Here is a 144,179-nt window from a genome sequence, read left to right as displayed (position 1 = left end):
AAGAAGATAGAAAAAGAAAAAAAACACCACAGGTAGGTATACAATTATGGACGAGCGACTGCCGACACAGAGGTAGCTACAGCCGTGGACTACCATACTGCGTCTGCTGCTAGTATAGACTGGATGATAATGATATAAAAAATATATATATATCACTACTGCAGGACAGGTATATATTATATAATGACGGACCTGCTGGATACTGTCAGCAGAATGCGTTTATAGAATAAAAACACCACACGACGAGTGTTTAACTTTTTCAGGCAGACAATCACAATATACTGGTGGTCACTGGTCACTGGTCAGTCACACTGGCAGTGGCACTCTGGCAGCAAAAGTGTGCACTGTTAAATATATGTACTCCTGCTATAACTGCTCCCCAGTCTCCCCCACAATTAAGCTGTGTGAGCAGTGAGCACTCAGCACAGTCAGATATACATAGATGATGCAGCACACTGAGGCTGAGCAAAGATATGGTATACTGTGTCACTGTGTATCGTTTTTTTTCAGGCAGAGAACGGATTATATTAAATAATAATAAAACTGCACTGGTGGTCACTGGTCAGTCACTAGTAAACTCTGCACTCTCTGAGTACTCCTAAGCTCCAGTAAATCAAGTGTCTCACTCTCACTATCTATTTCTATTCTAAACGGAGAGGACGCCAGCCACGTCCTCTCCCTATCAATCTCAATGCACGTGTGAAAATGGCGGCAACGCGCGGCTCCTTATATAGAATCCGAGTCTCGCGATAGAATACGAGCCTCGCGAGAATCCGACAGCGGGATGATGACGTTCGGGCGCGCTCGGGTTAGCCGAGCAAGGCGGGAAGATCCGAGTCTGCCTCGGACCCGTGTAAAAAGCGTGAAGTTCGGGGGGTTCGGTTTCCGAGAAACCGAACCCGCTCATCACTAGTTAAAAGGTTACAAAATAGAGTTCGACTGTCTTCCGCCTCTGCGGTTTTTCAAGACAGGATTGCCTCTGTCGGACGACAAGAGGACGGTTCTGCAAATTGCCATTCAGTCCCTACTGGATTCAGCAGTTTTGATTCCGGTCCCTGTACACCAACAGGGTCAGGGTTACTATTCAAGTCTGTTTGTAGTACCGAAGCCGGATGGCTCAGTCAGACCAATATTGAACTTAAAGGGTCTCAATCAGTACGTAACTTACTACAGATTCAAAATGGAGTCTCTGCGTTCGGTGATTGCGGGTTTAGAGCCAAAGGAATTTATGATTGCGCTAGATCTCAAGGATGCGTACTTACACATTCCAATTTGGCAGCCTCAGAGATTCTTACGGTTTGCAATACGCCAGAACCATTACCAGTTTCAGGCTCTACCGTTTGGCCTGTCATCAGCGCCTCGGGTATTCACCAAAGTGATGTCTGTGATGATAGCTCATCTCAGATCCCTGGGAGTGACAATAGTTCCGTATTTAGACGATTTGCTCATCAAAGCTCCGTCTCAACAGATACTTCTCCATCATGCGCTGCTAACATACGATGTACTGGTTCACCACGGTTGGATTGTCAACTTCAAGAAATCACATCTAATTCCGTCTCAACGCCTTCAATTCCTAGGTATGATTCGATACGGTCAATCAAAGAATTTACCTACCACAGCAGAAAGTACAAATTCTACGCCATCTAGTACAATTAGTGCTCAAGCCACGCACAGTGTCGGTACACTTGTGCATTCGCCTCTTAGGCACAATGGTGGCAGCTTTCGAAGCGCTTCAGTTCGGAAGATTTCACTCGCGTCCATTTCAACTGAATGTGCTCGCCCAGTGGTCGGGCTCGCATCTGCAGATTCACCACAGGGTGAGGTTGTCACCAAGGGCAAGAGTATCTCTGCTCTGGTGGCTCAAGGAACACAATTTAACCGCAGGAAGACGGTTCGGAGGCTGGAATTGGATAATTCTAACTACGGACGCCAGTCTCAGAGGTTGGGGAGCGGTAATTCAAAATTGTCAGCTCCAGGGTCTCTGGGCGGATCACGAAAAATTGCTGTCTATAAATGTCCTGGAACTCCGCGCAATTTACAATACGCTACGACAAGCAGTGCACATGCTTCGCTCTCAGCCTGTCCAAGTGCAGTCAGACAATGCGACGGCGGTCGCATACATCAACAAACAAGGAGGAACGAGAAGCCACATGGCAATGCGGGAAGTAGCTCGTATCCTCAATTGGGCGGAATGCCACCAGGTATTGTTGTCGGCCGTGTTCATTCCGGGAGTGGACAACTGGGAAGCGGATTATCTCAGTTGTCGGGATTTTCATCCAGGCGAATGGGCATTAAATCCAGAAGTGTTTCACATGTTGGTTCAGAGATGGGGTTATCCTCAGGTGGACCTGATGGCGTCTCGACACAATCACCAAACGTTCCAGTATGTGTCCAGAACAAGAGATCCAAAGGCAGTGGCGGTGGATGCTCTCACTGTCGCATGGCCGTAACATAGTAACATAGTATCTGAGGTTGAAAAAAGACAATTGTCCATCGAGTTCAACCTATTTGTGGTGTCCTATGCATGATGATTTGACTAAAATTTCTGACTGATGCTGCTGTCAGCCATTGCATTTTATCCCTATTTATAGTAACTATAATGCATGACTATGCACCATACCCCTGGATATCCTTTTCCAATAGGAATTTATCTAACCCATTCTTAAAGGTGTTGACAGATTCCGCCATTACAACTCCCTCGGGCAGGGAATTCCAAACACGTATTGTCCTTACCGTGAAAAAGCCTTTACGCCGTATTGTGCGGAATCTCCTCTCCTCTAACCTGAGCGAGTGTCCACGAGTCCTCTGTGTTGATCTAACCAAAAACAGGTCCCGCGCAAGCTCTGTGTATTGTCCACTTATATATTTGTAGATGTTGATCATATCCCCTCTTAGTCTCCGCTTTTGCAATGTAAACATGCCTAGTCTTTCAAGCCTTTCCTTGTATTCCATCGTCTCCATGCCCTTAATTAGTTTGGTCGCCCTCCTCTGTACCTTTTCAAGCTCCAGGATATCCTTTTTGTAGTACGGTGCCCAGAACTGTACACAGTATTCAAGGTGTGGCCTCACTAGTGATTTATATAACGGGAGTATAATACTCTCGTCCCTAGCATCAATACCCCGTTTTATGCATGCTAATATCTTATTAGCCTTCTTTGCTGCAGTCCTACTTTGGATACTACTTCTTAGCTTGCTATCTATGAGGACACCTAAGTCCTTTTCCAGTACAGAATCCCCTAATTTTACCCCATTTAGTAGGTAGGTGTAATTTTTGTTCTTGTTACCACAGTGCATTACCTTACACTTGTCTGTGTTGAAGCGCATTCTCCATTTGGCTGCCCATGCTTCTAATTTAACTAAAACGGTTCTGAAGAGACTCGGCATCCTCCTCTGTATTTATAGCCTTACATAATTTGGTATCATCTGCAAAAATTGACACCATGCTCTCTAGACCTTCTGTTAGGTCGTTAATGAAAATATTGAACAATAGCGGTCCTAATACTGAGCCTTGCGGCACACCACTTAGCACTTCAGTCCAAGTTGAAAAAGATCCATTAACCACAACGCGCTGCTTCCTATTATCTAACCAGTTTTTGACCCAAGTGCATATTGTGCTTCCTAGCCCTGATTCTTGTAGCTTGTATATAAGTCTCATGTGTGGTACAGTATCGAACGCTTTGGCAAAGTCTAAAAAGATTACATCCACGTCTTTATCCTGATCTAGGTTTGCGCTTACTGTTTCATAAAAGCCAAGTAAGTTGGTTTGACAGGATCTGTCCTTCATAAACCCATGTTGATTCCTTTTAATGACCTTATTGGTTTCAAGGAACTTCTGAATACTATCTCTTAGAATACCTTCCAATACTTTCCCCACTATAGATGTAAGACTAACTGGTCTATAATTACCTGGTTCAGCTTTACTTCCCTTTTTGAATATAGGCACTACTTCCGCTATACGCAAGTCTTTGGGAACCATACCTGATATAACTGAATCCTCAAAGATCAAAGATAGCGGTTTTGCCAGTTCAGAGTGAAGCTCCATTAGAACCCTTGGATGAATACCATCGGGCCCTGGTGATTTATTAATCTTTAAATGTTTTAATCGGTCACAGACTACTTCCTCGCTTAAATAAGTACCGATCAGTGTGGTATTGTCATTATTGAGATTGTGTGTCAGTCCCTGAATTGGGTCCTCTCTAGTGAATACTGTTGAAAAAAACTCATTTAGTGTGTCCGCTATGTCATTATTATTTTTGCTTAAGACTCCCAACTTGTCTTTCAAAGGGCCTATACTCTCCTTTTTTAATCTCTTGCTATTAATGTATTTAAAGAATTTTTTGGGATTCGCTTTGCTTTCCTTTGCTATTAGTTTTTCAGTTTCTACTTTAGCCGCTCTTATTTCCTTTTTGCAATTTTTGTTACATTCCTTATAGTGCTGAAATGACTCTGCATCCCCGTCAGATTTGTATTTTTTAAATGCTCGCCTTTTCTTGCCCATAAGTTCCTTAATCTTTTTGTTAAGCCACATCGGTTTATGATTTTTATTCCCTTTTTTGCTACTCATAGGAATATATTTGAGTGTATATTTAGCTAGCAGGAATTTTAGTACCTCCCATTTCTCCGTAGTATTTTTTCCTAAAAACAAACCTTCCCATTCAATATTCCTGAAAAATACCCTCATAATTTCAAAGTTGGCTTTGCTAAAGTTTAAAGTCCTAGTTGAGCCAGTATAGGGCTGTTTGTAGAAACTGATATTGAATGTGACCATATTGTGGTCGCTGTTTCCTATGGGTTCCCCTACTATAATACCCGATACCAAATCCTGATTGTTTGTTAATACCAGGTCTAAGATTGCATTGTACCTAGTTGGTTCCTCAATTAGTTGGACTAGGTAGTTATCATTTAGTGTGTTTAAAAACATACTGCCCCTAGCAGTATCACATGAATCGTTTTTCCAGTTTATCTCTGGATAGTTAAAATCTCCCATCACTACTATGTCTCCTACTCCTGCTGCTTTTTCAATTTGCTTTAGTAACAATTCATCATCAGATGCGTTGATACCAGGCGGCCTATAACATACACCCAATACTAACTTTTTTGTTCCTTTTTCCCCGCATGCAATTTCTACCCATAATGTCTCAACAGTGTCTACAGTCCCCTCCTGAAGATCTTCCCATATATTAGGTTTTAAAAACGGCTTTACGTACAGACACACCCCTCCACCCTTTTTATTTAGTCTGTCTCTCCTAAACAGTGTATAGCCCTCTAGATTGACTGTCCAATCATGAGATTCATCCCACCAAGTTTCAGTAATGCCTATAATATCATACTGTTTGCTTGCTGCAAGTATTTCTAGTTCACCCTTTTTACCAGTAATGCTTCTGGCGTTTACATACATACAACTAAGATAAGTATTTTCCCTTGCGTTAGGGACATCTTTCACCTTATGTGGCAAGGATGACCTGTAATCGTCATTGGTTAGTGCTTTGGTAAAATCCCTTTTAGTACCCATGTTAGTAACCTTACTGCCTGCTCTTACCCTCCCCCCAACTTCTCCCCCATTTCGTTTACTACCGCCGTCCCCACTATTCTCACTGCATGACCCGTAGTTTCTAGCTAAACCCTCCCCCCAGGCTCCTAGTTTAAAATCTCCTCCAACCTTCTAACCATCCTTCCCCCCAGCACCGCTGCCCCCTCCTCAGTCAGGTGCAATCCGTCACGACAAAAGAGATGGCGCCTGACTGAGAAGTCCGCCCAGTGTTCCAGGAACACAAACCCCTCTTTCCTGCACCAATCCCTAAGCCACACATTTACCTCCCTAATCTCCCTCTGCCTCCCTGGACTAGCGCGTGGCACGGGTAATAATTCCGAGAATATTACCTTAGATGTCCTTGCCTTCAGTTTCTTTCCTAAGTCCCTATAGTCTTTCTTAAGGACATCCCACCTTCCGCTAACTTTGTCATTGGTGCCAACGTGCACCAAGACCGCCGGGTCTTTGCCAGCCCCTCCCAACAATCTATCTACCCGGTCCGCGATGTGCCGTACCCGAGCACCCGGGAGACAACAGACTGTACGGCGATCACGGTCCCGGTAGCAGATTGCCCTATCGGCCTTCCTGATGATAGAATCCCCTACCACCACCATTTGACTAGGTACCTCTCTATCTTTTATCCCAACCGCGCCAGAGGGACCGCACCTCTGGATGCTAGAGGGAGCAGTCTCCTCCGGCACCGTCATTTCTTCACTATCATCCTCCGATTCTTCGTCCAATCGGGCAAATTTGTTCGGGTTTGATAGTTCGGAGATGTCGTGCCTCCCCCTCTTTTTCTTCCTTCTAACTGTGACCCAACTGGCTACCTGATCATCATCCTCTTCTACCAGTGACCCCTCCCGCAACTCCTCCACCGTTCTGTCTAAACTACGCTCGAGATTGTGAATCTCCCTCAGTCGCGTAACGGTTTGCTCTAGATCAGTTACCTGGGCTTCCAGGGCAACCGTTCGCACACACCTCGTGCAGATGTATTCACACTGGGCCGGTAGCTCCAGGTGTGCATACATCTTGCACGACATGCACTGAGTGAGGTCCTCAATCACAGCCCCTCCCATATTGTTTGCAAGGTCTAACTCCCTGTTACACTCAAAGAAAAAGCAGCAAAAATAAAAAATAGAAGACAAGCAATATCACTTATACAATAATTAAGCTGGCTTATACTTATCTATCTTTGTGCGGTTCTTGGTCCTTCACTTTTATGCAGCCGTAGTACTCTCTCCTGTGGCACCTATACTCCACTTAGCAGTTGCAGTTGTTCCAGCTCACTGCTTCTCCTTTTCACTCAGCTTCCAGCTCCTGCTAAGAAAAAAAAAAAATGCCCCTCACACCCGCACACCCGTACAGTCTTGTGTATCTGTTTCCACCGTTTCCGTTGCTCCCTCTGGTGCTAAAACGGATCAAAAGAGAGTCTGTCAGTGTCATACTAGTGGCGCCTCATTGGCCTCGGAGAGCTTGGTTCTCGGATCTCTGAGGACTACTCGCAGACGATCCTTGGCCGCTCCCACTACGTCCAGACCTGTTACAACAGGGTCCGTTCCTTTACCCCGATTTAGCGCGGCTGCGTTTGATGGGGTGGCTGTTGAGACCGCCCTCTTAAGAAGAGAGGGCATTCCAGATTCGGTTATACCAACCATGTTACGAGCTAGGAAGCCGGTTACGGCAGCTCATTATTACAGAATATGGTGTGCCTATATAGGTTGGTGTGAAGCTCTGAAGTTTCCGACATCATCTTTCAAGTTATCCCGCCTTTTGTTGTTTCTACAAACAGGGTTAGATGGAGGACTGCGTTTATCTACACTAAAGGTGCAGGTATCTGCTTTGTCAATTTACTTTCAAAGACGATTGGCTCTATTGCCGTCTATACGCACTTTTCTCCAAGGTGTCCTCAGAGTACAGCCTCCATTCATTCCACCTACAGCGCCATGGGACTTGAATCTGGTTTTAGAGTTCTTACAGTCTTCATATTTTGAACCCTTACAGCAAGTGGATATAAAGTTTCTCACTTGGAAAACAATTTTTCTTCTAGCCTTAGCTTCGGCAAGGCGTGTTTCGGATTTGGGTGCCTTGTCATGCAAGTCACCGTATTTGGTGTTTCATGATGACAGAGCGGAACTTCGGACGAATCCCGCTTTCTTACCAAAGGTAGTGTCATCTTTTCACATCAATCAACCAATAGTAGTTCCTGTGTTGACGGCACATTCTGAAACTCTGGATGTGGTACGCGCATTACGCATTTATGTATCCCGAACGTCTTCAGTTCGTAAGACGGATACGTTGTTTGTTCTCTATGATGCTGCCAAGATGGGTTGGCCAGCGTCTAAACAAACCTTATCCAGATGGATAAAACTGACCATACGTCAGGCTTACCTTCATGCTAGGTTACAACCGCCTACATCAGTAACCACTCATTCCACACGTTCTGTGGGAACTTCATGGGCAGCTGGTCGAAGAGCTTCTACGACGCAGCTTTGCCGTGCGGCTACATGGTCTTCAGTGCACACGTTTGTGCGCTTTTACAAGTTTGATACGTTTGCGGCATCAGCATCTAGCTTTGGCCGCCTAGTGTTACAAGTGCCAAACAGCTCTCCCGCCCACGGGGGAAGCTTTGGTACGTCCCAAGAGTACTGCAGTGACCCCTAGTGGATGATAAAGAAAATAGGATTTTGGTACTTACCAGGTAAATCCTTTTCTTTGAATCCATAGGGGACACTGGACGCCCACCCAGAGCAGTTTTACCTAGTTGTGGTGAGTTCTGAGGATCTTATGGTAACACACTTTCACCGACTGGTTCAAATTACAAGTGCTGGTTAGGGTGTCAACTGTTTAGTTGTCAGTAACGTTATGTGTCAACTTCGTTATTGTCCGTTATGTTATATGTAATACTCCAAACCTCTCTATAGTTCCTGTTCGGCTCAGTAAAAAACACTGAGGTACTCGGGGATATGGAGGGGTGGAGTGTTCTAAATTTAAATATTCAGTGCTGTTCCTACGGAAGCCCGTCCATATCCCAAGAGTACTCCAGTGCCCCCTATGGAATCAAAGAAAAGGATTTACCTGGTAAGTACCAAAATCCTATTTTTGCCATATAGTGGCTAGTTTGGCCAATATGTCTTCAGTGTCAGAGTTACAGAAATTATTTATTTATTTATTAACAGTTTCTTATATAGTGCAGCATATTCTGTAGCGCTTTACAATTAGAACAACAGTAATAGAACAAAACTGGGTAAAAACAGACAGACAGAGGTAGGAAGGCCCTGCTCGCAAACTTACAATCTATAGGAATGAATGGGCTCGGTATGTAATACCGGCGGTCGGGTAGCCGCCGGTCACATAACGGACAGTGCCATCCCGACACTGAAGATCCCGACAAGGAACAGGGTAAGTATTTTAATCTTCCCCCTCCCCTACCCTAACCCCCCGCGGGTGGCGGCAATGGCTAATCCGCAGAGGGGGTGGCTGCTATGTCTTACCACCCCCCTAGTGCCTAACCTTAACCCCCCCCCCCCCAGTGCCTAACCCTAACTTTCCCACTAGGCCTAACCTGTACCCCGATACTTACTTTTGGGATGTCGGCTGTTGGTGTTCTGGCACCGATCTCCTGAGTGATGTCGGGAATCCAGCGTCGTTCACATGACTGCTGGCATTCTGACCGCTAGGATGCAGAACTCATCCCTTGGAAATTGGTGCAAAGTTGCAAATATAGAAGCAAAACTTGTAGTGTCCAGAATTCTCAGGTCTACGCGCAGCCTCGCCATAGTCACACCTCTCTATGAAGGTGTCTGAGGCATATAAAGGGGTATATTATACAAGAAACGGAGTACACCTGGGCGCTAATGTATAATGGAACACTGTTGCACCCTCTAGATCTGGGTTACACCCCTAAGTAGCCAAACATAATAAACATATGAAAAACAGATCCCAAGGTGCGCTGAGTCCCTATGGATACAATAACCAACTATACAAGTGGCGTAGTACACAAAACAGTATGATATATATATTCATGACATATGGAGATAAAACAGAGAAACTACTGTATAGTGCAATATTGCAAAACAATTTATTCTTGATAAAATTCACAAATGCAAACACAAACACAATGCATTAAGGGGGTCATTCCGAATTGATCGCTCGCTAGCTACTTTTAGCAGCCGTGCAAACGCATTGTCGCCGCCCACCGGGGAGTGTATTTTCGCTTTGCAGAAGTGCAAACGCCTGTGCAGGAGAGCGCCTGCAAAAACATTTTGTGCAAAACAAGACCAGCCCTGGACTTACTCTTCGTGTGCGTTGATTCTAACGTTGGAGGGTTGGCTTTTGACCCAGCCATGCCTGCATTTTCCCTAACACGCCTGCGTTTTTCCAAACACTCCCAGAGAACGGTCAGTTGACACCCAGAAATGCCCCCTTCCTGTCAATCTTCCTGCGTTGTGCCGTGCAACTGAAAACTTCGCTAGAACCTGTGCAAAGGCCTTTGTACCCGTACGTCGCACGTGCGCATTGCGGAGCATACGCATGTGCAGAAATGCTGATTTTTAGCCTGATCGCTGCACTGCGAACAACGGCAGCTAGCGATCAACTCGGAATGACCCCCTAAGCACAGTGGCATAATTGGAGGTTTACCAGATTCTTCGTGTAAAGTTGGCACATCAGATGTTAAATTTGGAGATACAGGCTCCTGAACTGATCCACTGGCTCCTTCTCCCCACTAGAATCTGGATATGTCACTTACAAAGTAAACAGGTAGCACTCCTGTCTCTGCTGCAACGCATTTTGGTAAATGGCTTCCCTTTCTCAAGGCAGTGTTACAGGAGTGCCATTGGAGTGCTATTTATACTAGAGATGTGCACCGGAAATTTTTCGGGTTTTGTGTTTTGGTTTTGGATTTGGTTCCGCGGCCGTGTTTTGGATTCGAAAGCGTTTTGGCAAAACCTCCCTGAAAATTTTTAGTCGGATTTGGGTGTGTTTTGGATTCGGGTGTTTTTTTTACAAAAAACCCTCAAAAACAGCTTAAATCATAGAATTTGGGGGTAATTTTGATCCCATAGTATTATTAACCTCAATAACCATAATTTCCACTCATTTCCAGTCTATTCTGAACACCTCACACCTCACAATATTATTTTTAGTCCTAAAATTTGCACCGAGGTAGCTGGATGGCTAAGCTAAGCGACACAAGTGGCCGACACAAACACCTGGCCCATCTAGGAGTGGCACTGCAGTGTCAGACAGGGTGGCACTTAAAAAAATAGTCCCCAAACAGCACATGATGCAGATATATATATATATATATATATATACTGGTGGTCAGCAAAATTCTGCACTGTCCTCCTACTATATACTGCGCACAACTACAATGCAGCACAGATATGGATAGTATACTTGACGACACAGAGGTAGAGCAATGGACTACTGTACCGTACTGCTATATATATATATATATATATATATATACTGGTGGTCAGCAAAATTCTGCACTGTCCTCCCACTATATACTGCGCACAACTACAATGCAGCACAGATATGGATAGTATACTTGACGACACAGAGGTAGAGAATGGACTACTGTAAAGTACTGCTATATATATATATATATATATATATATATATATATATATATTGGTGGTCAGCAAAATTCTGCACTGTCCTACTATATACTGCGCACAACTACAATGCAGCACAGATATGGATAGTATACTTGACGACACAGAGGTAGAGCAATGGACTACTGTACCGTACTGCTATATAAATATATACTGGTGGTCAGCAAAATTCTGCACTGTCCTCCTACTATATACTGCACACAACTACAATGCAGCACAGATATGGATAGTATACTTGACAACACAGAGGTAGAACAATGAACTACTGTACCGTACTGCTATATATATATATATATATATATACTGGTGGTCAGCAAAATGCTGCACTGTTCTCCTACTATATACTGCGCACAACTACAATGCAGCACAGATATGGATAGTATACTTGACGACACAGAGGTAGAGCAATGGACTACTGTACCGTACTGCTATATAAATATATACTGGTGGTCAGCAAAATTTTGCACTGTTCTCCTACTATATACTGCACACAACTACAATGCAGCACAGATATGGATAGTATACTTGACAACACAGAGGTAGAACAATGAACTACTGTACCGTACTGCTATATATATATATATATATATATACACACACTGGTGGTCAGCAAAATGCTGCACTGTTCTACTATATACTGCGCACAACTACAATGCAGCACAGATATGGATAGTATACTTGACGACACAGAGGTAGAGCAATGGACTACTGTACAGTACTGCTATATATATATATATATATATATATATATATATATATACTGGTGGTCAGCAAAATTCTGCACTGTCCTCCTACTATATACTGCGCACAACTACAAGCCACGTCCTCTCGCTATCATCTCCAATGCACAAGTGAAAATGGCGGCGGTGTGCGGGTATTTATATGCAATATGAATCTCGCGAGAATATGACAGCGGGATGATGACGTTCGGGCGCGCTCGGGTTAACAGAGCAAGGCGGGAAGATCCGAGGCTACCTCGGAACCATGTAAAATGGGTGAAGTTCGGGGGGGTTCGGATCTCGAGGAACCGAACCGGCTCATCTCTAATTTATACCCTTCAGAATATTCTGAATAAAGGGGCTCTTTATTACAGTGGTAAGAAAATGGCCTAAAAAATCTGGAAATGAAAAGGTTACAACTCTACTGTGTGGACTCTGTGTACTTGCTGTGTATATGGAGCTGTAGTCAAGGGCATGGCTACCATAGGTGCACGGAGTGCAGCTGCTATGGGGCCCACAGCTGAGAAAGACCACCTTCCCTGTGTAATATACAAGGGACATAGCTACCATAGGTGCAGTCAGTGCAGCTGCTGTGGGGCCCAGAGCTAAGCGGGGTCCACCTTCCCTGACACAGTTACATGTGTAATATACAAGAGACATAGCTACCATAGGTGCAGTCAGTGCAGCTGCTATGGGGCTCAGAGCTGAGAGGGGGAAACCTTCCCTGACACAGTTACATGTGTAATATTTGTTTTTCATGACTGGGTGGTACATAGGGTTCCTTACAAACTTTTGCCTTGGAGTCTACAATATATCTAGTTATGTCCCTGAACCTGCTCATTGTAATGTGGTATAAAATGAACTGGAGGGCACTATAATGTGACATGAGCTGGAGCACTGTAATGTGGCACAATATGTAGATGAGGTACTATAAGGGCTGATTTTTAACTGGGGCACTTTATTCATAATGTGAATTGGGGGTACTGTGCTGCAAAATGTGCACTGGCAGCCATACAATGTGATATAAATGTGAACTATGGCACTACAATGGGGTATAATATTAACTAGGGCACTACTATGGTTCAGAAAATGAACTAGGGCACTATTATGGGGCATAACATTATCAACTGCTGCTGCAAGGTGTATTTCTAGCTTCTAGGATGCTTTTCAAGCATTGGGACAGGGGCCCCTTCTAAATGTTGCTATGAAGCCCACAGAGTTCTGGCTCTGCCAGTAACACGTATTGGGTGGCCATGCTTCCAGAAGGTGGGTGATACCTGCTCCGTCCATGAGGTGGGGTCCATGAAAGCCGGATGCGTAAATGAGACAGGTGGCCCTGTGCCCTGCTCCGGCTGCTCTCATTCATTTCTTTGGCTGTCACTCTGTGTATGGGCAGGTTGTTCGGGGACCAGATTGGATGACACAAGTTGGTGAATGTGTGGTCAGTGGAAAGGGGTGTGATCCATGGTAGGTGGTTTGGGGGAAATGTCCTGTGTGTTCCATACCATAGAGGACAAAATATGTACTGTGCTATAGTCATGTATGTGCTGTCCTATATTCATGTCCTCAGGATGTCCTATTGGGGTATGGGACTCAGGGTTGACAGTGTCTAGGTTGACACTAATTACGTCGACAGTGGCTAGGTCGACACTAGAAATAGGTCAACAAGGCCATTAGGTCGACATGAAAAAAGGTCGACATGAGTTTTTCATGTTTTTTTGGGTGTTGTTTTCTTCGTAAAGTGACCGGGAACCCCAATTAGTGCACCGTGTCCCCTAGCATGGCGAGCAAAGGCACAGGTTACCGTTCAAAATCGTAGTCCACGTGGATCGTAAAGTATGAAAAAGTTCAAAAATAGATTTTATTTTTTTTTAAACTCATGTCAACCTTTTTGCATGTCAACCTTGTTCAGGTCAACCAAATGGTTGTGTCGACCTATTTCTAGTGTCGGCCTATTCACTGACGCCCAAAGAGTATCGACCTAATGGGCGTCGACCCAGAGTCCGGATACCATCCTATTGTCATATATATACGCTTCCTGTACATGACTTTGCTTTCCTATAGACATGTATGTAATGTCCTGTAGATGGGTGTAGTATGAAATACCTACAATCAAAATCTAGATGGTCAAAATCCCGACAACAATTGACCAATGGTCAAGATCCCCACATGATCAAAATAGCAACATTTAAAATACAGACAAGGTCAAAATACCGACATTTAAAATGTCAACAGGTCAAAAAGACGACACAAGTTTTTCAGTTTTTTTTATGTGTATGTCGACATAGTGGATTATTTTGTTTCTGTGCAGAGTAAATACTGGCTGCTTTATTTTTACACTGCAATTAGATTTCAGTTTGCACACACCCCACCCAAATCTAACTCTCTCTGCACATGTTTTATCTTCCCACCTGCACTGCACATCTACGATCAGCTCCCTGACATGCGAGGGGACGCCCAGCACAGGGCTAGTCTGCTCCGCTTGTGAGGCGCTGCCCTGTTGCACAAGTACAAAAGCATCGCGCTAGGCTAGCAAAGCACCGATAGCACTACTGATGATGACATCATTGGTTACCCCTTGGATGGCAATTCCTATTAGTGGGAGACTTTAATTCAAATAAGGATAGGATAGATATTTTTTGTAAATACTGTATATGTGCATTGTGCACTGGTATATTCATTCCGTTTTCTATATCAATGTGTTTATTATTAAACCCCATTCATGTGTAATATGTCATTACATATTGATCTAGCGCTGATCATATAATAGTCAGCTGAGAGTATTTAAATGATCAGGGTGGTGACATGGGCCAGTTCTGGGTTGTCTGCTGCTTCCCCTGCCCAGAGTCAGCGCATACGTTTTCGATGCCCATGCTCATTGGAGGGAACCTGATCGTAGCAGCAAATTTGTTAGCAGTTGGGAAAAACCATGGCCCTCATTCCGAGTTGTTCGCTCGGTATTTTTCATCGCATCGCAGTGAAAATCCGCTTAGTACGCATGCGCAATGTTCGCACTGCGACTGCGCCAAGTAACTTTACTATGAAGAAAGTAATTTTACTCACGGCTTTTTCTTCGCTCCGGCGATCGTAATGTGATTGACAGGAAATGGGTGTTACTGGGCGGAAACACGGCGTTTCAGGGGCGTGTGGCTGAAAACGCTACCGTTTCCGGAAAAAACGCAGGAGTGGCCGGGGAAACGGTGGGAGTGCCTGGGCGAACGCTGGGTGTGTTTGTGACGTCAACCAGGAACGACAAGCACTGAAATGATCGCACAGGCAGAGTAAGTCTGGAGCTACTCAGAAACTGCTAAGTAGTTAGTAATCGCAATATTGCGAATACATCGGTCGCAATTTTAAGAAGCTAAGATTCACTCCCAGTAGGCGGCGGCTTAGCGTGTGTAACTCTGCTAAATTCGCAATGCGACCGATCAACTCGGAATGAGGGCCCATGTGCACTGCAGGGGGAGCAGATATAATATGTGCAGAGAGAGTTAGATTTGGGTGGGTTATTCTGTTTCTGTGCAGGGTAAATACTGGCTGCTTTATTTTTACACTGCAATTTAGATTTCAGTTTGAACACACCCCACCCAAATCTAACTCTCTCTGCACATGTTATATCTGCCCCCCTGCAGTGCACATGGGAGGTCATTCTGACCTGATCGCTCGCTGCAGTTCTTTGCAGCGCAGCGATCAGGTCAGAACTGCACATGCGCCATGACGCAGTGCACCGGCGCATGGCTGACAGCCGGCGGTTGTCATTGCCTAGCGATCGCCTCTGCCTGATTGACAGGCAGAGGCGGTCGCTGGGCGGGAGGGGGCGGCACGGCGGCGTTTGGCTGCTGTTTTGCTAAAATGCCACTGCCCAGGCAGTACTCTCTCTTGTATATATAACAACTCCTTACTAGAGATGAGCGGGTTCGGTTCTCAGAGAACCGAACCCTACCGGACTTCACCATCCGAGCCCGGATCAGAGTCAGGCTCAGGTTTTCCCGCCTGACTCGGAAACCAGAACGAGGCAAAATGTCATCATCCCGCTGTCGGATTCTCACGAGGTTTGGATTCCATATAAGGATCCGCGCGTCCCCGCGTTCACTCCGGCATTGGAGAGTGTAGAGAGAGGACGTGTCTCCGTCCTCTCAGTGTTCTCAGTGTCCGTATCTTGTGCTGCATCTGTCCAGTCACAGAGGTTGTGTCCTCTGCTGCCATATGTCCAGTGCTGCTGTATAAGTCCCTTACAGTGTTGCTGTGTTGTGCTGCATCAGTACAGTGGTGGTGTATTGTGCTGCATCAGTCCAGTCACAGCGGTGTTGTGTCCTCTGCTGCCATATGTCCAGTGCTGCTGTATAAGTCCCTTACAGTGTTGCTGTGTTGTGCTGCATCAGTACAGTGGTGGTGTATTGTGCTGCATCAGTCCAGTCACAGCGGTGTTGTGTCCTCTGCTGCCATATGTCCAGTGCTGCTGTATAAGTCCCTTACAGTGTTGCTGTGTTGTGCTGCATCAGTTCAGTAGTGGTGTATTGTGCTGCATCAGTCCAGTAACAGCGGTGTTGTGTCCTCTGCTACCATATGTCCAGACGAATATTAGCATACATGAGGAAGAACAACTCTTGCAGCAAATCGAAAGAGATGCGGGATTGGGGGACAGCCTAGTGATTGGGGATTTTAATTATCCTGATATAAATTGGAGTAACAATTCATGTGTTAAAGCTAGGGGCAACAGGTTTTTAAATATGTTAAAGGATCGCTACTTGTCTCAATTAGTCGAGGACCCAACTAGGGGTAAAACTACTCTGGATCTAGTAATACCTAATAATGTGGACATTATATCAAACACTAAAGTTGGAGAGACTTTGGGTAACAGTGATCACTATATGATCTCATTCGACATCAGTTTCAGGAAACATAGCTATAAGGGTTCAACCAAAACATTTAACTTTAGGAAGGCTAATTTCAGTATGCTGAGATGTGCACTTAACGACATTGAGTGGGAAGTTTTGTTTCATAGCAAGAACACTTCGGAAATGTGGGATGCTTTAAAACGGTTGCTAGATAGCTTATTCCCATGGGCCGTAAACGCAGGAGTACTAAACTCAAACCGATGTGGTTTAACAAGAAAGTCAAGGCAGAAATGGATAAAAAGAAGCGCGCATTCAAAGCATTTAAATCTAATGGAAAGGAGGAGTCATTCCAGTATTACAAGGAATGCAATAAAAATGCAAAAAAGCAATAGAGCAGCTAAAATGGAAAACGAAAAGCAAATCGCTATAGAGAGTAAAACCAATTCTAAAAAGTTTTTCAAATACATTAACAGTAAAAGGTTAAAAAAGGAGAACATAGGTCCAATAAAAGATGTATTTGGAGTATTGATAAATGATGACGAAATAAAAGCGGAAATACTGAACAAATTTTTTTCATCAGTGTTCACCAGAGAAGAACTGAAGGTGGGAGTAGTGCATAATGATAGTGATAGTAATGATTCATGGTTAGATACTTGTTTAAGTGAATAAGTAGTCCGAGAGAGACTAAGCAAAATTAAGATGAATAAATCACCTGGTCCTGATGGACTTCACCAGAGGGTTTTTATGGAGCTTAGGTCACAACTGCAAGACCCCTATACTTGATTTTCAATAGTTCAATAAGATCAGGCATGGTACCACAGGATTGGAGTATAGCTGAGGTAGTGCCATTATTTAAAAAGGGATCCAAAAATCATCCGGGTAACTACAGACCGCTTAGTTTGACATCTATAGTGGGGAAAATATTGGATGGAATTCTAAGGTATAGCATACAGGAGTACCTACAGACCGCTAAGATTATTAGCAAGAACCAACATGGGTTTGTGAGGGACAGATCATGTCAAACTAATTTAGTTAGCTTCTATGAGAAAGTGAGCGACAATCTTGACCAGGGAAAATCAGTGGATGTGGTCTACTTAGATTTTGCAAAAGTCTTCGATACAGTGCCTCACAGGAGACTGATCATCAAATTAAAGGAGCTTGGCCTAGGAATAACTGTTTGTACATGGATAAGTAACTGGCTGGGTAACAGGGTACAGCGAGTAGTGGTCAACGGGAAGTCCTCAAGCTGGACACCAGTAGTCAGTGGAATACCAGAAGGGTTCATACTCGGGCCACTACTGTTCAACATATCAATCAATGACCTAGGAATAGGCCTGGAAAGCACAGTGTCAATCTTTGCAGATGATACTAAACTGTGTAGAGTAATTAATTCGGAAATAGATGTGGAGTCTCTGCAGAATGATTTATCTAAACTTGAAATCTGGGCATCCAAATGGATAATGAGGCTCAATATAGAAAAATGCAAGGTTATGCATTTCGGAACTAAAAACAAACTTGCATCCTGCATATTAAATGTGGAAAGTCTAGGGGTAACAGTAGTGGAAAACGATTTGGGGGTACTCATTGATAATAGGCTTAATAACCTTATACAATGTCAAAGCGCAGTAAAGAAGGCAAGTAAGGTGCTAGCGTACATAAAACGGGGAATTGAGACAAGGGATGAGGATGTAATCCTGCAGCTGTACAAATCATTGGTACGTCCGCACCTGAAATATTGTGTTCAGTTTTGGGCACCACTGTATATAAAAATAAGAATTTACTTACCGATAATTCTATTTCTCATAGTCCGTAGTGGATGCTGGGGACTCCGTAAGGACCATGGGGAACAGCGGCTCCGCAGGAGACTGGGCACATCTAAAGAAAGCTTTAGGACTATCTGGTGTGCACTGGCCCCTCCCCCTATGACCCTCCTCCAAGCCTCAGTTAGGATACTGTGCCCGGACGAGCGTACACAATAAGGAAGGATTTTGAATCCCGGGTAAGACTCATACCAGCCACACCAATCACACCGTATAACCTGTGATCTGAACCCAGTTAACAGCATGATAACAGAGGAGCCTCTGAAAGATGGCTCACAACAATAATAACCCGATTTTTGTAACAATAACTATGTACAAGTATTGCAGACAATCCGCACTTGGGATGGGCGCCCAGCATCCACTACGGACTATGAGAAATAGAATTATCGGTAAGTAAATTCTTATTTTCTCTAACGTCCTAAGTGGATGCTGGGGACTCCGTAAGGACCATGGGGATTATACCAAAGCTCCCAAACGGGCGGGAGAGTGCGGATGACTCTGCAGCACCAAATGAGAGAACTCCAGGTCCTCCTCAGCCAGGATATCAATTTTGTAGAATTTTACAAACGTATTTGCTCCTGACCAAGTAGCTGCTCGGCAAAGTTGTAAAGCCGAGACCCCTCGGGCAGCCACCCAAGATGAGCCCACCTTCCTTGTGGAGTGGGCATTTACAGATTTTTGGCTGTGGCAGGCCTGCCACAGAATGTGCAAGCTGAATTGTACTACAAATCCAACGAGCAATAGTCTGCTTAGAAGCAGGAGCACCCAGCTTGTTGGGTGCATACAGGATAAACAGCGAGTCAGATTTCCTCACTCCAGCCGTCCTGGAAACATATATTTTCAGGGCACTGACAACGTCTAGCAACTTGGAGGCCTCCAAGTCCCTAGTAGCTGCAGGCACCACCAATAGGTTGGTTCAGGTGAAACGCTGAAACCACCTTGGGGAGAAACTGAGGACGAGTCCTCAATTCCGCCCTGTCCGAATGGAAAATCAGATAAGGGCTTTTTCAGGATAAAGCCGCCCATTCTGACACGCGCCTGGCCCAGGCCAGGGCCAACAGCATGACCACTTTTCATGTGAGATATTTTAACTCCACAGATTTAAGTGGTTCAAACCAATGTGACTTTTGGAACCCAAAACTACATTGAGATCCCAAAGTGCCACTGGAGGCACAAAAGGAGGCTGTATATGCAGTACCCCTTTTACAAACGTCTGAACTTCAGGGACTGAAGCTAGTTCTTTTTTTGGAAGAAAATTGACAGGGACGAAATTTGAACCTTAATGGACCCCAATTTCAGGCCCATAGACACTCCTGTTTGCAGGAAATGTAGGAATCGACCCAGTTGAATTTCCTCCGTCGGGCCTTACTGGCCTCGCACCACGCAACATATTTTCGCCAATTGCGGTGATCATGTTTTTGCTGTTACATCCTTCCTGGCTTTGATCAGGATAGGGATGACTTCATCTGGAATGCCTTTTTTCCTTCAGGATCCGGCGTTCAACCGCCATGCCGTCAAACGCAACCGCGGTAAGTCTTGGAACAGACAGGGTCCTTGCTGGAGCAGGTCCCTTCTTAGAGGTAGAGGCCACGGATCTTCCGTGAGCATCTCTTGAAGTTCCGGTTACCAAGTTCTTCTTGGCCAATCCGGAACCACGAATATAGAGCTTACTCCTCTCCATCTTATCAATCTCAGTACCTTGGGTATGAGAGGCAGAGGAGGGAACACATACCCTGACTGGTACACCCACGGTGTTACCAGAGCGTCTACAGCTTATTGCCTAAGGGTCCCTGGACCTGGCGCAATACCTGTCGAGTTTTTAATCATGTGGAAGACTTCTGGGTGAAGTCCCCACTCTCCCGGGTGGAGGTCGTGCTGAGGAAGTCTGCTTCCCAGTTGTCCACTCCCGGAATGAATACTGCTGACAGTGCTATCACATGATTTTCCGCCCAGCGAAGAATCCTTGCAGCTTCTGCCATTGCCCTCCTGCTTCTTGTGCCACCCTGTCTGTTTACGTGGGTGACTGCCGTGATGTTGTCCGACTGGATCAACACCGGCTGACCTTGAAGCAGAGGTCTTGCTAAGCTTAGAGCATTGTAAATGTCCCTTAGCTTCAGGATATTTATGTGAAGTGATGTCTCCAGGCTTGACCATAAGCCCTGGATATTCCTTCCCTGTGTGACTGCTCCCCAGCCTCGCAGGCTGGCATCCGTGGTCACCAGGACCCAGTCCTGAATGCCTAATCTGCGGCCCTCTAGAAGATGAGCACTCTGCAACCACCACAGGAGGGACACCCTTGTCCTTGGTGACAGGGTTATCCGCTGATGCATCTGAAGATGCGACCCGGACCATTTGTCCAGCAGGTCCCACTGGTGCGTGGAATCTGACGAATGGGATTGCTTCGTAGGAAGCCACCATTTTACCCAGAACCCTTGTGCATTGATGCACTGAGACTTGGCTCGGTTTTAGGAGGTTCCTGACTAGCTCGGATAACTCCCTGGCTTTCTCCTCCGGGAGAAACACCTTTTTCTGGACTGTGTCCAGGATCATCCCTAGGAACAGAAGACACGTCGTCGGAACCAGGTGCGATTTTGGAATATTGAGAATCCAATCGTGCTGCCGCAACACTACCTGAGATAGTGCTACACCGACCTCCAACTGTTCCCTGGATCTTACCCTTATCAGGGAATTGTCCAAGTAAGGGATAACTAAAATTCACTTCCTTTGAAGGAATATCATCATTTCGGCCATTACCTTGGTAAAGACCCGGGGTGCCGTGGACCATCCATACGGCAGCGTCTGAACTGATAGTGACAGTTCTGTACCATAAACCTGAGGTACCCTTGGTGAGAAGGGTAAATTTTGACATGAAGGTAAGCATCCTTGATGTCCCGAGACATCATGTAGTCCCCTTCTTCCAGGTTCGCAATCACTGCTCTGAGTGACTCAATCTTGAATTTGAACCTCTGTATGTAAGTGTTCAAAGATTTTAGATTTAGAATCGGTCTCACCGAGCCGTCCGGCTTCGGTACCACAACAGTGTGGAATAATACCCCGTTCCCTGTTGCAGGAGGGGTATCTTGATTATTCACCTGCTGGGAATACAGCTTGTGAATGGCTTCCAAAACTGTCTCCCTGTCAGAAGGAGACATCGGTAAAGCCGACTTTAGGAAACGGCGAGGGGGAGACGTCTCGAATTCTAATTTGTACCCCTGAGATATCACCTGAAGGATCCAGGGGTCTACTTGCGAGTGAGCCCACTGCGCGCTGAAATTCATTGAGACGGGCCCCCCACCGTGCCTGATTCTGCTTGTAAAGCCCCAGCGTATACTGAGGGCTTGGCAGAGGCGGGAGAGGGTTTCTGTTCCTGGGAACTGGCTGATTTCTGCAGCCTTTTTCCTCTCCCTCTGTCACGGGGCAGAAATGAGGAACCTTTTGCCCGCTTGTCCACGAAAAGACTGCGCCTGATAATACGGTGTCTTCTCATGTTGAGAGGCGACCTGGGGTACAAACGTGGAATTCCCAGCTGTTGCCATGGCCACCAGGTCTGAAAGACCGACCCCAAATAACTCCTCCCTTAATAAAGCAATACTTCCAAATGCCGTTTGGAATACGCATCACCTGACCACTGACGTGTCCATAACCCTCTACTGGTAGAAATGGACAACGCGCTTAGACTTGATGCCAGTCGGCAAATATTCCGCTGTGCATCACGCATATATAAAAATGCATCTTTTAAATGCTCTATAGGCAAAAATATACTGTCCCTATCTAGGGTATCAATATTTTCAGTCAGGGAATCCGACCACGCCAACCCAGCACTGCACATCCAGGCTGAGGCGATTGCTGGTCGCAGTATAACGCCAGTATGTGTGTAAATACCTTTTAGGATACCCTCCTGCTTTCTATCAGCAGGATCCTTAAGGGCGGCCATCTCAGGCGAAGGTAGAGCCCTTACAAGCGTGTGAGCGCTTTATCCCCCCTAGGGGGTGTTTCCCAACGCACCCTAACCTCTGGCGGGAAAGGATATAATGCCAATAACATTTTAGAAATTATCCGTTGTTATCGGGGGAAACCCACGCATCATCACACACCTCATTTAATTTCTCAGATTCAGGAAAACTACAGGTAGTTTTTCCTCACCGAACATAATACCCCTTTTTTTGGTGGTACTCGTATTATCAGAAATGTGTAAAACATTTTTCATTGCCTCAATCATGTAACGTGTGGCCCTACTGGAAGTCACATTCGTCTCTTCACCGTCGACACTGGAGTCAGTATCCGTGTCGGCGTCTATATCTGCCATCTGAGGTAACGGGCGCTTTAGTCTGGACAGGCACAAGCTGAGTAGCCGGCTGTCTCATGTCAACCACTGTCTTTTATACAGAGCTGACACTGTCACGTAATTCCTTCCAACAGTTCATCCACTCAGGTGTCGACCCCCTAGGGGGTGACATCACTATTACAGGCAATCTGCTCCGTCTCCACATCATTTTTCTCCTCATACATGTCGACACAAAAGCACCGACATACAGCACACACACAGGGAATGCTCTGATAGAGGACAGGACCCCACTAGCCCTTTGGGGAGACAGAGGGAGAGTTTGCCAGCACACACCAGAGCGCTATATATATACAGGGATAACCTTATATAAGTGTTTTTCCCCTTATAGCTGCTGTATAGTTAATACTGCGCCTAATTAGTGCCCCCCTCTCTTTTTTTAACCCTTTCTGTAGTGTAGTGACTGCAGGGGAGAGACAGGGAGCTTCCCTCCAACGGAGCTGTGAGGGAAAATGGCGCCAGTGTGCTGAGGAGATAGGCTCCGCCCCTTTTTCGCGGACTTTTCTCCTGCTTTTTTATGGATTCTGGCAGGGGTTAAATGCATCCATATAGCCCAGGAGCTATATGTGTTGCATTTTTTTTGCCATCCAAGGTGTTTTTATTGCGTCTCAGGGCGCCCCCCCCCAGCGCCCTGCACCCTCAGTGACCGAAGTGTGATGTGTGCTGAGAGCAATGGCGCACAGCTGCAGTGCTGTGCGCTACCTTGTTGAAGACAGGACGTCTTCTGCCGCCGATTTTCCGGACCTCTTCTGCCTTCTGGCTCTGTAAGGGGGCCGGCGGCGCGGCTCTGGGACCCATCCAAGCTGGGCCTGTGATCGTCCCTCTGGAGCTAATGTCCAGTAGCCTAAGAAGCCCAATCCACTCTGCACGCAGGTGATTTCGCTTCTTCTCCCCTTAGTCCCTCGATGCAGTGAGCCTGTTGCCAGCAGGTCTCACTGAAAATAAAAAACCTAATCTAAAACTTTCACTAAGAAGCTCAGGAGAGCCCCTAGTGTGCACCCTTCTCGTTCGGGCACAGAGATCTAACTGAGGCTTGGAGGAGGGTCATAGGGGGAGGGGCCAGTGCACACCAGATAGTCCTAAAGCTTTCTTTAGATGTGCCCAGTCTCCTGCGGAGCCGCTGTTCCCCATGGTCCTTACGAAGTCCCCAGCATCCACTTAGGACGTTAGAGAAAAGATATCGGTGAGCTCCAAAGGGCTCAAAGGCGAGCTACTAAATTGATTAAAGGGCTTGAGGGACTGGATTCCGAGGAAAGGCTAACTAGGTTGAATATGTATACACTAGAAAAGAGGCATCTAAGAGGGGATATTATTAATATCTTCAAATATGTAAAGGGTCATTACAAAGAGTTATCAGAGGAATTATTTATTAAAAGAACTCTGTTTAGGACACGTGGGCACTCGCTGAGGCTGGAGGAGAGAAAATTCCATATGCAACGAAGGAAAGGGTTTTTCACTGTTATTGCAATAAGGATTTGGAATTCCCTGCCAGGGAAGGTAGTAATGGCGGACTCTGTAAAAGCATTTAAAAAAGGATTGGATACATTTCTGATCGAAAATGATATCCAAGGTTATAACATTTAAAATATTGACGTTGATAATCCGGGTGTAACATGATTTATAGTTGTAATTAGCCATAAAACATTATTTCAGCGGGTACATTATAATCAACTCAACTTAATACAGAATACAGGTTGAACACGATGGGCATTTTGCCTCTATTCAATCTCAATTATTATGTTGCTATGTTACTATGATACCGCTTCTCCCCCATAATGACAATTAACACATCTACCCCAGTGGTATGCAAACCTGACAGTCAAATGGTCAACAGCTATGTAAAATCAAACAATAATACACATGAATGTCGATACTCCTACAGTGCGATACAAACAGGCTGATCGGGGCGGGAGCTGACGTCACCCACCCACCCTGAAAACGCTTGGGAACACCTGCGTTTTTCCTGACACTCCCAGAATACGCCCAGTTACCACCCCCAAATGCCCGCTTCCTGTCAGTCTGCGTTCGCCTAGCGATCAAAAAAGACGCAGGATTTTTTCACAGTTTGGCCTGCGAATTATGATCCATACGCATGCGTAGTCGTTTGATAATCATCCGTTATGCGGTTTTGCACAACAGCGATCAGGTCTGAATTGGGCCCAGAGTCTGTATGGTTGTAACTCAGTCACCGAGTTTAAGGTTGGCCAGATCTATGACACATTGGGGTGGGGATCATTAGATCGACAGTGTCTAGGTCGACAATATTTAGGTCGACCACTATAAGTCGACAGTCACTAGGTCGACAGGGTCAGAAGGTCGACATGGTCTAGGTCGACATGTCAAAAGGTCGACATGAGTTTTTTACGTTTTTTTGGTGTCGTTTTCTTCGTAGAGTGACCGGGAACCCCAATTAGTGCACTGTGTCCCCTCGCATGGCTCGCTTTGCTCGCCATGCTTCGGGCAAGGTGCCTCGCTCCGCTACCACTTCGCTCGGCACAGATTACCGTTCCAATCGTAGTCCACGTGGATCGTTAAGTATGAAAAAGTAGAAAAAAAGAAAGAAAATTGAAAAACTCATGTCGACCTTCTGACCTGTCGACCTAGAACATGTCGACCTTCTGACCCTGTCGACCTAGTGACTGTCAACCTATAGTGGTCGACCTAAACATTGTCGACCTAGACACTGTCGATCTTCAGACCGGATCCCGACACATTGGCATGATCAGTGTAGTTAGTATTTAGAATAAATAATTCTAGAAATCCTTTGTCTATTATAGGGTGATGTTAGGGGGTTCTACTAGTTCCACTAGCCACCATAATCTGGGCAATGTAGAGAATTTTTGGTCTTTGAGTGCTGGTCCTGGGTCAGGGGTGGTTTAAGAAAGTAGGAAGCCCATGTACAGTCTCCAAGGGGGGAACCATCCTCTCACCAGCACAGTTGCAGAGTAAACTCTGGCAATGTACCAGAGTCCGCTGTGCATGTACAGGTCTTCGGGAATATGGCGCCCACTATTCTCCCAGTGAAGTAAATAAAATATATAGGTGCAGTGTGTGTGGTGTGGGCCAATGCGCAAAGCACACCCTGCACCCATTAAAGATGTGCTCACGGCCTGATTACAGCCACATTCACATTGAGTTTATCCCATGATCTAGTTTCCATGATAAGGAGTAGATTTCCCCATAAACATACTAGTCAGGTCTACTGTTTGCTCAATTTATTATTTATTTATTACCAGTTATTTATATAGCGCACACATATTTTGCAGCGCTTTACAGAGAATTTTTGCCCATTCATATCGGTCCCTGCTCCAGTGGAGCTTACAATACTACCACATGTACACGCACACATTCACACTAGGGTTAATTTTGTTGGGATCCAATTAACCTACCGGTATATTTTTGAATTGTGGGAGGAAACCCATGACCTCAGTGCTGTAAGGCAGTAATGCTAACCATTACACCATCCGTACATTGCAATTTAGGTCCATTTGTGCCATGGTGCCAGTGGACAGTGATGCACAGACTTCGTCCACATCACCCACGTACCTTATATCAGGTACAAATGAAGCTAACCAAAGCTGAGCCTGAATGATTGTGGGGCTAAAGTTAATGTCTCATTTAACAAAAAATACCATTCATTTTAAAAGCAACTCTGTAGCTTCAGTGTGCTTATTATATATATATATATATATATATATATATATATACACACAGTAGAGAACTCCAAATAATTTGGAAGGTGCACTCGCACAGGTAAAAAATAGTAGATACTTCTTCTTAAAATCACCAAAGCTTTTATTGTCGACGTTGCGGTCTGATGACAGCCCTTTTTCAAGACAGGTGATGTATCATCCTCATCAATTCATCATAATAGACAACAAATGTGTAATCTGCAAATACACAGTAATATACAGTCACAAGCAATATGCCTCACCGGCCCCTATGGGCACCCAACAGTGACAATGATGGACCCGTCACCAAAAAACACCTATTAGAAGTGTGCCTAAAGGATATTACCATCCTATAAAGTTCTAATTACCTGGGATACATAAAAGAGTCCACACCGGGCATCTCTCATGTCAGAACATAAGGGCATATTCAGTGCTAAAGTTCATACAATGCAGAGGCATACTCCCATCTGCCAAATAGATGAATAAACAGGGTCATCATAGATCTTTACACTCCCCTCCACAGATACACCTCACATCCAAAGTAATAATAGTGTACAACCTCATACCTCATCGGAGTAGCCATAAAGAAAATACAGCAGCGATGCAGGAGGTATTGGCATCTAGGGAGATCCAACCTACTAACACCAAAAAGAACAATATCCTCACTGGGTGCTAATGTGAATCAAACAAACAAGTCATCATAGAGCATCATAGAGCCAATAGTATAGAATCAAACATCAGTACTCACTTCAGCTAAGGGACACCGCAAGCATTGCTGCATGCTGTCCCTATAAGCAAGTGGGCTATTTAAACCGCACTGACCGGAAGTGACGTCCATTCCGGAAGTCACCCCCGCAAACACAATTACCCTCATAATAAGACACTACTCAGTGTTCTATAATGCCCTGGACATGCTAAGAGCCACATGCCCCACCTGTGGACCAGGCCACTCAGCCACACAGACCTCAGCGCCGGCTCCAGCCAGACGCCGTCTCCCGTGGTGTAACACCACCGGAAGCGCGTCATTATGCGTTCCAGCGATACTTCCGTGCGGGTCAGCAACCGGAAGTGTGCGCTCGAGTGTCACAACCCCATAGACAGCCACTGCTACACAGTATAAACACATCCCTGCACAGAGTAAATAACACACTGTCACTAAATTCCATAGTAATCATACCTCCATAATACTCAGTAGCCGGAGGTATACGGGAAGACCATTCAGTCCCCGTTGCTAAGCTACCAGGACGCAACAGTATTGCGCCCCAGTTCAGAGGTAAAACAATAAATGACAAACTACCCATCATCTTAAATAAGAGATAAATACACAGATGGAAATTCATATCCATAAAAGGCACTATTAACAGATACACACTGTACAACCATCATCGAATCCCACTAATGAAAAATACAACTCAGCTCCATAACTGAATGGACTAAGCTGGCAAAAAGATACCACTTAGATAATAATGTCATACATCCAACCCAATGTGCCTATGTCTGCGCGTGTATACACGCGCATACTCCACACCGTGGATGGTAACAGACTTAGTAGGTCCAAATGTCTGTCAGCAACCCAAGAGGCCGGTGAGTCATTCACATAACAATGATCTTACAGTAAGGCAACACAAATAAAGACATACTACACAAAAACAGAGACAAATAACCTGAATTGACACATAAGCTTCAATATAGAAGGAAGCCCATCTGTCAAACAGCATATCTACTATATACCACATAAGAGCCCAACCGCACGGTCGGTAATGAAGCTACTACAGAAAAGGATGTAATGAATTCGCTTTATTAAGGCCCCTAGGGGCTACAGTGTCCAAAGTGTATATCCAATAACACTCTCGTTGTTTGAGGGCCAAAGATCGGTCCCCTCCCATTGGGTTTGGGGGAATCCAATCAATAATTTTACATTTAAGGCTCGCCACTTGGTGCCTAGCGTCCAAGAAATGGCGAGCTACTGGCTTATCAGTCTTACCCGTAAGTATGGCCGTGTGTATGGAGGACCTGTGATTGGCCATCTGATCACGGAACATACGCGTAGTAAGGCCAACATAATACAACCCGCACGGGCACTTCAATATGTATATAATGAAATCAAGACGACAATGCAAATGATAATTTAGTCGGATGGTTTTTCCAGTATGCGGATGGCTAAATGTAGGTCCTGTAATCATGGACCGACACGTCGTGCAACTACCGCACAAAAAACATCCCGGTTTAGACTGCATCAGGGCAGTCCACAGGGTTTTAATAGAATCTTCTTTAGGAAATGATCTAGGTCTCATGAGAAGCTGTTTGAGATTAGCTCCCCTTCTATACGCCATCATTGGTACCCCTGTTTTTGTGAAGGGTAAAGACTCATCTGATTTAATAATCGGCCAATGATGGTGTAGTGCTTTTTTCATCCTCGCAGAATTACCATCAAACTGTGTAGGAAAGATCAAACGATCTTGAATTTTCCTTTTTGGTTTAGTGCCGGTAAATATCTGTTCAGCTTTGTGTCTACACCCCCGTAATAGTTTTGGGGAATAACCACGTTCTAAAAAACGTGTAGTGATCTCGTTACATTGGTCATTTCTGCGTATAGGTTCAGAGTTCAACCTCATTACTCTCAAGTACTGTGAAGTCGGCAGACTCTCTTTTAAAGCTGAGGGATGATGACTAGTCTGTTATGATTCCCGTACTCCAGACCAGATGAGATCTTATGGCAGAGGTCTGAGTACTGGAAAGATATGCTGGTTACGGGAACAGGGAAGCCTAGTAACCCCTGGCGCCCTAACTCCGTTGTCTTGCCCGTGTTATCAGAAATCCCCTGCGAGACTATGGTTGCTTGAGCCCATGGCAGCCGCGTTCGAAGGGCGGATTATGTCTGCCCAACCCCGATGCCCCCTCAGGTCTTAATGGGAGACAATGGGAAATCCGAGACAGGGTGATAACAAGGGGCCCTCTGACTAAGCAACCAGGCCAGGGGTTACAAGCTATCTAACTTAACCAAAAGTATGTGCGGACAAACCGCCAGGGAAAAGGACAACCAAAGATCCACTGATCCGTTACTCCTATCCAGCACCGCTGGATACCAGAGTGGACTTGTGGGAGCGGAATCCTCCGCAAAAGCTCCGGAACACAATAAAACTAAATAATAAATAGTAAGCGGTCAAGCCGCAACACACGGCTACGCCGCGACTCACGAACACCACAGGATGTTAAAGGTGCTCGGTAGGACTCCAGGAATAGATGACAAATTCCGAGTACTGGATCACTGAGGACAGGAACAACCGAATTGAGCAGGACTGGAAACTCTCTGTAACTGACACAGCCAACAGGAAGCTAACACCGGCGTCTGTGAGAAGTCCTGAGAGTGCTTTTATTAGGAAACCCTCCAATCCGGATCCAGACAGGGTAATCATAATTATGCCGTGCAGCTGCATGCTGCACGGCCAGGATACAATTTGACCTGATTAATTAGACCTAGCAACGGGGAACGCGGTCCGACAGTGGCGTCCCCGTTGCTATGGTCTAAGCGGCTCCGTGCGCCCGGCGTCTAGCGTTGCTAGGGAGCCGGCGGCTGTCTGCCTGCGGCGTCCCTAGTTGCTAGGCGCCGGGCCGCACTGACGGGCGGACCCTCGGCGCCTAACAGTACCCCCCCCTTGAGGAGGGGTCAAGGAACCCCTAAGGCCAGGTTTTTGAGGAAATTCTCGAAAAAATGCCCTTTTGAGCCTCGGGGCATGGAGATCCTCGTCCAGGACCCAAGACCTTTCTTCTGGACCATAACCTCTCCAATGTACCAAAAAATAAAGCCGACCCCGGGACAACTTGGAATCGAGAACCTTCTCCACTAAGAACTCCTGCTGACCCTGTACGTCTATTGGTGATTTCCCCTGAGAGATCTTGCGAGGAAATTTACTGGACGAAACATATGGTTTTAACTAGAGATGAGCGGGTTCGGTTTCTCTGAATCCGAACCCGCCAGAACTTCATGGTTTTTTTCACGGGTCCGAGCAGACTCGGATCTTCCCGCCTTGCTCGGTTAACCCGAGCGCGCCCGAACGTCATCATGACGCTGTCGGATTCTCGCGAGACTCGGATTCTATATAAGGAGCCGCGCGTCGCCGCCATTTTCACACGTGCATTGAGATTGATAGGGAGAGGACGTGGCTGGCGTCCTCTCCATTTAGATTATAAGAGACTGAGAGAGATTTACTGGAGCTGACTAGGAGGAGTACTGTTACTGTAGAAGTGTAGAGACTGAGTGGAGAGAGTTTACTAGTGAGGACAGTGCAGTTTACTTTATAATCCATTCTCTGCCTGAAAAAAGTGATACACAGCACACAGTGACTCAGTCACATACCATATCTGTGTGCACTGCTCAGGCTCAGGCCAGTGTGCTGCATCATCTATTATCTATATATAATATTATATATATCTGTCTGACTGCTCAGCTCACACAGCTTATAATTGTGGGGGAGACTGGGGAGCACTACTGCAGTGCCAGTTATAGGTTATAGCAGGAGCCAGGAGTACATAATATATTATATAGTGAGTGACCACCAGACACACAGTGCAGTTTATTTAATATATCCGTTCTCTGCCTGAAAAAAGCGATACACACAGTGACTCAGTCAGTCACATACCATATCTGTGTGCACTGCTCAGGCTCAGGCCAGTGTGCTGCATCATCTATTATCTATATATAATATTATATATATCTGTCTGACTGCTCAGCTCACACAGCTTATAATTGTGGGGGAGACTGGGGAGCACTACTGCAGTGCCAGTTATAGGTTATAGCAGGAGCCAGGAGTACATAATATATTATATAGTGAGTGACCACCAGACACACAGTGCAGTTTATTTAATATATCCGTTCTCTGCCTGAAAAAAGCGATACACACAGTGACTCAGTCAGTCACATACCATATCTGTGTGCACTGTGCAGTGCACTGCTCAGGCTCAGGCCAGTGTGCTGCATCATCTATATATATTATATATCTGTCTGACTGCTCAGCTCACACAGCTTATAATTGTGGGGGAGACTGGGGAGCACTACTGCAGTGCCAGTTATAGGTTATAGCAGGAGCCAGGAGTACATATTATATTAAAATTAAACAGTGCACACTTTTGCTGCAGGAGTGCCACTGCCAGTGTGACTGACCAGTGACCTGACCACACTGACCACCAGTATAGTTAGTAGTATACTTATATTGTGATTGCCTGAAAAAGTTAAACACTTGTCGTGTGACTTCACTTGTGTGTTTTTTTTTTTTTATTCTATAAAAATAAAACTCATTCTGCTGACAGACAGTGTCCAGCAGGTCCGTCATTATATAATATATAATATATACCTGTCCGGCTGCAGTAGTGATATATATATATTTTTTATATCATTTATCATCCAGTCGCAGCAGACACAGTACGGTAGTTCACGGCTGTGGCTACCTCTGTGTCTCTGCACTCGGCAGGCAGTCCGTCCATAATTGTAATACCACCTAACCGTGGATTTTTTTCATTCTTCTTTATACATACATAGTTACATAGACATCTTCTCTTTATCAACCAGTCTATATTAGCTGCAGACACAGTACAGTACGGTAGTTCACGGCTGTGGCTACCTCTGTGTCTGCACTCGGCAGGCAGTCCGTCCATAATTGTATACCACCTAACCGTGGTTTTTTTTCATTCTTCTTTATACATACATAGTTACATAGACATCTTCTCTTTATCAACCAGTCTATATTAGCTGCAGACACAGTACAGTACGGTAGTTCACGGCTGTGGCTACCTCTGTGTCTGCACTCGGCAGGCAGTCCGTCCATAATTGTATACCACCTAACCGTGGATTTTTTTCATTCTTCTTTATACATACATAGTTACATAGACATCTTCTCTTTATCAACCAGTCTATATTAGCTGCAGACACAGTACAGTACGGTAGTTCGCGGCTGTGACTACCTCTGTGTCTGCACTCGGCAGGCAGTCCGTCCATAATTGTATACCACCTAACCGTGGATTTTTTTTCTTTCTTTATAGTCATACTAGTTACGAGTATACTATCTCTTTATCAACCAGTCTATATTAGCAGCAGACACAGTACAGTGCGGTAGTTCACGGCTGTGGCTACCTCTGTGTCGGCACTCGGCAGCCCATCCATAATTGTATATACCACCTAACCGTGTTTTTTTTTTCTTTCTTTATACATACATACTAGTTACGAGTATACTATCTCTTTATCAACCAGTCTATATATTAGCAGCAGACACAGTACAGTGCGGTAGTTCACGGCTGTGGCTACCTCTGTGTCGGCACTCGGCAGTCCGTCCATAATTGTATACTAGTATCCAATCCATCCATCTCCATTGTTTACCTGAGGTGCCTTTTAGTTGTGCCTATTAAAATATGGAGAACAAAAATGTTGAGGTTCCAAAATTAGGGAAAGATCAAGATCCACTTCCACCTCGTGCTGAAGCTGCTGCCACTAGTCATGGCCGAGACGATGAAATGCCAGCAACGTCGTCTGCCAAGGCCGATGCCCAATGTCATAGTACAGAGCATGTCAAATCCAAAACACCAAATATCAGTAAAAAAAGGACTCCAAAACCTAAAATAAAATTGTCGGAGGAGAAGCGTAAACTTGCCAATATGCCATTTACCACACGGAGTGGCAAGGAACGGCTGAGGCCCTGGCCTATGTTCATGGCTAGTGGTTCAGCTTCACATGAGGATGGAAGCACTCAGCCTCTCGCTAGAAAAATGAAAAGACTAAAGCTGGCAAAAGCAGTAGCACCGCAAAGAACTGTGCGTTCTTCGAAATCCCAAATCCACAAGGAGAGTCCGACTCCAATTGTGTCGGTTGCGATGCCTGACCTTCCCAACACTGGACGTGAAGAGCATGCGCCTTCCACCATTTGCACGCCCCCTGCAAGTGATGGAAGGAGCACCCGCAGTCCAGTTCCTGATAGTCAGATTGAAGATGTCAGTGTTGAAGTACACCAGGATGAGGAGGATATGGGTGTTGCTGGCCCTGGGGAGGAAATTGACCAGGAGGATTCTGATGGTGAGGTGGTTTGTTTAAGTCAGGCACCCGGGGAGACACCTGTTGTCCGTGGTAGGAATATGGCCGTTGACATGCCTGGTGAAAATACCAAAAAAATCAGCTCTTCGGTGTGGAAGTATTTCACCAGAAATGCGGACAACAGGTGTCAAGCCGTGTGTTCCCTTTGTCAAGCTGTAATAAGTAGGGGTAAGGACGTTAACCACCTCGGAACATCCTCCCTTATACGTCACCTGCAGCGCATTCATAATAAGTCAGTGACAAGTTCAAAAACTTGGGCCGACAGCGGAAGCAGTCCACTGACCAGTAAATCCCTTCCTCTTGTAACCAAGCTCACGCAAACCACCCCACCAACTCCCTCAGTGTCAATTTCCTCCTTCCCCAGGAATGCCAATAGTCCTGCAGGCCATGTCACTGGCAATTCTGACGAGTCCTCTCCTGCCTGGGATTCCTCCGATGCATCCTTGCGTGTAACGCCTACTGCTGCTGGCGCTGCTGTTGTTGCTGCTGGGAGTCGATGGTCATCCCAGAGGGGAAGTCGTAAGACCACTTTTACTACTTCCACCAAGCAATTGACTGTCCAACAGTCCTTTGCGAGGAAGATGAAATATCACAGCAGTCATCCTACTGCAAAGCGGATAACTGAGGCCTTGACATCCTGGGTGGTGAGAAACGTGGTTCCGGTATCCATCATTACTGCAGAGCCAACTAGAGACTTGTTGGAGGTACTGTGTCCCCGGTACCAAATACCATCTAGGTTCCATTTCTCTAGGCAGGCGATACCGAAAATGTACACAGACCTCAGAAAAAGAGTCACCAGTGTCCTAAAAAATGCAGCTGTACCCAATGTCCACTTAACCACGGACATGTGGACAAGTGGAGCAGGGCAGGGTCAGGACTATATGACTGTGACAGCCCACTGGGTAGATGTATGGACTCCCGCCGCAAGAACAGCAGCGGCGGCACCAGTAGCAGCATCTCGCAAACGCCAACTCTTTCCTAGGCAGGCTACGCTTTGTATCACCGGTTTCCAGAATACGCACACAGCTGAAAACCTCTTACGGCAACTGAGGAAGATCATCGCGGAATGGCTTACCCCAATTGGACTCTCCTGTGGATTTGTGGCATCGGACAACGCCAGCAATATTGTGTGTGCATTAAATCTGGGCCAATTCCAGCACGTCCCATGTTTTGCACATACCTTGAATTTGGTGGTGCAGAATTTTTTAAAAAACGACAGGGGCGTGCAAGAGATGCTGTCGGTGGCCAGAAGAATTGCGGGACACTTTCGGCGTACAGGCACCACGTACAGAAAACTGGAGCACCACCAAAAACTACTGAACCTGCCCTGCCATCATCTGAAGCAAGAAGTGGTAACGAGGTGGAATTCAACCCTGTATATGCTTCAGAGGTTGGAGGAGCAGCAAAAGGCCATTCAAGCCTATACAATTGAGCACGATATAGGAGGTGGGATGCACCTGTCTCAAGCGCAGTGGAGAATGATTTCAACGTTGTGCAAGGTTCTGATGCCCTTTGAACTTGCCACACGTGAAGTCAGTTCAGACACTGCCAGCCTGAGTCAGGTCATTCCCCTCATCAGGCTTTTGCAGAAGAAGCTGGAGACATTGAAGGAGGAGCTAACACGGAGCGATTCCGCTAGGCATGTGGGACTTGTGGATGGAGCCCTTAATTCGCTTAACAAGGATTCACGGGTGGTCAATCTGTTGAAATCAGAGCACTACATTTTGGCCACCGTGCTCGATCCTAGATTTAAAGCCTACCTTGGATCTCTCTTTCCGGCAGACACAAGTCTGCTGGGGTTCAAACACCTGCTGGTGAGTAAATTGTCAAGTCAAGCGGAACGCGACCTGTCAACAACATCTCCTCCTTCACATTCTCCCGCAACTGGGGGTGCGAGGAAAAGGCTCAGAATTCCGAGCCCACCCGCTGGCGGTGATGCAGGGCAGTCTGGAGCGACTGCTGATGCTGACATCTGGTCCGGACTGAAGGACCTGACAACGATTACGGACATGTCGTCTACTGTCACTGCATATGATTCTCTCACCATTGAAAGAATGGTGGAGGATTATATGAGTGACCGCATCCAAGTAGGCACGTCACACAGTCCGTACTTATACTGGCAGGAAAAAGAGGCAATTTGGAGGCCCTTGCACAAACTGGCTTTATTCTACCTAAGTTGCCCTCCCACAAGTGTGTACTCCGAAAGAGTGTTTAGTGCCGCCGCTCACCTTGTCAGCAATCGGCGTACGAGGTTACATCCAGAAAATGTGGAGAAGATGATGTTCATTAAAATGAATTATAATCAATTCCTCCGTGGAGACATTGACCAGCAGCAATTGCCTCCACAAAGTACACAGGGAGCTGAGATGGTGGATTCCAGTGGGGACGAATTGATAATCTGTGAGGAGGGGGATGTACACGGTGATATATCGGAGGATGATGATGAGGTGGACATCTTGCCTCTGTAGAGCCAGTTTGTGCAAGGAGAGATTAATTGCTTCTTTTTTGGTGGGGGTCCAAACCAACCCGTCATATCAGTCACAGTCGTGTGGCAGACCCTGTCACTGAAATGATGGGTTGGTTAAAGTGTGCATGTCCTGTTTATACAACATAAGGGTGGGTGGGAGGGCCCAAGGACAATTCCATCTTGCACCTCTTTTTTCTTTTCTTTTTCTTTGCGTCATGTGCTGTTTGGGGAGGGTTTTTTGGAAGGGACATCCTGCGTGACACTGCAGTGCCACTCCTAGATGGGCCCGGTGTTTGTGTCGGCCACTAGGGTCGCTTATCTTACTCACACAGTCAGCTACCTCATTGCGCCTCTTTTTTTCTTTGCGTCATGTGCTGTTTGGGGAGGGTTTTTTGGAAGGGACATCCTGCGTGACACTGCAGTGCCACTCCTAGATGGGCCCGGTGTTTGTGTCGGCCACTAGGGTCGCTTATCTTACTCACACAGCTACCTCATTGCGCCTCTTTTTTTCTTTGCGTCATGTGCTGTTTGGGGAGGGTTTTTTGGAAGGTACATCCTGCGTGACACTGCAGTGCCACTCCTAGATGGGCCCGGTGTTTGTGTCGGCCACTAGGGTCGCTAATCTTACTCACACAGCTACCTCATTGCGCCTCTTTTTTTCTTTGCGTCATGTGCTGTTTGGGGAGGGTTTTTTGGAAGGGCCATCCTGCGTGACACTGCAGTGCCACTCCTAGATGGGCCCGGTGTTTGTGTCGGCCACTAGGGTCGCTTATCTTACTCACACAGCGACCTCGGTGCAAATTTTAGGACTAAAAATAATATTGTGAGGTGTGAGGTATTCAGAATAGACTGAAAATGAGTGGAAATTATGGCTTTTGAGGTTAATAATACTTTGGGATCAAAATGACCGCCAAATTCTATGATTTAAGCTGTTTTTTAGGTTTTTTGGAAAAAAACACCCGAATCCAAAACACACCCGAATCCGACAAAAAAAATTCGGTGAGGTTTTGCCAAAACGCGGTCGAACCCAAAACACGGCCGCGGAACCGAACCCAAAACCAAAACACAAAACCCGAAAAATTTCCGGCGCTCATCTCTAGTTTTAACAAGGAGCAATGGAAGGTATTTCCGATCCGTAAAGTTTTTGGTAACCGTAACCGGAAAGCCACTGGATTGACTTTTTTGATAATATGAAATGGTCCAATAAATTTAGGACCCAATCTGGCTGAGGTTTGTCGAAGTTTAATGTTGCGAGTCGACAACCATACCCTATCTCCAACTTTAAAAGTGCACGGCCGCCGGAGCCTGTCAGAAAAATTTTTCTCCCGAAATGCCGCTTTTCTGAGAGCCAGGTGCACTTTTCTCCAAATGAGTTTGAGATGAGAGGTCAAGGTCAGTGAGGAGACAGAGGAATGTTGAAAAAAGGAATTAGCTCTGGGGTGAAAACCAAAAACTGTAAAAATGGAGATACATTGGTGGAGGAATGACAGGCATTGTTGTAAGCAAACTCTGCTAACGGAAGAAACTCAGACCAGTCATTTTGGAGTTTGGCCGAGTACAAACGCAAATATTGTTTTAATGATTGATTGACTCGCTCAGTCTGCCCGTTGGATTGGGGATGGTAGCCAGACGTTAAAGATAATTTCATCTTCAATGAGGCACAAAAAGACTTCCAAAATTGTGCAATGAATTGTGGACCCCGATCAGAAACAATATCAGTGGGTAACCCATGGAGTCTGAAAACATGGCGGAGGAACAAGACTGCCAATCCCTGGGCAGATGGCAATCGGGGAAGAGCAATAAAATGGGCCATTTTGCTAAAACGGTCCACTACCACCCATATGACTCGGCATCCGGCTGACAGAGGAAGGTCCACCACAAAATCCATGGAAATATGAGACCATGGCCTAAGAGGAACATTCAAGGGCAAAAGTTGACCGATAGGCAAGGAACGGGGAACCTTATGCTGTGCACAGACCTGACAAGAAAAAACAAATTCCTTAATGTCTTTGGAAAGACCAGGCCACCATACCGAGCAGGAAACTAATTCAAAAGTTTTAGCGATCCCCGGATGCCCGGCAACTTTGCTATCGTGAAACTCCGTCAAAACCGTTGCTCTCAAAAACTCGGGGACAAAAAGACGACCAGCAGGAGTATTACCAGGAGCTTGATGTTGAAGCTGCTTCAACTGGGTAAATAAATCCTGTGTGAGGCCTGCCCGAATGACTGAAGACGGAAGTATGGGAGTAACAGGACTGTTGTCTTGAACTGGAAGAAAACTGCGTGACAGGGCATCTGCCTTGGTATTCTTGGAACCTGGCCTGAAGGTGATAATGAACTTGAAACGAGTAAAAAATAAAGCCCAACGAGCTTGCCGGGCATTCAGCCGTTTAGCTGATTCAATGTATTGAAGATTTTTGTGATCAGTCAAAACCGAAATGGTATGAGTGGCTCCTTCAAGCCAATGTCTCCACTCCTCGAAAGCCCATTTAATAGCCAGTAATTCCCGGTTACCAACATCGTAGTTGGATTCAGCAGATGAGAATTTCCTGGACATAAAGGCACAAGGATGTAATTCCAGGGAATCCGGATCCTTCTGAGACAGGATAGCCCCTACTCCAACCTCCGAGGCATCGACCTCAACAATGAAAGGCAATTCTGGGTTGGGATGTCTGAGGACAGGGGCTGAGACAAAGGCTTATTTCAAGGCCTGAAAAGACAACTCCGCTTCACGTGACCAGTTGGTAGGATCTGCTCCCTTTTTAGTCAGTGCCACAATGGGAGCAACTAGGTCAGAGAAAGAGTGAATAAATCTTCTATAGTAATTCGCAAACCCTAAAAAGCGCTGAATTGCTTTTAAATTGGTGGGTTGCGCCCAACTAAGGATGGCTTGGAGCTTCTTTGGTTCCATACAGAATCCCCGAGGGGAAATAATGTACCCTAAAAAGGATACCTCCGTGACATGAAATTCACACTTCTCCAGCTTGGCATATAGGTGATTTTCACGTAATTTTTTTAGAACCTGACGCACCTGGGTAACATGTTGTTCTATAGAGTCAGAATATATCAAAATATCGTCTAAGTAGACTACAACGAATCTTCCAAGAAATTCACGGAGCACATCGTTAATGAGATCCTGGAAAACTGCCGGAGCGTTGGACAGGCCGAATGGCATAACCAGATACTCATAGTGGCCTGACTGAGTACTGAATGCCATTTTCCACTCATCCCCTGACTTGATTCTGATGAGGTTATATGCTCCTCTTAGGTCAATTTTAGAAAAAATCACATCCGAACGTAGCTGATCAAAGAGGACAGAAATCAGCGGCAAAGGGTAAGTATTCTTTACTGAGATTTTATTCAAGGCTCTAAAGTCAATGCAAGGTCTGAGTGATCCATCCTTCTTCTCCACGAAGAAGAAGCCTGCACTTAAAGGGGATTTAGATGGCCTGATAAATCCTTTCCCTAGGCTTTCTTTAACATACTCATTCATGGCCACAGTTTCAGGTCCGGACAATGCATATAACCTTCCCTTAGGCAAAGTGGCACCAGGAATTAACTCAATAGCACAATCATAAGGCCTATGGGGAGGCAGAATATCCGCATTGCCCTTGGAAAATACATCAACAAAATCCTGGTATTCCACAGGAATGGGTGCGGGAATGACAGCAGCAATTCTGATGGGAAGCGTAATACATTCTTTATTACAGATGGTACCCCATTGTAAGATCTCCCCCAACTGCCAATCAATGATGGGATTATGAAAGGCCAGCCAAGGGTGACCCAGAACCACAGGAACTGCTGGGCAATGGGTAAGGAAAAACTCAATCTTTTCAGAATGCAGAGCTCCTACCGAAAGAAGAACAGAAGGTGTACAGAGAGAAATAACCCCATTGGACAAGGGACTCCCATCTAAACCATGCATGGTGATACACCTACCCAAGGCTAACTGAGGAATACCTAAGGCCTTGGCCCATGTTAAATCCATAAAGTTCCCTGCAGCTCCACTGTCCACAAAAGCCGAGACCGAGGAACAGAGGCTGCCAAAGGAAACTTTAGCTGGAACTAACAGTGAATTATTTGAGGAGATAAGCTGTAAACCAAAGTGAACCCCCTCACAACTCACTTGGTCGAGGCGTTTCCCGACTTGTTCGGACAACTACGGGCAAAATGTCCCTTACCCCCACAGTATAAACAAAGACCAGAATTTTGCCTTCTGGTTCTTTCTTCAGGAGACAGTTTGGAGAGGCCTATCTGCATGGGCTCCTCAATGTCCACAGGAATGGAAAAAACACAAGGAGTAGACCCGACAGATGCTCCTTTTTCAGCCCTCCGCTCCCTGAGACGACGATCAATCTTAATAGAGAGCTCCATGAGTTTATCGAGAGTCTCAGGAGCGGGATACTGAAGGAGACTGTCTTTTATAGACTCAGATAAGCCGAGGCGAAACTGACTGCGCAGGGCTGGGTCATTCCATCCACAGTCGTTCGACCAACGGCGAAACTCCGTACAATAAATCTCTGCGGAATTCCTACCCTGTCTGAGAGCACGCAACTGACTCTCGGCGGATGCCTCTCTATCAGGGTCGTCATACAAAAGCCCTAAGGACCCCAGAAAGGCGTCTACAGACAATAAAGCTGGATCGTCTGTCTTTAAACCAAAAGCCCAGGTCTGAGGATCCCCCTGTAGCAGAGAAATAATAATTCCTACCCGCTGAGATTCCGTACCTGAGGAGACTGGTCTTAAACGAAAATACAGTTTACAAGACTCTTTAAAATTAAAAAACTGCTTTCTATCCCCAGAAAAACGGTCAGGCAGATGCATTTTTGGTTCAGGAATGACCCTCGGGGAAGTCCGTAACAGATCTTCCTGTGACCTCACCCGAAGGGACAGATCCTGAACCATCTGAGTAAGCTCTTGAATCTGGCTAACTAAAAGCTGGCCCGGATTTGGCCCAACACCGGTGGGATTCATGAGGCTGACAAATCTCCCAACTGAATAAGGGAAAAAATTAACTCCTGTTAATTTTAAATTTTAGTATGGCCGGTGTTAATGTTATGATTCCCGTACTCCAGACCAGATGAGATCTTATGGCAGAGGTCTGAGTACTGGAAAGATATGCTGGTTACGGGAACAGGGAAGCCTAGTAACCCCTGGCGCCCTAACTCCGTTGTCTCGCCCGTGTTATCAGAAATCCCCTGCGAGACTATGGTTGCTTGAGCCCATGGCAGCCGCGTTCGAAGGGCGGATTATGTCTGCCCAACCCCGATGCCCCCTCAGGTCTTAATGGGAGACAAAGGGAAATCCGAGACAGGGTGATAACAAGGGGCCCTCTGACTAAGCAACCAGGCCAGGGGTTACAAGCTATCTAACTTAACCAAAAGTATGTGCGGACAAACCGCCAGGGAAAAGGACAACCAAAGATCCACTGATCCGTTACTCCTATCCAGCACCGCTGGATACTAGAGTGGACTTGTGGGAGCGGAATCCTCCGCAAAAGCTCCGGAACACAATAAAACTAAATAATAAATAGTAAGCGGTCAAGCCGCAACACACGGCTACGCCGCGACTCACGAACACACAGGATGTTAAAGGTGCTCGGTAGGACTCCAGGAATAGATGACAAATTCCGAGTACTGGATCACTGAGGACAGGAACAACCGAATTGAGCAGGACTGGAAACTCTCTGTAACTGACACAGCCAACAGGAAGCTAACACCGGCGTCTGTGAGAAGTCCTGAGAGTGCTTTTATTAGGAAACCCTCCAATCCGGATCCAGACAGGGTAATCATAATTATGCCGTGCAGCTGCATGCTGCACGGCCAGGATACAATTTGACCTGATTAATTAGACCTAGCAACGGAGAACGCGGTCCGACAGTGGCGTCCCCGTTGCTATGGTCTAAGCGGCTCCGTGCGCCCGGCGTCTAGCGTTGCTAGGGAGCCGGCGGCTGTCTGCCTGCGGCGTCCCTAGTTGCTAGGCGCCGGGCCGCACTGACGGGCGGACCCTCGGCGCCTAACATAGTCGCTAATAATAATTGATTACGATCCGTAGGTTTCCGAAAGAGAGTGTAGCTCAACTGTGTACCTGTGTTCATGAGAGTCACATCCAAAAAATTAATTTCCAAATAAGAACTGGTTTGTGTGAATTTTATAGGGCTAGGCAATGAGTTCAACTCCTCCACCATCTTAATAAATTCCACCTGCGTCCCTTTCCACAATACAAAGACATCATCGATAAATCTACGGAAAAAGATGATATTATGCCCATATTTGGGGAAAATATACATACTCTCGTACCATGCCATGAATAAATTAGCATAGGCAGGTGCCAAATTTGACCCCATCGCTGTATCGGCAATTTGCATATAGAAGTCCTTCTTATATACAAAGTGATTCTGTGTGAGTACCAGCTCAATCAGCTCAAGCAGGAACTCTGTGCGGTACTCAGCACAAGGTGTACGTTCGAATGCTGTTCTAAGCACTTCTAATCCTGCCTGATGGGGTATTACAGTATATAATGATGAACAGACATCAAGGGTGGCCAGAAGAGTTCCCCTGGTCACCTTGATGTCTGTTACATGTTGGAGAAAGTCTCCCGTGTCCCTTATATAACTAGGGATGGAATGAACCAATGGTTGTAATAAACTATCCAAGAATATGGCAAGTGGTTGGAGGAGAGACCCCTCGGCGGCAATGATGGGCCGTCCTGGTGGCTGTGTAAGTGTTTTATGGATTTTTTGCAATAGATATATGATGGGACATTTAGGATGTTCAACAATGCAAAATCGTGCCAGATCGTCAGAGATCCATCTCTGTTCAAGGCCTCTTCTAATAGTAGCATCAACCTTCCGTTTGATCATAGGGACCAGATTGGCTTCAAGTTTGGCATATGTAGTAAAATTCACACAAACCAGTTCTTATTTGGAAATTAATTTTTTGGATGTGACTCTCATGAACACAGGTACACAGTTGAGCTACACTCTCTTTCGGAAACCTACGGATCGTAATCAATTATTATTAGCGACTAGTCATCATCCCTCAGCTTTAAAAGAGAGTCTGCCGACTTCACAGTACTTGAGAGTAATGAGGTTGAACTCCGAACCTATACGCAGAAATGACCAATGTAACGAGATCACTACACGTTTTTTAGAACGTGGTTATTCCCCAAAACTATTACAGGGGTGTAGACACAAAGCTGAACAGATATTTACCGGCACTAAACCTAAAAGGAAAATTCAAGATCGTTTGATCTTTCTTACACAGTTTGATGGTAACTCTGCGAGGATGAAAAAGGCACTACACCATCATTGGTCGATTATTAAATCAGATGAGTCTTTACCCTTCACAAAAACAGGGGTACCAATGATGGCGTATAGAAGGGGAGCTAATCTCAAACAGCTTCTCATGAGACCTAGATCATTTCCTGAAGAAGATTCTATTAAAACCCCGTGGACTGCCCTGATGCAGTCTAAACCGGGATGTTTTTTGTGCGGTAGTTGCACGACGTGTCGGTCCATGATTACAGGACCTACATTTAGCCATCCGCATACTGGAAAAACCATCCGACTAAATTATCATTTGCATTGTCGTCTTGATTTCATTATATACATATTGAAGTGCCCGTGCGGGTTGTATTATGTTGGCCTTACTACGCGTATGTTCCGTGATCGGATGGCCAATCACAGGTCCTCCATACACACGGCCATACTTACGGGTAAGACTGATAAGCCAGTAGCTCGCCATTTCTTGGACGCTAGGCACCAAGTGGCGAGCCTTAAATGTAAAATTATTGATTGGATTCCCCCAAACCCAATGGGAGGGGACCGATCTTTGGCCCTCAAACAACGAGAGTGTTATTGGATATACACTTTGGACACTGTAGCCCCTAGGGGCCTTAATGAAGCGAATTCATTACATCCTTTTCTGTAGTAGCTTCATTACCGACCGTGCGGTTGGGCTCTTATGTGGTATATAGTAGATATGCTGTTTGACAGATGGGCTTCCTTCTATATTGAAGCTTATGTGTCAATTCAGGTTATTTGTCTCTGTTTTTGTGTAGTATGTCTTTATTTGTGTTGCCTTACTGTAAGATCATTGTTATGTGAATGACTCACCGGCCTCTTGGGTTGCTGACAGACATTTGGACCTACTAAGTCTGTTACCATCCACGGTGTGGAGTATGCGCGTGTATACACGCGCAGACATAGGCACATTGGGTTGGATGTATGACATTATTATCTAAGTGGTATCTTTTTGCCAGCTTAGTCCATTCAGTTATGGAGCTGAGTTGTATTTTTCATTAGTGGGATTCGATGATGGTTGTACAGTGTGTATCTGTTAATAGTGCCTTTTATGGATATGAATTTCCATCTGTGTATTTATCTCTTATTTAAGATGATGGGTAGTTTGTCATTTATTGTTTTACCTCTGAACTGGGGCGCAATACTGTTGTGTCCTGGTAGCTTAGCAACGGGGACTGAATGGTCTTCCCGTATACCTCCGGCTACTGAGTATTATGGAGGTATGATTACTATGGAATTTAGTGACAGTGTGTTATTTACTCTGTGCAGGGATGTGTTTGTACTGTGTAGCAGTGGCTGTCTATGGGGTTGTGACACTCGAGCGCACACTTCCGGTTGCTGACCCGCACGGAAGTATCGCTGGAACGCATGATGACGCGCTTCCGGTGGTGTTACACCACGGGAGACGGCGTCTGGCTGGAGCCGGCGCTGAGGTCTGTGTGGCTGAGTGGCCTGGTCAGCAGGTGGGGCATGTGGCTCTTAGCATGTCCAGGGCATTATAGAACACTGAGTAGTGTATTATTATGAGGGTAATTGTGTTTGCGGGGGTGACTTCCGGAATGGACGTCACTTCCGGTCAGTGCGGTTTAAATAGCCCACTTGCTTATAGGGACAGCATGCAGCAATGCTTGCGGTGTCCCTTGGCTGAAGTGAGTACTGATGTTTGATTCTATACTATTGGCTCTATGATGACTTGTTTGTTTGATTCACATTAGCACCCAGTAAGGATATTGTTCTTTTTGGTGTTAGTAGGTTGGATCTCCCTAGATGCCAATACCTCCTGCATCGCTGCTGTATTTTCTTTATGGCTACTCCGATGAGGTATGTGGTTGTACACTATTATTACTTTGGATGTGAGGTGTATCTGTGGAGGGGAGTGTAAAGATCTATGATGACCCTGTTTAATCATCTATTTGGCAGATGGGAGTATGCCTCTGCATTGTATGAACTTTAGCACTGAATATGCCCTTATGTTCTGACATGAGAGATGCCCGGTGTGGACTCTTTTATGTATCCCAGGTAATTAGAATTTTATAGGATGGTAACATCCTTTAGGCACACTTCTAATAGGTGTTTTTTGGTGACGGGTCCATCATTGTCACTGTTGGGTGCCCATAGGGGCCGGTGAGGCATATTGCTTGTGACTGTATATTACTGTGTATTTGCAGATTACACATTTGTTGTCTATTATGATGAATTGATGAGGATGATACATCACCTGCCTTGAAAAAGGCCTGTCATCAGACGGAAACGTCGACAACAAAAGCTTTGGTGATTTTAAGAAGAAGTATCTACTATTTTTTACCTGTGCGAGTGCACCTTCCAAATTATTTGGAGTTCTCTACTGTATATGTGTGGACCGATTCAGTCCATTAGGAGCACCCACAATTTGATGAACTTTTATCAATGAGAGTGCAGGATTATCGCTATATATATATATATATATATATATATATATTATATTCAGTGGTGCCAAAAGAGGGGGGGGGGGGTACAAATTACCTGGGCCCAGGTCTGATGGAGGGGACCAGTTGGGGCCCACGTCCACGCCTCCTGTGATTAGGCAATGCCCCCTGAAAAGTACCTGTGCCCAGCCAGGTTCTCTACTGCCCTGGCTGGGAGGCATGCCATGCTATTCTGAGTGGGTGCTTCTCATGTGCTAGATACGCCCCCAAAGAGGTGTGGTCATGCCCCCAGCATGCTGTGGTCACAGCCCCTCTAAGGGGTGGGAGGAGGGCCTAGAAAGTTGTTGTACCGGGTCCCAGAATTTCTCTTGGCAGCCCTGAGTATATTAATCCATTAATCGTCCAATAAAATGCCACTGTTGTTTATTTATTTGTATCTGTATGTGTAGCACACCTCTAAGTAAAACATAATTCAGTAAATTCAGATGAACTCTGCCAGAGGTGCAGCATTTGTTTTGTGACACTAACCCTGTGTACAGGCAGTCCTAACCCTTTTCTCTGTTTGGGGAACATCCATGGCAAATTAAATCATATAATGGACTAGGAAGGAACATTTATAATTTACAAAATGTGGGAGTGGAATATATTTATATTAGTGTAAATGTAACGTATGCAAACAATCAGCATGCCAAAATACTCTGCCTTTATTTCAGATTTTGTTTCCGCCCCTATAAGAGGAGTTGTTATTAAATTTTGTAGGTTGTGGCAGAGGTGGATTTAGACCTCATGGGGCCCTAAGCAACATACAGATTTGGGGCCCTCCTCCCTCAAACAATCCACAGCACTATATGATTTATGCCCCTTACATTCTTTGTTGTTTTTCCACCTCTATTACAGTATATTACTTTCCCCCTTCACTGAGTGCACCATGTCCACTCACTGACTGCATTTTATATCAGCATTTTATAATACTCATTATTACCCTCTTCAGTCAGTGTGACTGTATTGATTATATATCAGTGCCTCACTGATTGTAGCAGGCAGGTCCCCATCGTCAATACACAGTATTACTTAAAATAGAGTTTAATGGCATATTGATATTAGTGATGAGCGGGTTCGGTTCCTCGGAATCCGAACCCCCCGAACTTCACCCATTTTACACGGGTCCGAGGCAGACTCGGATTCTCCCGTATGGCTCGGTTAACCCGAGCGCGCCCGAACGTCATCATCCCGCTGTCGGATTCTCGCGAGATTCGGATTCTATATAAGGAGCCGCGCGTCGCCGCCATTTTTCACTCGTGCATTGGAAATGATAGTGAGAGGACGTGGCTGGCATCCTCTCACTTTGTTTCAGGGGGCTGCAAATATCTTTATTCTGGGGACCAGCAGTATTATAGGAGGAGTACAGTGCAGAGTTTTGCTGACCAGTGACCACCAGTATTATACGTTCTCTGCCTGAAAAACGCTCCATATCTGTGCTCAGTGTGCTGCATATATCTGTGCTCACACTGCTTTATTGTGGGGACTGGGGACCAGCAGTATTATATAGGAGGAGTACAGTGCAGAGTTTTGCTGACCATTGACCACCAGTATTATACGTTCTCTGCCTGAAAAACGCTCCATATCTGTGCTGCATTGTAGTATATAGTAGGAGTACAGTGCATAATTTTACTGACTACCAGTATATAATATATAGGAGTACGGTACAGAAGGCCACTGCTCTGCCTACCTCTGTGTCGTCAAGTATACTATCCATCCATACCTGTGGTGCATTTCAGTTTTGCACAGTTTGCTGACCACCAGTATATAATATATAGCAGTACGGTACAGTAGGCCACTGCTCTACCTACCTCTGTGTCGTCAAGTATACTATCCATCCATACCTGTGGTGCATTTCAGTTTTGCACAGTTTGCTGACCACCAGTATATAATATATAGCAGTACCATACAGTAGGCCACTGCTCTACCTACCTCTGTGTCATCAAGTATACTATCCATCCATACCTGTGGTGCATTTCAGTTTTGCACAGTTTGCTGACCACCAGTATATAATATATAGCAGTACGGTACAGTAGGCCACTGCTCTACCTACCTCTGTGTCGTCAAGTATACTATCCATCCATACCTGTGGTGCATTTCAGTTTTGCACAGTTTGCTGACCACCAGTATATAATATATAGCAGTACGGTACAGTAGGCCACTGCTCTACCTACCTCTGTGTCGTCAAGTATACTATCCATCCATACCTGTGGTGCATTTCAGTTTTGCACAGTTTGCTGACCACCAGTATATAATATATAGCATTACGGTACAGTAGTCCACTGCTCTACCTACCTCTGTGTCGTCAAGTATACTATCCATCCATACCTGTGGTGCATTTCAGTTGTGCGCAGTATATATAGTAGTAGGCCATTGCTATTGATACTGGCATATAATTCCACACATTAAAAAATGGAGAACAAAAATGTGGAGGGTAAAATAGGGAAAGATCAAGATCCACTTCCACCTCGTGCTGAAGCTGCTGCCACTAGTCATGGCCGAGACAATGAAATGCCATCAACGTCGTCTGCCAAGGCCGATGCCCAATGTCATAGTAGAGAGCATGTAAAATCCAAAACACAAAAGTTCAGTAAAATGACCCAAAAATCAAAATTAAAAGCATCTGAGGAGAAGCGTAAACTTGCCAATATGCCATTTACGACATGGAGTGGCAAGGAACGGCTGAGGCCCTGGCCTATGTTCATGGCTAGTGGTTCAGCTTCACATGAGGATGGAAGCACTCATCCTCTCGCTAGAAAAATGAAAAGACTTAAGCTGGCAAAAGCACAGCAAAGAACTGTGCGTTCTTCTAAATCCCAAATCCCAAAGGAGAGTCCAATTGTGTCGGCTGCGATGCCTGACCTTCCCAACACTGGACGGGAAGAGGTGGCGCCTTCCACCATTTGCACGCCCCCTGCAAGTGCTGGAAGGAGCACCCGCAGTCCAGTTCCTGATAGTCAAATTGAAGATGTCACTGTTGAAGTACACCAGGATGAGGATATGGGTGTTGCTGGCGCTGAGGAGGAAATTGACAAGGAGGATTCTGATGGTGAGGTGGTTTGTTTAAGTCAGGCACCCGGGGAGACACCTGTTGTCCGTGGGACGAATATGGCCATTGACATGCCTGGTCAAATTACAAAAAAAATCACCTCTTCGGTGTGGAATTATTTTAACACAAATGCGGACAACAGATGTCAAGCCGTGTGTTGCCTTTGTCAAGCTGTAATAAGTAGGGGTAAGGACGTTAACCACCTCGGAACATCCTCCCTTATACGTCACCTGCAGCGCATTCATCATGTCAGTGACAAGTTAAAAAACTTTGGATGACAGCGGAAGCAGTTCACTGACCACTAAATACCTTCCTCTTGTATCCAAGCTCCTGCAAACCACACCACCAACTCCCTCAGTGTCAATTTCCTCCTTAGACAGGAACGCCAATAGTCCTGCAGGCCATGTCACTGGAAAATCTGACGAGTCCTCCCCTGACTGGGATTCCTCCGATGGATCCTTGAGTGTAACGCCTACTGCTCCTGGCTCTGCTGTTGTTGCTGCTGGGAGTCGATCGTCATCCCAGAGGGGAAGTCGTAAGCCCACTTGTACTACTTCCAGTAAGCAATTGACTGTCCAACAGTCCTTTGCGAGGAAGATGAAATATCACAGCAGTCATCCTGCTGCAAAGCGGATAACTCAGGCCTTGGCAGCCTGGGCGGTGAGAAACGTGTTTCCGTTATCCACCTTTAATTCACGGGCAACTACAGACTTGATTGAGGTACTGTGTCCCCGGTACCAAATACCATCTAGGTTCCATTTCTCTAGGCAGGCGATACCGAAAATGTACACAGACGTCTGAAAAAGAGTCACCAGTGTCCTAAAAAATGCAGTTGTACCCAATGTCCACTTAACCACGGACATGTGGACAAGTGAAGCAGGGCAGACTCAGGACTATATGACTGTGACAGCCCACTGGGTAGATGTATTGCCTCCCGCAGCAAGAACAGCAGCGGCGGCACCAGTAGCAGCATCTCGCAAACGCCAACTCGTTCCTAGGCAAGAAAAAACAATAACACAAATACTGGGCGCTGATAATAATTGCAATGATGTTGAATATTAATGATTTAGAACTGCTGCTTCACCCAGAGGTCACTGCCAACCTCACAAACAACTAATACAGGAAATATAAAAAATAAATGAAGCGCTGTCCAAATCAATATATATTTAAAAACATGTAACATTTAATTAACAATTACAAGACAAACATGAATCACACGGCCGGTGTTAATTCTAATATCATTTAAAACATATATAATATATAGTCAATGATGTAGCCACTCCGGAATAATTAGACTGAATTAATGGGCTGAATGTTAGTAGCCATTAGCATGCCATAATGGAGAATGGAGAAAGTTAAAAAGCATAAATCTCTTTCAGCTGATAATTTGATTATGGTTCAAGGCTTGAAATTTGTTAGTAGCAAGCGTATTAGTGCAGAAATCTCCTTGCTTAATTGCAACAACTGCAGACAGATTTTAGTATTAGTGCAGGAATCTCCTTGCTTAATTGCAACAACTGCAGACAGATTTTAGTATGTTATTGTACTTATCAGTCCAGCGTGGCCACGCTCAGCAAACAGCAAATCGGCGTGTCTTCAGACCATGGTATGGTTTTACCGGGGTGACGTCTCACTCCTTAAGCTCCAGACAGGTCCTCACGCTTGCGGTGCTGGTTGTAAGCAGCAATTGATCCCAGCCGAGGATAGCACTCCTCTAACGCGTTTCCCCGCCTTTGTGCAGCTCGGCGGCTTCTTCAGAGAGAATGAATGAATGAATGGTGCTGTCTTACACCGCTCTGTATTTAACGGAGCTCAGGAACCTCCCTCTCTTTCCTGTTTCCGTAGGTTGCGCATGCGCATTCCGTGCGTTCCAATCATGCGTTCCATCAAGCGTTTTCATGGTTGTTATGGTATCATTTCCTGTTTATATCAATCTCATGTTTTGCCCGTTTAATATATATATATTACTTGTGTGACATTATTTAAACAAGCATCAGTTAGCTGTACATACATTACTCATTACTTATTAAGCTATATAACAATCATCATCGCAATTTTCCACACCAATGATATATTTAATCTATCTCAGTTCATATTAAAAAATTTTATTATAAAATATATATTAAATAATGAATAGTAATACTCATAATAAGTATAGTGGTTATAATAATAACAACCACCACAGTTATCACATGATTTTCAAACAATCAAACACATAATAATATTTTATTTTATTAATTTATTAATTTATTAATTCATCATATCGCATCAAATGATATATCTGGAGGCTAAGATAACAATTAAAACAGTATTATATATACATAAACATATATATGTGCATATACATCTAAATATACACGCACATATATATATATGGAAGGGAAGCTAATCATAGGAATCAACTATTAAAAGGAGGAAGATATATAAACATATGATGTAGTATAATATCATATCTCACAATTATAAGGAAAGAATTATCTACATATACCAATCATATAGATGCTCAAATTTAGTCGTACTATAGCCAATTAGTATTCAGTTTGTTAATTTTTATGTACTCATATATTGTTTAATTCTACAGTATCATTCAATCCTTAATGCTGATATAAAATACAATCCTTTTGAATGATACTGTAGAATTAAACAATATATGAGTACATAAAAATTAACAAACTGAATACTAATTGGCTATAGTACGACTAAATTTGAGCATCTATATGATTGGTATATGTAGATAATTCTTTCCTTATAATTGTGAGATATGATATTATACTACATCATATGTTTATATATCTTCCTCCTTTTAATAGTTGATTCCTATGATTAGCTTCCCTTCCATATATATATATGTGCGTGTATATTTAGATGTATATGCACATATATATGTTTATGTATATATAATACTGTTTTAATTGTTATCTTAGCCTCCAGATATATCATTTGATGCGATATGATGAATTAATAAATTAATAAATTAATAAAATAAAATATTATTATGTGTTTGATTGTTTGAAAATCATGTGATAACTGTGGTGGTTGTTATTATTATAACCACTATACTTATTATGAGTATTACTATTCATTATTTAATATATATTTTATAATAAAATTTTTTAATATGAACTGAGATAGATTAAATATATCATTGGTGTGGAAAATTGCGATGATGATTGTTATATAGCTTAATAAGTAATGAGTAATGTATGTACAGCTAACTGATGCTTGTTTAAATAATGTCACACAAGTAATATATATATATTAAACGGGCAAAACATGAGATTGATATAAACAGGAAATGATACCATAACAACCATGAAAACGCTTGATGGAACGCATGATTGGAACGCACGGAATGCGCATGCGCAACCTACGGAAACAGGAAAGAGAGGGAGGTTCCTGAGCTCCGTTAAATACAGAGCGGTGTAAGACAGCACCATTCATTCATTCATTCTCTCTGAAGAAGCCGCCGAGCTGCACAAAGGCGGGGAAACGCGTTAGAGGAGTGCTATCCTCGGCTGGGATCAATTGCTGCTTACAACCAGCACCGCAAGCGTGAGGACCTGTCTGGAGCTTAAGGAGTGAGACGTCACCCCGGTAAAACCATACCATGGTCTGAAGACACGCCGATTTGCTGTTTGCTGAGCGTGGCCACGCTGGACTGATAAGTACAATAACATACTAAAATCTGTCTGCAGTTGTTGCAATTAAGCAAGGAGATTCCTGCACTAATACTAAAATCTGTCTGCAGTTGTTGCAATTAAGCAAGGAGATTTCTGCACTAATACGCTTGCTACTAACAAATTTCAAGCCTTGAACCATAATCAAATTATCAGCTGAAAGAGATTTATGCTTTTTAACTTTCTCCATTCTCCATTATGGCATGCTAATGGCTACTAACATTCAGCCCATTAATTCAGTCTAATTATTCCGGAGTGGCTACATCATTGACTATATATTATATATGTTTTAAATGATATTAGAATTAACACCGGCCGTGTGATTCATGTTTGTCTTGTAATTGTTAATTAAATGTTACATGTTTTTAAATATATATTGATTTGGACAGCGCTTCATTTATTTTTTATCGTTCCTAGGCAGGCTACGCTTTGTATCACTGCTTTCCAGAAGAGGCACACAGCTGACAACCTCTTACGGAAACTGAGGAACATCATCGCAGAATGGCTTACCCTAAATGGACTCTCCTGGGGATTTGTGACATCAGACAACGCCAGCTTTATTGTGTATAGTCACACAGCTACCTCATTGCGCCTCTTTTTTTCTTTGCATCATGTGCTGTTTGGGGACTATATATTTGAAGTGCCATCCTGTCTGACACTGCAGTGCCACTCCTAGATGGGCCAGGTGTTTGTGTCGGCCACTTGGGTTGCTTAGCTTAGTCACACAGCTACCTCATTGCGCCTCTTTTTTTCTTTGCATCATGTGCTGTTTGGGGACTATTTTTTTGAAGTGCCATCCTGTCTGACACTATAGTGTCGGCCACTTGGGTCGCTTAGCTTAATCAACCAGCGACCTCGGTGCAAATTTTAGGACTAAAAATAATATTGTGAGGTGTTCAGTGTTCAGAATAGACTGAAAATGAGTGGAAATTATGGTTATTGAGGTTAATAATACTATGGGATCAAAATGACCCCCAAATTCTATGATTTAAGCTGTTTTTGAGGGTTTTTTGTAAAAAAAACACCCGAATCCAAAACACACACGAATCCGACAAAAAATTTTCAGGGAGGTTTTGCCAAAATGCGTTCGAATGCAAAACACGGCCACGGAACCGAATCCAAAACCAAAACACAAAACCCGAAAAATGTCCGGTGCACATCACTAATTGATATATCAGTCAGCGGAGGTCTTGGTCCACCAGAAATGCCCTCCATAAAGCCATATCAATGGGCCCTCCTGGAACCCACAGGTCCCCCTATGACCCACAGGGCCTAAGAAGCCGCCTTGGTTGCCTTGTGGTAAATCCTCCTCTGGTTTGTAGGTCTGACCAGAAATGTGTATTGTGGGAAAAGTATAAAATGTCACTAATGCCTACCAATACTATAAGCCCATCCATCCTGATCATTTGTGTCAGCATTTCTAGTTTTCTCATTAAAATCTGCTCTCTTTAGCCTAATTCATGTCTTAAACTAATGATAAGAGTAAGAGGACAACCGAAACGTCAACTATCGTCAGACATTACCCGTGACCTCTGTACATTACACATGGTGGCATGCGATAAAATACATTTCCTGACTTTTTGGATCCAATGAATCCAGGCTGCACCCTGTGAACTCAATTTATTTGATGACTTTCAATTACATATATATATATATATATATATATATATATATATATACACACACACACACACACACACACACACTACATGCAAACGTTTTAGACAGGTGTGGAAAAAATGCTGCTAAGTAAGAATGCATTAAAAAATAGAAGTGTCAAGTTTATTCTGAGAAATACAGGCAGGCTCTCATCTATCATGCAATATCATCAGGAAGACATCTGATTGGCTCCAAATTTATTCTGCAGCAGGACAATGACCCCAAATGTCATTAAGAACTATCTTCAGCATAATGAAGAACAAGGAGTCCTGGAAGTGATGATATGGCTGCCACAAAGCCCTTATCTCAGCATTTTGGAGTATGTCCGGGATTACAAGAAGAGACAGAAGGATTTGAGCAAGCCTACATCCACAGAAGATCTGTGGTTAGTTCTCCAAGATGTTTACCTACCTGTCAGGTTCCTTCAAAAACTGTGTGCAAGTGTACCTAGAAGAAATGATGCTGTTTTGAAAGCAAAGAGTGATTTGATTTAGATATTGTAATGTTTATTTGATTTAGATTTCTCTTCTGTTCATTCACATTGCAGTTTGTTAATTGATAAAAATAAACTATTAACACTTCTATTTTTTTAAAGCATTCTTACTTTGCAGCATCCTTTTCACACCTGCCTAACACTTTTGCACAGTACTGTATTTTATATATATATATATATATATATATATATATATATACACACACACACACACACACACACACACACACACACACACACACACTATATAGAGAGAGAGATTGTGATTCTGAATTATAAAGTAATTGTTGTGCAGAGAATTCTTTGGAAATTTTTTGTGGAAAAGATGTGAGTACTGTAGGTGTGACTTATGACAAAGTGGGGAAAGCATGCGGGTGACTGATGAGACTATCCAAGAGCATTGTACAGAGATAATGTTCACATAATAATATACATTTAGGGGTCTATTTATTAACATTATTTTTACTAAAATAATGGGAAAAAGGGTGTCTTCACACCCTTTTCACATTATTTTAGTATCACCTGAATGTATTACAGGGCATTTGGAGCAGTTTTTATGAAAAACTGCTCCAAACCCTTTAATTCACTTTTTTTTTTAGTAACCCACATAGCATTCCCCATACTTATAATGGGAAATGTGACGTGGCCAAATTTACAAAAAAAAAATGTGAAAAAATACCGCAGTGTGCCCTGTGATAATGTGATACCCAGTGTGGGTATCCCTGCTGCATGTCATTGCAGCCCTAATGGCAGCCAGAGTTTCCTGAGAGACTTTTTTTTAGTAAAGAACACTGTTAGGGTTAAAACTTAAAACCCCTTATTCTCAGTACCTGATAACAGCTGGGGGCACTGGGACCCAGGACCGCCCGCTGCATACAAGAAAGCGGGAAGCCTGAGATCCTGTATGATTGGCTGGACAGTGCGCGGGGAGAAGAAGGAGGACCTGGGATAAAAGGAGGCGGTTTGGCGCGGGAAAGGGCAGAGCTGACCCATCGCTGAGGACGCCGCTGCGGAGAAAAGACACAGCCGCGCTGAAGGGGGGAGCCGGGACCCGACCGCTACCACCCTCCTGCCCGCCGTACAGAGGAGAGCCGCTGCCACGTCGGAAGCAGCCAGGCATCGCTGGGAGAAGAGACCCACCAGCCGCCGGGAGCAGAGCCGCCAGCCACGCACTGTGAGGCCACCGGGAGCCGAGCTGTACACCGCCCGCCGAAACACGCTGCCGCTGAGCAGGGAGCCGAGCCGCCAGCCGCAGCAAAGTAAAAGAAGGGGGAGCCCAGCAGCCGCAGCAGCACCCAGGGAAGCCAAGCAGCCGCAGCAGCGCCAACACTGCCATCGCAGAGATGAAGGAGCCAGGTACCCTCCATACCCCAGTTCCCCAGAGCGTCTTATATACAGGGACACCTTGCCAAAGAGCCAAATCCCTTAGTGAAAGGTGTCCTCACGCAACTAATTTAGGCAACCTCTGCATCCCTAGGGACCTTAGTGGAGGTAGTCCCCTGAACTGACACCCCACCTTCTCACCCGCAGACCCTTGGTAATAAAAGATGTGGTGTTTATATGTGCCATAAGAACCCCATTGGACAGTCCTCAGTCTCAATAGCAGGGACAGATCTAGACTTTTCTTTAGGGGGGGGCGGTTTACTGTTTAATCTTGACTCCTCCCTCTACAGGCCCAACTCCTCCCATCTGCAATCCTAACTCCTCCTCCTCTCAATTCTGACTGAACTTTTTGAGTGCGACTGAGATAGAGCTTTGTGATTGTTCTATGTACATGTGACCGTGCTATGGTGTAATTGTATTTATTAGCCCTAGTACCCACACACCAGCAAGTGAGGGGCAAATGCTCTGTAACCCTTGCTCTCCTGGCTCCTCTGTGCTGCTGTGGTATAAGCTGCAGCACATCGTTCTGCCTCAGGCTCTCCCAGGAGAGCTCTCTTCTGCTCAAAAGTGGGCATGGCTATGACTGTGTTAGGGGGGGCGGTCGCCACCTTCGCCCCCCCCCCCTAGATACGGCCCTGCTTAATAGGCTATTTAGACTGTAATAGCCCACGCAGCTATTCCAAGAACTGAGTTATTCACAGAGCTGCAAGAGCTATTCCATTACACCTCTGTGCCACCACTGGTGCTCGTTCTTTGACCCTTAAGTCGACCCAAACCTTGTCGGCTGTTATATACGATTTGCCTGACCAAATGGTGGAGTGATATCTTTAGCAAGTTTCCATATCCACTATGGGGGTAATTCCAAGTTGATCGCAGCAGGAAATTTTTTTAGCAGTTGGGAAAAACCATGTGCACTGCAGGGGAGGCAGATTTAACATGTGCAGAGAGAGTTAGATTTGGGTGGGTTATTTTGTTTCTGTGCAGGGTAAATACTGGCTGCTTTATTTTTACACTGCAATTTAGATTGCAGATTGAACACACCACACCCAAATCTAACTCTCTCTGCAAATGTTAAATCTGCCTCCCCTGCAGTGCACATGGTTTTGCCCAACTGCTAAAAAATTTCCTGCTGCGATCAACTTGGAATTACCCCCAATGTGCCTTACTGGTGTCTGAACTTCTTCGGAGTGTATACAGGGACAGAGACTGTCTTTGTTGCACCCATAGCGCCATCTAGGGGTGCGGTAGTATACTGTTTGATTATTCCAGAACAAAGGTTATTTCTAAATGATAGTTTCGGTATCGATGTGCTGCAGAACACTCATGTTGACGTTATGTGGTATTTTGAAATGTGCCTTCTGAGGTAAAGTCGATTTATTAACCAACACTTGAATACCTTGATACGGTGACTATCTATTTCCCTGATTTAATAAACGTGCTGTCACCATCCAATTGTATTTTCCTTATCCATGGGGTCCTCCTTGGGGTGACTATTCTCCTGCCACAGGTCTCTGGGAAAGAAGCTACAAGAGGTCTTGAATCCGCAAGCGTCATCTGGAAACACAGATACGACACTACACCATCACAGGGACTGACATCACAACAATCTTGCCAGCTCATGCTGGCGAGTTCACAGGGCAGCACTGCGATGTGCACCCTTTTGCCCAGCTTTCTCTGCCCCTGGCAGAGAAAGCTAAGCAGGGACCCGGCATAGTAATCAGCTATGTGTGTCCGATGGATACACAAGCTGATCACAGTGTAAAAAAAACAAAAAAATAATTAAAAAAAAACCCATACTCACCTGTCCAGGGAGCCAGTGTCCGCTGCTCCGGTGAGCGCTGCTGGGCGCCGGGTCCCCCATATGCTGCACTGTGACCCCAGTGCAGTAAAGTGATGCTGCAAAACGGCAGTGCACTTTACAGCACCGGGGGTCACAGCGCAGGAGAAGGACCTGGCACTCGGCAGCCTCTTGAAGCAGCGCGGAACGGCTCCCTGGACAGGTGAGTATATTGATCTTCTGGGATGGGGTCCGCAGCGCGCAGGGGGAGTCGCGACGGCCGCGGGGGCGGCGCATGCGCAACAGGACATCAGGGCATTATTTACAAAAAATACCCTGATGCTGCGATGAGGCATCGCAGCAGGGATGGATCTAGACTTTTCTTTTAGGGGGGGTGGTTTACTGTTTAATTTTGACTCCAGTCCCAACTCCTCCCATCCTCCTCTCTCAATTCTGACTGAACTTTTTGAGTGAGACTGAGATAGAGATTTGTGATTGTTCTATGTACATGTGACTGTGCTATGGGGTAATTGTATTTATTAGCCCTAGTACCCACACACCAGCAAGTGAGGGGCAAATGCTCTGTAACCCTTGCTCTCCTGGCTCCTCTTTGCTGCTGTGGTATGGGCTGCAGCACATCGTTCTGCCTCAGGCTCTCCCCGGAGAGCTTTCTTCTGTTCAAAAGTGGGCGTGGCTATGACTGTGTTAGGGGGGGGGGGGCGGTCGTTCCCTTCACCCCCCCCCCCCCCCACCCTAAATCCGGCCCTGCATCACAGGGACAGAGCTTGACTGCAAGCTCTGTTTCTGTATGCGATAGTTGATACATCCCTGCGATGTAATCAATTATCGTAGTGCCAGTTGGGGCAATTTTATCACATGTCATCTGCATCCTGGATGCGGATGGTGATAAATAGGCCCCTTAGTCTTTTTCTGGAAGAAGATTTATATTATTAGAAAACTTCTAAATGTTAAACATTAAGTTACCTTCTACAGTACATGTATTTCTATTGCATCAGATCCATCTAACAACCTATCTACAGTACATCAGAGTGTATGGCTCAGACTTTGGCCACTAATGGCCATATTTGTGCTACTGAAGGAAAACCTGAAATTCCTTTTTTTAAGTGTCTTGGAAGTCTGGATTCCATCGTTTATGTCATGACGGCACTATTTATAAGGCTGAGGCCTGAGAGCTTGATTCTATTGCAGTGACTAATTACACGTGTTTCATAAAATCCTGATTGTGTTATAGTAAAACAAATTACTGTGCTTAATAGTAATTATTGTTACTATTGTTACATTTTACTATGATGAGACAGCCTGCAGCAAAACTAATAAAACCTGCTGAGAAACATCTGTGAATGTTAACAATAGTCCTTAAATAACTATGGAGCAGATTCAGAGATGTGTGGCTGCAGACGTCGGGTGAGCAACAGTCTGCAGCCTTTTGGGGGCATTGTAGGGGAACAGTTAACAAAAAGGTGGCATGTCGTCCCCGTTTGTGTGGTGTGCTGAAGTCAGTGGCCCTGGCAGTGCAGTTTTGCCCATCATCTGATCCTGACTGAGTAGCCTGAGGGTTACTAAGAAGTCCAAGGGCCTGCAGATGTTCACACTGTGGATCCAATGTTGCATATTTGGATGCAGGCAGAGATCCTGAGACGCGAGCAGTGGGCGCCACTAGGCGGTAGAGAGACCGCCAGGCCCCAGTAAAGGTGTGGGGGTGTGGCTTAATAAAGTGGACATGGCCCTGCACACTCCACAAGGGGCACCCACTTGCTACCTTACTTGATCCCCAGCCAGCACCATCTTCCCAGTGATATTTGGTGGGAAGATGACGCTGGTCACTAGAGAGCAAAGACTGTGGCACAGTGATAGAGTATTTGCTTTCTATGTGTGACGCCGTCTTCCCGAATATATCACTGGGAAGATGGTGCCAGTGCCGGCCAGCCACAGTATAGGTATACCGCAGTGGTGGGGTGGATGTTCGTTCGTGACACACAACACAGCCATAGATCTCTCATGGTAGTGGGCACTCCCCTGCATTAGGACACGCTCTCTGAATACCCGCAAATCGCGGCACTGCTCGGACTCGGAGTAGGTCTGGGGGCCCGTTGCTTGGTCTCTGCACTGCACAAAGGTTGTGATGTGTGGTCTTTCAACTGACCGCACAACGCTCCTCCTGTGTATCGGCTGGCGCCTCTCATCGTTCTGACGCCTCTGCTCTCAGTGGCCGCCTACACAAACTACAAGTGCTACTAGGTGAGTGGAGAATAGTGGACAACCTTCTACAACTTTAGCGCAATTCATATTAACTGACAATATTCATCTATTCGCATCACTAATAAAACAAAAGTGCAATGCATGTGTACCCTGAAAAAAGACACTGGCATTTCATGTAGCTTCTAGGTTGCGACTCAGTTGCTAATCTGCGTAGAAAGGCAAAAGACAGAGGTCAGATGCGAGTGACACGTGCCATGTTTCACGCCACGTATCGTTGTGCATAATCAGCGACTTTCTACCAACAATTTTTCCAGAGAAAATTACTAATCCTAAGTACCTAGGACACAATGCTTGTCAGATGCAAAATTCAGGAATTGCTACTCGTGGGGCAGCGTCTAAGTAGCACCATGCATCTCATGCCAAATTGCGCCAAAACACGTTGTTTACAATGACACATCTGTATTTACAATTGAAATCAGGAGAGTGAGGGGATAGCAGGATTGTTTTTAATACCTTGCAATAGCACGTTGCATTTGCATGTGAAACTGTGAAAAAGCCATGTGACCACTGCGCACTGCAATGCACGCCTCTGGGGATGTACCTTCCATTTATCTTTTAATAAATCCTCTCTTCAAAATGAAATCTAATTTTGATACTGCTCCATAAAAGGTATGCACATTTAGGGCCTGCTGCTGTAGTTGCAAAGTACTGATGCAGTACAGGTCCTGCATCGTTGGAGGCACAACAGCTGCAGACGTCAAGAAATTGACAGTATGCAGCAATTTGGGGCGGGGAACAGGTAGTGATCAGGGCTATCTTAACATATAGACACAGTGGGCAGCTGCCCAAGACCCCACAATTCTAGGGGCCTCCAAGCAGGGGTGGGTGGTGGTGACACAAGCAGAGCAGCCAGGCAGCATTCTCTCCCAGCCTGCAGCCAGACAGTGAATGGATGTCAGCATGCTGCATGGTGGATTGCTGGAGCTATGCACCAATCCGAGTGCTGACAGCTGTTCACTGTATGAAACAGGAATGCGGTGAGATAAATGGCTGAGAAGGCACTGGCTAGTACCAGAGCCAGATTTACACACATTATATAAGCCCAAGGGTACATGCGGGCATTATACACAGGTGCAGCCAGGGGCGGATTGGGAACAAAAAGCGGCCCTGGAAAAAAAATTGTACTAGTGGCCCCGCATGGGCAGCACCAGAGGTGTAAGGTCTAGCCATGGGCCATGGCAACAGCACCCTCCACCCAAGACTTTCCAGATAGTGGGCATGTCTAGCATCAAGGGGGAAGTTAAAAGGAAATAAAATTAAATATTATGAGCACATTATATGATACACCTTTAGAATTTAGGAAACTAGATAATTCTTTAGAAAGATATATTTTCTTGCTTATTACACCAACCGTATCCCAATCACTATTCACTCAATCTTATATGTCAGCCAAGCAGCAGACAGAGCATACACTAGATCATCTGCCATTACAGGCTAACTGGCAAAGTCATTTTCATATATGCAAATTATTTTGCATCTTATTCATTATGTCTATAAATTAGAGATGTGCACCGGACATTTTTCGGGTTTTGTGTTTTGGTTTTGAATTCGGTACCGCGGCCGTGCTTTGGATTCGGACGCGTTTTGGCAAAACCTCACCGAAATTTTTTTGTCGGATTCGGGTGTGTTTTGGATTTGGGTGTTTTTTTTACAAAAAACCATAAAAAACAGCTTAAATCATAGAATTTGGGGGTCATTTTGATCCCATAGTTTTATTAACCTCAATAACCATAATTTCCACTCATTTCCAGTCTATTCTGAACACCTCACACCTCACAATATTATTTTTAGTCCTAAAATTTGCACCGAGGTTGCTGGATGGCTAAGCTAAGCGACACAAGTGGCCGACACAAACACCTGGCCCATCTAGGAGTGGCACTGCAGTGTCAGGCAGGATGGCACTTCAAAAAAATAGTCCCCAAACAGCACATGATGCAAAGAAAAAAAGAGGCGCACCAAGGTCGCTGTGTGACTAAGCTAAGCGACACAAGTGGCCGACACAAACACCTGGCCCATCTAGGAGTGTCACTGCAGTGTCAGGCAGGATGGCACTTCAAAAAAATTGTCCCCAAACAGCACATGATGCAAAGAAAAATTAAAGAAAAAAGAGGTGCAAGATGGAATTGTCCTTGGGCCCTCCCACCCACCCTTATGTTGTATATAAACAGGACATGCACACTTTAACGAACCCATCATTTCAGCGACAGGGTCTGCCACACGACTGTGACTGAAATGACTGGTTGGTTTGGGCCCCCACCAAAAAAAGAAGCAATCAATCTCTCCTTGCACAAACTGGCTCTACAGAGGCAAGATGTCCACCTCATCATCATCCTCCGATTCCTCACCCCTTTCACTGTGTACATCCCCCTCCTCACAGATTATTAATTCGTCCCCACTGGAATCCACCATCTCAGGTCCCTGTGTACTTTGTGGAGGCAATTGCTGCTGGTGAATGTCTCCACGGAGGAATTGATTATAATTCATTTTGATGAACATCATCTTCTCCACATTTTCTGGAAGTAACCTCGTACGCCGATTGCTGACAAGGTGAGCGACGGCACTAAACACTCTTTCGGAGTACACACTGGAGGGAGGGCAACTTAGGTAGAATAAAGCCAGTTTGTGCAAGGGCCTCCAAATTGCCTCTTTTTCCTGCCAGTATACGTACGGACTGTCTGACGTGCCTACTTGGATGTGGTCACTAATATAATCCTCCATCATTCTTTCAATGGTGAGAGAATCATATGCAGTGACAGTAGACGACATGTCAGTAATCATTGGCAGGTCCTTCAGTCCGGACCAGATGTCAGCACTCACTCCAGACTGCTCTGCATCACCGCCAGCAGGTGGGCTCGGAATTCTTAGCCTTTTCCTCGCACCCCCAGTTGCGGGAGAATGTGAAGGAGGAGATGTTGACGGGTCACGTTCCGCTTGACTTGACAATTCTCACCAGCAGGTCTTTGAACCTCTGCAGACTTGTGTCTGCCGGAAAGAGAGATACAACGTAGGTTTTAAATCTAGGATCGAGCACGGTGGCCAAAATGTAGTGCTCTGATTTCAACAGATTGACCACCCGCGAATCCTGGTTAAGCGAATTAAGGGCTCCATCCACAAGTCCCACATGCCTAGCGGAATCGCTCTGTTTTAGCTCCTCCTTCAATGTCTCCAGCTTCTTCTGCAAAAGCCTGATGAGGGGAATGACCTGACTCAGGCTGGCAGTGTCTGAACTGACTTCACGTGTGGCAAGTTCAAAGGGTTGCAGAACCTTGCACAACGTTGAAATCATTCTCCACTGCGCTTGAGTCAGGTGCATTCCCCCTCCTTTGCCTATATCGTGGGCAGATGTATAGGCTTGAATGGCCTTTTGCTGCTCCTCCATCCTCTGAAGCATATAGAGGGTTGAATTCCACCTCGTTACCACCTCTTGCTTCAGATGATGGCAGGGCAGGTTCAGGAATGTTTGGTGGTGCTCCAGTCTTCTGTACGCGGTGGCTGAATGCCGAAAGTGGCCCGCAATTCTTCTGGCCACCGACAGCATCTCTTGCACGCCCCTGTCGTTTTTTAAATAATTCTGCACCACCAAATTCAATGTATGTGCAAAACATGGGACGTGCTGGAATTTGCCCAGATGTAATGCACGCACAATATTGCTGGCGTTGTCCGATGTCACAAATCCCTAGGAGAGTCCAATTGGGGTAAGCCATTCTGCGATAATCTTCCTCAGTTCCCGTAAGAGGTTGTCAGCTGTGTGCCTCTTCTGGAAAGCAGTGATACAAAGCGTAGCCTGCCTAGGAACGAGTTGGCGTTTGCGAGATGCTGCTACTGGTGCCGCCGCTGCTGTTCTTGCTGCGGGAGGCAATACATCTACCCAGTGGGCTGTCACAGTCATATAGTCCTGAGTCTGCCCTGCTCCACTTGTCCACATGTCCGTGGTTAAGTGGACATTGGGTACAACTGCATTTTTTAGGACAATGGTGACTCTTTTTCTGAGGTCTGTGTACATTTTCGGTATCGCCTGCCTAGAGAAATGGAACCTAGATGGTATTTGGTACCGGGGACACAGTACCTCAATCAAGTCTCTAGTTGGCTCTGAATTAACGGTGGATACCGGAACCACGTTTCTCACCGCCCAGGCTGCCAAGGCCTGAGTTATCTGCTTTGCAGCAGGATGACTGCTGTGATATTTCATCTTCCTCGCAAAGGACTGTTGGACAGTCAATTGCTTACTGGAAGTAGTACAAGTAGTCTTCCGACTTCCCCTCTGGGATGACGATCGACTCCCAGCAGCTACAACAGCAGCGCCAGCAGCAGTAGGCGTTACACTCAAGGATGCATCAGAGGAATCCCAGGCAGGAGAGGACTCGTCAGACTTGCCAGTGACATGGCCTGCAGGACTATTGGCTTTCCTGGGTAAGGAGGAAATTGACACTGAGGGAGTTGGTGGTGTGGTTTGCAGGAGCTTAGTTACAAGAGGAAGGGATTTAGTGGTCAGTGGACTGCTTCCGCTGTCACCCAAAGTTTTTGAATTTGTCACTGACTTATGATGAATGCGCTGCAGGTGACGTATAAGGGAGGATGTTCCGAGGTGGTTAACGTCCTTACCCCTACTTATTACAGCTTGACAAAGGCAACACACGGCTTGACACCTGTTGTCCGCATTTGTGTTGAAATAATTCCACACCAAAGAGCTGATTTTTTTTGTATTTTGACCAGGCATGTCAATGGCCATATTCGTCCCACGGACAACAGGTGTCTCCCCGGGTGCCTGACTTAAACAAACCACCTAACCATCAGAATCCTCCTGGTCAATTTCCTCCCCAGCGCCAGCAACACCCATATCCTCATCCTGGTGTACTTCAACAGTGACATCTTCAATTTGACTATCAGGAACTGGACTGCGGGTGCTCCTTCCAGCACTTGCAGGGGGCGTGCAAATGGTGGAAGGCGCAAGCTCTTCCCATCCAGTGTTGGGAAGGTCAGGCATCGCAACCGACACAATTGGACTCTCCTTGGGTATTTGTGATTTAGAAGAACGCACAGTTCTTTGCTGTGCTTTTGCCAGCTTAAGTCTTTTAATTTTTTTAGCGAGAGGATGAGTGCTTCCATCCTCATGTGAATCTGAACCACTAGCCATGAACATAGGCCAGGGCCTCAGCCGTTCCTTGCCACTCCGTGTCGTAAATGGCATATTGGCAAGTTTACGCTTCTCCTCAGACGCTTTTAATTTTGATTTTTGGGTCATTTTACTGAACTTTTGTTTTTTGGATTTTACATGCTCTCTACTATGACATTGGGCATCGGCCTTGGCAGACGACGTTGATGGCATTTCATCGTCTCGGCCATGACTAGTGGCAGCAGCTTCAGCACGAGGTGGAAGTGGATCTTGATCTTTCCCTATTTTAACCTTCACATTTTTGTTCTCCATTTTTTAATGTGTGGAATTATATGCCAGTATCAATAGCAATGGCCTACTACTATATATACTGCGCACAACTGAAATGCACCACAGGTATGGATGGATAGTATACTTGACGACACAGAGGTAGGTAGAGCAGTGGCCTTCCGTACCGTACTGCTATATATACTGGTGGTCACTGTGTCAGCAAACTGCAAAACTAAAATGCACCACAGGTATAGAATGTAGATGGATAGTATACTTAATGACGACACAGAGGTAGGTACAGCAGTGGCCTTCCGTACTGCTATATATAGTATACTGGTGGTCACTGTGTCAGCAAACTGCAAAACCAAAATGCACCACAGGTATAGAATGTAGATGGATAGTATACTTAATGACGACACAGAGGTAGGTACAGCAGTGGCCTTCCGTACCGTACTGCTATTATATATAGTATACTGGTGGTCACTGTGTCAGCAAACTGCAAAACTAAAATGCACCACAGGTATAGAATGTAGATGGATAGTATACTTAATGACGACACAGAGGTAGGTACAGCAGTGGCCTACTGTACCGTAATGCTATATATTATATACTGGTGGTCACTGGTCAGCAAAACTCTGCACTGTACTCCTCCTATATAATATTATACTGGTGGTCCCCAGTCCCCACAATAAAGCAGCACACTGAGCACAGATATGGAGTGTTTTTCAGGCAGACAACGTATACTGGTGGTCACTGTCAGCAAAACTCTGCACTGTACTCCTGCTATATAATACAGCTGCTCCCCAGTCCCCACAATTAAGCAGTGTGAGCACAGATATATGCAGCACACAGCACAGATATGGAGCGTTTTTTTCAGGCAGAGAACGGATAACTGGTGGTCACTGATCAGCAAAACTCTGCACTGTACTCCTCCTATATTATACAGCTGCTCCCCAGCCCTCCCCACAATTAAGCAATAGTGCACAGCACAATCAAGTTCAACAATAATGGAGAGGACGCCAGCCACGTCCTCTCCCTAACATTTCCAATGCATGAGTGAAAATGGCGGCGACGCGCGGCTGCTTATATAGAATCCGAATTTCGTGAGAATCCGACAGCGGGATGATGACGTTCGGGCGCGCTCGGGTTAACCGAGCCATACGGGAGAATCCGAGTATGGCTCGGACCCGTGTAAAAAGGGTGAAGTTCGGGGGGGTTCGGTTTCCGAGAAACCGAACCCACTCATCACTACTATAAATAGGACCACGTGTCCTCAAGCAAAACAGGCCCCGTGGGTGCGTCGGCCCACCGGGAATCTTCCCTGTAAGCCGTATGGCCAATCCGCCTCTGGGTGCAGCAGTATACATTGCTGGAAATTTGGTGAGTTTTGATCAGGGATGTTGCCACAAGTGAATTACAAATGCATGGAGGAAGCACTTATACTAGATGCCTCTTGCTGCATTACCATATGTAAGCATCACCAAGTAAGCAGCAGCAATGCTAACAAAAACCACATCTGAATCAGGCTCTTAATGCACAGAGCCGGCTCTAACCAATATGGTGCCCTAGGCAAGATTTTGGCTGGTGCCCCCTAGCACCACCGCTGGTTCCGCCTCTGACCTTGCACCTCTTTCCCAGCACCATCACCCCTCACCCATAGCAGTCCTTATTTTTGTTTGTACCCCCTATATTTAAATAGGAACAGTTTGCACATTTGGCGCACACACCCCAAAAAGGGGTGTGTTTTTGCTGGCAAGGGGCATGGCCACACAATTGTAACCCCAATTCCAATTCCGCCACACAGTACTGCAACTTCATTCACATTTCATCATGCGATAGTGTTCATAATTCATATTACATCCCACAGTAGTATCACTTTACCTTATAAACGTTACTACTCACAGTAGAGCCCCTTATTCACATTACATCACACCCTATTGCTCTTTATTCACATTAGACGACACAGTAGTGCCCTTTCTATGCACAACGCCACATAGTAGAGCACCTTATACACATAATGCCACACATTAGTAATGCATTTATACACATAATTCCACACAGTAATGCCCCTTACACATGTGAGACACATTATTAATGTCCTTATAAACATAATGCACCTTACACATTATGACAACCTTTATTAATGCCCTTTTACACATAATGTCCTTTACACATAAGCCGCACATTATTAATGCCCTTATACACATAATGACACACATAGTGCCCCCTACGCATTTGCTGCACTTTATTAGTGCCCCTATACACATAATGACACACATACAGTAGTACCCTTTTACACATATGCCGCACATTATTAATGCCCTTATACACATAATGACACGCATAGTGCCCCTTACACATATGTTGCACATTATTAATGCATTTTTACATGACACACATAATGCTCCTTACACATATTCTGAACACTACTGCACAACCAACCCACTCACATGCACACAGCAATCACAATGCCATTAACACTGTGACCTCTGCCTCTGCTTGGATACAGATGTGTCCTCATAAATATTGCCACAATGCTAACATCTGGCACCTCTTTTTAATGAAAATGCATCTTATTTGCATTGCTATGTGGCTAGGAAGCACACGCAGATTCTGCTGGTTAAAATTATATGCAGCATGCCTATATACTGTGTGAGACTGTGGCTGTATCTGCATATGAAATGCTACACACAGAATATAGGCATGCCGCATATTATTTTAATCAGCAGAAGCTGCTGATGCCCCTAGGCATATCAAATGCCCTAGGCAATTGCCTAGTTTGCCTATGCCTATGGCCGGCTCTGTTAATGCACAACTCTGACACTGTATCAAATGGTTAACCTTTGAATGCGATGACTTTCCATGTAACAACGTTAATGCCCACTGTAACTACAATAAAATAATAAATGCTTTTTATGTAAAATATAATATTATTTTCTAGTAATCTTATAGTTCTCCATCCGTTGGTCCTCCATTGCAGCCCAGCTTGTTTTTCTATACTCACCCCATAAGAAGCCATTCATATTGTAACACTTTGATACACAAAATGTATCACTTTTCCTAAATTTATTACAGGGACATGTAAGGAAAGGGTTAACCTTGACAAGAAAAAGCAAAACACAGGATTCCCCCAGCACTGTACAATAGGGCAGCAAAGGAGACACGTATCCTACATAACAAAAACATGCAGAGGACTCAGTTACACACATTTGCAAATATATGATAAGCCACTAGTCACAGCATAACAGTAATGCCCCCACCCCCCTTGCCTAATTTTGTTATTTTCATTGTTTGGTTTAAAGCTCTTATTTGATGATGGTACACCATCCCAGCGCCGGAATACCAACAGCCGGGATCCCAAACAAGGACACACTGCGCTGCAAGTCAGGTTAGGTTTAGGCTGCGGGGTGGGGGAGGGTTAGGTTTAGGCTGCGGGTAGGGAGGGTTAGGGGGTTGGGAAGTGGGAGGGACATCCCTTACTCATCCCTGTCGGCTTCTCAAACATCGGGATCCCGGCATCGGTATTACGGCGCCGGCAAATCATATTGATCCCGAACCTCCCTGCCCCTCTGCTTCCATGCACCCTCCCCTCAGTGTCTGCCATGCTGTCAATCACTGGTGATCGGCCAGCACAGCAGATGCCCCACCTGGCAACTGCAGAGAGGAGCAGCCACTAAGGAAATGTAAATTAACACACAGTCAACCTTCTGGTGTGTACCTGGCAGCTGCTCCACTGAAAGCACTACGTGCTAATCACGGCCAGACAGGCAGTCCAAGGGGAGGGGGGGGGGGGAGTGTTTTCTCCCCCATGGACTCCCATGCTATTATGGTAGCCCTGTGTCTGGCTTCTTGGGGTTGCAGCCGATGTAGCCCCTTGAAGCCTGCCTGTCCCTGGCGTGTAGTACCTTGCAGTGCTAGACTTAAGCCCTGGATTTAGACTCCACCTCCTACCTGACTTAAGGACCACCTCTTGGTGACATCAGTCATAAATCACAGGGAGGGCAGGGAAGAGAGGGCTGCATAGGCAGACCATCCTGCGCACACTGCAGACCCCCTGGAGGCATGGTTACATCTCCATGCTGCGACCCCAGACAGGCATTGGCATGGTTACTTTATACCCTCCCTCACCCATCATGGTGCACCTGGGGATAGAAATCCTCATATTCTGCATCCATTGTGAATAATACATTATTTTGCAAGCAAACAAATCGTTCTGACTATAGAGGAAAAGTATGAAACTATAGATCCCCCCATTACTACTTTCAATGTTATTTATTAGGAATGCTATTAAAAGCAGAACAGCATTATTGATGAATGATGTTGACTCCTTCATTGGCGGAAGAATGGAAGGAATCCAATAATTCTTTGGCGACAGCTCACTTCCAATGAAGTGTGTAGTAAAAGAATAATTGCATGATTACTATGTATCACAGTGGAAGGGAGTAAAACTGGCACAAACATGTTCACAATTTATTTTTATAAAGTGATTTTAATTGCAATAAAATTCCCACAGGGCAAATCCCTGACCTGAATGTAGGACAATTAATGTTTTTTATTTGTGTTTGAGAGTTTATATCAGCTGAGAATGGAATGAATATTTTAGTTAGCTCAAGAGAAAGAGAGGAGAATCAGAAGCACATATCACTATACCAGAAAGATGCTATCTCGTGTACCAGCTATGTGGTCACTTACAATACTCCTAGTTATTGGTTTCTCCACTGTAAATGGTCAAGTGGGTAAGTTGAATTTTATTTTGGCATTTATTTCCTATGTGCATTTTCTCTTGCTGAACATTTGTCCTACATTAATCTGATCACTAGAAAGTTATCTTGTAAGCATGCAATAATGGTTTATATGCATGAGTGAGTTCTGTTGGCTGCTTGGTGAGCACATTATTAACTAATTTCAAAGAAGAAAAGATGAGCCCTATTAGGAAAATCGCAATAGTATAAGGGCCCTCATTCCGAGTTGATCGGTCGCAAGGCGAATTTAGCAGAGTTACACACGCTAAGCCGCCGCCTACTGGGAGTGAATCTTAGCTTCTTAAAATTGCGACCGATGTATTCGCAATATTGCGATTACTAACTACTTAGCAGTTTCTGAGTAGCTCCAGACTTACTCTGCCTGTGCGATCATTTCAGTGCTTGTCGTTCCTGGTTGACGTCACAAACACACCCAGCGTTCGCCCAGGCACTCCCACCGTTTCCCCGGCCACTCCTGCGTTTTTTCCGGAAACGGTAGCGTTTTCAGCCACACGCCCCTGAAACGCCGTGTTTCCGCCCAGTAACACCCATTTCCTGTCAATCACATTACGATCGCCGGAGCGATGAAAAAGCCGTGAGTAAAAATACTATCTTCATAGTAAAGTTACTTGGCGCAGTCGCAGTGCGAACATTGCGCATGCGTACTAAGCGGATTTTCACTGCGATGCGATGAAAAATACAGAGCGAACAACTCGGAATGAGGGCCAATGTCTCTTCAAAATAAATACTGACAGGCTGTGACTTCAGAACGTCCTATAGTTTTGTGTTCACGGTCTGTACAACATTTGCTTTGTACAAGGGCTTAGCTACCATAGGTGCAGGCAGTGCAGCTGCTATGGGGCCCAGAGCTGAGAGGGGCCCACCTTCCCTGTCCAAGTTACATGTGTTATATAAATTTTTCGCTATTGGGTGGTACGTAGGGGTCCTTTCAAACGTTTTCCTTGGGGCCTTCAATATATCTAGGTATGCCCCTGGACCTGCTCATTGTAGTGTGGTATAAAATGAACTGTAGGGAATTTTAATGTTATATAATATGAACCGGGGCACTGTAATGAGGCACAATATGAACGGGGAGCACTATATATCATAATGTGAATTGGGGGTACTGTGCGGCATAATGTGTACTGGCAGCTCTACAATGTGACATAGGGTGAACTTAACCACTACTACGATTCATAAAAGAAACTAGGGCACTACTATGGCTCATAACAATAAATAAGGCTCTACTATGGTTCAGAGAATGAACTAGGGCACTATTATAAGGCATAAAATTAACAACTGCTGCAGAGAAGTGTCTCTCTAGAAGCATTGGGATGGGGGCCCCTTCAAATTGTTGCTATGGGGCCCACTAAGTTCTGGCTAGACCCCTGACTTTGTACTTTTATGTGTTCTGTGGGGACACTTCATATATGATTCAAACAACACCGTTTGATGTACCAGTTATGCTATGCAAAGCAATCTGTGACCTCAACTCAGATAGACCATACTATGGGATAAAAATAATAGTACTTCTGTAAATCCATGACTATAATTTCTTAAAATACCAGAAAATCCCTAATCCTCATTGTATGCAAGCACAAATGTAATGCCCCCTAGTCATTCCCTAAAAGAAAGAGAAACAGTAGTTTGCCAGAACCTCATTTTCTCTATTTAGCAATGGAATATATAGAAGCACAAAATTGACAATTAGTCCCGGACAATAATTCATCAACATATTTTTCTAAAATAAAAATATTTATTAACTCTAACATGCATAAGAACAAGGAACCACTCATATGATTTAAGACAGACTTATCTGAATAGACGGCTTAGTAACAGCAACATTTTGGTTACCCAATCTAGACCCAAATTATTTTCTCAAGCCACTAAATATAATAGTATGAATCCTTGTTGCAAAAAAATGCAGACCTGGGACAGGGGCGGATATAGGGGTCAGGCCGCCCCTAGGCACCTTATTGGCCACTGCCTTCCCCCCAACCACGCCATTGCCCCCTTTATTTCAGGTGCCATTCAGGATGCCTCGAGACCACCAAAGCAGCCCCAGCCTCACCCTACTACCAACTCCTGGACCACAATCTGCTGCCCATTGTCCCACCCCCATCATTTGCTAAATAAAATACAGACAAATAAGTTGGAATGATGAAAAAAATAATCATCTGGCCCTTATCAGCCTGGTGTGCCGCCCCCCAGCAAGTGTCACCCCTAGGCATGTGCCTCATGTGCCTAGTGGGAAATCCACCACTTACCTGGGACTAGTATAGAATACTACTGTATTTATGACTGTTGCGAGTGAGGATAGGATGTGACTGTTCTATAAATTACTATACAGGACAAGTGTTGGCTTTGATGTGATAATTGAGAAAATATAATACAGTGCGATTTTGATGGTAAGTTCAATAAAATGAAAAATAATATCATTACACAGACAATATAATATTTAATAATATTAAGAGGACATTATTATTGCTAAATCAAATAACAGGACCAATAATATTTGTTGGTAATTAATTAATTAATTAATTCAGAATGGAGGCATCTATTATATTGCACACTTGTGGCATTACATTGATGCACGCAGCTAGTCATGTAGCAGAGTGAAACAGTGTTTTTGCACAGGGCTCTATGAGGTCTTGATCTGGACTGTCTGGTAGCCTATACCAGTAGCCTTGGTGCTTTAAATGGTTTGAGGCACAGTAAAAGACTGTACTAAATGTCATGTCTACAAATGTTTATATAAATATATTTCTGTACAATTATTAGATAAACATAAAAGAAAAAGAAAAAAATAGGACTTTTATGACTTTTTGTCCTAATTATTATTTTTAACAATAAATTAACTGACTGTTCAAACCTAATTACTTATTTTTTTCTACCCATATATTTCATGAAATACACATTAAACATAGGTCAAATAAGACTAGCCATTACTTTCTAGATTGCATTAGCTGCTAATATACTGTGTACTGCATTAGCTGCTAATTCACTGTAAACGGGAAGCCGGGTCGCTACCGTTTACACAGCACAGTTTGCCGGGTGGAACCAATGTTCCTCCCTGCAAATTACCCGAGTTGGAATACCGAGTCACTCGACAAAGATTATTCCAATTCGGCCCTTTTACACCAACCAGCAACATGGGTTATGCGCATTCATGTCAGAGCTGGATTAAGGCTTTGGGGGGCCTGAGGGGTTCTTCAGACAGCGGGGCTCTAAGGTATAAAATTAAAATCATAATATAGAAATGTGTGTGTGTGTGTGTGTGTGTGTGTGTGTGTGTGTGTGTGTGTGTGTGTGTGTGTGTGGGCATGGACACTGAGGGGGAGGTAAAGAGAGGTTGAGGGCAGAGATACTGAGGGTGAGATACAGGGGGGTGAGGGGAAGTTACAGGGAGGGTGAGTGCAGGAATGCAGAGGGAGAGTTACAGGGAGGGTGAGGGCAGGGACGCTGAGGGGGAGTTACAGAGAGGGTGAGGGTAGGGATGCTGAGGGGGAGTTACAGGGAGGGTGAGGACAGGGACGCTGAGGGGGAGTTACAGGGAGGGTGAGGGCAGGGACACTGAGGGGGAGTTACAGGGAGGGTGAGTGCAGGAATGCAGAGGGAGAGTTACAGGGAGGGTGAGGGCAGGGACGCTGAGGGGGAGTTACAGAGAGGGTGAGGGTAGGGATGCTGAGGGGGAGTTACAGGGAGGGTGAGGACAGGGACGCTGAGGGAGAGTTACAGGGAGGGTGAGGGCAGGGACGCTGAGGGGGAGTTACAGAGAGGGTGAGGGCAGGGATGCTGAGGGGGAGTTACAGGGAGGGTGAGGACAGGGACGCTGAGGGAGAGTTACAGGGAGGGTGAGGGCAGGGACGCTGAGGGGAAGTTACAGGGAGAGTGAGGGCAGGGAGCTGAGGGGGAGTTACAGGGAGGGTGAGGACAGGGACGCTGAGGGAGAGTTACAGGGAGGGTGAGGGCAGGGAGCTGAGGGGGAGTTACAGGGAGAGTGAGGGCAGGGAGCTGAGGCGGAGTTACAGGGAGGGTGAGGGTAGGGACGCTGAGGGGGAGTTACAGGGAGAGTGAGGGCAGGGAGCTGAGGGGGAGTTACAGGGAGAGTGAGGGCAGGGAGCTGAGGGGGAGTTACAGGGAGAGTGAGGGCAGGGAGCTGAGGGGGAGTTACAGGGAGAGTGAGGGTAGGGATGCTGAGGGGGAGTTACAGGGAAGGTGAGGGCAGGGATGCTGAGGGAGAGTTACAGGGAGAGTGAGGGCAGGGATGCTGAGGGGGGAGTTACAGGGAGAGTGAGGGCAGGGATGCTGAGGGGGAGTTACAGGGAGGGTGAGGGCAGGGACGCTGAGGGGGAGTTACAGAGAGGGTGAGGGTAGGGATGCTGAGGGGGAGTTACAGGGAGAGTGAGGGCAGGGAGCTGAGGGGGAGTTACAGGGAGGGTGAGGGCAGGGATGCTGAGGGGGAGTTACAGGGAGGGTGAGGGTAGGGACGCATTCCTAATCAAGCATTCCTAACAATTCCCCCTCCCTCCCCTCCCCTGTAGCATCACTTTTAGAACTGACATGAATGGTGTCCTAGGACTGGGATGAGCGGGTACAGGAGGACAGAGTGCACATGATGAGAGTAACTGGAGAGCGGGTACAGGAGGAGAGCGTGCACATGATGAGAGTAACTGGAGAGCGGGTACAGGAGGAGAGCGCGCACATGATGAGAGTAACTGGAGAGCGGGTACAGGAGGAGAGCGCGCACATGATGAGAGTAACTGGAGAGCGGGTACAGGAGGAGAGCGCGCACATGATGAGAGTAACTGGAGAGCGGGTACAGGAGGCGAGCGTGCACATGAGGAGAGACTGGAGAGCGGGTACAAGAGGAGAGCATGCACATGATGAAAGTAACTGGAGAGCGGGTACAGGAGACAAGTGTGCACATGAAGAGAGACTAGAGAACTGGTATCGGAGGCAAGCACGCACATGAGGAGAGACTGGAGAGCGGGTACAGGAGGTGAGCGCGCACATGAGGAGAGACGGGAGAACGAGTACAGGAGGAGAGCGCGCACAGGAGGGTTCCTATTGGTTACTAGGTGTAGGCAGGGCTAGGTGTAGCGCAGCACCGGCAGCTGTTAGTATCGGCTGCAAGTGGGGATCACAGTACCGCGCCACAGAGTGGTAATAGAGATCCAATCTGTGGCAGGGGGCCCCCTCAGACAGGGTACTTACCCCCCAGTACCTCCCCTTAGTCCGGCTCTGGTTCGTGTGGAATAACCTGTGTTATATGTTGGCGGTGTAAAAGGGGTTTAAGATTTGGGTGGGGTGTCCAAACTGAAATCTAAATTACAGTCTAAAAATAAAGTTGTCTAACGTGTGGGCTACATGCAAAAGCAGACAGTATTTAAAAAATAAACCATAAATGTATTTGCTCGCTTTGCATTGCAAGATGGTTTGTTCTGGATACAAAGGGGGTAATTCAGAGTTGATCACAGCAGCAAATTTGTTAGCAGTTGGGCAAAACCATGGCCCTCATTCCGAGTTGTTCGCTCGGTATTTTTCATCGCATCGCAGTGAAAATCCGCTTAGTACGCATGCGCAATGTTCGCACTGCGACTGCGCCAAGTAACTTTACTATGAAGAAAGTAATTTTACTCACGGCTTTTTCTTCGCTCCGGCGATCGTAATGTGATTGACAGGAAATGGGTGTTACTGGGCGGAAACACGGCGTTTCAGGGGCGTGTGGCTGAAAACGCTACCGTTTCCGGAAAAAACGCAGGAGTGGCCGGGGAAACGGTGGGAGTGCCTGGCCGAACGCTGGGTGTGTTTGTGACGTCAACCAGGAACGACAAGCACTGAACTGATCGCACAGGCAGAGTAAGTCTGGAGCTACTCTGAAACTGCTAAGTAGTTAGTAATCGCAATATTGCGAATACATCGGTCGCAATTTTAAGAAGCTAAGATTCACTCCCAGTAGGCGGCGGCTTAGCGTGTGTAACTCTGCTAAATTCGCCTTGCGACCGATCAACTCGGAATGAGGGCCCATGTGCACTGCAGGTGGGGCAGATATAACATTTGCAGAGAGAGTTAGATTTGGGTGGGTTATTTTGTTTCTGTGCAGGGTAAATACTGGCTGCTTTATTTTTACACTGGAATTTAGATTTAATTTTGAACACACCACACCCAAATCTAACTCTCTCTGCACATGTTATACTGTATCTGTCCCTCCTACAGTACACATGGGGGGTACTTTAGACCTGATCGCTAGCTAGGTTTTTTTTTGCAGTCCTGCGTTCGCATAGTCGCCGCCCACAGGGGAGTGTATTTTAGCTGTGCAAGTGTGTGATCGCATCTGTAGTAGAGCGGTACAAACTGATTTTGTGCAGTCTCTGAGTAACCCAGGACTTATTCAGCCGCTGCAAACACTTTAGCCTGTCCGGGACCGGAATTGACGTCAGACACCCACCCTGCAAATGCTTGGGAACGCCTGCATTTTTCCAGACACTCCTGGAAAACGGTCAGTTGCGACCCACAAACGCCTTCTTCCTGTCAATCTCCTTGCGATCGCCGGTGCGATGGGATTTTTCGCACCATCCCGTCACTGCCCGGCACTCCCCATCGCTGCGGACAGACGCACCTGCGCATTGTGGTGCATACGCATGCGCAGTTCAGACCTGATAACAGGCTGCGCGAAAACGCAGCCTAGCGATCAGGTCTGAATTACCCTCATGGTTTTGCCCAACTGCTAACAAATTTGCTACTGCGATCAACTCTTAATTAGGCCCAAAGTTACTTGCTATCTGTGCTTTACTTTGAAATCAGAATCAGTCCTATAGTCATATACTGAAGTCAGGATCTTAAGGACAACCTGTCAAAATGCATCATAATGTTAGTTTTCATGCTTTTATATACATTTTCCCAGTGCACTCATTGAGCTTGATTCAGAGATAGGAGCAATTAAAAAGAGAAAAGAAAAAGTAGCAATTTGTTCCTGGATCAAACCAAGCTGCAGTCGTGCACCAGGTGTAAAGATTATGAATGTATACTATATTATAGTATGTGCTGGGCAGTGGTGTGGTAGTGGAGTGTGCACTGGGTAGTTGTGTAGTGTTCCGTTGGCAGTGGTATAGAACTGTAAACTGGGCAGTGGTATATTAGTGGAGTGTACATTGGGCAGTGGGTTAGTAATATTGGGGGTCATTCCGAGTTGATCGTAGCTGTGCTAAATTTAGCACATTTACATGCCGTCACTAGAGCTGAGTGACCCGCCGTCTGTGCCCCACAATCATGCTGTCGCTGCTATCCGTTTCCGCAGCGCAGCACGCAGTTCAAGCACTTCCTCTAGGAGGAGATGCTCTCCGCTGTCCTCTTAGCTCCTCCCCTTTCCTAAATTTTCCAGGCCCTGGCTTCCTCTCTGTTTCTGGGAGGAAAGGAGGAGCAGTGTCAGACAGAGAGCCGTTTCCCTCCGCACCGCAGCAGCATCAGCCCCCCTGGTAGCCACGTGACTACACTGGCTAGGTAGGAAACATAACAAAACCAGGTGCTGCAGCTCTATTTAATTTAATCTAAACTTAGATTCTTAAGGGCCCATTTATCATTCTATATTTGCGGCTATATCCCCCAAAACACCCATTTGCAGGGGTTAGCGGCAAATATTATGTATCCACCGAATGTAAGATATCTCTGATACCTGCTGTGATCCCTCCATTGCTGCCCACAGCTGCATCCCCCATACGTTTTGTGATGCTTTCCCAATATTGGCCCCCACAGCTGCCACCCTCTCTGAAGATGGCAGTAGCCCATTGTAGCTTATGCACTATAGATTGCATTGCTGGCCAGGCAGAGGGTTGCCACTCTGCTTGAGTGGTCTTCCTGACAGTGCATGCACAGCATCCCCAGCATATCGCAGGGTGGGGCTCCTTTCGGAGACCCAGGCCCTGAATGTGCGGGATGATACATTTAGGGGATAGGATCGCATACGATCCTGGGCAATAAGGTCCCATCCATATTGCATTCAATATATAATCCATGATAAATGGGTCCCTTAGACAGTTCAGCCAGCCCATGTCCACCCCTGGCCTGGCCGTGCTTATGTGCACACGCTGCAGCATATCACACACTGACACATGGCATGTGGTAAATCAGTCTCTGTTATACACAAGATCTATATTTGTGTGAAATGCTTCAGCATGGACACATAAGCAGGACAGGGGTGGACATGGGCTGGCTCAGTTGTCTACAAATCTAAGAGTAAATTAAATTGAGCTGCAAATATTTTATGTACTAGGGCAAATATTTATGTACTAGGTCTCCGGCTCACCCCTTTCCTTCCGCCTCCCCTCATTCCTCCCTGGCTCTTACTTCCTCGCTAATAGACTACCTCCTCTCTTGCTGCCGGCAGCAGGGATCCAATGTCATGATCTCGTTCCACGGTGCAAAACCCCAATGAGGAGCTGACCTCCACATGTTGAAGTTCTACCGTGGAACACTAGGTGGCAAGGGCGTAGCTACCATGGGTGCTGGGAATGCAGCGGCTATGGGGCCCAGAACTGAGAGGGGCCCACCTTCCCGTTCACAGTTACATGTTATATACATTTTTTACCATTGGTAGACACATAGGAGACCTTATAAACTCTTGCCTTTGGACCTGCAATATATCTAGGTATGCCCTTGGACCTGCTCATTGTAATGTGGTATAAAATGAGCTGGAGGGCATTAAAATGTCACATAATATAAACTGGAGCACTGTAATGTGGCACAACATGAAGTGGAGGCACTATATTGTGGCATAATATGAACTGGGGGCACTATAGTGTGGCATAATATGAACCAGGGACACTGTATGTCATAATATGAACTGACAGCACTGTAATGTGACATAATGTGACTAGGGCTCTATGGTACATAAAATTAACTAGGGCACTATTATGGGGTGTAAAATTAACAACTGCTGCAGAGAGGTGTATCTTTAGAAGCATTGGGACAGGGGCCCATTCAGAATGTTGCTGTGGGGCCCACAAAGTTCTGGCTGCACCCCTGCTAGTTGGTAAGTACTTTGAATTATTTTTGTCACACACTGTCTGCCACACTCTGCCTCTGCCCATGCCCTGTTTCTCCCAGTCACCCACAGCCTCTCCCTTTAACCCACTCTCCATCACCCTCTGCCTGTCACCCTCTCCCCGTCACCCTCTCCTCGTCTCCAATAGGCTCTCCCTGTCACCCTCTTTCTCTCCCCGTCACCCTCTCCCTGTCAACCTCTGCACTCCTCGTCCCCTACAGCCTCTCCCCATCACTCTCTACCTCGCACTGTCACCCTCTGCCTCTCTCTGTCACCCTCACCCCCTCAACCCCTGCCACTTCACGTCCCCCACAGCCTCTCCCCATCACTCTCTACCTTGCCCTGTCGCCCTCTGCCTGTCATCAACTGCCAATATATTTTTGCACCTGGGCCCACCACTCCATCACAAGTTCCACCACTGAGTACATGAGCCTCACTTAGCTCATTTCAATTTGCGTCCCTATGGGGCTGCAAACTAACGTAAAATGCAGAATTTAGGGGTGATTTAGGAGCAATTTAGAGTGTAGATGCCAGCATTCTACTACCGCCACAACGGCTCATTACAGGCATTAAAAAGAAGAAAGAGTAGAAGATTTTTTTACACTGGCGCTAAAATGAGACTGCCCTAGATATTAACCTCCCAAAGGTGTCACCAAAACACCTAGAAAATACAATATGCAATACAAAAATAGGAGATCTACAACCCTGGGCGCTCTTAAATAAATGTTTATGAAATACGTTCCTTCTCCTTATTATGAGATGCCTTCGTGTTGTTCTTTTTACTTTGCTCTGTACTTCATTCCACTCAAGATGGTACGGTGTAAAATCGGAGTTTGGGATATGAAGAAAGAGAGAGAAAGAAAATATATAGTGTAATACAGTCTTTATACAGATTTCTGTGTATATGGAAACGGGGTTCAATAGATGGAGCGTACCACACTCACTATAGACATGGGGGAGGTCAAACTCATAAAGGTATCTTTAACCAGAAAAAGGTAGGCGTACCCTACTCACACGGTCACTGGAGTTCAGGAAGCACATCAAGGTATCTTTAGTGTTTATCCCCTTGTGTTTCCTCCAAATGTCCCAGTACCAATATTAGGCTCATTCATAGGGAAAAAATAAATAAAAACATCCAATGTGTGGTATTGCCAAGAGAATAATGTTACAATTAAAGAACAAAATGTCCTAGAAGTTAATGCGTACTTATGGTCAAGTATGAATTAGCCACTGTATAACGGCAGTACCAAACGTACCCGACTTACTAGAAATCGGGAAAGGAAAAGCACATCAAGGTATCTTTACAGTTTCTTTAGATTATAATCACAATCTGCGTACCCCAACTCACAGTGTTGTTTTCTGTTATAAACACATCATGGTATCTTTTCCCTTGGAGCCTTCATCCAAAGGGTTATTCAATAATTTTCCAAGAAAAATATGTCCACCAGTCGAATAAAAATGACAAAGTTTTATTGTACAAAAATGGGTCCCACAGTCTGGGAGAATCCAACAGTTTAAAATACAAGATGCAATCCGAGACAGTTCCACAATTGAAAAAGATTGCAACAGAGAAAAATTTTTTAGATAAAATGAATTAAAAATTAAAATCCTAGTGAAAAAAGTACCACACAGACCCCAGCTGGTCACTGGAAAAGTTAGAAAGCAATACCAATGGTGGAAAAAGAGGGGTTGCCTTCTTACCAGAATCAGCGAAGATGTATGGGGGTAGTGTGGAGAAAAAACTGGCTGTTCACACTCCTTCTGTTGTCAATGCATTTCGGTCACCAGCTGACCTTTATCAAGACATGGGTGGAGTGTGAAACACCCAGTATTTAAACTATGAACAGCCAATCAACATACACAGGAAATGACTTCATGCTAATATGATTATATAACATACAAACTCTTCCTTTTTGTATAATTTCACATAGATTATCCAGTTTAATATTCTCACTTAATAGATTCTTATATATCAAGTATTATTTAATTGTTATTACTACAATTACAACATCTGGTAACATAAACGAGGCCCGTTGTCATGGCTACATCCGGTGTGAATGAGAAGCATCAAACTTGATTCTCAAACAATATATAAACTTGTCATATACCAAAAGTCTTATAAATTTGAGAGTCCGTGGTTTAGGGGGAATGTAACTGAGGTCTTATCCATTCAGCTGAAATATCGGGTAACCATAGCAATGTATGTCCGGAAGTGACGTTTTAGGTCTAGTGGAGTTGTCATGGTTACTATCACTCCACGATCCAGGCGCCGTCTTGCCGTTGTGCGTGTAACGCCTTCAATTCGGCTGACGTTACCCGGAAATGACGTACCGGATATACTTGCGTGTCACCTCTGGCAATGGTGGAACGCAAGCAGGACTTCCTGAATCCACGGGCCTGTATGTGGTGACGTGTTTTCACTCGTCCGGATATTGTAGCCATGGCAACGTCTCACTGTTCATGCTTCAACCAACGGTTTACTCCATCACATATAACACAAAAAAAACAGTATATATTAGTATCGTCTTATGCATACAATTATATTTAAGTGGTTATTGATACAAAGAATGGATTACAGGAACCATTTTAACTCGAAGTCGCTATTTAATCCATTTGGACTTAGAGTTTTGTGTTTATAAATATAGCTCATTTCAGTTCTAGCTAATTGTTTTGCCACATCCCTGTTTCTCATATTTTCCCTTATGGCTTTTAATCCATAAAAGCCAGAAATTTTGGAGATTGCACAATTATGTTCCCTTTTAAAATGAGCAGAGAGGGCATGAGTCTCCACGCCCTTTTTAATATTACGTAGGTGCTCACCTAGGCGTACCTTTAGTGGGCGTGAGGTTCTTCCAATATAATACATATTGCATTCACATTTGATTGCATACACTACATTCTTAGTGTTGCATGTTATAAATTCTTTTATTTTCACTTCTACCCCATTGATGTCAATCTTTTCAATTTTTTTGCAACCACCCCCCCCAATATTTCTACATCCGATACAATTACTACATCGAAAAAAACCAATCGACTTAATGGTTGAAATTTGTGGTGTGGGCGCATACATACTCGATACAAGGGTTGATTTTAGGTTGGGAGCCTTTCGATAAATACATTTAGGCTTATCTGGCAATAGTGGTCCCAGAACGGTGTCTTTCTTTAAAATATGCCAGTGTTTGCGTAACACCTTTTCTACCTCCTTGTGTTCCTTAGAGTATTGCGTAATAAATGCAAATTCGTATTCATTATTAGATTTGTTACCCATTTGATTGCTTTGTGAAGTGGTAGGTTTTACTGTATTTGCCGACTCTAGAGCTTTTATAATTTTATTTTTATTATATCCACTAGCGAGGAATTGGTTGCTCATTTCCTCTGCTTGTGTTGAGAACACTGAATCTATAGAGCAATTCCTCCTCAAACGTTTAAACTGTCCATTTGGTATGGAATTTATCCAGTTGTCATGGTGGCAACTGGAAGGTGGAATATAGCCTCCAGAGTCTGTTGGTTTAGTGTAATTTTTGAATTGGATGTTCCCTTCCTCCACATAGACTGTAACGTCAAGAAAATTAATTTTAGTCTCCTGTATGTCAAAGGTTAATATTATTCCCTTGTTATTTTCATTTAGAGACTTGCAAAAAGAATCAAGCATTTCTCTTCCGCCTTTCCACACAAAAAATATATCATCTATATATCTTGCGTAGGACACCAGGCTCGCTCCAAGGGGATTGTTGGCCCAGATGGTATTGAGCTCCCACAACCCCAAAAATAAATTTGCATAGCTTGGAGCGAACCTGGTGCCCATGGCGGTGCCCCTCCTTTGCAGGAAGTAGTCATCTTTAAAGAGAAAAAAATTATTTTGCAAAATAAACATAATACCCTCAATTAGGAATTCTTTCAAATTTTTATCCGTTTCTGATAGGTCAAGGAAGTGTCTTACCGCCTCCACACCATCACTGTGTTCAATGATGGTGTAGAGGGAACCGACATCCGCCGTGACCAACAGAAAACCGTCTTGCCATTTGATGGTTTTGACAAGCTTTAAGAAATCCCCAGTGTCTTTAAGATGTGACCGGTTTAAAAGTACCATAGGCTGTAGGTAAAAGTCTATAAATCTCGATAGATTTGCGGAAATAGAGGAGACACCAGAAATTATTGGTCTTCCTGGGGGATTTTCCATGCACTTGTGCACCTTAGGTAAGATGTATAATACCGGTGTTCTAGGGTCTTCATTAATTAGGAATTTAGCTTCCTTTTCGGTGATGATGTTTTTTTCCACTGACTGTTTTACCCAGGTGACGAGTTTTTCTTGTATTTGTTCTGATGGATCTTTTCTCAATCTTATGTATGTATTGGAGTCAGAAAGCTGACGCATTATTTCAGCTTCATACTTCTGACAATCTAAGATGACAATCCCCCCCCCCCCTTATCTGAGGGTTTTATAATTATGTCCTTATTTTGTTTGAGATCTTTCATGGCTTGTTTTTCTTTTTTGGTTAAGTTGGAAAATTTATAATTGCGTTCCAACTTATTTAAATCATCAAGAACTACAGTACTGAACGTCTCTACCAGAGGGCCCTTACAATGTTGGGGAAAAAAGATCGATTTCGGTCGAAAAGGTGTACCTGAAGTTGTTTCCATTTGGGCTCCACTAGACTCATTTTGATTATGAAAAAATTTTTTTAGAGCTAATTTACGGACAAATTTTTGAACGTCAATAAATATATCAAATGAATCAATATGATTGGTCGGAGCATATTTTAAACCTCTTTGTAACAGGGATTTTTCATCCTGAGTGAGGATATGTGAGCTCAAATTGAAGATCTTAATCGTGGGGATTTTAATTATTTCCTCCTTTTGTGTCCCAATAATTGGTTTTATCTTTGGTTTTTTTACATGTTTAGTATTACGTATCCTCTTTTTAGGGCGACCTGCCCTTTTTCCCCTAGGTCGTGATTGATATTCTACCTGTAATGGATGTGGCGTTTTGGATCCTCTAAAAAAGACCTCTGTCTGTTTCCCCTATAAGGGGTATATAGACGGACCTCCTCTTCCTCCCGTATTGGTGAATATCTATTATGTGTAATCAACTGATTATCCCCCTCCCTTTTTCCTCTAGTTCTGGCTTCTTCCCTCCTTTCATATTGGGAAGCCCTCCATTCGGGTATAGGATATCCATATTTATCCCTATTTGAATATCCTCGATTATGGTTATCTATTTCTCTCCAATTGGATACTTGTTTATTTGGTGGTCCCCTAGGATACACTCTGTTATTGGTTCGTCTATTCCTATCCTGTTTGAAGTTCCCTGAATAATTATTTAGTCTATAATCATTGGGATTACTGGAATTTCTATCTGGAATTTTTGTTTCACTTGTTGGGGGTCTTGAAGCTCTTCTGGATTTTGACTGGGAGATTATTGGTTCTTCCTTATCCCTATTAAACTTTTTAACTTTCTTTTGGATGAGTAATTTCTCTGTTCTTTTTAATTTAGATTCTATAGAGCCCTCCATTTCTTTATAATCTTCCAGATTGGAATAAGGTTGTACTAGGGATTTATATTCCTTAATTTCCTCGTCCATTTTATTAAGTTCTCTTTTCCTTTCTTGGATGATTAATTCCATCAAGGAAAATGAACAATTTTTGATGATATCATCCCATTGATTCTTAAAGTTTTCATTTTCAGTGGAAAAGGTAGATGTTTTATTAATTTTTAGACCTCTAGGGATTAATTTGTGGGCGAGGTATCTTTCTAAGGTTACCACCTCCCACCACAGTTTGCTTTCTTTTGTCAGCCGAATTGAAGGCGTTACACGCACAACGGCAAGACGGCGCCTGGATCGTGGAGTGATAGTAACCATGACAACTCCACTAGACCTAAAACGTCACTTCCGGACATACATTGCTATGGTTACCCGATATTTCAGCTGAATGGATAAGACCTCAGTTACATTCCCCCTAAACCACGGACTCTCAAATTTATAAGACTTTTGGTATATGACAAGTTTATATATTGTTTGAGAATCAAGTTTGATGCTTCTCATTCACACCGGATGTAGCCATGACAACGGGCCTCGTTTATGTTACCAGATGTTGTAATTGTAGTAATAACAATTAAATAATACTTGATATATAAGAATCTATTAAGTGAGAATATTAAACTGGATAATCTATGTGAAATTATACAAAAAGGAAGAGTTTGTATGTTATATAATCATATTAGCATGAAGTCATTTCCTGTGTATGTTGATTGGCTGTTCATAGTTTAAATACTGGGTGTTTCACACTCCACCCATGTCTTGATAAAGGTCAGCTGGTGACCGAAATGCATTGACAACAGAAGGAGTGTGAACAGCCAGTTTTTTCTCCACACTACCCCCATACATCTTCGCTGATTCTGGTAAGAAGGCAACCCCTCTTTTTCCACCATTGGTATTGCTTTCTAACTTTTCCAGTGACCAGCTGGGGTCTGTGTGGTACTTTTTTCACTAGGATTTTAATTTTTAATTCATTTTATCTAAAAAAAATTTCTCTGTTGCAATCTTTTTCAATTGTGGAACTGTCTCGGATTGCATCTTGTATTTTAAACTGTTGGATTCTCCCAGACTGTGGGACCCATTTTTGTACAATAAAACTTTGTCATTTTTATTCGACTGGTGGACATATTTTTCTTGGAAAATTATTGAATAACCCTTTGGATGAAGGCTCCAAGGGAAAAGATACCATGATGTGTTTATAACAGAAAACAACACTGTGAGTTGGGGTACGCAGATTGTGATTATAATCTAAAGAAACTGTAAAGATACCTTGATGTGCTTTTCCTTTCCCGATTTCTAGTAAGTCGGGTACGTTTGGTACTGCCGTTATACAGTGGCTAATTCATACTTGACCATAAGTACGCATTAACTTCTAGGACATTTTGTTCTTTAATTGTAACATTATTCTCTTGGCAATACCACACATTGGATGTTTTTATTTATTTTTTCCCTATGAATGAGCCTAATATTGGTACTGGGACATTTGGAGGAAACACAAGGGGATAAACACTAAAGATACCTTGATGTGCTTCCTGAACTCCAGTGACCGTGTGAGTAGGGTACGCCTACCTTTTTCTGGTTAAAGATACCTTTATGAGTTTGACCTCCCCCATGTCTATAGTGAGTGTGGTACGCTCCATCTATTGAACCCCGTTTCCATATACACAGAAATCTGTATAAAGACTGTATTACACTATATATTTTCTTTCTCTCTCTTTCTTCATATCCCAAACTCCGATTTTACACCGTACCATCTTGAGTGGAATGAAGTACAGAGCAAAGTAAAAAGAACAACACGAAGGCATCTCATAATAAGGAGAAGGAACGTATTTCATAAACATTTATTTAAGAGCGCCCAGGGTTGTAGATCTCCTATTTTTGTATTGCATATCATTACAGGCATTGCCTACATTACATCACTAATTTAATTGATCCATAAATGTGAAATATTATCCATTTATTATGCTGTAGATAGTTATGAAGGGTGATTTATGATTTTTGAGTTTAGAATGTATTAAATATTTGCTGTTCATGTATTTATTTTTTCCTTAATTGTTTAAAATAATTCTCCATAGAAGTTCTTTTATTGGAAATATACTGTATATTTAAATACATATTGTATATCTGGATTTGGCTTATCAAATCTATCATTATTTTCTTCTTTAGTCATCAATTGTTCTCCTGGACTCGCTAATTCTCCTGTCGCTGTTGGAAGCACTACTGTGGCACTTTTAAGGAACTGTTGCATTCGTGGACAACTTGGAATTTTACCAACCGACACTGTAGTGACATTAATAGGTCCAGCCACTGGTAAGCAGATATACAGACAAGTATATGTATTCAGAATTAGTACAACATATAGTTTATAGGACCTGCAGGCAGTAAACATCCTGTCAAACTATGGGGTTTATGTACTAAGGGCCTAATTAATACTAGTACGCAAATGCAATTGCAATTCTCTCGGCTATGGAGCAGCTGTTAGCAAGTGAAGCTGACACCCAGGAATGAAAATAGACACCGACCGGAGCCATCGCAAATTAATTTGCAATTGCTCGCACATTAGCGGATTATATGCAATTACGGAGAACATGGAAGCTAATGCTTGGTCTTTGTAGACTGGTCATAGCAGTAGCGGCTCAGAACCCACAGCAATCAGAAGATACACTCCCCGAAAACAGCCATCACATGACTGCGTTTTCACAACCACTCCACTTAAACTCCCCATTAACACCTCTAAATGGCCACTTCCTGTCAATCACTCTGCGACTCAGTTCTCAGTGCGAGCAGGGATCACAGTGGCACCGCAGCACATGCGCATTGTGATCGCAGCACTTGCGCAGTGTTCCAATAATCGCTCAGTTGCATAATAATCGCCCGTTGCGTACAAACAGGAACTCGACCCTAAGCCATGGAGAGCGATAAAGTGAGGAGATAAAATACCAGTCAATCAGTTCCTAACTGCCATGTCACAGAGGGGCAGATGTATTAACCTGGAGAAGGCATAAGGAAGTGATAAACCAGTGATATGTGCAAGGTGATAAAGGCACCAGCCAATCAGATCCTAACTGTTAATTTACATATAGGAGCTGATTGGCTGGTGCCTTTATCACCTTCCACATATCACTGGTTTATCACTTCCTAATGCCTTCTCCAGGTTAATACATCTGCCCCAGGGTGTGTTAAATGATAGTTAGGAGCTGGTTGGTTAGTACTTTCTCTCCGTCCACTTTAACGTGTTCCAAGGCTTAGTACATAGATCCCTATATTTGGACATGCCCCTTTTTTCATGCGTGCACTGAGGAATGCCAATGCCGATTTACAGTCCCAGTCTGTCCATGAGCACAATGGTCAGCATGGGGGAAGATTACAATAAAACACAGCCTGACCCTGAGCTGTGAATGCCAGGGTAATGAAAAAATGTGGGAGTTCTGTGGTTCCAGATTATTAGAACAATGGGCCTGAATCAGAGGTGCACATTAAGCAGTGGCCCTAGACTTTTGTTAAAACATCTACTGCAAAATTATGCTAACACTGCAGCCTATGGGATGTCTATTGAGAAGAAGAATTTGCTTTTTTGCAAAAAGGCTCCCGATTAATAAGATTATCTAAGGGATTATCCCAATCAGGAACTCTGAGTTCCCTTAACACAGTAGAAATATAGTGTTGTGCTTGTAAAAATGCTACTGGGTAATTTTGGAGTATCTTGTAAATGGGCCAAATGCCCAATTGAATTTATTCCTCCTAATCGCCAAAGAGTAAAGGGGTGGGCCGCCATGCCGCCTTGAAAGGCTGGGTTTTTACAAAAAGTGAATGTGTAGGGAAAATTGAGCATTAAACCCATTTTTGTGTCTCAAGATATGCCAGACCTTCCTTGTACTCAAAAGAAGAAGATTATCCCTGTATGTAATTGGAATATCCTGATCACAAGTATGCAAAAAACTAGCAGTATTCAAATCGCCCAGTAATTGAGATTCAAGTAATGTATTTGCATATATATTAGTGCCGTGGATCCAATCAGTTAAATTCCTCAAATGGGCTGCATGGCTGTAACATACTACGTCAGGAAAATGAATTCCTCCATTGGCCCTAGTCTGGCATAATTTGAGTAGACTAATGCGAGATCTCTTTCCCCGCCATATAAAGGATCGAAATTGACTGTTAATCGGTTTGACATCTTTTTGGGTAAGTAGCAGGGGTAGAACTTGTAATAAATAGAGTAATCTAGGGAAAGTGATCATTTTGATTAAATTTGCTCTTCCAAGATAAGAAAGAGTTAAACGTTTCCATCCCTTTAGCTTATCAGAGATATGTTGAATGGCTTTGGTAACAGTGCATTTATATAAATCAGAATGATTTATAGTTAAAGTTATACCTAGATAAGTAAAGGAGGAAGATGCCCACTTAATAGGGAACAAATTACTCCACTGAGGAATAGACCTACCCGGACCAAGCAACATCCCCACCGATTTGTCTGCATTTATTACCAAGAGGTATTTTAGCGACTAGGGCCCTCATTCCGAGTTGTTCGCTCGCTAGCTGCTTTCAGCAGCATTGTACACACTAGGCCGCCGCCCTCTGGGAGTGTATCTTAGCTTAGCAGAATAGCGAACGAATGATTAGCAGAACTGCTACTAAATAATTCCTTGCAGTTTCTGAGTAGCTCCAGACCTACTCCTAGATTGCGATCAGCTCAGTCCGTTTAGTTCCTGGTTTGACGTCACAAACACGCCCTGCGTTCGGCCAGCCACTCCCCCGTTTCTCCAGACACTCGCGCCTTTTTCCCTGACACGCCTACGTTTTTAGCACACTCCCGGAAAATGCTCAGTTACCACCCAGAAACGCCCCTTTCCTGTCAATCATTCACCGATCAGCAGTGCGACTGAAAAGCATTGTACGAACACCAGCAAATCTAAGTTTTGTGTTAAATAACTTAGCGCATGTGCTCTGCGTACCATGTGCATGCGCAGTTAGCAACAAATCGCAGCATAGCGAAAATCCGCAACGAGCGAACAACTCGGAATGACCCCCTACGAACGCTGACAGCGGGAGTCCCAGTCCTTGCACAGTCAGACGCACGGGTGTACTCCAGAGAAGGGCGTTGTCGCAGCATTAACATAAAGACGCAGCTGCGATTGAGTCCGACTCAGAATCTCCCCCTAAATGTGAAATGATAAACACCTGTGTGACACCACCCGTAGCTGCGAAGAATCTATCAATGTTAAATCTTCTTTTCAGCAATGTTAGAATAAAAGCATCAGCAAATCAGCTCAGTAACTGCTGGGAGATGAATATAAGAAAATCAGTCTCTGTCACATTTATTTAGCACATTGGTCACACAAGTTAGCAAGCATCTGCTTTTTGCTACTTTATTCTTCTTAACACTGTTCTTTTTTCCTCATTTTTCAGTAATCGGAAATCTTAATTTAAATTCTGTGGATTTATTAAATTTACCACTCTACCTAAATTATACTAATGGTGGCGTTTATGTTGTGGATATACAAACTGCTGCTGCGCTCTGTGATCTGTCAGCAAATCAACTATCAGCACTACTTGCTGGAGCTACCGATACCTGCTTCTATTTTGGAAACCTACAAATTTGCAATGGTGCACTAAATTCAGGCACCACTATCAGGTAGGTATAAGTGTATTTTTAAAAAGACATTATATTTTTATTTTCTCTGTGTTTTTCTCATGTAAATATCATAAAACGAATGTATATAATATTGTTGCTATTCTTGAACTGATGTAATTGGAATATAATTGAAAATGTAATTTGTGAGCGTACCTTTGGAGCTGCTGCCTCTCTTTCCCCAAAATTAGGCACCCACTATCTGTTACAAGAACTAAAAATCAGCTCCTAACATTTTTCAGACACAGACTGTAATATGGCAGTTGGAAACTGATTGGCTGGTACTTTATCTCTCTTCACTTTTTTACTCAGGCTTAGTACATCTGCCCGGTGGTGTTGCTCTCATACAAAAAAAAAAACAACCAAAAACAAATGATCAGGTATCTCTGACAGTGCGGTTTGCAAAACATACACAAAAGTCTTCACAGTTTTTTCTTATAATTTTCTTATTGAAAAACTAAGTAAGTTATACTAACCAGAGACAGGTGAGAGTACAGTATTGAACAGTATCAGATAGTGGGGATTTGATGACAGATTATTGTTTTGGTACAGCAGAAGGAAGGTGTATAGGCTTTGGTTCACAGGATGTTGAAGACCTGTCTGGTAGACAGGTCCCAGTTGTCAACTCATTGACAAGTTTAGAGTATCTCTCAAGACTCACCTACTATCTGATCTGAGAATATCTGAGAGCCAACATATATAATACAAAAAGATATCTAAAGCATATGTATTTTTTCCCATGCTAGACACAACTGAATACAAAAAGATGTTTGAAATTATAGTCTCGTTATCATGTTGGGTTTGGTAAAATATGTTAACATTTAGAATAGTGACTCCAGGATATTGACATGTTCTGGATGTCGACATTCAGAATGTCAACATGTGTGGGTGGTCAGATTTCACAATATTGATACTGATATAATGTAAACATTGTGAATGTTAACAGTCAGCATGTCTACTGTACATGCAGATTTTGCTGCGGAGGTAATATGTCTAACCCTAAACCTAATCATAATCTCCATTAAACACTAACCCTAATCTCAGCATTACCCTAAACCTAAACCTAACCCTAATCTCCTCCTAACACTAACCCTAAACCTAACCCTAATCTACATTTAACATTAACCCTAAACCTAACCCTAATCTCCACCTAACACTAACCCTAAACATAACCCTAATCCACTTTACACTAACCCTAAGCCTAACCCTAATCTCCACCTAACACTAACCCTAAACCTAACCCTAATATCCTCCTAACACTATCCCTAAACCTAAAACTAACCCTAATCTCCACCTAACATTAATCCTAAACCTAACCCTAATCTCCACCTAACACTAACCCTAAACCTAACCCTAATCTACATTTAACATTAACCCTAAACCTAACCCTAATCTCCACCTAACACTAACCCTAAACATAACCCTAATCCACTTTACACTAACCCTAAACCTAACCCTAATCTCCACCTAACACTAACCCTAAACCTAACCCTAATATCCTCCTAACACTATCCCTAAACCTAAGACTAACCCTAATCTCCACCTAACATTAATCCTAAACCTAACCCTAATCTCCACCTAACACTAACCCTAAACCTAACCCTAATCTCCTCCTAACACTATCCCTGAACCTAAACCTAACCCTAATCTCTATCTAACACTAACCCTAAATTTAACCCTAATCTCCACCTAACACTAACCCTAAACCTAACCCTAATCTCCTCCTAACACTATCCCTAAACCTAAAACTAACCCTAATCTCCACCTAACATTAATCCTAAACCTAACCCTAATCTCCTCCTAACACTATCCCTGAACCTAAACCTAACCCTAATCTCCTCCTAACACTATCCCTGAACCTAAACCTAACCCTAATCTCTACCTAACACTAACCCTAAATTTAACCCTAATCTCCACCTAACACTAACCCTAAACCTAACCCTAATCTCCACCTAACACTAACCCTAAACCTAACCCTAATCTCCACCTAACACTAACCCTGAACCTAAACCTAACCCTAATCTCCACCTAACACTAACCCTAAACCTAACCCTAATCTCCACCTAACACTAACCCTAAACCTAACCCTAATCTCCACCTAACACTAACCCTAAACCTAAACCTAACCCTAATCTCCACCTAACACTAACCCTAAACCTAACCCTAACCTCCACCTAACACTAACCCTAAACCTAATCTCCACCTAACACTAACCCTAAACCTAACCCTAATCTACACTTAACACTAACCCTAAACCTAACCCTAATCTCCACCTAACACTAACCCTAAACCTAACCCTAATCCACCTAACACTAACCCTAAACCTAACCCTAAACACCTAACACTAACCCTAAATCTAACCCTAATCTCCTCCTAACACTATCCCTAAACCTAAAACTAACCCTAATCTCCACCTAACATTAATCCTAAACCTAACCCTAATCTCCACCTAACACTAACCCTAAACCTAACCCTAATCTCCTCCTAACACTATCCCTGAACCTAAACCTAACCCTAATCTCCACCTAACACTAACCCTAAACCTAACCCTAAACTCCTCCTAACACTAACCCTGAACCTAAACCTAACCCTAATCTCCACCTAACACTACCCTGAACATAAACCTAACCCTAATCTCCACCTAACACTAACCCTAAACCTAACCCTAATCTCCACCTAACACTAACCCTGAACCTAAACCTAACCCTAATCTCCACCTAACACTAACCCTAAACCTAACCCTAATCTCCACCCGACACTAACCCTAAACCTAACCCTAATCTCCACCTAACACTAACCCTGAACCTAAACCTAACCCTAATCTCCTCCTAACACTATCCCTGAACCTAAACCTAACCCTAATCTCTACCTAACACTAACCCTAAATTTAACCCTAATCTCCACCTAACACTAACCCTAAACCTAACCCTAATCTCCACCTAACACTAACCCTAAACCTAACCCTAATCTCCACCTAACACTAACCCTGAACCTAAACCTAACCCTAATCTCCACCTAACACTAACCCTAATCTCCACCTAACACTAACCCTGAACCTAAACCTAACCCTAATCTCCACCTAACACTAACCCTAAACCTAACCCTAATCTCCACCTAACACTAACACTAAACCTAACCCTAACCTCCACCTAACACTAACCCTAAACCTAATCTCCACCTAACACTAACCCTAAACCTAACCCTAATCTACACTTAACACTAACCCTAAACCTAACCCTAATCTCCACCTAACACTAACCCTAAACCTAACCCTAATCCACCTAACACTAACCCTAAACCTAACCCTAAACTCCACCTAACACTAACCCTAAATCTAACCCTAATCTCCTCCTAACACTATCCCTAAACCTAATACTAACCCTAATCTCCACCTAACATTAATCCTAAACCTAACCCTAATCTCCACCTAACACTAACCCTAAACCTAACCCTAATCTCCTCCTAACACTATCCCTGAACCTAAACCTAACCCTAATCTCCACCTAACACTAACCCTAAACCTAACCCTAAACTCCTCCTAACACTAACCCTGAACCTAAACCTAACCCTAATCTCCACCTAACACTACCCTGAACATAAACCTAACCCTAATCTCCACCTAACACTAACCCTAAACCTAACCCTAATCTCCACCTAACACTAACCCTGAACCTAAACCTAACCCTAATCTCCACCTAACACTAACCCTAAACCTAATCTCCACCCGACACTAACCCTAAACCTAACCCTAATCTCCACCTAACACTAACCCTGAACCTAAACCTAACCCTAATCTCCACCTAACACTAACCCTAAACCTAACCCTAATCTCCACCTAACACTAACCCTAAACCTAACCCTAATCTCCACCTAACACTAACCCTAAACCTAACCCTAATCTCCACCTAACACTAACCCTAAACCTAACCCTAATCTCCACCTAACACTAACCCTGAAACTAAACCTAACCCTAAACTCCACCTAACACTAACCCTAAACCTAACCCTAATCTCCACCTAATACTAACCCTGAACATAAACCTAACCCTAATCTCCACATAACACTAACCCTAAACCTAACCCTAATCTCCACCTAACACTAACCCTAAACCTAACCTCCACCTAGCACTAACCCTAAACCTAACCCTAATCTCCACCTAGCACTAACCCTAAAGCTAATCCTAATCTCCACCTAACACTAACCCTAAAGCTAACCCTAATCTCCACCGAACACTAACCCTAAACCTAACCCTAATCTCCAGTTAACACTAACCCTAACCTCCCCCTAACACTAACTCTAAACCCAATCCTAACCCTAATCTCCACTTGAAACTAACTCTAACCCTATTCTCCACCTAACACTAACCCTAACCCTAACCTCCCCCTAACACTAACTCTAAACCCAATCCTAACCCTAATCTCCACTTGAAACTAACTCTAACCCTAATCTCCACCTAACACTAGCCCTAACCCTAATCTCCACCTAACATTAACTCTAAACCCAAGCCTAACCCTAATCTTGACCTAACACTAACCCTGAACCTAAACCTAATCTCCTCCTAACACTAACCCTAAACCTAACCCTAATCTCCTCCTAACACTAACCCTAAACCTAAATCTAAACCTAATGTCCACCTAACACTAACTCTAAACCTAAACCTAACCCTAAAATTGTCTTAAAATCAGCTATCGACATTCTATTGTCAACATTCACAGTGTCAGCATTATTTATGTTCCGAATTTAGACATTATGAATGTATACCAAAATGTTCACATGTGCTTTTTATACTTGTGAACGTTTAGTTACATCTCTCACATAAATTATACACTTCCAATTAGAGGGGATTGCTCCACTGTCCTGAGATCAAGCTATTAAAAATGGATCAGTATTGTCCATCACTCATTATAATATACGGTGTTAGTACCATTGACTACAAACATGATAGTTCTTGTGCAAGCTCTGATAAATATGTGTTTGCTGCTATGAGATGTGTGTGACAGAATTCACATCTTTCTGGCTCACTAATCAGAAAGCACATATAAGCAGCTATTATACTGTATGCCTTTCATTTCCATTTCTCTGCTAGGTAGGTGCATTTAACCACTTGCCTGGCATGGTCGCATCAGGTGCGACCATACCAGCAAGTGCTTTATCTGACCTGGTCGCACAGGATGTGACCAGTTAGATAAACGGCATGTGTGGCTACACGGAAGTGAAACTTCCCTCTGCTGCCAATCTCAGAGAGACTGGAAAGGTCCCTATGAGTTTGCCTTGCTGCCAATCACTGCTGATCGGTCAACACGACAGGACCCCCCACCCAGCGGCTGCAGACAATAGAAGCCACTGGGGAGGTGCACCTGAAGCCCCCCTCCCCCCCCCTCCGTGTACCTGGCGGCTGTCCCGGCGTTTAAATGAAAGTTGCAATAATAGCAATGTGCACACATAACTCCCCTTACGTCTGGCTGGTTCAGGTTATGGCAATTTGTTTGTTTTTAATTCCTGGATGCCTACATAGACCCAAGAGGACCGATCTACAACGGATTTAGGCAAGTATATATATTTTTTACAGGTACCCTAAGGTTTACTACTAGGCAAGGGGACCAAAGGGTTACGTGGGATGGTAGGTAAGTATATGTAAGCGTGAATGTGTAAGTATGCTTTAATAAAGTTATATGTTCACGGTGTGCATGTGCTGTGTTTATTTTAATATTTCATTTACAGGTGGAACTACAGGTATCAGTGGGCTCTTTAATGCCTCGCATGCTGTTACTTGAGGTTCTCCAAGTGCCAGCATGTGGGGGAGGCTTGCTGAGACCTGTAGTTCCACAAGTAAAAGACAATATTAAATCTTTATTTTGCACAATGGCTATCAGCCCGGCACCAACCACACAAGGGTGCCTGGAGGGGGGGGGGACCCCTTTATTGCTCTCCCAGGGAACCGCAGTCAGGACTGACTAGTGAGGATTTAATGCTATGGATTCAGGGACCAGTATAAATATGTCCCCTGGCTGCGGCATTATCTCTTTGACTAGTGGAGCCTGATGCTGGTACAGAAAAATACATGGGACCCCTACTCAATTTCCCCCCCTGTATTTTAGCAACCAGGACTAGCTCAAAGAGGGATACACAGCAGCACCATCAGTGCTTCCAGACTGTTCATCATCATGTCTAGCATTGACAGTAGAACCTACCTATGGCAGACGCAGTGTCTCCATCTGAACATGGCCTCTGTGGATGCTGCTCTGCATCAGAGAATACAGGCTGCTTACATTGACCCACCAAATCTGACTCTCTCTGCACATGTTACATCTGCCCCCCCCCCCCCCCCCCCCTGCAGTCCAGCATGGTTTTGCCCAATTGCAAACTTTTTTGGTTTGCTGACAACTCTGAATAAGGCCCTTTATCCAATAAAGGATAACAAAATATTGCACAATAAGGTATTGATGGTACTGCACTTATCAATACAAAGACCAATCTGTTTTGTTGAAATAATATCAACAACATTTAGCACATACAGTACGTAGTAAGCAATCGATTGCATTCAAATATGATGAAAGATGTATATATATATATACAGCAGCTATAAAGATTATAAAAATTTGTGCAGGAACACAGCATGTATCTTCTTTATATATAAGTGTGTTGGTTTTAGTATTGAGCTCCCAGACACTGCCAAGGAACACTTACTGATTTTGCATACTATCTCTGGTGCCGGGATGCGGTCACATGTACACATGTACGGCAGTTGGGATCCCGGCGGTCAGGATGCCGACACCGGGATCCCGACTGCTGGGAATGCCGATGGTCAACATGCCGACACACAGGGACTATTCCCACTTGTGGGTGTCCATGACATTCATGGAGTGGGAATAGAACCTGTTGCAAGCACAGTGAGCCACTGTGCCCGCTGCATGGCAAGCACAGTGAGCCCGCAGGGGGCTCAGTTGTGCTTGCCTCTGCCTGCATTCTGGCGGCTGGGATCCCGGGTCGCTATGCTGACCTCCAGGATCCCAACTGCCGGCACAACAAACCCAACCCCTGGGACCAGCACAGTGGATTTGTGCATACAGTCAGGCTAATGCTTGTACCGTAGGAGTTTTCAGAGCAATTTGCACACGCACAGTAGCGAATAATCACTCTACTGCTCAAACATCAGCATCGCGTTCCGTTAGCGTCCTTCTCTGACTCAGGCCCAATATGTTGATGCTATGTAAAATCTAAATGCTAATAATAATATGAGTGGAATCTTATGTTTGTTTATATTAAAATGTTACAGTGAGATTTTGTATTAACATTTAGAACTTTCTTTCTTTGTTTCTGAAGAGTAGTATCATTAATCTATCGTGATGGTCAACTTATTGCGGTAACTACATTGTCACAGCCCATTACCCTTACAACACGTGAGTCAATGAATTTATCATTTATTTATATGAATTATGTATTAAAATGCTAGTAGCCATTTTTTTTCTTGTACATGTAGTTTTCATGTAATTGATGTATAGATCAGTGGCTTCAAAATATTCTCATCTTTTCTCAAACTCGATCCTCAGGACCAAATCAGTTCATGTTTTCCAGGTTACCTATCAGGAGCACAGGTGTAGTCATTACTCAGGGACACATTTTAAAAGATCCACAGGTGGCACTAATTATGTCACTCGCAATTCTGTGAGGAGACCTGGAAAACATGAACTGTTGGGGTCCTGAGAACTGAGTTTGAGAACCTATGATCTACATGGATTTATGTATCCATTTTTATTTTCCTATTACTCTTATTATCAGTGACCTGCAAAAAATACTCTGCAATGAGAAATGAAAAAAACAACGTTAAAACTTTTATACATTAAAAACACGATAATTGATTGCATAAGCCAGAGGTTCTCAAACTCGGTCCTCGGGGGCACACACAGGGCATGTTTTGCAGGTAACCCAGCAGGTGCACAGGTGTATTAATTACTCACTGACACATTTTAAAAGGTCCGCAGGTGGAGCTAATTATTTCACTTGCGATTCTGTGAGGAGACCTGCAAAACATGCACTGTGTGGGGTCCTGAGGACCGAGTTTGAGAATCTCTGGCATAAGCATTTATATGTACCACTTTGCTAAGGTTTATCCAAGTGTTCCTCTATAATCAGGTGCCTCCAAAGATCACATTATTAATAATTCGAAGTCCGCATTTTGAGAAACAAAATACTTCAATTTATTTAAAAGAAAAGCGATTGAGAGGTTCCCCAGTTTGTTAATCATTTCCAAATATGAGCTTTATTAGGAATATCCAATAAAATCGTTGAAAAAGTTTCACCTCTTACATTTTCTCAAAGCCCTGCTTACACAGAATTGGGACAGGTCCCTACGGGGAATTCAAAAAATGATCTGGACCCACAGCTAGAGTACCAGTCCAATACTGCCTTTCACTGGGGCCCTCCTGATACCCATTGGCCACATACTCCAAAATAAAATGTGCTTGCACTACTAGTAGCACTACAGGTGCACACAGCCACCAGTATATGTACTTGTAGTACCACAAGATCATGCACTACAAGTGTTGCCAATGTCCTAATGTAAATAACTAGTGATGCCACCCTAAAGGGGTCTATTTACTAAGCCTTGGATGGAGATAAAGTGTCCGGAGATAAAGTACCAACCAATCAGCTCCTAATTGCCATGCCACAGGCTGGGTTTGAAAAATGACAGAGCTGATTGGCTGGGACTTTATCTCCATCCACTTTATCTCCATCCAAGGTTTAGTAAATAGAGAAAAATTACTAATGGCGGCGTGCCTATTAAAAATAAACTAATCAGGAGGAGGTTTCTTAAATCACTCAGACAGTCATAGATAAGAGACACTTACTGATTGGCTGCTTGGCTATTAACTCTTTACTTGCTGACCTTCTGGCTACCTCCTGGTGGAGGCAGCCAGGTCAGTATTGCGGGTGGGGGAGGGGCGCAGCATATGGGTGGGGGGTGACAGCGTGTGTGATGACACAAAGGGGGTGGAGCACGGGCTCGTCATTGTGGCCATGCCCCCACTACACAATGCTGAGATTACCGGCATTGTTGGGCAGGGGGTGGGGCCATGATGATGTAATTCCGAGCGATTCATTGGCTCCTTCAGAGTGCTGTGGGGGGGGGGGGGGGGGGGGAGGGTGTTGTGTGTGGATGCAGGTGGTGGCGTCACTCCGGGAGATTTGCCCACTCTTTCAGGGAGGCAGGAGTTACCCACGATTTTTCCAGCCAATCCGGGAGAGTAGGCAAGTATGATGAACTCCCAAGATTACTGTAACTCATTAGGATCAGTTCATTACATCCATATTGCTTAATAAGAGGTGGTTCACCATGTGGTTTGCTAAACTGCCACTTCATACCTGGAACAGGTTATATGCCTTCCATTTATTAAAACTGTGTTTGGAGTTTAAAATGATGAGGTTTGATGTGCGCCACGGCTTATAGTAAATTTAATTTGTATTCAATATGAAACCACTACTCCACCCTTCCAATGCTCTAAATATGCCTTGGTAAGAATGTGATTTATATCAAAATTAGATATTGGCAATAATGAGTTTGTTTTGTCTTTCAGCAAAAGATTATAATTCAATTAACACTGGCATTGATCATCACAGTGCTGGCATGATAGTAATTACCAGTATCCTCCCCATTCTCTTCGCTTTCTTACTGGCCATCTTTTCCAGTCTGTTGTTCATGAGCTGGTAAGTTATATAACCATATGTAGACGACAATGCTAATGATATCTCTGCAAGCATCACTGACCGCAAATTTGGTTTCAAATTATGCAAAAATAAATAAAATGTTATATATATATATATATAAAATCTGTGTACAGTTTGTCCTGATGAAAATGCATTGAAACACTGACAAGGCAAATGTCTGTGTTTGCTATTTAATCCCGAGTGCCACTGACTGGATTTTTTCTCTATCACTACTGTTATATAACTAGAAATAGGGTGTGGTATATTACTTAGTCGAAATATAGACAATGATAATATAGACACCATATAGTCAATATGTCAACGTATAAAATATATATATATATATATATATATATATATATAGGTACAATGCATATTTAGAATATATTTTAAATATGGCCTACATCCTATACCATTTACCAATGATTATATTTTACTTGCAAAATAGTAACATGTATTTTTCTCACCCTAAAAAAAACCCAACCATATAGAGACGTTATGAAATATGTGTAAACACAAAGAATGTCCCCTATAGGGGTTCAGTATGATTTCCCAATGGACGGAATGCCAGAGGTCAGTATACTGACAGCGGCATCCTGTCCATCAGAATCCTGACAGCCCCCCATTAAGCCCCCTAACCCTCACGTGTTTCCTACCCTAACAATCCCTTGTGGGTGCCTAAACCTAACCCTCCCCGCTTGGTGCCTAACCATAACCCTTTCTTCCGCGCTGCCTAAACCTAACCCTCCCCGTTTGGTGTCTAACCATTACCCTTCCTTCCCCGCTGCCTAAACCTAACCCTCCCCACTTGGTGCCTAACCCTAACCCTTCCTTCCCCGCTGCCTAAACCTACCCTCCCCACTTGGTGCCGAACCCTAACCCTTCCTTCCCCGCTGCCTAAACCTAACCCTCCCCGCTTGGTGCCTAACCCTAACCCTTCCTTCCCCACTGCCTAAACCTAACCCTCCCCGCTTGGTGTCTAACCATTACCCTTCCTTCCCCGCTGCCTAAACCTAACCCTCCGCACTTGGTGCCTAACCCTTCCTTCCCCACTGCCTAAACCTAACCCTCCCCACTTGGTGCCTAACCTTTACCCTTCCTTCCCCGCTGCCTAAACCTAACCCTCCCCACTTGGTGCCTAACCCTTACCCTTCCTTCCCCATTGCCTAAACCTAACCCTCCCCACTTGGTGCCTAACCCAAACCCTTCTTTCCCTGCCGTCTAAACCTAACCCTCCCCACTTGGTGCCTAACCCTAACCCTCCCCGCTTGGTGCCTAACACTAACACTTCCTTCCCCGCTGCCTAAACCTAACCCTCCCCACTTGGTGCCTAACCCTTACCCTTCCTTCCCCACTGCCTAAACCTAACCCTCCCCACTTGGTGCCTAACCCAAACCCTTCTTTCCCTGCCGTCTAAACCTAACCCTCCCCACTTGGTGCCTAACCCTAACCCTCCCCGCTTGGTGCCTAACTCTAACCCTTTCTTCCCCGCTGCCTAAACCTAACCCTCCCCACTTAGTGCCAACCCCTAACCCTCCCCGCTTGGTGCCTAACACTAACACTTCCTTCCCCGCTGCCTAAACCTAACCCTCCCCGCTTGGTGCCTAACCCTAACCCTTCCTTCCCTGCTGCCTAAACCTAACCCTCCCCGCTTGGTGTCTAACTATTAACCTTCCTTCCCCGCTGCCTAAACCTAACCCTCCCCACTTGATGCCTAACCCTTCCTTCCCCACTGCCTAAACCTAACCCTCCCCACTTGGTGCCTAACCCTTCCTTCCCCGCTGCCTAAACCTAACCCTCCCCACTTGGTGCCTAACCCTTACCCTTCCTTCCCCACTGCCTAACCTAACCCTCCGCACTTAGTGCCAAACCCTAACCCTCCCCGCTTGGTGCCTAACCCTAACCCTTCCTTCCCCGTTGCCTAAACCTAACCCTCCCCACTTGGTGCCTAACCCTAACCTCCCCTGCTAAGTGCCCGTCCCGCTGAAAGAGAGATCAGGATTCTGGGCATTGGTATTTAGATGCCAGGATCCTGAGTCCTGTCGGGATTTAGATGCCGGTGTTCCTGCTGTGGGTGGGATTCCGGTGTCGGTATTTCGAGCGCCGGGATCCCATCCATCGGGAAGCTGACTGCATCCCATTTGTAGACATATAGTAAGTTACTATCAAGTTTATTTTGTACTTAGAAGGGGTCAATAAGAACCATGTCCATATGCAATATGGTTCCTAGATGTCTTTTATATGTTGACATTTTGACCATATCAAAATGTCGACATGCTCAAAATGTTGACATTCAAAATATAGGAACCTACACATACAGTAGTTTAACATGCAATCAAAATATAAGTATGTCAAAATTTTCACTGTCGACATTTTGACCATATCAAAATACAGTATACACATGGTCAAAATGTCAACATTCAAAATATAGGCAGGTCAATATTTTGCATGTTGCAACAATTAATTTATGGTGCGGCACATAACGGGTGTAGATAGTGTAAAGTTCTCTAGCAGGTGGGTGACAATGATTTTTATTATACAGTATGACTGCTCACCACTCTTCCCTCAATAGGCAACCTATGACTGTCTTGCTGCTATTGAGCTACACACCGCAGCGGGATGTAGTTATGTCACCGGCGGTCAGGAGTCCGCCAGTAACAAAACCGGCACCGACATCCCGCCCACCCACAAGCCCAGCAGTCGGCATGCCTACTAACAGGGACTATTCCTCCCGACCGCCGGTCAGGCAATACACACCCCATTGCCGCATGCCCTGACACAGTTTTGGCCTTATCAAAATATAGATATGGTCAAAATGGCGACATTCGCAATATAATCCTGTCTTAATATTGATTATCATCACTTTTTTACCATGTCATAATATCTGCAATCAAAATGTTGACATTCAAAATATAGGCCAGGTCTACATTTTGACTGTTGACATTTTGATCCAGATCAGTATGTCGACAATCAAAATGTTGACATTTAAATGGTTGGTAGAGTAACTGCACATAATTTAACCTATGGTCAACTATGCGCAGGGGTGGGGTGATAATTATTTTTATTATATGACATTCATGAAAGTCTGACTGTATGGGTGACATGAAAGGATCATTGTTTGCAAATGCGCCATGCTCATCCCTCAATAGACAACCTATGTCAGTCTTGACAGGGAAGGTGGGCCCCTCTCAGTTCTGGGCCCCATAGCAGCTGCACCTATGGTAGCTACGCCCTTGTTGCTATGACAGGCACATCAGACAATGTGGCTGATGTCATAGGATCAGTGTTTGCTCTTGTGCCGCGCTCTTCCCTCAGTGGGACACTACAAGTATCTTGTAAATTTATCCATGATGAATGGTCAGCATTATTTATTATTTTATCTATGCATGACTGCCAACATTTTGAATGTTGACATTTTAACCACTTGCCTGGCATGGTCGCATCAGATTTGACCACACCCTGGCGTGGTTGGAAATGCCCACAGTGCGGCTGCTGTAAAATAAGCTTGTGCACGGTGCCTGCTCCTCTCTGCAGCTGCCGGGGAAGTCATCAGCAGCCCCCTCTGTGTGCTCAGCGCCTGCTCCTCCCTGTAATATGAGCAGCAGCATCCCACAGTGTGCCCGGCGCCTGCTCCTCTCTGCAGCTGCCGGGGAAGTCATCAGCAGCCCCCTCTGTGTGCTCAGCGCCTGCTCCTCCCTGTAATATGAGCAGCAGCATCCCACAGTGTGCCCGGCGCCTGCTCCTCTCTGCAGCTGCCGGGGAAGTCATCAGCAGCCCCCTCTGTGTGCTCAGCGCCTGCTCCTCCCTGTAATATGAGCAGCAGCATCCCACAGTGTGCCCGGCGCCTGCTCCTCTCTGCAGCTACCAGGGAAGTCATCAGCAGCCCCCTCTGTGTGCTCAGCGCCTGCTCCTCCCTGTAATATGAGCAGCAGCATCCCACAGTGTGCCCGGCGCCTGCTCCTCTCTGCAGCTACCAGGGAAGTCATCAGCAGCCCCCTCTGTGTGCTCAGCGCCTGCTCCTCCCTGTAATATGAGCAGCAGCATCCCACAGTGTGCCCGGCGCCTGCTCCTCTCTGCAGCTACCGGGGAAGTCATCAGCAGCCCCCTCTGTGTGCTCAGCGCCTGCTCCTCCCTGTAATATGAGCAGCAGCATCCCACAGTGTGCCCGGCGCCTGCTCCTCTCTGCAGCTGCCTGGGAAGTCATCAGCAGCCCCCTCTGTGTGTTCAGCGCCTGCTCCTCCCTGTAATATGAGCAGCAGCATCCCACAGTGTGCCCGGCGCCTGCTCCTCTCTGCAGCTGCCGGGGAAGTCATCAGCAGCCCCCTCTGTGTGCTCAGCGCCTGCTCCTCCCTGTAATATGAGCAGCAGCATCCCACAGTGTGCCCGGCGCCTGCTCCTCTCTGCAGCTACCAGGGAAGTCATCAGCAGCCCCCTCTGTGTGCTCAGCGCCTGCTCCTCCCTGTAATATGAGCAGCAGCATCCCACAGTGTGCCCGGCGCCTGCTCCTCTCTGCAGCTGCCGGGGAAGTCATCAGCAGCCCCCTCTGTGTGCTCAGCGCCTGCTCCTCCCTGTAATATGAGCAGCAGCATCCCACAGTGTGCCCGGCGCCTGCTCCTCTCTGCAGCTGCCCGGGATTAGTGTAATAAAAGGAGCAGCCCCTTTTGTATATCGGAATGCTGCAGAGAGGAGCAGTCGCTGGAAGATAACAGTCCACAATGTTCTGATCATCAATGGTTCGATATCTCAACCATCGATGTTTCAACTAATGTCTACTTAAAAAAATTGGAGGAAAAAAAAAAAATATATATATATATATATATATATATATATATATATATATATATATATATTATTATTATTTTTTTTTATAAAATCGTGCTGGATATGTTTTAAATAAATATTTCTTTACCTAATTCAATCATAAAAAAAACCCAACAATTTCTGAGAGGTTTTTGGAAAAAATATTAGCCAGTTAAGTGGTTAACTGTGTCTCCTCATGGTCATGTCGACAATTTCATTGTCTACAGTTTGACCATGTCAACATTATATCAATCTACATTTTGGTGTCGACCTTATGATTGTCTAGATTTTCATTGTTGATATTTTAACTACGTCCCCATAATAACACATCATGTTATAGTTCAGAAGAAGAGTGTACAGATGTGGCTACATCTGTGGAAACAGGTGCGCCTAGCCACACCGAGCTGCGTATTTAGCCGCTCCCATTCATGCATGTCTAAGGCGTGCACGCGGACCTGCTGCTGAGATGTAGCCATGATGAGCGTGGCTACATCTGTACCTACCAGTGGTGGATTTTAATCATGGGCTGCAGGATTGCAGCCCCTCCAGGTAAAATCCACCTCACAGCTCAGTGTCTGTGAAGCCAAATGCAGTCCGAGACTGCACTGGCTTCACTGTGACTGGCAGTGACTTCCTATTGGAAGTCCAACCTGTCAGTCACAGACACATAAGGCAGTCCCATCAGGAGGTGTTTCCTCACTCCAGACCGGGGGCTGTGATAAGCAGAGAGCTGACTTCTTATAGGAAGCCACTCCCTATCTTTGGTGCAGCCCAATCCGGCTTCTATAGGCTGCAGCAAATGCAGTCCATAGAAGCCGGGGGTTTGCGCGTGCACAGTCTCACCTGCCGGATCCATTGCACAGGTCCCGGGTACCCCAGGGCTGGTAACTGGCCATCTCCTCTCTCAGGTATTGGGGTAATGGTAGCCATCCTACTAAATGTAGGCCCCTTCATTGTGGCCTAATATGAACTGGGTCACTGTATGTCATAATGTGAATTGGGGGTACTGTGTTACATAATGTGTACTAATGTAACATAACTATGGTTCATAAAATAAACTAGGGCACCACTATGGGGCATAACATTAACCAAAGCACTACTGGGATTCAGAAAATTAACTAGAGCACTACTATGGGGCATAAAATTAACAACTGCTACAGAGAAGTGTCTCTCTAGAAGCACTGGGACAGGGGCCTCTTCAATATGTTGCTATGGGGCCCACAAAGTTATGACTATGCACCTGGTTCATAATTTGACACAAAAAAAATTATATATGCCATCTCGTGTAAATGCTACATTTTGAAAGAAGAAAAATATTTTCAATTTGAGTTCTAAATAAAATATTTTCTTTATCTTTTAGCTGCTGTTGCAACAATGTTTTTACTCCACGGAAATGTCAACAGGAAAACTGAAAAACAAGAAACAGCATTACGAAGCTGTCAGAAGCAACCATTATTTATTAAAAATATATATTTCTATTATGCTTGATCCAAAAATAATTGTAAATGCATATTTCCAAGTATACTGTATAGGTTATTTCTGATATTTACTGTATGCATTGCTATACTTTTTTTCTAAACTTCAAGCAACATTTGTACATTTGTTGTATTACAAACTGCAAACAGTAGCACACACATAGAAAGTGGTGCTGCTCAATCATATTACTGGTCTGTTTACTTTGTGACTTAAGGCTTAAATCTGAGATGGGAGTAAAGTAAAAAGGGAGTAAGTAACTGGGCACCTTGGTAAAACCATGCTGCACTGCAGGTGTACTATGTGCAGGTACATTTTGATGTGAGAGTGGTGTGTCCAAACTGAAATCTACATTGAATTATAAAAATAAAGCTGTGCAACAGGTGTGGGCTACATTCAACAGCAGTCAGTATATTTACCCTGCATGCAAAAACAATGTATGTATTTGCAGCCCTTGCAGTGTAACATGGTATTACTAATGGTATTGTACAGTTACCCTCTCCTTCTTAACTTACTCCCAACTCAGAATCAGACCCTTAGGGGCTTATTTATCATTAATCGCATATTCAATTCGATATTAGTGCCCAGAATCACATTGTAATATGTGATAAAAGCGGGATGTATCATCGGGCACCCGCAGGGATGGCCTGATGTGTTCAGCAAGCTGCCGGTGCTTCTGTGTATGCGCTCAAGCCCACCATTAAAGGAGGACTCCAGAGACTCTGGTCCCCGGACCGAACAAGGAAGGGGCCCGACTAGGCTCGGACTGGACTGCCGAGGAGAGTGGAGGTAATATTCTTTGATGGGCCCCCTGACTCTAAGTCCTTCCCTCCTGTGGAAACGCGGCTGGTGGGTGCTCAGGCAAAGGAGGGGCGGAGTCTTATGTGATGGAGGATTGAGGACGGACCACTCTTCATTGCGTCTATCCTTGATGGCTGCTCAGACAGTGACAGGAAAGCTGTCACATGGAGGTCAGGGGCTCTGGGTGTGCACTGTGAGTGACAGAGCAGGACTGGTTTGAGAGCAGCAACAGGCAACCTTGCAGTGCATGTCAGGCAGGGGAGAAAAGATCTGTGTACATAGTGAGTGAGGGTGTGTATCTCACTCACCTGATCACCTCACCCCGCACCGCTCCCACATCCCATTCCCATGCTTTCTCCCTTTTGCTCCCTGCTAACATCCCAGCACACCCAGGTGTATGACCTCAACCTCATCTAAATCCCTCCTCTGCCATCCCTCTGTTTCCCCTGTGTACTTTAGCATTCTCTAATAAACTGCCCCCATCCATGACCAGTTTGTCACTTGGGGTCCCTGCCTACTTGTCAGTCCCGGGCCCCATAATTTCTGATGGCAGCCCGGCATGTGCTGTCCCACTGACTGCATATGCACGGCGGAAATTGCTCGGGAGGGTTTCAGGGGAACGCTACAAAACTACATTTGGGGTGTGTAGCCCATAGGCTACAATGTAGCTACCACCATTTTCAGATGGCAGTAGCTGCAGGGGGCAATCTCCAGAATGCATTCCAGAAATTGGTAAATCTGTCAGCATCGCATCTTCCATAGAAACCTATTGGGATGCGGCAGCTGGCAAGAATGGAAGGATCAAAGCAGGTATCAGGCAGGGACGTGCAGTCAGGGGAGGCAGGGGAGGCAGTGCCTCCCCTGTCATTAATGATTCAAATAATAGAAAGAAGATACTTATGACACATATTCTGTGTCATAACTATCTTCTTTTTATTATGGGATTCATTTTAGAGTGTAAATACCTGTATAAATGCAGTTGTGCGGCACCGAGAACGGTGCCTCCCGCTGCCCATTGTAATCGGCCGGAAGCAGGGGGTGGGTAGGGGGCGTGACCAAGCTGAGGGCTGTAAAAGCCCATTACAAAAATCAATGGAAGCGGCACCTGTCCAAGTGCCGCAGAGCAGCAGGGACGTGCTTTCAGCCTCTGAAAGCACGCCCCTGTGACTGTGAGTGACTGCATCCGGCTGTACAGTCAGGGCCGGATTAAGCCTTCAGGGGGACCCTCATGCCTCCAGCTCCGGGTGCTGCTGCCACTCGGCTCTTCCCGGTTCCAGGCGCTGCTGCTGCTGCTCGGCTCTCTCCGGCTCCAGGCGCTGCTGCTGCCGCTCGGCTCTCCCCGGCTCCAGGTGTTGCTGCTGCCGCTCGGCTCTCCCCGGCTCCAGGCACTGCTGCTGCCGCTCTGCCCCGGCTCCAGGCGCTGCTGCTGCCGCTCGGCTCTCCCCGGCTCCAGGTGTTGCTGCTGCCGCTCGGACCCGGTTCCAGGCGCTGCTGCCGCTTGGCTCTCCCCGGCTCCAGGCGCTGCTGATGCCGCTCGGCTCTACCCGGCTCCAAGCGCTGCTGCTGCCGCTCGGCTCTCTCTGGCTCCGTGCGCTGCTGCTGCCACTCACCAGTGTGGGCTGATGCACCTCTCTGAGGTGAGTATATGTTTAAAGAAGGATGGAAATGTGCCAGCAGAGAGTTTGAAGTGCAGGGCATTTGGAAAGGAATAGGGTTGAGGGGGCAAGTTGTAGTGTGAGATAAGAGACAAGTGCAGATTATATAGGGTAAATGAAATATGTGGTAAATTACAGGCAGCTCCTAAATTATTAATACAATTTAGATGTACACAACACCTTCCTGCCCAACCTAGAGCTACACACTTCAATAAGGATCAAGAAAAGATGTCACCTAACGTGTATATTTGAATAAAAGCTTGTGTGGTCGGCAGTGTATCTCACCCTCCCCGTCACCCTCTCCCTGGCATCACCCTCCCAGTCACCTTCTCCCTGGCATCACCCACTGCTGTCACCCTCTCCCTGGCGACCCTCTCCCTGTCGTCACGCTCTTCCTGGCATCACGCTCTTCCTGGCACCCTCTCCCTGGTGTCACCCACTCCGTCACCCACTGCTGGCTATTTTGTTGTCCAGGACTTCCATTAACTTGATAGTGCCGCATCCACGGTGCTATTAAGTTAATGGAAGCCCTGGACAACAAAATTGCATTCATGTCCTCCTCCCACTCCCTCCCCAGTCCCAAACACTATTTTTTTCCCCTATAAAAATGTACAATATATCACAAGTATGATGAGCAGGCAGGCAGCGGGCATTGGCGGCATCGGGCTGAGATGCAAATGAGTGGCGGAGGGATGGGTCAGTTGATGGTGGGCGAGTTTGTAAGCCATTGGCGGTGGCAGCGGGCATCGGCTCAGGGACAGTAGCGGGTATTAGTTAGGTGGTGATAGGGGTCATCGGCAGGATTCGGCGAACATTATGGCTGCAGTGCCTCACCAGCCACTGACCTCACCGCGCGCCACTGGTATCAGGGATACATACTATTTACAGTAGCCCCCGAAAGTGTATGTTTTCAGGGATTAAGCCACAAATATAGAATACTGAATGAGCCCCTTACTCATTTACCTTCATAAATATGCTGAAAAAAAAGTTTTTTTCATCTTATTTTTAAATGCAATGGAACAAATTAAAGTGTCATAGAAATTCTTTCTTTAGCTGTATGTCTTCACATGAACTCTTCTATGTACTTTTAGCATTTCTTGTTAAATGGACAGTAAAACAACCTGCATACATTAAAGTGTCCTAGTGAGCTGTGCCTTATTGTATACTTTTATAAAACATAACTGCATATTCCCATCTGCCTTTCAATCATTGATAAAGATGAGAAATGTTTATAATTAGGAGTTCCTACAGTTCTCATACATGGGAATTTCTAGCATATAGGTGCGGTGTTGTCAGAACAACATGACAACTCTGAAAATCAACAGATTCAGGGGCTAATTTAGAGGTGGACACCGCCATTGCTGTGTCTTTGCTGTGAAAATATGCAAAAACCACAGGAGGCGTCATGTTGAAAAAGACACCCACCTGGATCAGCTCTCCTTCAGGGATACAGTTACATTACCAGTTCACAGGGGCTATTGACACTCGTGGGTGTCCTGCAGCGTGGCGAGCGCAGATAGCCCGCAAGGAACTCTCTGCATGTGCCCCGCTGCCGCCATACTGATGGAGCATGATGGTGGCGTTGGGGGGCACAGTCCAGACAGTGGAGGCATGTCCGGACCGTTTGCGGAGCGGGCTGCAGCAGCTGCGTGATGTCACATGCAATAGCAATTTTATTTTCATTTTTTTTCCATGACTTCAAGGCTTCCATCAAGCATTAAGTGGTATCACGGAGTGTGAATGTGTGTTTCACCCTTCAGGGGTTTTACCTGTGTGAATTCCTCCCTGTCGCACCCATGACGTAATATAGTAACAATAACTACAAATATTGTACAAGAAGAAATAAAATGCTGCTTTTGTTTATATTAAACAAATGTGAGATATGTGCACTAGCAGGTAAACAATAAGTAGAGGAGGGTTGTGAACCGGGATCCCAACAGTCAGGATGCCAACGGTCAAAATACCAACAGTGGCATCCCAACTGTCATAATACAGACACATTTTGGCAAGTAGTGTAACCATACCTCCCAACTGTCCCGATTTTCGCTGAACAGTCCCATTTTTGGGGGACTGTCCCGCTGTCCCACCCGCGGGCCGCAGTGTCCCGCAGTGGGGGGGGGGGGGCAGTTGGGAGGCTATGTCTTTCGCTGCCCTGTTTAGCAGAGCAGCGGTGAATAGATGCTGTGCGCATTGGCCCTCATTCCGAGTTGTTCAGTGTCCGTTTTCCATATATATCCTGTGGAGGGGCGTGCATAACATCCATTAGAGGACGCAATCCCAGGACCCATTAAAAGATACCTTTATATGCATGGACCAGACTTTTTAAAAGTAAGCTTTGAAGTGAGCATCATTTTTCCTGACCATTGCACCTACTGGGTGATCCAATTACGCCTTTTATCACCACAGAGTGGAGGATCTGAATATTTCCTATATTCTTTTACCCTTTGACTGTTACTATCAAGACAGTACTATACATTGGGACATTTTGTTTGTGTTCTTTTTCATATGAACATCACTATTTGATGAGTCAACACACTTGAGAAGACGGATGAACTATTTATAGTAAGAATTTGACAACAGAAATTTCCTATCTACCGTTAAAAATTGGCGCAAATTAATATCACCATTTGCATTGTATACAAGTCCTAGCAGACAACACTGTCCGCACAGCCAAAACGCTGGAACAAGGCCAAAAATTACTTGAGGACTTAGATATTTTTCCGGAACCTGACACTGGTGTTGTCCCATCGAGTTCTCCCAAGCCGCAGCGTAACAGGCCCCCTCAGGCTACATGGCAGCAAGTTCAGCATGGCCCGAAAAATGACTCTGCCCCTCCTTGACTTGGGACTCTTGCACGTCTGGTCATACACTCCGTCCCGAGACGGGAGTAGAATGGGATTCTTGCTATTACCCGCTCTATATTAGTGATTTAATTCCTCATTCGCAACCTCATTACTGCTGTATAGTATTAATGTTATCTGTTGGCATTCTTCTAGTTGGCTAGCACCTTATTTCATTCACTGGCCTGCACTATGCCTATCATTAAGTCTTTATTGTTTATAGGCTCAATTTACATATTTTGTCTAACTACTTGGATAATTCTGTTTTTGTTTTATATGTTACTTGCTATTTTGTGTTTCTGTTTGTATATCGTGGATCCACCGTCACTACACCTCCCCTTATGGGAGTCCTACTGTATAGTTTAGGGGCCCATGGTCTCTCACCAGCCCTAGATTTACTTCCCTCCCCCAGGGGAAGATAGTCTAGTTCTTGGTGACCCCTTTTTTCCCCCTTTTTATTCTAGTGTGTTACTCGCTACCGATATGCATAGCCCCTTTGCTGGGGTTTATTTTTTGAGGGAATTTGGCCTGCTAAGGCCCTTTTCTTTTCTTCTCTTTCCTCATTCATCTCTTTTTTCTTCCTTTCCTTTCTCTCCCCCTTTTTCTCCCCTTTTTCCCTCTCCCCGACTCGACTGGTCCTATTCTAATTTTTCTAGGATTTTTCAGCAGAATTACAAGGTTTTTCTAGTTTATTTCCCAAAGGACAGGGCCGGTCGAGTTCTCCCTCCATCTCTCTATACAGGTTGAGTATCCCATATCCAAATATTCCAAAATACGGAATATTCCGAAATACAGACTTTTTTTTTGTGAGAGTGAGACAGTGAAACCTTTGTTTTCTGATGGCTCAATGTATACAAACTTTGTTTAATACACAAAGTTATTAAAAATATTGTATTAAATGACCTTCAGGCTGTGTGTATAAGGTGAATTTGAAACATAGATGAATTGTGTGAATGTACACACACTTTGTTTAATGCACAAAGTTACACAAAATATTGGCTACAATGACCTTCAGGCTGTGTGTATAAGGTGTATATGTAACATAAATGCATTCTGTGCTTAGATTTAGGTCCCAACACCATGATATCTCATTATGGTATGCAATTATTCCAAAATACGGAAAAATCCCATATCCAAAATACCTCTGGTCCCAAGCATTTTGGATAAGGGATACTCAACCTGTACTATAGAGTATATTATGTGCAATTATGTGTATTTGTGACTAGGGCCGTGGAGACTCTACCCTCTGGACTATGGGGAGAATCCACATATACCCTTCTGTCATGAATGTATATGTGTATATATGTATATTTTTGTTCACCTCATAAGAGACTGCTAATGTGTGTATATATATTTTTTTGAACTGATGCCTCGAGAACAGGGGGGGGGGGGAGAATCTCTAATAATGCAAAAAATTCTTTCTGTTAGACATAAGATATTATATACGAAAGTGTTATACACCTATGATATTTGAGTGTATATATATTTGTTATAGAGGGGGCTAGAGTTCCCTATATATTTGATTCTGGAATAATCCATCTGAGTGACGTCAATAAAATATATTAAATTGTATTTCAGCAATTGTTTTTATGTATTTGTGAATATTATTAATTGATATACTATGACATTAAGCCTTTCTCTCAGTCAGAATATTTAGTATCTTTTAATTATAAGTTTGAAAAAGAGTGAATTTAGCTGTAGATTGTTACAAATAAATTAAATCTGGAAGTCGTATAAAGAATACATACAAGAAAATGTAATTGCAATCATGCTTGGAAATATATGCGTTCCATCTCATAATGAGGTGTGGAAAGCATACGCAGGACAAAAAAGAATAAAGCAAATTTAATGCCCCAATACGCACGCTTACAGCATACCTGTAGTTAACTCCCCTAAATATGGACCCTCCGGATATGGCACCGATAACAAGTTGGAAGCACTAGGAGCCGGGAGGAACCATTACAATATTAACGGGGAATTGAGCCTCAATTATCGTGACAGGTGAAAAAAAGCCGTGTTGGAATATCACTGTTGTTCTTTAATACTCTGCAAGCAAATTACTTGTTATATTTATTTGATACTAATCGGACAGCAGTTTGTGGAAGTTTTTTGCATGCTTAATACTGACTAACCTAACAACATCTTTGGGCATTAACCCTCATATTATTTATCAGTAGTCCACTGACTATGGACTGTTTTTAATTTTTTAAATAATAATTTTTCTTTATATATATATGCAATACCGGCCAGTGTGTATTTTGTGCTTTAATATTATTGTCATATATGCATTGAATTTTAATATATTTGTGTGAAAAAATAAAAAACACACTTAGAAATATCATATTTGTATTACTCAAATCCTTTTTATAGTCAACACTAAATTTGCAGAGCTCTGCTAAAACTACAGGCACTGTCAAAGAGAGACCAGAGGTGAGGCAGCTATAAGCTCAGCCTCTTCTCTGTGACAGTCAGAAACGGTCTGCAGTCAGGGCAGCACTGTGGCGAATAATACTGCAAAAGAAAAAAAAAGCACAAGGGGAGGCATGACTTGATAGTTGATACAGTGTCAGTTGACCTATCTAGGAAGTTACTCAGCACCCAACCAGGAGCACCCAACATGAAGATAGAAGCTGATGATAAAGAGGACTAAAACTCAGGAAAATGTGAGTTCGCCAGCACCCAACCAGGAGTAGCCAACATGAAGATAGAGCTGATGATAAAGTGGACTAAAATGCAGTGAACCATCTGAACATATAGGCACACTGAGCAGCTGCCCATGGCCACAGGATTCTTCTTCAAGCAGAGGCGAGCTGGTGCCTCAGGAGCTTTGTAGGAGAGCATGTACTCTACTTTGTCCAAACTCTCTGGGAATTACACACAGAAATGTGACCAGCCAGCTCTGGTGGTAGTACTGTAGGTGACAGTGATGTGTGTGATGGAGCCAGGCTTGGACTGCCCACAGGGGTACAGGGGAAAGCACCGGTGGGCCCCACCTCTTGCTCTAAGGATCAGGTTCCAGACTGTGCACTTGAATTATACATTATACATATGTTATCTTATACTGGACTATGGTGTATTTTCTACAGTGCATTGCTGTTATTAATCTGGTACATTATCATGCAGCAGCTGCTGAATTTACTGTATATATTTATGAAGGGGCCCAGACATTGCACTCTCTAATGGTTAGTCAAACCAATAAGGTGGCAGGCCACAACCCCTCTGCAGACTGGCCACACCCATAACATAGGCCCCAACCACAGCATTCCCCCGGTGGGCCCTACATGCCCCAGTCCGACACTGGATGGAGCCAGAGTCGGACTGGGGCAATGCAGCATTATGGGCCCATGCTTAGTGGTGTGGCCTGTCACCACAGAGGCTTGGCTAACCATTAGCGAGTGCATTGTCTGGGCCTCTTGATAAATGTATACAGTAAATACTGCTAGTGCATGCAAGATAATGTACCAGATTAATAGCAGTAATGCACTGTACAAAATACACCACAGTCCTGTGCAGTATCATGTAACATATGCATAATGTATACTTAGTACATTGGCCCTCATTCCGAGTTGTTCGCTCGGTATTTTTTATCGCATCGCAGTGAAAATCCGCTTAGTACGCATGCGCAATGTTCGCACTGCGACTGCGCCAAGTAACTTTACTATGAAGAAAGTATTTTTACTCACGGCTTTTTCATCGCTCCGGCGATCGTAATGTGATTGACAGGAAATGGGTGTTACTGGGCGGAAACACGGCGTTTCAGGGGCGTGTGGCTGAAAACGCTACCGTTTCCGGAAAAAACGCAGGAGTGGCCGGGGAAACGGTGGGAGTGCCTGGGCGAACGCTGGGTGTGTTTGTGACGTCAACCAGGAACGACAAGCACTGAAATGATCGCACAGGCAGAGTAAGTCTGGAGCTACTCTGAAACTGCTAAGTAGTTAGTAATCGCAATATTGCGAATACATCGGTCGCAATTTTAAGAAGCTAAGATTCACTCCCAGTAGGCGGCGGCTTAGCGTGTGTAACTCTGCTAAATTCGCCTTGCGACCGATCAACTCGGAATGAGGGCCATAGTCTGCAACCTGATCCCTACAGGAGGAGAAGTCCCCCCCCCCCTTCCCCACTGGAGGTTTCCCCTTTACCCCTGTGGACCAGTCCGGCCCTGGTTGGAGCTCATTCCACACAACTTCAACCATGAAATGGTTTATTAATCCCTTGCAAGCAGATGCATGATAACACAAGTTAAGAGTAATAGCAGGCACAGGGCATGTTGTGGACTCTTGAAGCCAAGCAGTGAAATACTTGTGGATGCCAGAGGGTGAAGTGGAGAGTCCATTTGGACTGGACCTTTGGTTATGATTGAAGGTAAGACCAGGCATAAGGGAGGCTCTGGCTAGCATATAGAGGGTCATGATTGAGTGAAGACAAATAAAGAGTGATAAGGTACCAGCCAATCAGCTTCCTAACTGACATGTCACAGGCTGTGTTTGAAAAATGACAGTTAGGAGCTGATTGGTTGGTCATTTATCTCTCTTTATTCGTCTACACTTTATCACTTGTTAAGGCTTAATACATTTGGGCCAATATATCCTGAAGGAGCTTTGAGGAAAGTAAATGAGTATGATGGGGCTAGATGCATATAAAGGGGCACAAGGGGGCTCTGAAGCATATACAGAGGCATGAGGTGGCTCTGATGCATATAAATGGGCATGAGCTGGCTCTATATTAGAGTGTTAAGACAATTTCTTGAAATCTGACAAATAAAATGGTTGTAAGTAACCTTAGTGCATACTGGAACTGGTGCTCATTTTCAGTATAAAGAAAAGCCTGTAAACATGACATGATGTTCAAACAAACATAACTTTATCAAAACGCGCATTCACCTAATCAGTGAGGAAGGCATATTTCCATTTTGAAGGGCAAAATTATAGACATGATGTATTGCTACAGCTGCAGTAGCTGTAGCACTACATCACATATAAAATTTTGCTCTTCAAAATGAAAATATACCTTCCTCACTGATTAGGTGCAGGGCAGGGGTGTATCTAGGTATCCGAGCACCCCTGGCAGAGTAAGGACTGGTGCCCCCTCTCCCCCCCCCCCCCCACATACATATTTGAAATAAGGAAGGTGTATCAAAAAAGGGTGTGGCCTTTTGGGAAAGGAGCATGGCCACACAATAGTGCTTCCAATTCAAATTATGCCACACAGTAGCATATTACACCACACAGTAGTGTTTCTTATTCACGTTATGCCACACAGTAGCATATTACACCGCACAGTAGTGTCTCTTATTCACGTTATGCCACACAGTAGCATATTACACCGTACAGTAGTGTCTCTTATTCACGTTATGCCACACAGTAGCATATTACACCGCACAGTAGTGTCTCTTATTCACGTTATGCCACACAGTAGCATATTACACCGTACAGTAGTGTCTCTTATTCACGTTATGCCACACAGTAGCATATTACACTGCACAGTAGTGTCTCTTATTCACGTTATGCCACACAGTAGTACCCCTATAGGGAACACTGTCTATAGAAGGCATATGGGGAATGCAAATAGAAAATAGAAATGTGGACCAGTGCTAGTAAATATATTTCTATTTTTATAAGTGGAATGTGGACAAACCGCATTCAGGGATGCGACTGCAATATCTCTGTTCTCAGCGCCCCGTCGAGTTGGATCACATTGGCTGTAAACACCTCTGTCTGATTGACAGGCAGAGGCGTTCGTGGGAAGGGCAGGGGCGGTAAAGGGCCGTTGCAGGGGCGGAGTGGGGAAAATGGGGTCGGGCCGTCTGCATTTTAGGGGCGGCTGAGTGACATCAGACACAGCCACCTCTATGTGAAAAATGGCGGCGGACCACCTGCATACGCAGCCTAGCTGCAGCTGTAGGGGGCCATCCACAGTTGCTGCGACCACAATTAAATTCCGGTTGCAGTCGCTGAGCAGGCCATTCAGCATGCTGCACGGCCTTGCCCTGCGATGGATGAGCATCCCCCAGCATGCAATAGAAAGGATTGCAGATTCTGCTTTTTAGCAGAATCTGCAATCCTTACCAAATAACCCCCATTGCCATTAGTACATCTGTTCCCACCCATAGGCACACACACATATACACTTACTTACATACTGCCACACACAAAACACATACAGTACATATGATATACAGTACAGTCACACATGCAGTATATACAAATCGTTACACACATGCAAACATACAGTATATACAGTCACATACATACATAGTCACACACTAATACACACATATATACAGTAGATACTTATACACACACACAAACATACATACACATATAGTCACATACATAAATGCAGATACAGAAACACATACAGACAGACTATATAGTGTTTACCCCCCTCATTTCACAGACAGGGTACACAATGCATGTACTTTAGTAGCTCTTTGTCCTCTCCCCCTCTCCTCCATGCTGCTGGTTTGCCTGGCACTGACTGAGTGCCACGTAGCCCCGCTCCCCTACTTCCACTTCCCGAAGGTCAATGACGTGCAGTGCGCCACCCCTCCCGACACTAAGGGGGTCATTTACTAAGCAGTGATAAGAGCGGAGAAGTGAGCCAGTGGAGAAGTTGCCCCATCAACCAAACAGCAGCTCTGTATAATTGTATAGTATGCAAATTATAGATGTTACTTCAGTGCTGATTGGTTGCCATTGGCACTTCTCCACTGTCTCACTTCTCCACTCTTATTACTGCTTCGTAAATGTTCCCCTTAATCCGGATTGTACCTTGTGACTGTCTGTTACTGCCAGCGCCGGTGTCCAGCGGCACAGCACTGCACTATTGATCAGTCAGACTCAAAATAAACTGCAGCTCCTGGCAACAAGGGATGCTGGGAGCTGTAGTTTATGTTGAGTCTGATTACAAGTGAGGTGCGGTGCGCTGCCACCTGACACTGGCGCCGGTACTAACAGACAGTCACCAAGTCTGACAATACTACTGGATTCTACACCCTGGACGTGGATGGCACTGCCAGGCGGCGCCCCCTCCTTGACTAGCGCCCCTGGCGAGTGCCATCCTGGCCAATGGGTAGATACGCCCCTGGTGCAGGGTGTAACATGCACACTAAAAACAATGATGATCTATAGTTTCTCCAATGGCCAAACATTGGAAAGTATTTTTGGACCTCCAGCTATCTAGTGATAGGCCTGGCCTGCAGCTCCCAGCATCAGGGGTACATATGGAGCAGCACAGGTTACATATGAATTTTTTGCTCATACAGAGGCATGTTTCACCCCAAAATCGTTCCACACTATTTTTGTAGGAGCTTTATTTAGCTGTACTTTGACAATGTTAATAGACCTTGGTTGGCTGCATTTTGGCATAGCTGCTTTTACTTCAAATATTCTATACTTTACTATATAACAGTAGAAATTAAATCAGGTTATAATCTCAAATGAGTGTGACAAATTCTATGCACAGCGGTGATTAAATATGCTAATCAGTGTGTACAAATAATCCGCATGTGAACATGTAATCCCAATTTTTTATACAGACATACAGCTGTGTTAATAGTAATTGCAGGGCGTATCAGGGCAAAAGAACAATGATAATTAGTGGGTGTTTTGTTTGGTTTTAGCACTAGACAACCATCCCACTTTATACTTCTCAGCTATCAAAAAAGGTGCACTGGTACTGATAACATTGTGTTTCCATCCTTGCAAAGAGGAGCAGCCGGTAAACTACAAATCATTTATTACAGCTTGACAATTAGAATAATCGCTTGAGGAGGAGAGATAGCCACATGTTATTCAACCAGCCATATAAATAACCTATTTCTGATGAGAGGGGACACTCTAACTGTATATACACATATATGCTTGTACTAGTAGATACTCTAATAATGAGAATGCCAGAACTGAATCTGTGAACATACTGTAGCATGGGTAACTTTTATAAGGAAGAGAAAACCACTGAACTAATTCAGGTCAGTTCTCTAGTGATATGTATGTATGTATGTATGTATTTATTTATGTACACTATGTATGTATGTATATATTTATGTACGTATATATGTATGTATGTGCAATAAGTATGTATGCATATGTGCTGTATGTTATTGGCTGAAACATGGTCAAAGCATAGAGCTTTAAGCATTGTACTGTATATGTAGGCTACATAATACAATAGCAAGAGAGGTACAGTAATCTGCTGTGATATGATATGCTGCTCTGTGCTACCCTGTTCCACTCTATCATTCTCTGTTACTACGTATACCAGCTGTTGTACACTGCATTTCAAGTTTTTATAGTGTACCACTACTAAACTGCTGGTGGGAGCACCTGGGGGGAAATATAATAGGGTGTGAGAATCAAAAAGTGATTTTTTTTTTTAAAAGTGGCAATCATTTACATGGCAAAAACAGGTTGCTTTTGCCATGTAAATGATTGCCACTTAAAAAAGAAACACAAGCATTTTACCAAAATCTCTCACTTTCTGATTCTCACACCCGATTACATTTCCCCCATGGTATATAAATTATACTAGAAACCGTGACATATGCTGATTATAGTGGTGTGGTGTATGCTGTAACTTCGACACTAATGTCATTTTTGCATGTCACCCAATTTGACTATTATAAACTATAGTATATTATGGGTCTCTCTATCTTAGAAATGCTAGAAATTAATTATACTGTAGAAGTAGAACATCATACAGGTATACTAATAATGCAACAAAAGCCTGGCTCAAACTTATGATGAATAAAGTTGTACTGTATGCACAAATCCTATTACTGAAATAAATTCCACAAAGTTCACTGATTAAATATACTGTATCATATTAAATATGCAATACATTCAAATGGCATTAGCATACCTGTAATAATCAAACTACATAAAGTACAAATAAGAAAACGTGCACATGCAGCAATATTGCTATACTAAACAATTCTTTGAAAATAAAGATGTTTGTTTTTAACAATTTAACTAAAGTGTTGCACCCATATACCATTTATATACATAGAATTTCATGTGTTCCTACCCTAACATTTCTGAGTTGCTGAGTGGAGATTTCCTTCTGCTGAAGAACCTCCCAATGGGTTTAGAATAAAACTGATTTGTCTAGCAAGCTCCCAGGTATAGCTTATACACTATGGGAAGGACACATGGATTGCAGTCCCATAGGGCTGTGTACAAAAATCCATGAGTCCAGGACAAGATCAGGTTGCAAGAAAGATTAGTTCAGCTAAGGTATCAGACATTTCTACGCCATTACAGCAGCAACTCTCCCCCCTCACTCCTAATTGAAAAGATCTCTATATGTGAAATATGAAATCTGTATGCAGTTGATTCCCTGGCAGCACACCAGTGTAAACACTGCCATTTTGGCTTAGCATAAGTCATTGGTCTGTAAGACTTTTATGTATAAAACCTACTTTTTTGATACACATAGAGTAAGAAGATACAGTATATATAAGAGTATATGCAGAGCGCACATACATTGAGTGGGGGCAATAGTAGTCACTCTTGGATGACACCTAGAAGGTCTTAATTTTTATATGGAGCATCCATTGAGGAGTAATAATAGAGACATGGACAGACTTTCAGTACAGGCTCCACTGTCTCAGGATTCAAAGGTAAGTATTGCTGTCTGTACTTCACTACCTCGCCAAACACAGAGCATTGCAGTCACCATCATACAATACAGAAAAGCATCCCAGTGACACCATACAATGGAGAAAGCATAACAGTGACCACCATAGAGAGATAAACAATGACTACCATATAATACAGAGCACTTCGCAGTGACCCCCATACAATAAAAAAAAGTATTTATCACCCTAAACATCATTCCCTCATCACTAATTAAACACCCCCACCCCCCTCAAAAAAATCACTAGCTCTTCCAGGGGAAGATATATTAGATCTCAGAGAGAGCTAAAGTCGAGAAAGATAAAGTACCAACCAGTTAGCTTCTGCCATGTTACAAGCTGTGCTAAAAAAAAGGAAATAAATGAGGGTTGGAAACTAATTGGTTGGTAATTTATTTCTCTGCACATTATCACTCTCCAAGGCTTGAATACTCCCCCTGTCATCATAACATCCCCATCTAACATAACTGTCCCTCTTTACCATCATGACCTCCTTGGAATCCACAATTAATCAATTCTCGTTTGATCAATTAATTTCATCCATATTCATTAACCTCCTAATTACCTTCCTCTGTTTCATACTAAGAAAAATCTTTATCTTAATTGACTGCATTAATGTAGTGGGGAATTTATCAAAGCTTGGACAGAGATAAAGTGGAGAGAGCTAAAGTAACAACCGATCAGCTCCTATCTGTCATTTTTCAAACACAAACTATGATAGTTAGATGTTGGTTGATACTTTCTCTCTCTCCACTTTATCACTCCCCAAGCTTTGATAAAACTCCCCCATTATTCTCTTCACCACCATAATAAAACTCAATAATTATAATTACTCCCTTATTCTTGATTTTGCTTTCTCTCAATTATGCCTCACACCACCACACACAGAAGGGAGCAGGGTAACAATTAGAACAATTAATGCTACATACTGCTGCTCGGATGCCACTAATGAGTAAATACAGTATCAGTTCCTGAAGCTTGTGAATAAAGTGGGAAAATAGTGGGGCTAGGATGCACAGGTAATAAAGAATGTATACAAAAATAATTACAAGTTGAATTGATTCAAGAACAAAATATTAAGATTTAATTGCAAAACTATCTAATACAGAAACCTGGTTCTAGACCCCCTCGCACATCTACTAATTAACTATATAGGAACTCTATTCTTGATGAGATTAGGAGAAGGTAACATCCCACTTGAGGCAAATTAATGTAGTGTCCGAGTTCCAAACTGAGAAAGTGTAATATAATATGTAGTACAGGCAGAAATAATCAGAATCTATGATAATTGCTTAACATTATGTGGATTTGCAAGCCTATGCTGATATCTGTCCAGCATATATCAATCAGTAACATCTCCATATTACTACTAAATTGGCTGCAATGCAATAGCCCATACTTGCCTACCTGACCCTCACCATGAGGGAGATAATGCTCTGTTCCTAGACTTTCCTGGTAACGTATGATTGCCATCACCTGTGGTGAGCTAGGTAATTGATAAGAAAGGTGTTTCACCACAGGTGATGGCAATCATACATTACCAGGAAATTCCAGGAACAGAGCATTTTCTCCCTCATGGAGAGGGTCAGGTAGGCAAGTATGCAATAGCCTCTTGTCCTCGGCTTCATTTACATGTAACTATTATTAAAACTAGCTCTTAATATTCTACATTTTAGTATGTGCTGGTCTTACAATTTGTTTTCCAATGTCTTCACATTTTTATTCAAATGCCCATTTCAAATGTAATCTGCTTTGTAATGTTTTATCTCATTGCACTTTTTCCTCCTAATAAATTAGTTTTCTTAATACCTTATAGCACTTCCACTGTCTATACCACGTAAAACAATATAAATACATTTAGTCATACATCTGTATACTATACCTTAGTATGATGTTTGTACTGTATGCCAGTCACTAGATGTGACAGTGTCTGGTAACATCTAGGTACAATTTATGCATTGTCAGAGTTTCTAGGTACATAGTTTGTGGTCAAAGATAAGCGTAATATGTTTAAGCCCAGGGATTACGCATAATGATAAAAGGGACAGTTTTATGGAAGGGTTTATATGTAAGTCTGACAGTAGTAAGGCGAATATAGGGAACAATATTGTTTGTTGTCATTTCCCTTCCGCACTTCATCCATGTGATCCTCAGAGAAGAATAGGAAGCCACCTTGGCTGTCAGGAGATGGATGGGTCATCAGAGAATAGTCGTGGACTGTGCACCCTTGCAGCCAATTGATGCAGCCCACAGCCCTTGGGAAGCACCGTATCATTAGTGCAGCTGACTGGTAACCACCTGCCACCTCTGGCTTTACCCATCCCCTCACCCCCCCCCCCCCCCCCCACCACCACACCAAGACTCTTAGCACTAGCAGAGACAAGATTGGAGAAGTGGACTAGAAGAGAAGTTGCTCATAGCAACCAATTAGCAATGCATCTACCTGTCATTTTATAGAATATACTTAATAAATGCTTCCTCAAAGCTGGTTGGTTTCTATGGGCAACTTCTCCACTGGCTCACTTCTCCACTTTTTTCACTGCTTGATGAATAGACCCAAGTGTATAATCTCTCTGTCTTTCAGTAACATTTTACATTTCATCCATGTTTGTTTGTTTTTTTAATTTAAACAGGTTACAACTTAGCATACTGAAATATTTCTTAGCTTCACTAGCTTACATTAGTCATGAAGATATAACTTGTCCAATACTATTTAACAAAAATAGGATTTTAATACCTACCGGTAAATCCTTTTCTCTTAGTCCGTAGAGGATGCTGGGGATTCCGTAAGGACCATGGGGTATAGACGGGATCCGCAGGAGCTTGGGCACACTATAAAGACTTAAACTGGGTGTGAACTGGCTCCTCCCTCTATGCCCCTCCTCCAGACCTCAGTTATAGGCACTGTGCCCAGGAGAGACGGACATTTCGAGGAAAGAATTTATTGTTTAAACACGGTGAGTGTCATACCAGCTCACACCACGAACATACCGCAGAACGTGGCATTCAATAGAATACCAGCCAACGGCATGAAAAATTTACACAGCCACATGCTGAGAGAAGATTTAACACAACCTGTGTGTCAACACAACCAATAATAAAACACCGCATGTCATGCCATGCACAACATCAGCAACAGGCTGACAGAAAAGAAACACCACAAGAGTGTAACCATAACCAATAACTGCAGACACAGTACGCACTGGGACGGGCGCCCAGCATCCTCTACGGACTAAGAGAAAAGGATTTACCGGTAGGTACCAAAATCCTATTTTCTCAAACGTCCTAGAGGATGCTGGGGACTCCGTAAGGACCATGGGGTTTATACCAAAGCTCCAGACCGGACGGGAGAGTGCGTACGACTCTGCAGCACCGAATGAGCAAACATGAGGTCCCCATCAGCCAGGGTATCAAACCTGTATAGCTTAGCCAAAATGTTTGAACCCGCCCAAATATCCACACGGCAAAGATGAACCGACGAGACTCTCCGGGCATCCGCCCAAGAAAAGCCCATCAACCTAGTAGAATGGGTCACCACCGACTTCGGTAACGGCAACCAGCAATAGAACGAGCACGGCGAATCGTATCACAGATCTAGCATGGAACAACTGCAGGGACGCAGGCGCCCCAATCACACTGGGGCATACCGGACAAACAGAATCTCTAAGTCCCCAATCTGAGCCAGCTTGGCGACATAAATATTCAAAACCTTAACTACATCAAGAGACCTTGAATCAGCCAATGCTTAAGCAACCACAGGCCTCAAATAGGCAGGTTTCTGCAAAACACCGAAACCACATTTGTCATAACTATTATCCAAGTTCTCAATTCCACACTATCCACCTGGAAGATCAAACAGGGCTCTTACGAGACCCAGCCACTACTTCCGACAACCGCCTTGCGGACACCAAAGCCAGAAGCATGACCACTCTCCAAGAGAGAACTTTAACACAACCTGTCATAAAAGGTTCCAAACCTTTTGACACAAGAAAACGCAACACCACGTCAAGGTCCCACGGTGCCAATGGAGCACGAATGGAGATTGGATGTGCAGTACTCCTTCCACTAAGGTACGAATTTCCGGAAAGGTTGTTAATACTTTCCCGAAAGAAATATTTACAAGGCCAAAGCTGCACAGAAATGGAGCCTAACTTTAGGCCTGAACCCACATCTGCTTGCAAAGAACGGAAAAGAACGACCCAGTAGAAAAGCTTCCCTAGTAGCCTTCTAGGAGACACCAACACCCACATTTACTCCAAACATGGTGGTAAGGCTTCACCGTTACTCCTTTTCTAGCCCGAAGAAATGTGGAAATGACTTCACTGGGAATATCTTTTCTGGTTAGGATATGGCGTTCAACTGCCATGCCGTCAAACGCAGCCGCGGTAAATATAGATACACGCCCAGATCTTGTTGTAACAGTTCCTCACGTAGAGGAAAAAAGGCCAGTGATCTTCTATGAGTAAATCCTGAAAAACTGGATACCAAGCCTTCCTCGTTCAGACCAGAACAATGAGAATCGCCTGAACGTTTGTTCTTCTTATTGTTTATCACCTTCCGAAGAGCTAAACCGGAGGGAACACATAGACCAATTGAAAAAACCCAAGGTGTCCTAAGAACGGTCCCTGCTATAGCTTGAGTGTCCCCTGACCCGGAACAATATCCCTGCGATCTCTCGCGGTGAGACTCCAACATGTCCACTTGATACACTCCTCAAGATTTGTCACTTCAGAGAAAACTTCTCGACGACGACCGTATTTCTCCCGGATGGCGGTCGCGTCTGCAGAGGAATCTATTTCCCTGTCATTCACATCCGGAACGAAGACTGCTAATATAGCGTTCCCCAGTCCTTCCACCTAGCTGAAACCGTTTTCGGCTTCTGCCATTGTCACTTTGCTCCTTAGTCCGCCCTAGCGGCTTACTTACACCACAGCTGTCAAGTCGTCTGACAGAATTAACACGGGCCGATCACGAAGCATATGTTTATTGAAAATAGCTCTTAATTCAAGAAAGCTTATTGCAGACAAGCTTCCCAGCTTGACCTTTTCCTCTGGAAATACTTCCCTTGCAAGGACTGCTCCCCAGTCCCGGAGAACTGCATGCATGAACACCAGGATCTCATCCTGAATTCCGAACCTTCGTCCCTCTAGGAGGTGAGAACTGAGCAGACACCACAGGGGCGATATCCTTGCCATTAGGATTATATTCCGGCGCATGTGCAAGTGAGACCCGGACCACATTTCCAAATGGCCCCGTGAAAACCACTCTGGCATTTGACCTGCTCACCGAAAAAACCTCATAGGCCGCCCCCGTCGTCTTCATCAACGGAACATATTGATGGATTGTCACTGCAAAGCTGAACCGACTCCAGATCCCCAGACCTCTGTCCACAGGAACACACAGAGCTTCAACCGTTCCGTATCTACTCTGATACCCACCTCCGACGATTGCGTCGTTGGGAATCACAGCCTTCTCCTGTGTTGAAAAACGGTCAGGGAAACAATTTTCACCATTTGTGTCTTGACCTCGCCTTAACCAGGAGAATGTCCCGGCACAGAATAACAATGGCTCTTAAATTGACAGAACACCATCCTACTGCCATCACTCCGGTGAAATGGCAAAGACAATCCTGGGTATCAACCCGGGTAAGCTGAACGCGGAGAAAAATACATTTAACCCCTTTTCTACCCCTACGTGTTAGAGCTCCCGTCGTAAGTAGAAATCTTTTCGTTTTTTATTTTTTTTAGAGACTGCAGGACGAAGTCCTGAACCTGACACAACTCTGGTATGGCGTCGCTCACTACCTCCCCTTCCAGAGGGGAGGCGGAGGAACTATTCAAAAAATTAGTGAAGGGAAACATCTGTAAACTCCAGCATGTCCTCTTTATTTTTGATTCCATTATTAACTCACAGTGCCAAGGCCTCTCTCGGACAGACTGAAGAGTAGAAGACGAGCTTTCACCGAAGTGGGCTCCAGCCAGATAGACCCAGCGTCTTGCGGTGGATGTGGTAAAACAGCAAACAACATCTTGTTCCGCGAACCTAACAAGGCTGCAGAACTCTTACCTTTTCACCTTCCACGAACTGCACCGAAAGGGTAGAAAGAACAGTATCAAAACGGTTAAATCGACTGCATCCCACAACGGAATGTGTCACCAACCTTTGTGGGGAAATCCAACTCACGAAGTTAGACCCACCAGTGGTATCCACCGAGAGTGACTGAACAGAAGGCCTCCCCACCCAGCGGTACACTGTCCTAGGGAAACACTCCACTATCTCTCTGAGTCTTCCTTAGCATTCCATGCCATGTTATAGAGAAGACTCAATATAAGGAACCTCCCACTCTCTTTAGGGTAATACTATCGGATACTTTTCCGAATATCAACACTCCCCCATGTGCATATAATGTAAATAACGCCAAAGCATAGAAATAAAATATCACTTAGCTTCCTGTGTACGATCCTTTGTGACGGGGACCCGTGTCGACCAGGAGTTGACTTTTCACCGTATTCTATCCGCAGCGGAAAAAGAATAAACATTCGGACACCTTGTGAGGAACTGCTCTTCACGGCCGACCTAGAGCTTTATCAACAGAGCGACCAGTACATTAGAAAGAATACTTTTATTTCAGTAGTCATTATAAGTCATAATGTAATTCACAAATACACACCTATCCCATATATATATATATATATATATATATATACATACACACAACATACATATAAGTGGATTGACCCGAACTTAATGTGTGCAGAATGTGTATGACCATGGCCCTCATTCCGAGTTGTTCGCTCGCAAGCTGCTTTTAGCAGCATTGCACACGCTAAGCCGCCGCCTACTGGGAGTGAATCTTAGCTTAGCAGAATTGCGAACGAAAGATTCTCAAAATTGCGAATAGAAATTTCTTAGCAGTTTCTGAGTAGCTCGACGCTTACTCTGCCACTGCGATCAGTTCAGTCAGTTTCGTTCCTGGTTTGACGTCACAAACACACCCAGCGTTCGCCCAGACACTCCCCCGTTTCTCCAGCCACTCCCGCGTTTTTCCCAGAAACGGCAGTGTTTTTTCACACACACCCATAAAACGGTCAGTTTCCGCCCAGAAACACCCACTTCCTGTCAATCACACTCCGATCACCAGAACGAAGAAAAAACCTCGTAATGCCGTGAGTAAAATACCAAACTTCTTAGCAAATTTACTTGACGCAGCCGCAGTACGAACATTGCGCATGCGCAGTTAGCGGAAAATCGCACCGATGCGAAGAAAAATAACGAGCGAACAACTCGGAATAAGGGCCCATGTACTGAAAACCCCAGTTGTGGATTAAACAGGAAACCTTATGGTCGACAGAAATCCTAGTATTCGTCGACAAACCGGGAGTAGTAACCAGGCAAATAACCATCTAGCGTATCCCGAGAGGTCCCAAGGGAGTATACCTATATAGCTTTATAAAACTCTCCCACACCCACTACCATATCTGTGCTCGAGCTACAGGGCCAAGAAACCGTACCATAAATATACATACAATATATACATATATATATATATAAAAAACAAAAAGAAGGGATAAGGTGGTTTTAAGTGACCAGTGGTGTCTAATGTTAATCGGAGACTTATATTTCAAACAAAAAAAAAATTTTTTATTATTAAATCTAATATGCACCAATAAAAACAAATAAAATAATAGCCCTATTACAGGGAGCCAGAAACGTTACTAAAGACTGGATGTAAAATAATATAAAATCAATAATACAAATTTAGATAAGACAAGAGGAAAAAACGTCCTAAAAGTGCAAAAAATTGGACATAAGATCAGCATAAAAAGTATATAAAGTATATATATATAAAAAGGTTCTTAGCTTTTAGAGAGGATATGTATCATAGCACCCAACGCGTTTCGTCCTATCTGGACTTCATCAAGGGGTATATATAAATACAGGCATAATGCAGTTACAGCATGTTAAGTTACTTTAAGTAATAACAATTTGTGCCGACAGGGTCACCGCATACGACTGTGTCACCCATACAGTGTATACCTTAGACAAGCAAACCACTACCGACCTGCTGACACTGCATCAACTGCATAAAGGACCAACAGGCGTCGGCGATGCCGACAGTGATCCCCGTTTGTGACAGAGCACTGATGCCTGTCGACATATGTCGACTAAAAAGCTATAGTGGATATTCCGACCAGGGAAACACAGGGTATATGCACAACACCCTGTATTAGCAACCCATTATACCAACTCAGAGTTATATAGACTGTATCCACTAACCCTGTGCCCCCCCCCCACAATTGCTTACACTGCTATAGCGGGGACATGTAGGAAAATGGCGCTGAAAGCATCCTGAGGGCTAAGCCCCGCCCCATATACACACTGTATAGTACATAATGACCCTTAAAAAAGTTATACATTGCCGCCCAGGGCCCCGCCCCCGCGCCCTGCACCCTTGTAAGCCGTCGGCGCGGGAGCAAATGGCGCGCATCGCGCCTCGTTATGCTGGCGGGGATATGGGACACGGTGCCGAGGCACTGAAAATGCTTTTATGCCAGCCGAATTTAAAAAGACCAGTAACTTGCTGCCCAGGGCGCCCCCCCCCCAGCGCCCTGCACCCTGTGAGTGCCGTTGGTGTGTGGGAACACAGAGCGCAGCGCTACCGCTGCGCTTACCTCTGTTACTGAAGTCTTCTGCCGTCACTGAAGTCTTCTGTTCTTCACATACACACCCGACTTCTTTCTTCTGGCTTCTGTGAGGGGGGTGACGGCGCAACTCCGGGAACAAGCAGCTAGGCGAACCAAGTGATCGAACCCTCTGGAGCTAATGGTGTCCAGTAGCCTAAGAAGCAAAGCCCTTGAACTAAGAAGAAGTAGGTCTGACTAATCTCCCCTCAGTCCCTCGATGCAGGGAGCCTGTAGCCAGCAGGTCTCCCTGAAAATAAGAAACCTAACAAAAAGCATTTTAGAGAAACTCTGTAGAGCTCCCCTAGTGTGTGTCCAGTTACTACTGGGCACAAAGTCTAACTGAGGTCTGGAGGAAGGGCATAGAGGGAGGAGCCAGTTCACACCCAGTTTAAGTCTTCATAGTGTGCCCAAGCTCCTGCGGATCCCGTCTATACCCCATGGTCCTTACTGAGTCCCCAGCATCCTCTAGGACGTTTGAGAAATGACATTTATATTAGTGATGTGCACCGGAAATTTTTCGGGTTTTGTGTTTTGGTTTTGTGTTCGGTTCCGCGGCCGTGTTTTGGGTTCGGACGCGTTTTGGCAAAACCTCACCGGAAATTTTTTGTCGGATTCGGGTGTGTTTTGGATTCGGGTGTTTTTTTCAAAAAACACTAAAAAACAGCTTAAATCATAGAATTTGGGGGTCATTTTGATCCCATAGATCCCTCAATAACCATAATTTCCACTCATTTTCAGTCTATTCTGAACACTGAACACCTCACAATATTATTTTTAGTCCTAAAATTTGCACCGAGGTCGCTGGATGGCTAAGCTAAGCAACACAAGTGGCCGACACAAACACCTGGCCCATCTAGGAGTGGCACTGCAGTGTCAGGCAGGATGGCACTTCAAAAAAATAGTCCCCAAACAGCACATGATGCAAAGAAAAAAAGAGGCGCAATGAGGTTGCTGTGTGACTAAGCTAAGCGACCAAAGTGGCTGACACAAACACCTGGCCCATCTAGGAGTGGCACTGCAGTGTCGGACAGGATGGCACTTGAAAAAAATAGTCCCCAAACAGCACATGATGCAAAGAAAAAAAGAGGCGCAATGAGGTAGCTGTGTGACTAAGCTAAGCGACCCTAGTGGCCGACACAAACACCTGGCCCATCTAGGAGTGGCACTGCAGTGTCAGACAGGATGGCACTTGAAAAAAATACTCCCCAAACAGCACATGATGCAAAGAAAAAAAGAGGCGCAATGAGGTAGCTGTGTGACTAAGCTCAGCGACCCAAGTGGCCGACACAAACACCTGGCCCATCTAGGAGTGGCACTGCAGTGTCAGACAGGATGGCACTTGAAAAAAATAGTCCCCAAACAGCACATGATGCAAAGAAAAAAAGAGGCGCAATGAGGTAGCTGTGTGACTAAGCTCAGCGACCCAAGTGGCCGACACAAACACCTGGCCCATCTAGGAGTGACACTGCAGTGTCAGGCAGGATGGCCCTTCAAAAAAATACTCCCCAAACAGCACATGATGCAAAGAAAAATGAAAGAAAAAAGAGGTGCAAGATGGAATTGTCCTTGGGCCCTCCCACCCACCCTTATGTTGTATAAACAGGACATGCACACTTTAACGAACCCATCATTTCAGCGACAGGGTCTGCCACACAACTGTGACTGAAATGACTGGTTGGTTTGGGCCCCCACCAAAAAAGAAGCAATCAATCTCTCCTTGCACAAACTGGCTCTACAGAGGCAAGATGTCCACCTCATCATCATCGTCCGATTCATCACCCCTTTCACTGTGTACATCCCCCTCCTCACAGATTATTCATTCGTCCCCACTGGAATCCACCATCTCAGGTCCCCGTGTACTTTCTGGAGGCAATTGCTGCTGGTGAATGTCTCCACGGAGGAATTGATTATAATTCATTTTAATGAACATCATCTTCTCCACATTTTCTGGAAGTAACCTCGTACGCCGATTGCTGACAAGGTGAGCGGCTGCACTAAACACTCTTTCGGAGTACACACTGGAGGGAGGGCAACTTAGGTAGAATAAAGCCAGTTTCTGCAAGGGCCTCCAAATTGCCTCTTTTTCCTGCCAGTATACGTACGGACTGTCTGACGTGCCTACTTGGATGCGGTCACTCATATAATCCTCCACCATTCTTTCAATGTTGAGAGAATCATATGCAGTGACAGTAGACGACATGTCAGTAATCGTTGGCAGGTCCTTCAGTCCGGACCAGATGTCAGCACTCGCTCCAGACTGCCCTGCATCACCGCCAGCGGGTGGGCTCGGAATTCTTAGCCTTTTCCTCGCACCCCCAGTTGCGGGAGAATGTGAAGGAGGAGCTGTTGACAGGTCACGTTCCGCTTGACTTGACAATTTTCTCACCAGCAGGTCTTTGAACCCCTGCAGACTTGTGTCTGCCGGAAAGAGAGATACAACGTAGGTTTTAAATCTAGGATCGAGCACGGTGGCCAAAATGTAGTGCTCTGATTTCAACAGATTGACCACCTGTGAATCCTGGTTAAGCGAATGAAGGGCTCCATCAACAAGTCCCACATGCCTAGCGGAATCGCTCTGTTTTAGCTCCTCCTTCAATGTCTCCAGCTTCTTCTGCAAAAGCCTGATGAGGGGAATGACCTGACTCAGGCTGGCAGTGTCTGAACTGACTTCACGTGTGGCAAGTTCAAAGGGTTGCAGAACCTTGCACAACGTTGAAATCATTCTCCACTGCGCTTGAGACAGGTGCATTCCACCTCCTTTGCCTATATCGTGGCCAGATGTATAGGCTTGAATGGCCTTTTGCTGCTCCTCCATCCTCTGAAGCATATAGAGGGTTGAATTCCACCTCGTTACCACCTCTTGCTTCAGATGATGGCAGGGCAGGTTCAGGTATTTTTGGTGGTGCTCCAGTCTTCTGTATGCGGTGCCTGAACGCCGAAAGTGGCCCGCAATTCTTCGGGCCACTGACAGCATCTCTTGCACGCCCCTGTCGTTTTTTAAATAATTCTGCACCACCAAATTCAATGTATGTGCAAAACATGGGACGTGCTGGAATTTGCCCAGATGTAATGCACACACAATATTGCTGGCGTTGTCCGATGTCACAAATCCCCAGGAGAGTCCAATTGGGGTAAGCCATTCTGCGATGATCTTCCTCAGTTGCCGTAAGAGGTTTTCAGCTGTGTGCGTATTCTGGAAAGCGGTGATACAAAGCGTAGCCTGCCTAGGAACGAGTTGGCGTTTGCGAGATGCTGCTACTGGTGCCGCCGCTGCTGTTCTTGCTGCGGGAGGCAATACATCTACCCAGTGGGCTGTCACAGTCATATAGTCCTGAGTCTGCCCTGCTCCACTTGTCCACATGTCCGTGGTTAAGTGGACATTGGGTACAACTGCATTTTTTAGGACACTGGTGAGTCTTTTTCTGAGGTCTGTGTACATTTTCGGTATCGCCTGCCTAGAGAAATGGAACCTAGATGGTATTTGGTACCGGGGACACAGTACCTCAATCAAGTCTATAGTTGGCTCTGAATTAACGATGGATACCGGAACCACGTTTCTCACCGCCCAGGCTGCCAAGGCCTCAGTTATCCGCTTTGCAGCAGGATGACTGCTGTGATATTTCATCTCCTCGCAAAGGACTGTTGGACAGTCAATTGCTTACTGGAAGTAGTACAAGTGGTCTTCCGACTTCCCCTCTGGGATGACGATCGACTCCCAGCAGCAACAACAGCAGCGCCAGCAGCAGTAGGCGTTACACTCAAGGATGCATCGGAGGAATCCCAGGCAGGAGAGGACTCGTCAGACTTGCCAGTGACATGGCCTGCAGGACTATTGGCTTTCCTGGGTAAGGAGGAAATTGACACTGAGGGAGTTGGTGGTGTGGTTTGCAGGAGCTTGGTTACAAGAGGAAGGGATTTAGTGGTCAGTGGACTGCTTCCGCTGTCACCCAAAGTTTTTGAACTTGTCACTGACTTATGATGAATGCGCTGCAGGTGACGTATAAGGGAGGATGTTCCGAGGTGGTTAACGTCCTTACCCCTACTTATTACAGCTTGACAAAGGCAACACACGGCTTGACACCTGTTGTCCGCATTTGTGTTGAAATAATTCCACACCGAAGAGCTGATTTTTTTTGTATTTTGACCAGGCATGTCAAGGGCCATATTCCTCCCACGGACAACAGGTGTCTCCCCGGGTGCCTGACTTAAACAAACCACCTCACCATCAGAATCCTCCTTGTCAATTTCCTCCCCAGCGCCAGCAACACCCATATCCTCATCCTGGTGTACTTCAACAGTGACATCTTCAATTTGACTATCAGGAACTGGACTGCGGGTGCTCCTTCCAGCACTTGCAGGGGGCGTGCAAATGGTGGAAGGCGCAAGCTCTTCCCGTCCAGTGTTGGGAAGGTCAGGCATCGCAACCGACACAATTGGACTCTCCTTGGGGATTTGTGATTTCGAAGAACGCACAGTTCTTTGCTGTGCTTTTGCCAGCTTAAGTCTTTTCTTTTTTCTAGCGAGAGGATGAGTGCTTCCATCCTCATGTGAAGCTGAACCACTAGCCATGAACATAGGCCAGGGCCTCAGCCGTTCCTTGCCACTCCGTGTCGTAAATGGCATATTGGCAAGTTTATGCTTCTCCTCAGACGCTTTTAATTTTGATTTTTGGGTCATTTTACTGATCTTTTGTGTTTTGGATTTTACATGCTCTGTACTATGACATTGGGCATCGGCCTTGGCAGACGACGTTGATGGCATTTCATCGTCTCGGCCATGACTAGTGGCAGCAGCTTCAGCACGAGGTGGAAGTGGATCTTGATCTTTCCCTATTTTTTTAACCTCCACATTTTTGTTCTCCATATTTTAATGCGCACAACTAAAAGGCACCACAGGTATACAATGTAGATGGATGGATAGTATACTTTATGGATGACGAGTGACGACACAGAGGTAGGTACAGCAGTGGCCTACCGTACTGCTATATACAGTATAATGGACCTGGTGGACACTGTCAGCAGACTGCTAAACTACTAGTATAAAAAAAAAAAGCCACCACAGGTATACAATGTAGATGGATGGATAGTATACTTTATGGATGACGAGTGACGACACAGAGGTAGGTACAGCAGTGGCCTACCGTACTGCTATATACAGTATAATGGACCTGGTGGACACTGTCAGCAGACTGCTAAACTACTAGTATAAAAAAAAAGCCACCACAGGTATACAATGTAGATGGATGGATAGTATACTTTATGGATGACGAGTGATGACACAGAGGTAGGTACAGCAGTGGCCTACCGTACTGCTATATACAGTATAATGGACATGGTGTACACTGTCAGCAGACTGCTAAACTACTAGTATAAAAAAAAAGCCACCACAGGTATACAATGTAGATGGATGGATAGTATACTTTATGGATGACGAGTGACGACACAGAGGTAGGTACAGCAGTGGCCTACTGTACTGCTATATACAGTATAATGGACCTGGTGGACACTGTCAGCAGACTGCTAAACTACTAGTATAAAAAAAAGCCACCACAGGTATACAATGTAGATGGCTGGATAGTATACTTTATGGATGACGAGTGACGACACAGAGGTAGGTACAGCAGTGGCCTACCGTACTGCTATATACAGTATAATGGACCTGGTGGACACTGTCAGCAGACTGCTAAACTACTAGTATAAAAAAAAAGCCACCACAGGTATACAATGTAGATGGATGGATAGTATACTTTATGGATGACGAGTGACGACACAGAGGTAGGTACAGCAGTGGCCTACCGTACTGCTATATACAGTATAATGGACCTGGTGGACACTGTCAGCAGACTGCTAAACTACTAGTATAAAAAAAAGCCACCACAGGTATACAATGTAGATGGATGGATAGTATACTTTATGGATGACGAGTGACGACACAGAGGTAGGTACAGCAGTGGCCTACCGTACTGCTATATACAGTATAATGGACCTGGTGGACACTGTCAGCAGACTGCTAAACTACTAGTATAAAAAAAAAGCCACCACAGGTATACAATGTAGATGGATGGATAGTATACTTTATGGATGACGAGTGACGACACAGAGGTAGGTACAGCAGTGGCCTACCGTACTGCTATATACAGTATAATGGACCTGGTGGACACTGTCAGCAGACTGCTAAACTACTAGTATAAAAAAAAAAGCCACCACAGGTATACAATGTAGATGGATGGATAGTATACTTTATGGATGACGAGTGACGACACAGAGGTAGGTACAGCAGTGGCCTACCGTACTGCTATATACAGTATAATGGACCTGGTGGACACTGTCAGCAGACTGCTAAACTACTAGTATAAAAAAAAAAGCCACCACAGGTATACAATGTAGATGGATGGATAGTATACTTTATGGATGACGAGTGACGACACAGAGGTAGGTACAGCAGTGGCCTACCGTACTGCTATATACAGTATAATGGACCTGGTGGACACTGTCAGCAGACTGCTAAACTACTAGTATAAAAAAAAAAGCCACCACAGGTATACAATGTAGATGGATGGATAGTATACTTTATGGATGGCGAGTGACGACACAGAGGTAGGTACAGCAGTGGCCTACCGTACTGCTATATACAGTATAATGGACCTGGTGGACACTGTCAGCAAACTGCTAAACTACTAGTATAAAAAAAAAAGCCACAGGAGTGTTTTTCAGGCAGACAAACGTATACTGGTGGTCACTGTCAGCAAAACTCTGCACTGTACTCCTGCTATAGCTGCTCCCCAGTCCCCACAATTAAGCAGTGTGAGCACTCAGCACAGATATATCATGCAGCACACTGAGCACAGATATGGTATGGAGCGTTTTTTTTCAGGCAGAGAAGAGAACGGATAAAAAACTGGTGGTCACTATCAGCAAAACTCTGCACTGTACTCCTCCTAACAGCTGCTCCCCAATCCTCCCCACAATAGTAAAATAAACAAGCAAAGCAAAGCAATCAGATCAACTGTAGTGTCTCGTATAAACGGAGAGGACGCCAGCCACGTCCTCTCCCTATCAATCTCAATGCACGTGTGAAAATGGCGGCGACGCGCGGCTGCTTATAGAATCCGAATCTCGCGAGAATCCGACAGCGGGATGATGACGTTCGGGCGCGCTCGGGTTAGCCGAGCAAGGCGGGAGGATCCGAGTCTGCTCGGACCCGTGTAAAAAAAGGTAAAGCTCGGGTGGGTTCGGTTTTTCGGAAACCGAACCCGCTCATCACTAATTTATATACATTATTTTTATGGCCTGATGTGATGCAGATTGTATTTCCACCATGCACATTTTCAGAGGCATACCCACAGCGAAAAAGTGTGCAAAGATTTATATTTATGGGGCTGTTCCAAGGACTTATTAAGTGGGTCTGCTTAAAACAAATAAGGGAAAATGGAAATGAAGAACCAGTGCTGGTCCATATCTTTTGTAGTTTATAAATTATAGCTTTACTAAAATGTCTAAAAGTAAAAAGTGAAGGTACAGTATTGCCCATAACAACCAAATAGAATCTAGCTTTCATTTTCTAGATGAATGGCAGCTAGAGTTTGATTGGTTACTATGGTAATTGGCTCCACTTTTCCATTTTAGAAGTATTAGTAAACCTACTCTGTTAAAATTGAGTTATATATCAATTTAGCAAAAGAGAGAATGTATTTTAAATCAATTCAACATAAGTAACTTTTACTATATTTTCACCATGCAGATTGGGAAATTACAGATACAAGGGGTTATTTAGATGTGGATCCAAAACAAAAAAGTAAGCAACTGGGCAAAACCATGTTGCACTACAGGTGGGGCAGATATAACATGTGCAGAGAGAGCAGGGCCAGCCCAAGCCTACATTTTTTGGTAAGCAGATATAGATTTTTGTGTCCCTTGGTGTTATAAACTCTCATCTATTTACATAACTGTCATTTACTCAGTGTGTGAATTATCGGGAGTACAAGTAATAATGTAACAATGACTATGTAACAATAACAATGACAAGGGAATCCGTAGATCAAAGAAAAGATAATAAAACACATATGATTCACATGAAAAAAAACACAACCCCTTATTCACGTTACACCACAGTAGAGCCCCTTATATACATTACACCACAGTAGAGCCACTTATACACATTACACCACAGTACAACCAATTACATACATGTTACACTAAAGAAGAGCCGCTTGTACTCATTATGCCACGGTAGAGCCCCTTAGCCATTTTACACCACAATAGAGCCCCTTATACACGTTACACCACAGTAGAGCTGATTACACATCTGACACTAAAGTAGAGCCACTTATACACATGATGCCATGGTAGAGCCCCTTATACACGTTACACTACAGTGGAGCCACTATGGAAGTAGCTGTGAGATGAGCACAAGAGAGAGAGAGAGAGAGAGAGAGATGAGGACAAGAGAGAAAGAGGGAGAGGGGGTAAGGGAGAGAGAGAGGTGAGGATGACAGAGAAAGGACAAGAGAAAGAGAGAGACAAAGAGTTGAGGATGAGAGAGAGAGGTGAGGATGAGAGAGAGAAGGAGGTGAGGATGAGAGAGAGGGTAAAAGAAAGAAAGAGGCAGAGTGGTGAGAATGAGAGAGGTGAGGACGAGAGAGAGAGGTGAGGGAGAGATATGAGGACAAGAGGAATAAGCAGAGAGGTGAGGGTGAGAGAGAGAGGTGAGGATGGGAGAGCGGTGAAAGGGAGAGGTGAGGACAAGAGAGTGAGGACAAGAGAAAGAGAGAGACAGAGAGGTGAGGGTGAGTGAGAGAGGTGAGGACAAGAGATAAAGGTGAGAGAGAGGTGAGGATGAGAGAGAGGTGAGGATAAGAGGAGAGAGAGAGGTGAGGATAAGAGAGAGAAAGAGGTGAGAGCGAGAGAGGTGGTGAGGACTAGAGAGAGGTGAGGACGGGAGAGAGTCAGCCACTCACCCTGGCAGATCTCCTTTCGCCGTTGATAGTGAGCTCTTCCAGGCTGTTTCTGTCTCCCAGCAATGCCGATGCTCCGGCTGGCCCTGCTGCTAGGGGCCAGGATCCGGGACTGCCTGGATTATGTGTCTCCACAGGGCCATGGGCTCAGGGTCGTCTTAACAGCAGTGTAGGCCCCTGGGCACAGCAATGCACTGGGCCACCTACCCATCCTCTAGCGGTAGGAATGGGGGGTGCTATCAGCACAGATCTGATGTCCCGCCGGCGGTATGGGGTGTTCTATCTTCCGCTCTGCATGTAGGACCTGGAACAGTAATTTCTGCTAATTACTCCTTTACTGCACAGATGGGGCTAAACTGTAGAAGGGGGCATTGGGCTGAATGAAGAAGCCCTAGTACATAACTTCCAGAGTGGTAGGGGGTGTTTAATACGTAGGGGAGGGGTGGATAGGGGAGTGGGCTTAATATTTATCATTTTCCGGTGGGAGAGCAGCTTGCTTGACTGCAGATATCTCAAGTTCCTGAAAATATATTTCTTAGCTTTGAATGGGATAAAAAACTAGAGAGTCGACACTCTCCTTACTGTGTGCACCTGCCCTCTACATCAACTAGCACAGGAGGGAGTCGGTTGCGGAGCCGGGGCGCCCTTATCAGGGCTCTTGCAGGTTGCGGCCTTCCCCTCCCCAAGAAGCCGGGGTCTGTGGTGCGACCTCTCGCCCCACCGGAAGTAAGGCGGACCGGCGCCGTCGTTTGAGGAGGCCAGGAGGACGAGTATACACATCAGACTGCCGGAGGGAGGCATCCCTGAGACCGGCGGCCCCGTCCTGTGACCCTGCAGCGGCTACCGAGGCCGTCTGCAGCTGGAAGCGGAGACGGCTCAGAGCGGCGGGTAAGTCCCCCACCCGCACATCAGCGCGGCATCGGGCCTCATCCCTCCCTCTCCCCTTACCTCAGCCGTCTGCTGCAGCCGTGGACCAGGGAAGCGGCTCCCGGAGCTCCCACGAGACACGGCCTAGCGGCGGGCCTCAGACCGGGGCCTCGATTGCGGGGTCAGGCCGCGGGAGCGATCGGCCAGCTGGACCCGGGACGGCCCATCCTGCACCGCGGACAGCCTCCCCCCTCTTGGACGTCGCCCTCTGTGACAGGGGTCATCACCCGGCCGGTCGGGAGGCCGCCCGGGGACCGAGGACTGCTGAGGCTGCACAGGGTGAGTGCTGCAGTGGGTGGCGGCGGCCATATTGCGATTGGCGCCGCTGAGCAGTTTAACACTGGGGCTGACGCTGGGGAGCTTTCTTAGGGTGCTCGGACACGGCTCTGTGCTTCTGTCGGTCCCGCGACGCTGGCCCCCCGCACCAGCGGCCGTAAACGCTGTAAGGAGCCGTGGGACAGGACAGCTCCATCTGCCAGCCGGCGGCCATCTTCCGGCTGGCAATATAAATAAATTAAATTACCCTGCTCCCCGTCCTGTGCACCCTGGAGCACGGAACCGTGAGAGACACTAGACCTCGCTGCGGCTCGTGGTCTGCCCCCCCACACGCCCCAGAACCTATATCCGGTGGCGGCCCGCCGGGGCCCGTTTACGCATCATAATCAACCTGAAACCTGGCCACCCGCAACTGCCACGACTCTCCCCCCCCCCCCCCCCCCAACTATTCAGAGGCTCCTAACACTTTAATCAGAGGCTCGCTGATCTCTACTCACGCTGCTGCTACTGCTATATCCATACAACCGGCCCCCCTCGTGGTGATTCCCGGCCGGTGATCCTTCCCGCAGTTAACCAAAGCCTACCACCGCCGCAGAACAGAACCAGGGGAGCCTGCGGCCGAGATAGCGGACCCTCCCCCCCCCAGCCGGGGGTCGCTATAAATATAGATACACCCATCCCCTGTAAGAACAGCAGCTGCTCACTCCCAACCCCCGCCCGGCCCGCCGACCACCTAGACACGCCGTGGTATCGACAAACGATCACGCACCATCTCCTCCGATGTCCCCTGGGACTGGACACCACTAGTAGGTGGTCTTTCCGGGCCTGCGACCCACAACCCTACGAGGTAACCCGGCTAAGGGTGCTGCATTTCACCCCCACCGACACAAAACGAGCCCCCAGCGGCCATCTCCCCCCCCTGCTGTTACGAGATACCTTCTGGAGCACTGAGAATCAGCACTGAACGCCACACAACTGGCTAAAAATCCACATACCCTGCCGGTAGTTCTCATATCTTACAAATACAGCCCCACTAAGTAGCTATTGCTACAACGCATCTACTACGAGCTCTCCCTTTTGCCAGGGGGTCGCCTCAACAAAAGGAGCCCACACCTACCCCCCGCCCACTGCTAGTCCACCCACGGTCACAACCCGCGGGGAGTCTCTCTACCCCTAGCGTCCCTTCTTCTACACTACTACCGACGGACCTCATGCCCCACTGAACACACCACAATCTAGCCCTCCAGTGGTTAACTCCTAGGCCTCATCGTTTGCACATCTCTACAAGTCGCCCCAATACTCCCTCTAACCTGCACAGCCTACCACCATGTCTAAATCCACCGCCTCCATTAGAAAGCGGGCGGGGACGGACATAACCCAGCACTTCACCAGAGCCGACAAAAATGACAAATCATCCTCGCTCTCTGGACCCCCCTCCCCTAGCCTTTCGGTGTCCGACAAGGAAGATTCATCTTCATCCCCCGCTCTCTCAACTAAAGAGGACATCCTAGCCTTGAAGTCGCTCATCATGGATTTCAAGGAATCATTGGAGTCCAAACTAGATAACGTGGTTGCCTCCATTAGATCGGACATCACGTCCCTATCCACTAGGACCTCCAAACTTGAATCCCGTCAGGACACCCTACACAAAGAGCAGAGCGAGACTATCAGAGACATTGACCATCTTATCCGAGACATCTCGGAACTACGCGATAAGAACGAGGATTTGGAGAATCGCGAGAGAAGAAACAATCTCCGCATACGGAATGTTCCGGAATCCGTCCTCCCTGCGAACCTCGAAACGTATCTACACAAACTATTCTCTACCGTGGTTCCAACTTTAGGCTCCCGTGAACTTCCACTAGAAAGGGCCCACAGAGCTCTCCGGCCCAAACCACGAGAAGGCGACCCCCCTAGAGATGTGATCCTACGCTTCCTTAACTTTAAGGATAAAGAACTGGTACTCAACCCTACCCGGAGCAAGCCGTACATTCTATTTGAAAATACTAGGCTACAATTCTTTCAGGACTTGGCCCCCTCCACGCTGCTCAAACGGAGAGAGCTAAAAGATCTAACCTCCACGCTCCGCACACGCGGAATCCGATATCGCTGGGGGTTCCCCTTCAAGCTGTTGATCGATCTCAACGGAAAAACCCTCATCGTCCGGGACCCCAGAGAGGGCAGAGACTTCTTAACACACCTAGAGGACTCCGATTCTGCTCAGGTGGCGACCACCACCCGCCAGGCGACATAACGCTCCTCCCTTCGAAGGTCACCTACACCTCTTGCTCCATAGAAACATACTGACCAACCCGGGGTAAAACGCCCAGACATTGCTTAACGCAATGGATTGGCCCCGAGTGTGCCATGAGATCCTCCTGCCTTATTCTCAAACTGACTATTTTTAAGTCAAGGCCCTGATCACACTAGATATCCCCGGGTCTATGACTCAGTTCACCCCCATGGGGAGTGAACCGACCTCTGAAGAAAATACGCTGGAGCGAATAGGGAACTGGCTGAAGTACACGACTCTACCTTGTTTACTTTGCTCTTACTTAAATAATGTTACCGTTATGTTATTTACTGCTTATATGTTTGTTTTACATCACTTCCCTTTGATGCTTCTTCCCCTAAGGCCAATGCTAGCACACTCTCTGACTAACTCCACCACTGGAGGGCCATGATCCCTCATCCACTCCGTTCAACACACGAGTTCATGTTGTCGAACTCCTACTTATAAACACACTCCCCCCCCACCTTACCTCCTAGGAGGGAGTACGGTAATCACCCGGTGCTTCCCCACCTTGGACCAACCGGTCCTAACTCCTGTGCTGGTTCCTCCTCGCTGGTCGTGAGGTTCCTCAGCGCGGATCTTCCCACCTCCCCCCTTTCTTTTTTTTTTTTTTTTTTTTTTTTTTTTTTTTTCTCCTTCTCTTCCTTTCTCTCCTTCCCCCCGCTCCTTTCACCTCCTTCTCTCTACCCTCTTGACTTTTTCTCTCTCCTTCTCCTCCCCTTCCTCTTCACTGCCTCCTCTTAACCACAACCCACAATGCCCCTGCTGATAGCATCCTTGAACGTCAAGGGCCTCAACACCCCCCAGAAGCGTTCCTCCCTGTTCCGATCTCTTCGCACTCTCAAAGCAGACATAGTATTTATTCAGGAGACACACTTTAAATTCCAGTCACACCCAGCCCTCACCTCTAAACGATTCCCGACGGCTTTCTACTCCTCGAGCCAAACCAAACACAATGGAGTGGCCATTTTGGTAAACTCTAAAATCCCATTTGAGTTGGGTTCTTCACATACAGATAAAGATGGGCGGTTCATCATTTTAACGGGTAGGCTCGGACACCTAGAATGCACTATAGCCACTGTCTACGCCCCTAATTCCGGGCAAGCGTCTTTCTTCAACTCCTTCTTCTCCGCACTATCTAAAGTTAGAAGAGGCTATACAATAATAGGTGGAGATTTTAATACCGCCCCGGACCCTCAACTAGATAAGTCCACTCCCCAGTCCCGCCCACACCGTGACCCATCATCCCGAGCTTTAAATAAACACACACGAGAATCCGGTCTCACTGACGTCTGGCGGGCTCTCAACCCCACGTCCAAGGACTACACCTTCTTCTCGTGTCCACACCAATCTTACTCCCGTATCGACCTCTTCTTTTGCAGTACCCTGGCCTCCAAGCACATATCCGACTCATCCATCGTCACCAACCCATGGTCAGACCACTCCATCATCACCGCCACTTTTAATTTCCTTGACACCCCGACAACCCGACCGGCCTGGCGTTTAAACGAAACTCTACTGAAAATTCCCCAATTTCAGGAAAAACTCAGACTTGCCCTTGCAGACTACTTTACCTTGAACATCACTGACTCCACTTGCACCCCACTGATATGGGAAGCACACAAAGCCGTCATCAGAGGTCACATCATTAGCTAC

General features: G+C 45.0%; 1 protein-coding gene and 2 long non-coding RNA genes across 3 annotated transcripts; 2 read left to right on the top strand and 1 right to left on the bottom strand.

The window, feature by feature from the left end:
* Window positions 1-26,681: 26,681 nt before the first annotated feature.
* On the bottom strand, window positions 26,682-27,176 carry LOC135050913 (uncharacterized). Its single transcript, XR_010241920.1, has 3 exons — window positions 27,105-27,176; window positions 26,907-27,005; window positions 26,682-26,757 (listed from the first exon to the last, which is right to left on the bottom strand). It is a non-coding gene; the product is annotated as an uncharacterized LOC135050913 (long non-coding RNA).
* A 17,959-nt stretch (window positions 27,177-45,135) lies between these two features.
* Window positions 45,136-45,630, top strand: LOC135050912 (uncharacterized). Its single transcript, XR_010241919.1, has 3 exons — window positions 45,136-45,207; window positions 45,307-45,405; window positions 45,555-45,630. It is a non-coding gene; the product is annotated as an uncharacterized LOC135050912 (long non-coding RNA).
* Window positions 45,631-70,159: 24,529 nt separating this feature from the next.
* Window positions 70,160-107,896, top strand: LOC135050911 (uncharacterized). Its single transcript, XM_063957165.1, has 6 exons — window positions 70,160-70,267; window positions 87,020-87,163; window positions 90,260-90,485; window positions 97,806-97,882; window positions 100,058-100,187; window positions 106,348-107,896. Exons 1-6 carry the CDS (start codon window positions 70,189-70,191, stop codon window positions 106,397-106,399), a joined length of 708 nt encoding a protein of 235 aa, XP_063813235.1. The 5' UTR covers window positions 70,160-70,188; the 3' UTR covers window positions 106,400-107,896.
* The last annotated feature ends 36,283 nt before the right edge of the window (window positions 107,897-144,179 follow it).

The sequence above is a fragment of the Pseudophryne corroboree genome, chromosome 2, assembly GCF_028390025.1.
Source record: "Pseudophryne corroboree isolate aPseCor3 chromosome 2, aPseCor3.hap2, whole genome shotgun sequence".
Classification (NCBI taxonomy): Eukaryota; Metazoa; Chordata; class Amphibia; order Anura; family Myobatrachidae; genus Pseudophryne; species Pseudophryne corroboree.
This window is presented reverse-complemented; position numbering and strand designations above follow the sequence as displayed.

Excerpts from the sequence above, each read along its gene's own strand:
- LOC135050911 (XM_063957165.1), top strand. The coding sequence starts at position 70,189 with ATGCTATCTCGTGTACCAGCTATGTGGTCACTTACAATACTCCTAGTT. Across the intron at positions 87,164-90,259 it reads ATTAATAGGTCCAGCCACTG|TAATCGGAAATCTTAATTTA; the intron begins GTAAGCAGATAT and ends CTCATTTTTCAG. Across the intron at positions 90,486-97,805 it reads AATTCAGGCACCACTATCAG|AGTAGTATCATTAATCTATC; the intron begins GTAGGTATAAGT and ends TTGTTTCTGAAG.